The 121,896-nt window shown below is 45.8% G+C and overlaps 3 long non-coding RNA genes across 5 annotated transcripts, besides 12 other annotated features; 2 read left to right on the top strand and 1 right to left on the bottom strand.

The window, feature by feature from the left end:
* Positions 1–8,274: 8,274 nt before the first annotated feature.
* Positions 8,275–9,831, bottom strand: TDRG1 (testis development related 1). Of its 3 annotated transcripts, none has more exons than NR_160960.1 (3): positions 9,596–9,831; positions 9,271–9,445; positions 8,275–8,886 (listed from the first exon to the last, which is right to left on the bottom strand). It is a non-coding gene; the product is annotated as a testis development related 1 (long non-coding RNA). The 3 variants fall into 3 exon arrangements; NR_160959.1 differs by having other exon boundaries at positions 9,271–9,421; NR_160958.1 differs by having other exon boundaries at positions 9,271–9,831.
* Positions 8,652–9,851: an enhancer, noted in NCBI's record as "BRD4-independent group 4 enhancer chr6:40346056-40347255 (GRCh37/hg19 assembly coordinates)". NCBI's record gives its function as "activates an origin of replication core promoter dependent on BRD2, P300/CBP, MED14 and CDK7 cofactors, and independent of BRD4, by STARR-seq in HCT116 cells {active_cell/tissue: HCT116}" and the evidence as "EXISTENCE:reporter gene assay evidence [ECO:0000049][PMID:35650434]".
* Positions 27,789–28,414: an enhancer, noted in NCBI's record as "OCT4-NANOG-H3K4me1 hESC enhancer chr6:40327493-40328118 (GRCh37/hg19 assembly coordinates)". NCBI's record gives its function as "activates a minimal SCP1, AML or CMV promoter by ChIP-STARR-seq in naive H9 embryonic stem cells {active_cell/tissue: H9 hESC(naive)}" and the evidence as "EXISTENCE:reporter gene assay evidence [ECO:0000049][PMID:30033119]".
* Positions 28,044–28,338: a silencer, noted in NCBI's record as "tiled region #9486; HepG2 Repressive non-DNase unmatched - State 22:ReprW, and K562 Repressive non-DNase unmatched - State 22:ReprW". NCBI's record gives its function as "represses a minimal TATA promoter and a strong SV40 promoter by Sharpr-MPRA in HepG2 and K562 cells {active_cell/tissue: HepG2 | K562}" and the evidence as "EXISTENCE:reporter gene assay evidence [ECO:0000049][PMID:27701403]".
* LINC00951 (long intergenic non-protein coding RNA 951) lies at positions 32,162–43,823 on the top strand. The gene is made up of 3 exons (NR_038887.1): positions 32,162–34,729; positions 42,016–42,157; positions 43,412–43,823. It is a non-coding gene; the product is annotated as a long intergenic non-protein coding RNA 951 (long non-coding RNA).
* Positions 41,917–42,630: an enhancer, noted in NCBI's record as "H3K27ac-H3K4me1 hESC enhancer chr6:40313277-40313990 (GRCh37/hg19 assembly coordinates)". NCBI's record gives its function as "activates a minimal SCP1, AML or CMV promoter by ChIP-STARR-seq in primed H9 embryonic stem cells {active_cell/tissue: H9 hESC(primed)}" and the evidence as "EXISTENCE:reporter gene assay evidence [ECO:0000049][PMID:30033119]".
* Positions 43,347–44,062: an enhancer, noted in NCBI's record as "H3K4me1 hESC enhancer chr6:40311845-40312560 (GRCh37/hg19 assembly coordinates)". NCBI's record gives its function as "activates a minimal SCP1, AML or CMV promoter by ChIP-STARR-seq in naive H9 embryonic stem cells {active_cell/tissue: H9 hESC(naive)}" and the evidence as "EXISTENCE:reporter gene assay evidence [ECO:0000049][PMID:30033119]".
* Positions 57,204–57,842: an enhancer, noted in NCBI's record as "H3K27ac-H3K4me1 hESC enhancer chr6:40298065-40298703 (GRCh37/hg19 assembly coordinates)". NCBI's record gives its function as "activates a minimal SCP1, AML or CMV promoter by ChIP-STARR-seq in naive and primed H9 embryonic stem cells {active_cell/tissue: H9 hESC(naive and primed)}" and the evidence as "EXISTENCE:reporter gene assay evidence [ECO:0000049][PMID:30033119]".
* Positions 57,843–58,481: an enhancer, noted in NCBI's record as "H3K27ac-H3K4me1 hESC enhancer chr6:40297426-40298064 (GRCh37/hg19 assembly coordinates)". NCBI's record gives its function as "activates a minimal SCP1, AML or CMV promoter by ChIP-STARR-seq in naive H9 embryonic stem cells {active_cell/tissue: H9 hESC(naive)}" and the evidence as "EXISTENCE:reporter gene assay evidence [ECO:0000049][PMID:30033119]".
* Positions 65,579–66,101: an enhancer, noted in NCBI's record as "H3K4me1 hESC enhancer chr6:40289806-40290328 (GRCh37/hg19 assembly coordinates)". NCBI's record gives its function as "activates a minimal SCP1, AML or CMV promoter by ChIP-STARR-seq in naive H9 embryonic stem cells {active_cell/tissue: H9 hESC(naive)}" and the evidence as "EXISTENCE:reporter gene assay evidence [ECO:0000049][PMID:30033119]".
* Positions 79,010–79,576: an enhancer, noted in NCBI's record as "H3K4me1 hESC enhancer chr6:40276331-40276897 (GRCh37/hg19 assembly coordinates)". NCBI's record gives its function as "activates a minimal SCP1, AML or CMV promoter by ChIP-STARR-seq in primed H9 embryonic stem cells {active_cell/tissue: H9 hESC(primed)}" and the evidence as "EXISTENCE:reporter gene assay evidence [ECO:0000049][PMID:30033119]".
* Positions 79,577–80,144: an enhancer, noted in NCBI's record as "H3K4me1 hESC enhancer chr6:40275763-40276330 (GRCh37/hg19 assembly coordinates)". NCBI's record gives its function as "activates a minimal SCP1, AML or CMV promoter by ChIP-STARR-seq in primed H9 embryonic stem cells {active_cell/tissue: H9 hESC(primed)}" and the evidence as "EXISTENCE:reporter gene assay evidence [ECO:0000049][PMID:30033119]".
* Positions 83,153–83,336: a silencer, noted in NCBI's record as "fragment chr6:40272571-40272754 (GRCh37/hg19 assembly coordinates)". NCBI's record gives its function as "represses an EF-1alpha promoter that drives an FKBP-Casp9 reporter gene in an ReSE screen in phorbol 12-myristate 13-acetate-treated (for megakaryocytic differentiation) K562 erythroleukemia cells {active_cell/tissue: K562(+PMA)}" and the evidence as "EXISTENCE:reporter gene assay evidence [ECO:0000049][PMID:32094911]".
* Positions 101,153–101,710: an enhancer, noted in NCBI's record as "H3K27ac hESC enhancer chr6:40254197-40254754 (GRCh37/hg19 assembly coordinates)". NCBI's record gives its function as "activates a minimal SCP1, AML or CMV promoter by ChIP-STARR-seq in primed H9 embryonic stem cells {active_cell/tissue: H9 hESC(primed)}" and the evidence as "EXISTENCE:reporter gene assay evidence [ECO:0000049][PMID:30033119]".
* Positions 111,837–116,603, top strand: LOC105375050 (uncharacterized). The gene is made up of 2 exons (NR_187842.1): positions 111,837–112,162; positions 116,208–116,603. It is a non-coding gene; the product is annotated as an uncharacterized LOC105375050 (long non-coding RNA).
* The last annotated feature ends 5,293 nt before the right edge of the window (positions 116,604–121,896 follow it).

Genomic DNA, 121,896 nt, shown 5'->3' with positions numbered 1-121,896 from the left:
ACATTTGTAGCCTAATCAGGAAACCCTTGACTAGCCTAAGATCTGCGAGAAACCTCAGAGTGTTAATTCCAGGCAAGAGCACCTTGGTGAAGCAGTTCCTTCTGACCGTACACCGGCCTTTCTGGCCCTCCTTGCCTTGAAACACGTTCCCTCCCCTGGCCAGGAAAATTCCTCAGGATTCAGACTGCACTGCCCAGCCCACCCTGTGGTCACCCCTTCTTCCCTCTTGGTGACCTCTAGGAGGTTGCTTGTTGAATGAGCCTTCCATCTCCAGTCTTGTCTGGGCTGCTCTGCCCCAGGAGCCTATAACTTCTTCCCCCTAAGATAAAAAGCCTGACAACAGCTTGCTTCAGAGACAAAACCCATCTTCTCGCCTCTTTCTATTTTAATACCCCTGTCCCTATCAGGTAAGATACCTACCCAGATCCTCTTTCCTGATATACAGAAGCCTCCAGCTCTTCAATCTTTTGCAGAGGTGAGATAGCTGATACAATATTTGCCTAGTTGATTATTAAGCTTTCTGGAAAAACAGTTTGACCCCTTTCCCCACATTCTCGATAATGACATATCCCTCAGGTTTCCCTCAAGAGAATTTTCTATTTTTTCACCATTACAGTGTTGAAATTCGAAAAGACCTCAGGAACACTTTTTTGTTAAGGGATATAATTGTCAGCCAGGCTAGGCAACAGTCACTGTCTCAGGATTCCCCCTTCCCAAATGCAAAGTAACTTTTCTTTAAAAGTCTGTGAGTATTGATTTTTCATAAGTACAGCCTGAGTACTTCTGTATCTTCTGTTCTCAGTGTGCCTGCAGTGAAGGTCTCAGGGCTTCAGCAAGCTGGGTGGGGCTTTCTCTGTTCTTACAACCAGTGGGATTTCTGCAAACTGCTGCCAGAAAAATAGACACACTTATTCAAAAGAAGAGACTATTGGCAGGCAGCACTCAAAACCTGCATACACCGTTTTAAAGATCCCACCTAGATTATCAAACCTAGCCTTTCCATGTGATGCAGTTGGCAGCAAGAAGAATTTGTTGTGACAAGGAGGCTTCTCACAGGTAAATACCTGAGGTTTCTACCTTTGCATAATAGAATCAGGCCCATCCAGGTTACTGCCCCAATATCTAAAAGGAACCCTGTCACTTTCACAGTTTAAAAATATCTATTTGTGCTTTCAGCCCTTAAACCAAAGGTTGTAGCTTCCATCATCTCAATTAAGGTTCTGTACCTCACAGTCAGTCAATGTTTACAAGGCTCGTGGTTTCCCTTCCCTGAAGCTTCTATCAGAGAGAAATTGGCATGTTTTCCCCAGACCAAAGAGAGAAGCTAGCTTTTACCTCTAAGGCTATCCTGTGACCCCTATCATAGCTATTTAGGAACTTCTGACAGGTTCAGTGATCTTTCTCCATGTTCTCATTTTGTATAATGTGTGACATCTTTCTTTTGCTCACCTATTCTGAGGAAGTAGGCCCAGATTACAGGCTCTTCCCTGGTTATTTTCCTATTATTGTTGGGATAATTGATCTTCTGGTCCCTTTAGCCATCAGCTGAATATGCTCCTGGAGCCAGAATTCTCCTCCACTATCTCATGCCGGAGTCTGTCTGGGATTGGAGCAAGGAAGATCTCATGGTCTAGTCCTTTCCAAGATGTCAACAGTCACATGCTCGGTTTCCTACTGATGAGAGAATGGAGCTGGAATTTCACCCATCTCCATGGGATCCCCAAACCCATCTGGTCCACAGCCAGTCAGCCCACTGACCAACCTCCCACAGCCCCAGCCCATCCGTCCAGGCTGTCCATCTGGTTAGTTGGTGATGAGCACACCCCCTCTTCTCCTGCACCTCCTCTGTAACATGTGTTCAGTGGTGCTCCCTGGCATACCCCACAGCAGCACTAACATTTATATACTTTGCAAGGATGAGTTTTCTTTCCCTTGAATCTCCTAGGCTACATCCAAGATATCCCATTTTCCAAACCATGGAGACCTGTGTTAGCTGACCTATCTGACATTGTTTCCACTTTGTTGTGAAGTAAAAACCTCAGTGCACTACACCTGTCCCCTCTGTCATGGACTTGGCATGTCCTGGCAACTAGCAGGTAACTTGCTCACCATTTGAGGAGTACTGCTGCCAAGAAGAAGGGATTTAAGCCCTCAGTTGCAGCTATTAATCCTGAAGGCTTTCATCTTGGGTTTCCTGTTATGCTCTTCCCACCCATTCCTGTGGGGATCTCTTGGAAGACATGGTCCTTCCTGTCTACCAAAGATGGGGTGATTGCCTTACCTACCCAGACTAATTATGGAAAAGTTCTTATACTTTCATTAGGAGAACATTAGGTTGGCATTTTTCAGGTGAATATTGAACTGCAAAAGTAAGTTGATAATCATACCTGACATTTATTGAGAGTTTCCTATGTGCCGTGTACTGGTCTAAGAGCTATATATAGATTATCTCAATTTATCATCAAAACAACACAATGAAATAAGTATTATTATTAATATCTCTATTGGGGAAGCTCAGGTAGAGAAGAGTTAAATAACTTGCCCAAGGTCACACAGCTATTGAGGCACAAAGTTGGGTAAACACTCAAGAGATGGATTTGCTCTGAAGTTTCTTACAGAGCTGCAGAGGATGTAAAAATGCAGAGCTGTCTGGGTTTCATGTCGAAGGCCTGAATCCTGGCATATGTGCCTTGACTTTCAGAAGACTGAGTCCAGCAGAAAAAGTGGGAGAGATGGTGAAATCTGTTTGTGCTCATTCAGCATGCTCTTGCTGACCTGCTGTGTGCCTAGCACTGTGCATGGTATTGAGAGAGATAAAAGTCAAAGTGAAAGACACTGTGCATGGCTTTGAGGGCCTTACACATTACCCTGAAGGACAGGGCCATAAGCTGATGCTTTAGATCTCTGGTTATCAAAGATTGGTCTGTTTTCACTAATTTCAAGATAACTTATAGATCTGGCAAAACTACTATCCAAGAAAAGATGGACAGATGGATTGGCCAAAGGCCATACAACATAAGATGGCACCTGTGCTTGGAAGAATTCACCAGATTTTAAGTTTCAAAATCTTGAGTCACTTTACAGAAGAGGAAATTAAGACCTGGTATGGAAAAGTGACTGGCTTTGGGTCTAACAGGGGCACATTAAGGACTGGGATCCTGTGCCTGGACAAGCAGGGGTTGAGGGAGGCATCTCTAGCTGTCCCAGGAGCTTGAGAGGAGGTGTGGTGGAGGGAACAAAGCAGGTCTGGAAGAAGGGTAGTTGCAGAGAACTGAGTAAACCAAGGCAGGTTCAGTTCCTCCTGAGAGAAAGAGGCTGTTTAGTTTGGGGGTTCTGGGTTGAGAGGCTGTTTCTTGGCCACAGTTTCTTTTTTGGTAAGATATCAATGGTAAGTATCGACTTCAGTAAGTATGCTTCTGTAGTACTATGTAGTTACACAGATCACATATTGGATCGGAAAAGGCAGCGTAATAACAGTCATTATTATTAATGATATGCATCATTTAAAGTAACATAAATTATAGCATATTAATGATAATATTACATATGTTAAGTTCATAGACTCTCAAAGCTGGCAAAAGCTATCAGAGGTCATCTACTCCAGCCTCCCTCAATGGCTATCAGGATCCCCTGTTCAATATCTATACAAGCTCTCCTTAATCTTATTAAAAGGAAAATCATGCATGATGAATTTCAGGATTTACCCAAGGCAGGAAGTAGCTCTCTGTGCTCTAATCAGACCATGGCTCCATATTCCCGGTGGGCCCTTGTGAATCCATCATTCTTGACTTCATGGGAAATCCAGAGCCCAGACATCAAGCAGCTCCCAAAGACTGCTATGGTCAAAATAGTGTTAAAAAACTAGGTACAGAGCCAGGGTTCCAGCTGGAAAAATCTCAAGAGGTTCGATATTCCCTGCCAAATCAGCACTGGTCTCTATGATTTTGAGAGAAGAAAGGAGGCAGGGAAGTGGCAGAGAGCACATGGTAACCTCTGTACTCCCTGATGCCCTGAATGTTCTGACATACACAACAGCCCCAATAGTAGATGGAAGCACCTGGAAAACTGTAGACTTCACTGCTGGGCTGAGGATGGCCATCCTGCCCCTCACTCATTGGTTCCCTAATCCTTCTCACCTTTCATCTTTGTTCCAGGATTTTCCCAACAGCCAAAATCTAACATCCAGTATTCTGGAATGACACAAATGCTGCCACCAAAAACCTCCCACTGTTCCCCTTCTAGGATGGGAAGACTGCCAGGTGCCAGAAAAATCACTCAGTGAGAGCCTGGCTCTGATCAGAGGGCTGAGAGTGGGCCAGAGGCTCTCCACTTGAGAAGGGAGGTGAGCTCTTCCCAAGGGGTGGTGGGATGGTAGCCCATTGACCAGCCCTCTCTGACACCCTTTAATACCTGGGCCCCCTCTAGTCCGAAGACCATCCATTTGCTTGAGGTAGGGAGATTAAAATTAGTTCCCAATTTGGTCTTCTGAATCAACACACTGGTCCCAATGTGAGTGAAAAAAAATGTTAGAGAAACGGTTTCATCCTAAGGTCAGAGAGGGTTGGTTGAAGTGTGCATGGCTGGACAGGTTCCTTGGGTAGGGCTGATGCTTCACAGTTTGTTTGGGGAGAGCTGGGGTGCGCCAGGACATATAACTGCAGATGGGGTGACTCACCTACATGAAGAGGTTGGATTCTGTTTTTAAGGTAAATAGAGAAGACTGTGGGTCACTCCAGAGGTCTGGGAGCAGGCAGGGAGGACCTCAACAGTGATTAAGTGCAGAAGCCCAATTCTTCCTTGGTCTCCCTGCTTTTAAGAGTCCTGGTGAGGTTCCTTCTTCTAAGGAATCATGCAAACTGCTCTGGATTAGCTCAGCTTTGATTTGTGAGGGAAGCAGAGGCATGGAATTTTCTTGGGGCTTTTTTCTTGAGGCTCAAGGTCTTCCATCCTTTCTTAGGTTACAGTAAATGAAAGTTTGTGCCAGAAGTGAGAAAACTAGAGAAAGGGTGCCACCTGTGCTTTCTACCCCAAACCAAAGATGAAGGGGCTCAGACAAGAGTGCCTGATTCCAGGGCTCAACAGTGAGGGTTCCTTCCCTGCCTGCATTCAGCTTTGTCTGCAGAATGGTGGAAAAGAAACAAAACTGGAGACATTTATATGTAGAGGTATACAAAGTCAGCAGCACTGTCAGAAAGATTCTATAGCATCTCAACATTCCAAACATTTCTTTAGCATGGATGACCATTTCTTCCATTCTTTATCAAAAGTCTAATTTCTTCACATTACAAAAGTTTCCAAACTGAGGATCAAAGTTGTTTATTTGGCTTAGTTTTTATAGTGCTTATGGGACAGAAGTAGGTCTCAAACTTTAAATCTTCTGACCCCAGAACTGGAGTTCCCTTCACACCACATCCCCGCACTCATGCATTACAGTGATGGCTGGCTCCCACAGCAGGAAAAAGGGCAAAACATGAGGCTGAGAAGGCAGCCCAGAGCTAGGAAAGACAATGTCCATGCAAGTGGGAGGAGAGTCAGGCCTGGGAGAGGTAGACAAAGGGCACAGGACCCTGGAGAGTTGAGACGGGGCTGAAGATAGCAGCTCTGCCAGAATTCTCCATGGACAGGAGGCTCTCTCAGCTCTCCAGTGCCAGTCTAGCTGGGGCAGGGGTCAGAGATTATTGTCCATTGTGACCTGAGCAGGAAAGATGGAGTAAGAGGGATCTAGGCAAGGATAAGTAGGAAAGAGTGAGGCGCAGCAGAATCAGAAGAGTCTGGTTGGGAGGACACAGCTGTCCAGGTCCAGGCTATGGGCCCAGTCCACCCACTGTCCACATCTAAAGGTGGGGGAAGGAGCAGTGTGCTGGATAGGGCTCTACCTGGAGTGACCCTCTACTTAGTGAAACCAGGAGGCAAGTAGGGACCAACTAGGAGTCATGGTCATTTTCAAGATTTGTATTTGTCCTGTCTGCCTTGAGGTTCCAGTTCCTTCCTGTATGAAGGCAAAGAATCCCATCCGCCATGTAAGAATAGAGGCACATTGGGAAATCTTGAGGCCTGGCGAAGGAAGAAAGGACTGGCTTCTCCATAAATACTGGAGGTCTCATGGCACAGCCCCACTCATCAGATCCACTTGTCTCTTCCAGGGAATGGCTTGGAGACTAAATGGGTGGAAAATTGCTGAGGGTAATGAGCCACAGCCCTTCTAGATTGTTCCAGAGTGTTAATTGGATTGTTAATCAGTCATATCAAGTCTCCCTGGGAGGAAGGCTTTTGCACAGAAGGGTGGGACTCTTTCAGAAAATACCATGGTATCTGGATTGGCCTTGAACCAGCTAGCAAAGGGAGAAATCATGAGCACAGGACTCAGGATTCTTTCCCCTTTTGGTTGTGAGGCAGCATGAACAGGAAAGCTCTCAGCAGAATACAAAGGACTGTTCAAAGAGGGAAGAGGAAACTCATGTTATTTACCAAACACTGTGGTAAGCATCCCATATTTCTTATGTGTTATTCCTCATGAGCCTCACCCATCCTTCTGACACAGGGGTTGGATCATTCATTTTACAGTTGAGAAAACTGAGACACACAGAAGTTAAGCAGCCTGCTGCACGTCACACAACTAGTTAGGGGAAGAGCTGGAAAGTTACTCCTAAGTTACCTAAGGAACAGCAAGGGACATTAGAATTTCAGTGAACTTTCTGGAAGGAATCATAACATGTGAGCAATGAGGTTAAAAAAGTGAGCCTAAGATTAAAAAGCAGAAGCCATGAAGAAATGCACTGGGCAAATAATATTGACTTCTCTGTGCCTGTCCCAGTGCCTCATATGGTAAGAAATAAAAGGTTGCTCTTAAGGTCCTTAAAATTTGTCCTGTCAAACTAAGCATTAAATAATTCCCAGATCACTGCTGCCTTTTTGTTTCCAAAATGTAGGGGCTGGATGGAGAGGAGGAATAAGGTGGCAGGCCCTAACTACAGCTGCACAGATTAGGTGGCTCTCTCCCCAAGGAAGGCAAGGGCACCCCATGTCCATTCCTTCAAGAGCTGAGTCTTTTTCCTAGCTTCAATATCCTCAAATGTAAAATGGTTCTGGTATCTACCTCAAAAGAGTATTGTGTTTGTAAATTAAATAGCTCTATATAGTTATACAAATAACAAATAACCTGTAGGACTTGATAAGTCACCAACTCATGATGATTAATGTAATGGATCACTGATAAAACTGTTATAAATTACAAGACATTAATGGCCATTACATGGATATTAGGTCTGGAGTCTCAGAGCTGGAAAATACCAGAAATCTCCAAATAAGCCTTCCTCAGCTCATCAACATCCCTGCCAGGTGGTGTTATTCTGATTACAAATTATTCCTTAGTTTTAATTCATAAATCCTCTAAGGAAAAGAAAACATGATATTCTCATGCCTTGTGCTTCAAGGAGCTTAGTACTTGACTGTGGCTCCAGGTTTGTACATATTCCACGTTCCTGCTCCTTAAAAGACCCCAGAGCCATAACAGAAAACTGCCAGTATCTGCTGTGGTCACCACTGAAGTAGAAACATAGCCAGCCAGGGTCCTTGCTGGGAAATATTCGGGAAATCTTAGGTGTACGTTGTTCTCTTGCCAAATCAAGTCGGGTCTCCATGACACAGAGTGGAAGGAAGAAGGGGAAAGGCCACAGGGACACTGGCCAACTGTGAGGCCCCATTAAATAAATGTTGCATTCTGCTCTGAATTTCACTACCAGTTGTGCAGTTCAGGACTGTGGCCTACCACCTCCCAGATGCACAGCATAGGCCAATGATGGGGCACTCTCTTCACATTCTAAGCAGGACACCAGGACACCACCACCCTGCCACTAGTAATTTGTTCCCTAATAAGTCTCCGTTTACCTTCATTCAAGGACTCGAAGACCAAAGTTATAAAAATAGTAACCAATAAAATTCCACGACCTCAATACTAATCACTCTTTACTCCCATCCACATCCTCCCATTTGACCTGACATTGAGGTGGATATATTTGTTCCTTTAGTTCTTGCCCTAATATAAGGTAAATGCTCAGAGTAAACTGCCAGATATCTACTGAACCAACCGGTATCAGGTCCCTGCCTAAGATAACAAGGGCATCCTTCAAAGGGGGAAGTGGGAGGGCCAAGGATATCCCTTATAACAGCCCTCCCCATGGTCCATCTCCCTCTAGCACAAACACCAATTGAGCTGGTTTGGGGGAAAGAATAAAATATCAAGGTCTTCTGAATCAGCACACCAATCAGCCCAAGCAAAAAAGAATGACATAGAGCCTTTATTAAACTGGTTCTGAGGTATGTGGGACTAGCCTGGCTGGCTGACCAGGCTTCTTGAGCCCCACAGGCCTCTTTCACAGAAAGGGAGTTTGGATCAACAAGACCATGTACAAAAGGGGGATAATATACCTACGTGAGGAGCCAAGTTTCCATGTTGATGGTAAATGGAAAAACTTTTGAGTCAGAGCTGAGCTCTGGGACAAAAAGGGAAAAGAAGAGGGATGAAGGGAAGGGGCCCAATTCCTCTTGACTGATTCTAAAGCTCATAGGGGGATTCCAACTCACAGCTAGCCCTCTGTACTAAGGAACCAGACGAATCTTGACCTCCCAGGGAACCTAGACCTGGGAAGGCTGAACTTGCTATTTGAGGGTCAAGTCTACTCCCTGAAGGTGGAGTGCTGGATATTTTGATGGGGACAAGGAGGGACAATAGATCAACCTCAGCAAAGGCTGGTAAGCCTGGGCAAGGTTCCACAGGGATGGATCTTCCTAAGGGGTGGGGGGGCTTCCCAGTTCCTAGAAAATGGCGGTGCGCGCAGACTGCCTCCCTCCTCTTCATTGTAGCTTGATCCTGCGCAGTGACCGTTCCTATAAAAGAAAAAAAAAAATCAGAAGAAACTTGATACATAGGAAGACAAAACAGCAGAGAAATAAGACAAAGTTAAAATCACAAAATGTAATTGGCAGCACATCTGTTTTCCAAAGATATTTACATAATTACTCCCATTCTCACAAGAATTCTGGATTAGGGCATTATGATTGTGTCACTTTCCAGTTGAGCGGGCATGCCCACAAAGGGTAAAGTGTCTTTCCCATGATCACACAGCTTAGATGGAAGACTTGGGACTTGACAAGGGGAACTTCTGACCCCAGATCTGGGTTCCACCAGCCCCAACCCTTCATCAGTTACCATAGGGAGGGAAGGGAGAAATGGGAGCGAGGCGGCAGCGAGCCCAGGAGGAAAATACCCACACGGAAAGAGTCAGGCCTGGGAGGGGCCGGACCGGGGCACAAATGCTGGAGGTTTCAGAGATGGGCTGGCGCTGGCGAAGGCAGGTCTGCCAGTGACGTATTTGTCCTGTGGGTCCTGGGCTCTTTCGTGGCACGCAGGGCACTCTCCTTCCTGGGATGGGAGAATGGAATTCTTCTTCCGTGAGAGAGAAAATACGGAGGTGAAGAAGAGCAGAATGGGCGAGTACCAGACTGCAGCTGCAGCCAAGCCAGGGAAGAGGCTAAAGAGGGTCCTCGGCGGCTCCCGCAGGACATTCCCTCCCCAGCCGGTCGGGAAGCTCCACACCTAGGCGAGGACGGGCAGCAGCGGCCCTGGGAAGGCTTCCGTGGAAACTTCCAAAACCACCTTGCCAGGTAAGTGAAAGTGCGCTCCGTTCTCTAGCCACATCCTAGGCCAAGTAAGTTCTTCTTCATTCTTTCAGCAGTCCTGATCTTCTTGGGGAGCACCCCTAAATCAGCCTGTCAAGAAGGAAGGCAGGCTACGGGTATCTTCCAGGAACAGATGAAGGTTGCGAAATAACTGCCAACTGTCTTCTGCTCTGGCAGTTATCCCGTTAGCCACGCCCATCGCCCCACCCTTCTGGCAGGCCTCCTCCAATCAGAGGCCCTGCCCCACCCAGGGAGAAGCCCTGGGCCTTCCAGAAAGTTCCACAGCCTCTGATTGGTCCTAGACCAGCTTTCCTGGGTGGGAGTGGGGGCAGGGGACTCCTGGAGTCCATGCAGTATGCAGAGGGCGGGGGCTTGGAGGAAAGTCGTTGATGATGAGCACTGCCTGTTGGGGCTAAGGGAGGTGGGGCCTTCCAGAATTTAGGTGGGCCATGGCCTGGCTTCTGAGAGGACAGGCCCGACAGAGTTAGGGCTGTGCTGGTACTGTCTCCTGCTCTCTACTTAACAGGCCTTTGAACCCTGGGTGCCTGTGATCCTGGAGTCTTTTCATTTTACCCCAGTGGAAAGCACCACCCAGAAGGCACTTGTTTTGAGGTCTCACAAGAGTTAAGAGTACGACTGCAAATAGACCCCCCCAGTGCCATCCTATGACTTTTTCCCACCAACCAAAGGCCTGGCACTAGAGAGAAAATGCTTGAACAGACTCAGTCAGCTCCTAGGGACCCAAAGTCCTAACTGGAGGGTTTGCTACAACACCCTACTTTTCTTCCCCCGGCTAATCAGCAGTGCCTGGAAAACCCAGGCTCTGCTTCAAAGCCTCAGCATCAAGGGTCCGGCCAATGGGAGAAAGTTGCTGAGCAGATGAGAATGCTCTTGGCCAATGGAAGAGAATGCCTTAAAGGCCAATTGGGGGATGCCCATATATTTATATTTATTGGGCAAGTGTTTTGAAAGACCTTGTTCTGAAAAGTTCAAATGTACCATTATATTTGAGCCTCCCATATCCCTTTTTAAAAAATTGATATAAAATTAATGTAGCATAGAATTAACAGTATTTAGTGTACAATTTAGTGGCTTTCAGTTCAATCATAAAATTGTGCAATCATTATCACTAACCCTATTGCAGAATATTTTTATCACCCTCAAAAGAAGCTCCATACACACTGGTATGGTTTAGATCTGTGTCCTGCCCAAATCTCTTGTCAAATAATAATCTCCACTGTTGGAGGTGGGGCCTAGTGGGAGGTGATTGGATCATAGGGGTGACTTCTTATGGTTTAATACCATCCTCCTTGATGCTGTCATGGCAATAATGAATTCTCCTGATATCTGGTTGTTTAAAAGTGTGTGGCACCTCCCTCCTCCCTCTCTTTCTCCTGCTCTGGCCATAGGAAGTGCTTTCTCCCCCTTTGCCTTCTACCATGACTGGAAGTGTCCTGAGGCCTCCCCAGAAGCAGAAACTGCTATGTATGCTTTCTGTACAGCCTGTGGAACTGTGAGCCAATTAAACCTTTTTTTGTTTGTTTGTTTTTGAAACAAGGTCTCATTCTGTCACCCAGGCTGGAGTGCAGCAGAAACTTCTTTATAAATCACCCAGTCTCAAGTATTTCTTTATAGCAGTGATAGAACAGACTAACGCATTCATTAAGCAGCCACTCCCCGTTCTGCCCTCCCTTCATCCTCTGATTGGCTTTCTGTTTCAATGCATTTGCCCGTTCTGGGCATTTCATGTAAACGGAGTCATACAATAGGTAACCTTTTGTGTTTGGCTTCTTTCAATTAGCATAATATTTTCAAGGCTCATGAGTATCATAGCCTGTGCCAGTTCTTCATTATTGGTAAGGTTTATATTCCACTGCATGAATATACCATATATTGTGTATCCAATTGATGGACATTTGGATTGTTTCTACTTTTTGACTGTTAGGAATAATTCTGCTGTGGACATTGTGTACACCTGTTTTTGTTTGGACATGTTTCCAGTTCTGCTGGATATGTACCTAGGAGTAGAATTGCGGGGTCATGTGGTAATCCTATATTTAGATTTTTGAGGAACTGCCAAAATGCTTCCCACAGTGGCTGAACCATTTTGTGTTTCTACCAGCAATACATAAGGGTTCTGATCTCTCCACATCCTTGTCAACACTTGTTTTCTTTTTGTTGTGATTGTTAAATTCTAGCTATCCTAGTAGGTGTGAAGTGTTATCTCATTATGGTTTTGATTTGCATTTCCCTTATTACTAAAGATTCTGAATATCCTTTTATGTATTTATTGGTTATATTTTCTTGGTACATCTTTTAAGAGAAATATCTGTTCTAGTCCTTTGACAATTTAAAAAAAATGATTTCTGTATCTTTTTGGCTTGTTACTGAATTTTGGTTTGTTGTCAAATTTTAAGAGTTCTTTATATATTCACAGTCCTAGACCTGGCTTTGTCTATTTGTGATGCTGTAACAAAGTGTCATAGACTGGATGGCTTAGAAACAACAGAAATTTATTTCTCACAATTTTGGTGACTGGGAAGTTAAAAGATCAAGGTGCCAGCAGATTCAGTGTCTAGTGAAGGCCTACTTCCTGGTTCATACATGGCCATCTTGCAGTATGTCCTATATACTTTATTAAAGTATATACTTAGGTTATGTGGTGGAAGTAACAAGGAAGTTCTCTCAGGCCTCTTTTATAAGGGTGCTAATCCCATTCATAAGGGCTCTGCCTCGTGAATTTGGGGGAAGTATTTAGTTCATAGGAAGTTTCTCACAGGATATATGATTAGCAAATAATTTCCCTCAGTTTGTTGGTTATTTTTCCACTTGATAGTGTTCAATGCACTAAGGTTTCAATTTTGACGAAGCCCAATTTATTATTTTTCCTTTTGTTGCTTGTGTTTTTGGTATCCTATCTAAGGATCTATTGCCAAATCCAAGATTATGAAGATTTGTTTTCTTAAATAAGAGTTATAGTTTTAGCACTTAACGTTTGGTCTTTTATGAGTTTTAATTAATTTTTGTACATGTTGTGAGTGGAGGTCCAAATTGATTCTTTTATATGTGCTTTTCCAGCTGTCTCCCAGCACAATTTGTTGAAAATAGAATTCTTTCTCTACTGAATGGTCTTGAGACCTTTGGAGAAAATCAATTAACCATAAGTATATGAGTTTATTTCTGGACCCTAAATTTGATTCCATTGAGCTATGTTTCTATGCTTGTATGTATTCATAAGTCAGTTGGTAGTTCGTGTCTTCCTAGGAATTTGTCTATTTCATTTAGGTTATCTAATTTGTTGGTATATAATTGCTCATATGATTTCTTTATAACCCCATTTATTTCTGTAAAGTCAATGTAATGTCCTCTCTTTCATTACTGATTTTAGTAATTTGAGTCCTCTTTTTTCTCTTGGTAAGTCTAAAGTTTTGATTTTGTTAATTTTGTTTATTTTTTTTAAATAACCAATTTTTGTGCTTGTTCATTTTCTCTATTGTTTTTCTTTTCTCTATGTCATTTATGTACACTTTACGCTTTATTATTTCCTTTATTATGTTTGCTTTGAATTTAGCTTTTTCTTTTTTCTAGTTTATTATATACTTAGGTTATTGATTTGAGATATTTTTTTTTTTTAATGTGGATGTTTCCAATGAAAAATTTTCATCTAAATACTGCTTTTGTTGTATCCATACATTTTGGTATGCTTTTGTTTTGTTTTGATTTATATCGGAGAATTTTCAAGTGTCTCATGATTTATTATTTGAGCCATTGGATTGGTTAAGAATTTGTTTGATTTCTACACATTTGTGACTTTCCAAATTTCCTCTCATTATTGATTTCTAATTTTATTCCGTTGTGATTGAAGAAGATACTTTATATAATTTTATTTTTTATGCTTACTGAGACTTCTTTTGTTGCCAAACTTATGGTCTGTACTGGACAATGTTCCATGTGGATTTCAGAAGAACATATACTGTTCAATTGAGTGTTTTATAGATGTCTATTAGGTCCAGTTATTTTATAGTGTTGTTCAAGCCTTCTATTTCCTTGATCATCTCCTGTCTAGTTATTGCAGCCATTATTAAAAGTGATATACTGAGGTATCCAAGTATTATTGTTGAATTGTCTGTTTCTCCCTCCAACTTAACAGCTGTTATTTCATATATTTGGGGCTCTGTTGTTAGGTACATATAATGTATAGTTGTTATATCTTCTTTCTTGTACTTTTTAGGGGAACATTATATATTTTTGAATTAAGTTAGTTTCATTCCTCACTGTTTAGAGATACAATGTTTCTAGCCATATATTGTCCTCTGATTACTGTTTTAAACATATCTTATAGATAGGATATCTAGTGGTTTAATTGTCTTTTTTTCAGAATCCTTTAATTCTTGTTTGTATCTTAATTATCACTCAATTGTTTAACAATAGATTGTTTTAAAGTTCCAATTGGAAAGGCATCTTTTAAAATATTTTTTGATGCAAAAATCTTCTCTTAACAGTTTTAATGAGATATAATTGGCATATAATAAACTTCATATATTCAAGATGTACAATTTGATGAATTCCGACATTTATAAAAACCAATGAAATCATCATCATGATCAAGATAATGAACATACCAAAAAAAAATTTGTGTCCCATTGTAATCTAGCTCTCAACCTTGTTCCCCACAAGCAACCACTCACCTGCTTTGTCACTGTGGGTTAGTTTGCACTGCATAGAATTTAATATAAATGGAATCATACAGTATGTACTCAATTTTTTATGAATTATTTCACTCAGCATAATAGTTTTGAGATTTAAACAAGAATTTTAGTGTTAATTTCTTTTTATTGTTGAATAGAATTCTATCATATGGATATACAATAATTTGTTTATCTAGTCACCTGATGATGACATTTCTGTTGTTTCCAATGTTTAGCTAATACAAATAAAGCTGCTAGGAAACTTGGAGGACATTTGTATGAACATATGCTTTTATTCCCTTGGATAAATATTTAGGAGTTGAATGACTCTATCATATGATAAGTGTATGTTTAACTTTTTAGAAACTACCAGCCAGGTGCAGTGGTGCACTACTGTAATCTCAGCTACTCAAGGTGCTGAAGAGGGTCCCCTTGAGCCCAAGAGTTTGAGGCCAGCTTGAGTAACATAGCAAGACCCCATCTCAAAAAAAAAAAAAGAAAAAAGGAAAGAAACTACCAAATTGTTTTCCAAAGTGATTGTACACTTTAATTCTCAAGAGCAATATGTGAGAGTTTTTAGTTCCTCCAAATCCTTATCAATATTTGACAAAGTTAGTTTTCTAAATTTAAGTCATTCTGAAATGTGTGTAGTGGTATCTCATTGTGGTTTTAGTTTGCATTTTTCTAATGACTATGAATGTTGAGTGTTTTTTCATGTGCTTATTGCTACCTGTACAATTTCTCTGGTAAACTATACATTCAAATCTTTTGCCCATTTTCTTATTGGTTTGTATTGCTATTTACTTATTGAGTTTTGAAAGTTTTTATATGTGTTACATACAAGTCCTTTGTTAGATATATGTATTTTGCAAATATTTTCTCCTAGCCTTTAGCTTGTATTCTCATTCTCTTAAGAGACAAAGAAGATTATTATATAATGATAAAAGAGTCAATCCACAAGGAATATTATAACAATTATAAATATATATGCACCCAACATTAGAGCTCCTAAATATATAAAGTAAACATTAACAGAACTAAAGGGAGAAATATATAGCAATGCAATAATAGTAGGAGGCTCCAACACCCCACTTTCAATAGTGGACACAACATCCAGAGAGAAGATTAGTAAGGAAACAGAGAACTTGAATAACACTATAAACCAAATGGAGCTAACAGACATATACTGAATATTTCACCCAATAGCAGCATAGGGATCTTTCATCAAGATAGATCACATAGTAGGTTGCAAAACAAGTCTTAACTATTTTAATAGGGTTAAAATTATATCAGATATCTTTTCTGACCACAATGGCATGAAGCTAGAAACCAATAGCAGAAAGAAAACTGAAAAATGCACAAATGTATATAAATTAAATACATTCTTGAACAATCATTGAGTCAAGGAAAAAAATTGAAAAGAACATTATAAAATACCTTGAGAAAAACAAAAATGAAAAAAACATATAAAACTTAGAGACGCAGCAAAAGCCGTACTTAGAAGGAATTTCATAGGAAGAAACATCTACATTAAAAAAGAAAACAGATCTCAAATAAACAACCTAACTTTATTCCTCAAGGAATCAGAGAAAGAACAACAAACTAAGCCCAAAGTTAGCAGAAGGAAGGAAACAACAATGATTAGAGCAGAAATAAATGAAACAGAAAATATAAAAGCAATAGAAAAACGTCAACAAAACTAAGATCTGTATTTTTGGAACGATAAGCAAAATGTTTACAAATGGACAATAGCTTAGAATAAGAAAAACAGATAAAAACTAAAATAACGTCATAAATGAAAGAAGGGTCATTAGAACTAGTGCCACAGAAATTTAAAAAGATCATAAGAGACTTCTGGGAACAATTATATACCAACACACTGGATAGCCCAGAAGAAATGGATACATTCCTAGAAACATACAACCTACCATGATTAAATCATAAAGAAACTGAAAGCCTGCACAGACCTGTAAGTAGTACAGCGATTGAATTAGTCATCAAAAACCTCCTAACAAAGAAAAGCTCAAGACCAGATGACTTAACTGGTGAATTCTACCAAACATTTAAAGAAAAACTAACACTAAACCTTCTCAAACTCTTTCAAGAAGTTGAAGAGTGGGGAATACTTCCAAACTCATTTTAAGATGCCAGCATTATCCTGATACTAAAACCAGACAAAGAGACCACAAGAAAAGAAAACTACAGGCCAGTATCCAGTATCCCTGAGGGATATATATGCAAAAATCCTCAATATACTATCAGCAAACTGAATCCAATAGCATATTATAAAAATCATACATTATGACCAAGTGGTATTTATCCTGAAATGAAAGGTGATTCAACATACAAAAATTAATGTGATATACCACATTAAGAGAATAAAAGATTAAAATTACATGATTGTCACAATAGATGTGGGAAAAGTGTTTGGCAAAGTTCAACACTCTGTCATGATAAAAATTCTCAACAAACTAGAAATAGAAGGAAACTACGTCACCATAATAGAGGTCATATATGAAAACTTCACAGCTAACACCATACTCAATGGTGAAAAACTAAAAACTTTTCCTGTAAGATTAGCACCAAGGCAAAGATGCCCACTCTTGCCACTTCTATTCAACATAGTATTGGATGTGCTACCCAAAGCAATTAGGCAAGAAAAAGAAAGAAAAGGTATCCAATTTGGAAAGCAAGACATAAAATTATCCCTCTTGCAGATGGCTTAATCTTATATATAGAAAACTCTAAAGACTCCATTAAAAAAACTATGAGAACTGGCCAGCCACAGTGGCTCACACCTGTAATCCCAGCACTTTGGGAGGCTGAACTAATAAATAGATTCAGTAAAGTTGTAGAATACAAAAATAACAACAAAAATCAATTGTGTTTCTATATACCAAAAACAAACTATCTGAAGAGGAAATTAGGAAAACAATCCCATGCACAATAACACCACAAAGAATAAAAATACCTAGGAATAAACATAACCAAGGAGGTAAAAGACTTGTATAATAAAAATGGCTGATTTCAAAATATTTTACATTACAAAGTTATGATAATCAAAACAATATAATGCCAGCATAAAAACAGACATATAGACCAATGAAACAAAATAGCGAGCCCAGAAATAAGTCCGCTCATAAATGCTCAACTGATCATCCACAAAGGAGTGCCAAAACTACACAATGGGTGAAAGAATCTCTTCAAGAAATGATTATGGAAAACTGGATATTCACATGCAAAGAAATAAAACTGGACCCTTATCTTACACCACCCACAAAAACCAAAATTGATTAAAGATTTAATTGTAAGACTGAAGTTGTAAAACACCTACAAAAAGCATAGAAGAAAAGCTTCATGACTTAGTCTTGGCAATGATTTTATGGATATGACAGAAAAGCACAGGCAATAAAAACAAAAATAAATAAGTGAGACTACATTAGACTAAGAAGCTTCTGCACAGGAAGTCATTGATAAAGTGAAAAGACAAACTACAAAACAGAAGAAAATATTTGCAAGCTTTATATCTGATAAGGGGTTAATCTCCAAAATATGTAAGGAACTCCTACAACTCAATAGGCAAAAAACAAACTATTAACCTGATAGTTAGGTTACTAAACATCAACGTTCAACATCAATAAACATCAAGGAAATGTAAGTCAAAACCACAATGAGCTAACATCTCACACTTCTCAGGATGGCTATTATCAGAAAAACCAAAGTGTTGAAGAGGATGTGGAAAAACTGGAATCCTTGTACATTGTTGGTGAGAATGCAAAATGTTGCAGCTGCTATAGAAAACAGTATAGAAGAAGATCCTCAAAAAAATAAATAGTAGGATTATCATATGATCTAGCTATTCCATTTCTGGGTATTTATCCAAGAGAATTAAAATCAGGATATCAAAGAGGTATTAGCATTCCTCTACTCATTACAGCATTATTCACAAAAGCCAACATGTGGAAGCAACCTAAATGTCCATAGACGGATAGATGAATAAAGAAAACATGGTATATACATATGATGGAATAATATTCAGCCTTAAAAAGGAAGGAAATTATGTAATGTGTGACAACATAGATGAATCTTGAGGACATTATGCTAAGTGAAATAAACCAGTGATATGATTTGGCTGTGTCCCCACCCAAATCTCATCTTGAATTGTAATCCCCATAATCCCCACATGTCTAGGGACAGACCTGGTCGGAAGTGATTGGATCCTGGGGGCAGTTTCCCCCATGCTATTCTCGTGAGAGTGAGTGAGTTTTCATGAGATCTGATGGCTATAAGGCAGTTTTCCCTGCTCTTGCTCACACTTCTCTCTCCTGTCACCATGTGAAGAAGATCCTTGCTTCCCCTTCACCTTCTGCCATGATTTTAAGTTTCTTGAGGCCTCCCCAGCCATGTGGAACTGTGAGTCAATTAAACCTCCTCCTTTTATAAATTATCTAGTCTCAGGTATTTTTTTTATAGTACTGTGAAAATGGACTAATGCAGCCAGTCACAGAAAGACTGCATGATTCCACTTATATGAGCTCTCTGGTGGTTGCCAGAGAATAGGAGGAGGAGGAAATGGAGAGTTACTAATCACCAGGAATAAAGTTTCAGTCAAGCAAGATAAATAAGCTGTAGAGATCTGCTTTATCACATTGTTCCTATAATCAGCAACAACGTGTTGTACACTTAAAAATTTGTTCAGAGGATAGATCGCATGTTAAGTGTTCTTTCAACAATAAAATAAAATAGTTTGATCAAGGTTGCAAAATGTATGTTTGTACAGATTTACAGGTTTTAAAAATGGTATTCAAATACATGATAATTAATATACAGGAAAAAGAGTGTATTTTGAAGAAAAGAAGTTTTTAATTTTGATGAATCCCAATTTACCAATTTGTTCTTTTATATGGGTCATGATTTTGGTATCATCCCTAAGAAATCTTTGCCTGATCTCCACAGTTGTAAATGTTTTTTCTTAAGAAGTTTTATGCTTTCAGATTCTACATTTAGATCATTTAGATCTGCTCTCTCTCTGTCTCTCTCTATATATATATAAATAAATATAAACACACACACACATATATATAGCAGATCAAAATTATATACGTATATATACTTTTTTTTTTTCTGTCACCCAGGCTGGAGTGCAGCGGTACGATCTTTGCTTACTGCAACCTCTGCCTCCCGGGTTCAAGTGATTCTCTTGCCTCAGCCTCCTGAGTAGCTGGGACTACAGGTGTGCACCACCTTGCCCAGCTAATTTTTGTATTTTTTAGTAGAGATGGGGTTTCACCATGTTGGCCAGGCTGGTCTCAAACTTCTGGCCTCAATTGACCTGCCCACCTCAGCCTCCCAAAAAGCTGGGATTACAGGTGTGAGCCACTCTGCCCAGCCTAGATCTGCAATATATTTTGAGTTAATTTTTGTATATGGTACAAGGTATGGATGGAATTTTTTTTGCACATTCTGTTGGAAAAGGTAGATATCCACATGCAAAAGAAGGAAGTTGTAGCTTTATGACCATGAATGGATGTATTTCTGGGCTCTATTTTGTTTCACTGGGCTATATGTCAGTTTTTATGTTAGTATCATATTTTGTAATTTGTTACAGAACCATTTGTTGAAAGCTGTATCTCTTCTCCACTAAATTATCATTGAACCTTTGTCAAAAGCCAGTTGTCCATATCTGTGAGGGCCTATTTCTAGACTTCTTATTTATTTCATTGATTTATTTGCCCATTTTTATGCTAATTTCACACTGTCTTGATTACTCTAGATGGTTAGGCTTTGTGTCTCCACCCAAATCTCATCTTGAATTGTAATCCCTGTAATTCCCATAATCCCCATGTGTCAAGGGAGGGACCAGGTGGAGGTAATTGAATCACGGAGGCAGTTCCCCCATGCTGTTCTCATGATAGTGAGTTATCATGAGATCTAATGATTTTATGAGGGCCCCTTCCCCCTTCACTGGGCATTTCTCCTTCCTGCCATGCTGTGAAGAAGGTGCCTTGCTTCCCCTTCTGCCATGATTGCAAGTTTCCTGAGGTCTTCCCAGCCATGTGGAACTGTGAGTCAATTAAACCTCTTTCCTTTATAAATTACCCAGTCTTGGGTATTTCTTTATAGCAATGTGAGAACAGACTAACACACTAACTTTATATTAAGTCTTGAAATCAAGTAACATTAATCCTCCAAATTTGTTCTGCTTTTTCAAAGTTATTTTGGCTGTTCTAGGTCCTTTGATTTCCATATTGATTTTAAGATCAGCTTGCCATTAAAAAAAAAAAAAAGCCTGCTGAAATTTTGATTGGGGTTGCATTAAATCTAATTGTAAATTTGGGAATTTACAGCTTAATAATATTGAGTCTTAATTATAAATATGGTCTATTTATGTCTATTTTAAGTTATCTCATCAATAATTTATATATTTCAATTTTCAGATCTTGCACATCTTTTGTCAGATTTATTCATAAATAGTTCATATTTCTGATGCAATTAGAAATGGCATTTTAAAAATTTCAATTTCCTATCATTTTTTACTAATACACAGAAATACAATTGATTTTTGAATATGACCTTGTATTACACAACATTGCTAAAATCATGTATTACTTCTAGTAATTCTTATTGTGGATTCCATAGGAATCCACTCTATTCCATTGGATTTTCTATATAGACAATCATGTCTTCTGTGAATAAAGACAGTTTTACTTCTTCCTTTCAAACCTGGATGCTTTATATTTTATTTCCTAGCCTTATGGCTCTAGCTACAACTTGCAGTAAATATTGAATAGAAATAGTAACAGCAGACCTCCTTATTTGTTCCTCTTCTTGGGGGAAAGCATTCAGTCTTTCATCATTAAGTATGATATTATTTGTAGGCTTTTAAAAGACACTATGAGATTGAGGAAGTTTCCTTCCATTCCTAGTTTCCTGAAAGTTTTTTTTTTTATCAGAAATTGATATTCAATTTTTAAAATGCTTTCTCTGTGTCTGCAAAGATGATCACATGCTTTTTGTTTCCTAATATGGTAAACTTTATTGATCAAGTTTTAAAAATGTTGAACCAACCTTGAATTCCTGGGATAAATCTCACTTGTCTTGACATATTATTCTTTTAATATTTTGTTGTATTGATTTGCTAAAATTTTGTTAAGAATATTTATATCTGTATTTATGAGGGATATTGGTCTTTAGTTTTCTTTGCTTATAATATCTTTGTCTGGTTTCGATATCAAGGTGACAGTTGTCTTATCAAATGACTTTGCAAGTACTCCCTTCTCTTAACATCTGGAAGAGTTGGTGTTGCATTGGTATTAAGGCTTTCTTAAATGTTTGATAGAATTCATCAGTGAAGTTGCCTGGGTCTGAAGTTTTCCTGTTTTGAAGGTTTATGATTACAAGTTAAATTTCTTTTGTAGACATAGGACTGTTCAGGTTATCTATTTCTTCTTACATAAAGTTTGGGAGTTTATGTCTTTCAATGAATTTACTCATTTGATCTAAGTTGTTAAATTTATTATAAAATTGTTCAAAAATATGTTTTTATTATCCTTTTAATGTCCATAGAATCAATAGTGATATCACCTCTCTTAGCTTTGGTATTGGAATTTGTGTTTTCTCTAATTTTTTTCTGATAGTGCTTTATTTATGTGAGACTATTATTCTTTTCTAATTAGGTGTCTAGTGCTATAAATTTCCCTCTGAGTAATACCTTAGCAGCATCCCACAAAGTTTGATAATTTTTTGTTCTCATTTTTATCCAGTTCAAAATACTTTATAATTTTCTTTTAAATTTCTCTTTTGACTCCTGGCTTATTTAGAAATATGTTATTTGGTTCACAAATATATGGGAATTTCAATAATCTTTTTGTTACTGATTTCTACATTAATTCCATTGTGTTATAAACTAATGTAAAATAACAATGTAAATAACATACTTTCCATGATATGAATTATCTTAAATGTATTAAAATTTGTTTTGGCTCAGAATATCTTGGTTTCACTTGAGAAGAATGCATATTCTGTTGTTTTTTGGATGCAGTGTTCTATACACGTCAATTAGTTCAACTTGTTTGATTGTGCTGTTCAAATCCTCTGTATTTTTACTGATTTTCTATTTGTTGTATCAGTTATTGAGGGAAGGGTATTAAGACTTTCAGCTATAATTGTGGATTCATCTATCCAGTCTTTGTTTAATGTATTTTGAAACTCTGTTGTTAGGCACGTGGACATTTAGGAGTTTATGTCCTTACAACTGATTAGTTATCATTTATCATTTGAAACTTACTAAATTACTTTCTTTATCCTTGGTAATATTCTTTGTTCTGAGATCGACTTTGTTTGATGTTAACAAACCACTCCAGTTTTTAAAGAATTAGTTTTAGCGTTGTATACCTTTTCCTATTCCTTTGTTTTATTTGTGTCTTTATATTTAAAGTGAGTTTTATGTCAGCAGCAATAGTGATGCTTGCTTTTTTTCTCAACTTTAATAATTTCTGCCTTTTAATTGGGGTGTTTAGATTCATGCAGTGTGGCCACATGCATTTACATGCAATGTGACTATTGATATGATTAGGTTTAAGTACATTGGCTTACAACCTGTTTTCTATTTGTCCCATATGTTCTTTATTTTCGATTTCCTCTTTTTTTTTGCTTTCTTTTGAATTCATTGAGCATTTTTTTTTTTTGTTAACTCCATGTTCTTTTCTTTGTTGGCTTATGATCTATAATACTTTGTTTTGCTATTTCAGTGGTTGCTTTAGGGTTTGCAGCATACTTCAACTTATGACAATATACCTTCAAGTAAATTTATACTACTTTATACCTAGTATAAGAGCCTTTTAATAGTGTATTCCATTTATCTCCCTCTGGCCTTTAAACTGTTTCTGTCATATATTTTACTTTAACATATATCATAAATTATACACTACAGTTATTTTTATTCTAAATGCAATTATCTTTTAAAGAGACTTAAATAAGAAAATCCTATACAGATGGTCTCTGAGTTAATGATGGTTCAACTCATGATTTTTGGATTTTATGGTTGTACAAAAACTATATGCATTCAGTAGAAAGCTCCACTCTCCTATGTGGCTGAGCAGCAGTAGCAAGCCACAGCTCCCAGTCAGCCACACAGTCAGGCAGATAAACAACCAATACTCCTACAGTGTATTGTGTTGCCAGATGATTTTGCCCAACTGTAGGCTAATGTTAAGTGTTTGGAGCATGTTTAAGGTAGGGTAAACTAAGCTATGATGTTCAGTAGTTTAGGTGTATGAAATGCATTTTTGACTTAAGATATTTTCAACTTACAATAGGTTTATGGAGATGCACTCCATCGTACATCAAGGAACATCTCTATATTTATCCACCTGGATACCATTTCCTGTGCTTTCATTTCTTTGGGTAGATTTGTATTTCAGTCTGCTATTATTTTCCCCTCTGCCTGAAAGACCTTCTTTAACATATCTTGTAGTGTGACTCTGCTGGCATGAATGCTTTCAGCTTTTGCATGTCTAAAGAATTCTTTATTTGCCTTCATTTTTGAATTCTACATTGACAGTTTACTTCTTTTAGTACCTTAAAGATGTTACTACACTGTCTCCTTGCTCTCATTGTTTCTGACTAGAAGCTGCTATCATCCTTATCTTTGTTGCTCTTTATGTAAGTTGTCTTTTTCTCTGTTGCTTTTAAGGTTTTCTGTTTATCACTAGTTTTGAGTAATTTTATGATTTGGCTTAGCACAGTTTTCACTGTGTTTCTTGTGTTTGGGGCTTTTGAGCTTCTTGGGTCTGTGCATTAATAGTTTTTATCAAATTCAGATTATTTTAGGCTACTACTTTTCTTCAAATTTTTTTTCTGTCTCTTTCTTGTCTTTTCTTTGGAGACTCCAATTACAGGTATGATAGGCAGCATGAAATTGTCCTATAACTTACTGATGCTGCTTTTATTTTGATTTTTATTGTTTCAGACATTAGAGACATTCTCTGTGTTTTATTTTAGATTGATTCTGTTGCTATCTTTAAGTTCAGTCATCTTTCTTTTTTCTAATGTCTAATCTGCCATTAATCCCATTCAATGTATTTTTCATGTAAAACATAGTAGTTTTCAGCTGTAGATGTTCAATTTAGAACTTTTAGACATCTTGTATGTCTCTATACCAACTTTTTTGAACATATGGATTACAATCATAACTGTTTCAACGTCCTTGCCTGCTAATTATAACACGTGTCCTGTTCTGGTTGGTTTTAATTGATTGATTTTTCTCCTCATTATGGGTTGTATTTTCCTGCCTCTTTCCATCCTTGGCAATTTTTTATTGGATGCCAGACATTATGAATTTTAATTTATTGGGTGTTGGTTATTTATATATTCCCTATAAATACTCTTGAGTTTTGTTTTGGAGTGCTGTTAAGTTACTTGGAAACAGTTAATCCTTTCATGTCTTGCTTTTAAGATTAGTTAGGTGGAATGATAGCAGCATTTAGTCTAGAGCATTCTGAGGTAAGATCTTCATGAGTACTTGACACAATTCTGCGTGAATTATGAGATTTTCCAGCTCAGCTATTCGGAATAGACACGATTCTTGGCCCTGTAAACGTACCTGGCAATGTTTCCTCTAATCCTTTCAGGTAAGTCTTTGTGTGGCTTTGAGTAGTTCCTTGCATGTATCTACTGATCTGCATTCCACTGAATACTTGAGGGAGACCCTCTGCCGCTCTCTTCTCTCCAGTACTCTGCCCTGTGAACTATGGCCATCCTGATCTTCTCAGACTTCCAGTTCCTCAAGTCAGTGTGTCTACCTGGGCTCCCCTTTTCTGCACTGAGGCCTGGAAATCCACTCAAGGGGCTTAGCTGGTGAAATTGTAGAACTATCTCATTTGTCTTCCAGTTCTTCAGGATCACTGTCTTTCATGGTTTGATGTCCAGTATCTTAAAAATCATTGTTTTAAATGTTTCCTTCAGATGTTTTTGTTGTTTGAGGCTGGAGAGTGAAGTTAGTCTCTTTTCCTTTATCTTTGGAAGGGCATTTTAAATTTTTGCCTTTTGTTTCTACTTTTACTGCATTGTGATTAGATAATTCTGTTTATAATATTCCTACTATGGAACTTACTTATATTTCCTTTGTGATCTAATATAGGAGGAATTTCAATAAATTTTTCACTTCTGCTTGAGAAGGGAAAATATTCTTTATTAAAGGGTACAGCGTTTGATACATATTTATGAAATCTAATTTATCATTGACATTGGTTAAGTCTTCTCTATCCATATTTATTTTTTGTTCACATGACTTCTCTTGTCCTGAAAGTAATGTGTAAAACTATCTTATCATTATTGTTTCTGTCTATTTATCCTAGCATTGCTGTAATTTTTATTTTACATACAGATGGGTTTTGTATAATCTCTTACATAGATATTATTTAATAAATAATATATTTTATTGTAGGTCGTTGGTTTTTGCATTATAATGCTATTAATTTTCTTGTTTAATAGCATTTTGTTCTAAATTCTGCATTGGGTGATATTAGAGTAGCTACTCCTGCTTTAGAGTTATTCCCATTGAGCTAGCATGACTTTTCCCATCTTCTTCTTTACATTCTCTTTTTCATTAAAATTAAAGCCTTTGGATCACTTTGTTTTCAATGTTTCTCCTATATGCGGAATATGCCACAGTCTATTGCTTTGTAAGTTATTTTGAAAATCCATTTCTTTTAGTAGGCAACTTAAGCTCATTCTCATATACTGATATGACTATTATATTAGGTGTAAAGTTCCTGTGTCAATTTATCCTATAATTTTTCTATGTATTGTTATGTTTAGTGTGTTTCTTTCTTTATATGATATGTCTTCCTTGATCTTTTTAAAAGATTTCCCTTGAGATTTAAAAAAAATGTACGATTTTGCTCAGTAGTTACCTTTGCGTTGGTGTCTTTTAAAATATCTTTATTCATCTTTTTTCTTACTTAACCTTTTACTATGTGGATTGTTCATTCTACATGGTATAATTTGACATCTGCCTGTTTTCTATGCAACAATGATCTTATTCTACTTTCCTCTTTCTGTCTTTATTCTCAGCTCAAATTTTAAGTTGTATTCTTTCTACCTTGTTAGAACATACAATACTTATAAATTATTTTCCATCCTTGTCCCTGATTCTTATTTAAATCTTAGATCTGCAGTAAATATACCACATGCTCACCATCATTATTTTGCCAATGTTTCCGTTTAGCAGATTATCCAAGAAGGGTTCATGTGTACAAAGTTCTCTCATTCCTTGAATAAATCATTTGTTTTTCTATAGTCTTAATAATTGAATGATGGTTTTGCTGCAATAAAGCCCGTGGCTCACAGTTCATTTTCTTTTCTTTGATTACTTGAAAATAATGTTCCACTCTTGCCTTGCTTTGCAGGTTTTTCTTGAATATTGTGAGGCTTATATAATTTTCATACCTTTCTAGATATTATGGTTGTTGTGTGTGGAGGCCATAAGTATTGTTTTTTTTTCTCTCTTTAATAGTCTAATAGTTGTATAGGCTATGTCTCAGAATTAATTATTCTCAGTCAATTTTTCCAGGCACATTGGCCCTTCCATAAATTTAGGTTTCCTCTTATTTCTATAAAGAGTGCTTGTATTTCATTTAAAAAAATATTAGCTCTATTCCATGGTGCCTTTCACCTGTTAGAGACATCAATTTCTTAAACATGTATGAAGGAAGGGGATGTAGTAGAACAGTGGAGAAATGGCTTTTAAATAGGAATGTGGCTAGTTCATTTACCATAATGGTCATAATGGGGGAGACATGGAGGTGGATGTCTAAGGAAGGGCTCTTCTAATTGCTGTGGTTTCCTTAATGGTAGGGAAACATGTGCTAAGCTAACTCTCCAATCTCCCACCTGAGAAACAGGATGGAGATGAGTGCATTTGCCAATTTTAGATTCATGGCCTCAATGTGAATCACATATCAAAATTCATGAATGATGTCCTAGAAGGAGCTCAGAGAGCAATCAGTTCCTGATTCTTCTACTTAGTAGAAAACCCAGAGTTACTTCCTCCTGAAAACAGCATTAATGGGGAACATCAACTATGGAAGGTTCAGTTTCAAGGATAACCTTGGAGGAATCTGGAGGACTGTCCTGTGGGAGGTGGTCAAGGTCTGCTTTGTATTGCTTTAGGAGCGGTGAGAGAAAGACATAGGGACATGGATTTTGAGTGAGCATAGGAAAGAATGTCAGAGGACCGCAAAAGGCTGTTGTGTGAGGTAATGAAGTCTTTCTCCCAGGGAGTCTTATTTCTTCATTAAGTGGCTGGACATCATGATGTCAGGGGTGTTGGGTAGGAGATTCCTGGGTCAGCAGGAATTACCAGATGGTCTCCGTGCCAATGCCAAGTTGACCATTCACCTTCTCTCACTATCCAAGCTTACTCTGTCAAGAAATCTTGTCCATTCTACCTTCGACATATATTCAGAACCCAAGCCTTTCTAACTTCCTCCACCTCAATCACCCTGGATCAATAAACAATTTTCTCTCTCCTGAATTACTTTAATAGCCTTTTAGATGACTTTTCTGCTTCCTTCTGGCCCCACTCCCCTATCCCAATCTATTTTCAATAGCAGTCAGATGGATCCTGTTGAATTATAAATTAGATAATACCACCCTGCATCAAGCTCCACATTGATGCCCCATCTCACTCAGAGTAAAAGCCAAAGTCCTAATCACAGCCTACACGGTCCATGTGACCTGCTGCCTCTCCTGCCCATCTCCAATTTCATCCTCAACTGCATTCCTTGCCACCTGCAGTCCTGCTCACAGGCTCCTGGCTTTCCCTCACACCTGCCAGGAACACGCCCTCATCTCTTAGAGAGTGATGGCAATTTCCATTCCAGGAATGCCTCAGGTATTTGGAGAGGTCACTTTTTTTTTTTTACCTTCTCTTCAGATGTCATTACCTATTCAAAGAGGTCCTGCCTGTCCACCTTTATCAAAAAGCATTCCTATCCTTTTACCTTCCTGAATTTTTCACAATGGTACTTATTACCCACATATTATATATGATATTACTTGTTTATATTGTTACTGCCTTGCCTGACAGTAGTTTTGTCTGTTTTTTCATTGCTGTATACCCAGTGTCTAGAAGGGGCCTAGCACAGAATCAGTGCTCAAGAAATATTTGTTACATGAATGAATAAGTGAATAGGTGTGATTGTGTTTTTACAGGGATACGGGACAATGTGACAATAAGCCAGGGCTTGACTCCTTCCTTCTGGAGGGAGGAGAAGGACTTGATAGGGCTTTACCATTTTACTGTGTTCTGTTCCAGGTAAGATGAAGTAAACACATGGCAGCCTCTCTCTCCCACTGACGATACAACCTTGATAGAGGGCATGGTGGAGCTAATTGAATGATCCGAACAGTAAATACCAGCAAGTAGATGGGTGAAAACAGCCAGGATTCCAAGTACCACAAAACTGGTGTTGAGTTGTGCACACTTTTTCCTCTGGAATCTCTTGAGCAGAACTCAGCATGACCTGAAACCCAGGAGTGAGCCGCACAGTGCCGACAATGAGATGCAGAAGAAAACCTCTGGTTCTGGCTGAAGCAGTGGACAAGGAGACTCTTGAAACTCAGAGCCTGGGGGCACCCCTGATAGTGTTCTTTACTTTCTCTCCCTTCTCACATTCCAGCCACCAGAGAATGCAAGAGAGGAGTAGCAGTGGCAGTAAATGTGGCATCAACAACAACAACAAAAAGCAGGGACTAGGACTCTGAGGAAGGGAAGCCTATATTCTGGCCTCAGGGTGCTCTTTCTTCCTGCCTAGGGGTCATATACCACCTGTGGGCACCTCAGGACTCCTGACAACCTCACTTTTACCTGTTGCCTTTTTAGCCCAGGATCAGTAGGTATGGGGGTGCACATGCTCTTGAGGACACAGCAGCTGTCACATCAGGGAACCCGACTCCAGAACCCTCTGTAAATATCCCATGGCTTGGCCCTGCCCATCACCCCACCCAGGCCTCCTCAAATGAGGAGCTAAAGCTGGCCCATGGGGCCAAAGTGCAGAGGGTAGGGATAATGAGCCACTGGCCTTCTAGAACCTGGCATGGTCCCTGAGTCAGCCATGACACAGGCAGGGGAGGAGGGTGGGGCTGGGATAAAGCTGGATCTCAAGGGAGTTAGATTTGTTCAGCCTAGGGGAGGGGAGCAGAGGAGATGCTCTAAGATGTGGCTTTACCAAATGTTTCAAGGACACGGATGGACCAAGCAATGGCACCTGTGATGAAAGATTGAAGCCCAGGAGGTGGGGCTCCTGCTAATCTCACTTGACTATTGTAAGGCTCCACAAAAAGCAAGGTTCTTAGCAATGTAGATGGGGCTTTATGGGTAGGAAAGGGAGAAACTGGTATTTCTTTACGCAACTTCTGCTAAGCACCTCATATGTGCTATGATAACTAATCCTCACTAAGCCCATGACACAAAGATTCATGTTTTAGATGAACAAGCTAAGATATAAAAAAGTTAAACAAGAGACATCCAAGGTCACAGTCCTAGTAAGGGACAGGGCTGAGTAAGCCTTCAGTAAATATATTCTCCTACCCCAGTATAAAACCCAGAAAAGTCTTTAATGTCCCAAGTCACGGATCCTAACACATGGGCCATGAACTTTAGAACACAGAGCCCAGCAGCAATGTGAGGGAGACGTAGAAATCAAAACAACTCACATTTAGTAACTTGCTGAATGCTAGACAGTCTTCCCCATGTTGTGAGAAATGAAAGAACATAGCCCCATGACTTTGAGGTCTTTACAAGCCTCCCTGAAGAACTAGCTTCTCGAGCTGACAGACAGGCATGTTTTCACAAATTTACCAGGTACCTGTGACTCTGAGGAACACACCGCCTGGGCAAGGATGGATTGGCCAGAAAATCACTCAGTCCAAGGTAGTTCTTACAGCCAGAAGAATTCACGGGTGCTCTTAGTGGTTCTCAGACCTGCTTGTCTCATTTATTGAAGCTCAACTAATGCCTTGAAGGGGAAGAAATTAGCTTTCCATCCAGTTAGGAATGACTGTTGTGGCCTGGCGCAGTGGCTCACGCCTGTAATCCCAGCACTTTGGGAGGATGAGGCGGGAGGATCACGAGGTCAGGAGTTCAAGACCAGCCTGGCCAATATGGTGAAACCCCATCTCACTAAAAATACAAAAATTAGCTGGGCGTGGTGGCACGCGCCTGTCATCCCAGCTACTCAGGAGTCTGAGGGAGAAGAATCGCCTGAACCCGGAGGCGGAGGTTGCAGTTAGCAGAGATTGCGCCACTGCACTCCAGCCTGGGCAACAAAGCGAGACACCTTCAAAAAAAAAAAAAAGAATGACTGTTTTTTCTGAGGACCAAGGAGGCCTGAGGGAGCAAACTCCTTTGGAGTTTCGGGGATGTGGTTGTGTGAGCTTGTGGGGGAGGGCAAACAGTGTGGGCTATAGGGTGGTGGCCTGGGAAGAACAAGAAGGTCCTTCAGCAGCCTAGATAGGGGGAAGCTGCTTGTCTCTTCGTGAGTGAGGAAGGTGGGGTTTTATTCTATGACCTTAATTTGTAAAATTCCTTAATTTGTAAAATGGCATTGGAGAAATATCTAGCTCAGGGGATGGTATACTGATAAACTGTGAAGTGCTAAAGTAATTAAATGCATAACACAGACTTGGAGAAGTGGAAGTGCTAACGGCCTCCATTATATTAATTATATGCATCACTGAGCACATTGTAATCAATGGCAGCATATTAATGATAACATTGGGCATATTGGGTTCTAGAATCACTGAACTGGCACAGCAAGTATTTCAGAGGCCATCCAGCCTGGTCTTCCTTATCTGAGGTTAGAATTCTCTGTGAGATATTTGTGCTAAGGAGTACCAATATTTTCCTCAGTAATACTGGGCATGTTGAATATCAGAGTTCATCCAGGGCCTGGGAGAGTGGGAAATCCTGCCTGTCCCCCATGAGTCTTCCCCAGGTTGACCAGATCCACTCTTGCCCTCCTAGATCCCTGAGAACCGACAGATTTGGCATCCAGAGTGGGCTGTGGTCATCATTTGAAAGGAAAAACCAGCTATGAGTCAGGGCTTAGACTGGAGAAAATTTCTAAGGAGGTGGGGCCAGCTGCTTACTTCCCCCAGGCCCAGCAGGAAATTGAGCCTCACTGTCCCAAATGTGAACTGAAAGGCATCCAAGAGCCCTTGATATAACTTCAGACATAAACGACATAAGCACAGGGTCCCAATTCCCTGGGAGTCACCTCCCCACCCACATGAAGATGGCACTGCTGCCACAGTCATCTGTGACCCAAGAGTCATCCTTTCCACTATTCTTGGTACAATTACCAATAAACCACAGCAGGGAAACCATACCCCATAGCTCTCCCCAGCCTTGCCCAGTGTGCCAGTGGTGAAGAAGCCATTCCTTAGTGTTCTAGAACCCCCTCTGCAAAACATAATTATGCATAAGAAGATGGTCCCCACTCCCAGCAAATCACAGCTCTGCTCTAGGGAGCCTGCAGGGTAACAGGAGGCCATCGCTCCTCTAGGGGAGATGGGAGTCCCTCCCTTTTATTCTCATCCCGCTTCTCTCTCAGGTACAGTCCACCTGGTTGTAGTGGAAAGTAACAATAAACTCTTGTCTTAATCCACTTCACCCCCAAGTACAACTTCAAGCAGTAAGAAATACAATATAAAACCTTCATTCAAGAACCCTGTTCTCCCCACCCTGATGCAAGGGTGGCTCTGTTGGAACAAGAGTGGCTGCCCAGGCCCTTTGAACCATGGGAGAAGATGTTCTGGGGTCAACTTCAAGACAGGGCTGGCAGTACTGGGACACTTGGCTGAGAAACAGGGGGCCTGCCCAGGTAAAGAGCTTCCCCCCATGGACGTAAATGGAGGGTCACAGCTGAGCTTCAGGAAGGGAAGGAAAGGAAAAGAAGGAGCAAGGAGTATGGGGGCACACTTTCTCCTCATACTGGGATTCCAGCTCACATCCCAGTCCTTCCCAGTGAGCAGTCATGAGAACCTCACCCTGAGAAAGGAGGCAGCGATGGGGCTTTTCTCTAGGTGCCCTAGCTCTCCCTCTCCACTGAAGTTGGAGACTAGACACTGGTGGTGGAGGGGCAGAAACTTAGGCCCCAGGTCCTATGAGCAGATCCCTCTACAGGTACCTGGGGCTCAGATGGTATAAGACAGGAAGGAGGGAGCCTGGGTAGGGTCAGGTGGTGGCTCCCCACAATTAGAAAACATGGCTTTTCTGCATGCATTTCTTTGGATGGGTGAGGTGGTCTCCTGCCCTGTATTCTTGCTTGACCAATAATCACAGGCTTTGATTCTTGTGAAAGAACAAGAAAGTCAGGAGACATCTGGAACAAAGGCAGCAGCAGGAAGAGCAACACAGATGCAATATAGTGTCAGGTATAGCCCGGCTTACTGTCCCCAACTAGGCAGCAAGATCAATCAGCCTCCCTCACAGAAACCAGCAGAATGGGGCATTGTGATTTTGATGATTTTTTTATTGTATTGAGAACACTTCACTTGAGATCTCCTCCCTTAACAAGTTTTTAAGTGTACAATAAGCTATTGTTAACTACAACAATGTACAACAACATTGTACAGCAGATTTCTAGAATGTATTCACCTTGCATGACTGAAACTGTGTACCTATTGAATAACAACTCTCCATCTCCCCCTCCTCCCAGTCCCTGGCAACCACCATTCCACTCTCTGCTTCTGGGAGTTTGACTATTTTAGATACTCCATATAAGTGAAATCCAGCAATCCTACTCCTGGGTATTCATCCAAAAGAATTAAAATCAGGTTCTCAGACATGCACTTCCATGTTGATTGCATTATCCACAACAGCCAAGATGTGGAGGCAACCTTGGTGTTCATTAACGAAGGAGCGGTTAAAGAAAAGTGGAATATACATGTAACGGAGTAGAATTCAGCCTTAGCAAAGAAGGAAATCCTGCCATATGCAACAACATGGGAAGTGGTGAGGGCTTTCACTAGAGGTAGGGGTGGAGAAGGAAGCTTCTTAGGGTAGTTTAAGGAGGTAGGAAGCAACATCACAGTTTGGCCACATCTCCTTCCTGTAGGAAATACAAAATCCAAAGAGACACAAAGAGAAGAGAGAAAGAAAATATAGCAAACATTCTAATGCCATCTTTGCTACTGGACTTGTACACGTTTTACTGCCATTTCTCATTTCACCCTCAGAATAACCTCTGAAGAGGTCATTGTAGTTCCCATTTTACAGACAAGGTCTCTGGGCTGGTAGAAGGCCTGGGTAGGATGGTTATTCATGAGCTGAGAAGGAGAATCTCAGACCACCACAGTGGGTGCTCTCAGGACCATTCCAAGGCTTTCTGGCTAAGAGTCCAGGGGAACATCACCTGGGGCTAGGGAAGAGCTTTTGGAACCAAGAGCTCCAAAGGCTGGGATTGCCCAAGAGGACAAGGGGGAGGGGCATGTTGGGCACCTTGCAGTGTGGTGATTCCAGAGGCATGCACCCTGGCTTGCCAAATGTCTCAGAGGGCTTGGGCTCCACAGGCCCTCTGCTATGGAGAGCTTTTCTCAGCCCTTTCCACCTACTACATGATTCTAGGAATCTTCTTCTGTGGAAGGAGGAGCTTTGGGAATCTGCTGGGCTGCAGAGGTAGTCCCCATCCAGCTCTATGCCACTAGTGACAGCTCCAGAGTTTTGCTCTCACCAACACCCACATGCTTCTGCTCTATAAAGATATCATATTTACATATTGACCTTCTTGCCCCTCCTACTGTATGAACCACACTCACAAATGCACACACGAAGGCTTTGAGCAGCATTGAAATTGATCAAGCCTGAGTATCATAGAACAAGTGTCCTATCTGCTAGAGTTTGGCTGTACCTTGACCTCAGATATCTGCCATTCAGAATGGAATGCCCAGCTCTGGGCAGGCACTGGATCAGAACAACCATAAGCTTAGGCATCTGCTTCTCCCTCTTTCTCCACCTCCATGTCAAGGGCACCCCCTCACTACAAACTGGGCCTGGGGTGGTGGTATAAGGCATGGGGCAGGGAACTGGGAAGCTCCCTCCACCCCATCTGATTTCAGACCTGCCTCCTCAGTGCCCCATGTGTGACCCAGCTATATTTAGCAAGCTCAATTCAGTAACTAGAGCAACTGGTCTAGCGCCCTCCCCTTCCAAGGACTCTGAAGGGGCCAGTTTCTCACACCTTTTAATCATCTTCCATTTCTCCAGGCAACCAACACAAAAGGCCTGGACCAGGTGGTGGAGATGCTGGGGCTCCTACACAGAGGCTCTATTTTCTGTTTGCAGTCTTCCAGGCCAGGTAATTATGGATCTGTCCTCAGAGGAATTCTGTTTCTTAGCATCGGCTGCTAGAAAGCCCATTTATGTCAGTCTGGCCTCACCACTTCTATCGGTGTTACACTGCAGAGGACTGTATCACTGACTTGACATCTGCCTGTGGTCTAATGTGAATGCATTCCCATGCACACGCCAGCGTGCAGTGTGTGTGCATGTGAGTGTGTGTGCATGTTGGTTTGTGAATAGAGCACTCCTTGATCAGTCTTTATTGCATGCCCACTTTGTGCCAAGCCAAGGTGTTATAGATGAAAGTGCACAGTAGTGAAGGAGGGGGAAGAATCGCTGCACACATTGCAGTTTTCGTTGTGGTGGAATCAGTAAACCAACAGATAAGATCATTTGAGGTAGTGAGGAATGCTGATGGAATTACAGCAGATAGATGCCTAGTAAATGAAGGGTAGGTGAGGGTGGGGGTGACCACAGTCGCTACTTTAGATGGGATTGTCAGGCAAGGCCCCACTGAGGAGACAGGATGAGCTGGAGGTGGAGCCTTCCGGGCAGAGGAAACAGCAAAGTCAGAAGCCTTGTGGAGAATGGGCTTGGTGTGTTTGTAGCTGGAGAGAAGAGGGTGGGGGTGGTGGGGGAAGATTGGTAGGATCTGAGGTCAGAAATAGAGATGTCTGCAGGGCTCAGGGAGTCAGAACTCAATTCCCTCCTGTGTCACTTACTAGCTGTGTGACCTTGAGGGAGTTACCGAACCTCTCTGGGCCTCTGAGGGGTAATGATAGTACTTCCTTTAGAGAGCATTATGGCGATGATGGAATGTGTTCACATATGTAAAGGGCTTAGCACAATAGCTGGCATATACATCTGCTGTGGTTTTCTTTAAATAAGTATTTGCTATTTTGATCAGCCTTCTTGTTATTACAAGAAAGGAGCTTACATTTGAAGAAGAGTCCGTTTGTCTGCTGGAACAAGTTCTGGAAATTATCAGAGACCTGAATTTTACTCCCTGGTGTGTCTTCAAGTCCCTAGGTGTCCGTTCCTTTAAGGCGTTACCAAGACAATCCTTTGAGACCCTAGTTTAGTGTCCAGCACAGGAGTTGTCTCCTAAGGGTTGGGGGTGTTAATTAGTGGATGGTGTCCTTAACCAAAAAGAGTGAGTTCCAAACTCATCCAGAAGAGCAGTCTAGGAAGCTAAAGTTCAAATGACTCATCTGTTCACTTCCAGCAGGGAAAGAAGGGGAGTGAAGCAGGGAGAGGGAGGGAGGCATGGGGCTGGAAGAGACAGGACAGTGGGACTGTGCTGCCCAGAGCCTTTTCTCTTGGCTTTGGCCTTGTACAACTATATGGGGATGCCTGGTGAGGATGAAGGCTGGACGGCACAGGGTCTAGTAGGTGCTGGTTTGGGGCAGGCTCCTGCCTCATTTTTTTCATCAGTCATCAATGAAGAAGTCAGCTGAGATAATTGATAAGATCTTTCCTAGTTAACCCCACTCAAAACATCCATTGGAGGCTGAGCTGGTTAGTGAGTTAGGGGATAAAAGGAAAGAATTTGGAGATGAGGACCTTTTGAGGACAATACACCTTGAATTTTTGGATCGTGGTAGCCTTGAGGATAAAGTGTTCAGTTTCCCCTTTGCAAGCTGGAGGTGCGGAAGGAGATGGTATTTGTGGCCATCCAAGCTAGATTGCCATCAGACCCTTGAGTGTGTAGTCAGCAGACTTGGCGAGGATTTCCATCTGACATCCCTGCCCCTCTCCCCAACTACATGGAGAGAGGCACTGACAAGTTCTGCATATTTGCAAGCACACATCCATACCCTACAAGGCATGGGCTTCTGAAAATTTGCAGATAAATCACATTTTTGTAAATCAAATTCCATTTTCAATGCACTTTGGTTTCTTATTACTGAAAGAAGCCCTGTTGCAAATCCTTTTGCGAAGCAAATATCTCTTCCCCCATAAATATCTCCTTCATGTTTAGGCTCTTTTTTTTTTTTTAATTTTTTTGAGATGGAGTCTCGCTCTATCATCCAGGCTGGAGTGCAGTGGCGCGATCTCAGCTCACTACAACCTCCGCCTCCCGGGTTCAAGCGATTCTCCTGCCTTAGCCTCCCGAGTAGCTGGGACTATAGGTGCAAACCACCACCCCCAGCTAATTTTTGTATTTTTAGTAGAGACAGGGTTTCACCATGTTGGCTAAGACGGTCTCGATCTCTTGACCTCATGATTCACCCACCTCGGCCTCTCAAAGTGCTGGGATTACAGGAGTGAGCCACCGCGCCCAACCTATTTAGGCTCTTAAAGTATGGAAGCCCCTGTCTGTTCAACTGGGTGTGAGTATGTGTGTGTGAGAGAGAAAGGGCTTGTGTGTCAGTGTGTACATGTGTGTAAGTGTGAGAGTGTGTGTGTGAGAATGTGTGAGTGTGAGTGTATGGTCATTGTGAGAGTGTATGTGAATGTGTGTGAGAGAGAATGAGAGTGTGTCAGTATGCATGTATGTGTGGGAGTGTGTATCCATGGGTGTGTGTGTGTGTGTCAGTGTGTATGTGTGTGTGTCAGCATGTGTCAGTGCATATGCATATGTGTGTCAGTGTGTGTTTGTGTGCCTGTGTGTGTCAGTGTGTGCATCTGAGTGTGAGAGGGTGTGTGAGAAAGAATGTGTCAGTTGTGTGGTGTGTGTCAGTGTGTATGTATCAGTGTATGTGTATGTGTGAGGCTATGTGAATGTGAGCATGTGTCAGTGCATATTTGTGTATCAGCGTGTATGTGTGTCACTATGTGAGTGTGTATGTGTGTGTCAGTGCACGTGTGTCAATGTGCATGTGTTTGTGTTAGTGTGTCAGTGTATGTAAGTGAATGTGTGTATCTGTGTGTGTCAGTGAATATTTGTGTGTCAGTGTAGGAGTTTGTCAGTGTGTGTGTCAGTGTGTATATATGTATGTCACTTTACATGTGTGTCAGTGTATGTGTGGGTGTGCATCAATGTGTGTGGGCGTGTGTGTGTGTCTGGGTATGTGAGAGTGTGTCAGTGCATATGTATCAGTGTGCATGTGTATGCAAGAGCAATTGTCAGTGTGTCATGTGTATGAGTGTGTATGTGTGTGTCAGTGCATATGTGTGTAAGTGTGTCAGTGTGCATGTGTGAGTGTGCCAGTGTGTATGCAAGAGTGTGTCTGTGTGTATGTGTGAGAGTGAGTGTGTCAGTGTGTGTGTGTTGAATGTGTCTGTGCATGTGTGTGTGTCAGTGTGGGTACGAGAGTGGGTGTGTGTCAGTGTGTACATGTGAATGTGAGAGTGTGTGCATTTGCATTCACTCTGGCACATGAAAGGGTTTATGAATGCACGATGCTTTTCTCCTCTCCCGGCCTTGCTGTGATATGCTGCTGGAGTGAGACACTGTCCAAGCACAGGGCTGACCCGGTGTGGTTCAGCCCTCCATCTGGGCACGCCACCCTTTGTTCCTGGCCTCTGACTGCTGCTCCTTGTGGGAGTTGTCCCGGGGGCCACGTTAGAAGCAGGCACAGAGGAAACAGATTCGTTTCAGGAAAATGGAAATTGTGCCTGCCACTTGGATTGAGCCAGGGAAGGGGAGGCAGATGTGAGAATGTAGAAGGGGGTGACTGGGGATTCTCCCGGAATTCATTCATGAGATTGCATTCTACAATCAATTATTCATCAGAGAAGATCCAGGGAACCACTGTTGTTTGCTTTCTGCCTGTCTGAAAGATGAGGACTGCACCCTTAACAGCTGTCGATTTAACTGCTGGGAAGAGCGGCTTGACTTCCCCTGGAAAGGCACTGCCACCTGTCTCACCACCCACCCACTCACACCACTGAGCTCTGCGTGGGGAAGGGTCCCCTTCCATCTCCAGCCTTCTGCAGGCTGGTGCAGGAGCCAGCCAAGGAGCCTCTGGAAAGATTCCTTCATCACTTATTAATGGTCCCCGGTCTTGTCCCTGAAATAATTAGTCTTGGGATATTTTCCTGTCACGCAGTTAATTGCCATCTGTACTGCTTAACATGCCAGGGCACTGGGTAGCAATCTGGGGGCCTGTGGAGGGCTGTGGGGATGGGGCCTGAGTCATGGTGTTGGCTGCCACAGCCGGGGTGGGAGGGGGAGAGAGGGAGCTTTCAGCGGGGTGTGGGAGGTGCCGGGGCTCTGGGCAGCTTCATCCCTCAGTTCACAGTCAAAGTCTTAAGAACCAGCTTCTTCCCTGGGAGGAGGAGAGGGAGGGAGCTGAGGTCCTGGAAGAAAGCAAGGTTCTCACCACAACAGACCCCGACAGGATGCCTGGGAACCAGATTGTCTCAGGAACATCGGGATTCAGGATCTGAAGCCCTGTGTACTAGCCCTCTGTCTGGTTCCCTAGAAGCAGGGTTTGAGAGGAGATTCCAGCGTGTGGTTTGTTGAGTGAGTGCTTGCAGGAGAAGCTGGGAGGGATTGTGGGGCATGATGGAGCAGCAGAAGGGTCCAGGCAAAGATGCCAATTCATGGGAGGCCTAGCAGGGCCCAAACCCACAGGGGCTTTGGGGCGTGTACGGCACATGGAGTTTGTTATACCTGAAGACAAGAGGGTGGCTTTTCTGTCCCTACAGCAGTCAGACCTTAGCTAAAGGCTATTCCCAGGGGAGGGGCTATGGTAGAGGGCTTAACCTCCAAAGCGTCTCCCAGGGAAGTGGCTCCTGCTGGCTAAGGCAATGTGGAGGAGAAGGGTACAGTTATGAGCTATTAGCAGCCAACACTGTAGCAGCTTGGAGTGAGTCCCCAGCTGGTAAAGGACATCTGGGTGGGACACCAACAGCCTCTGATCCCCCCTTCCTAGCTGCTCTGAGGCTCTGTTTCCTTCCACGTCAAAGGGGGTTCAATGGCCTTCCCTTGCTCTATTGCAATGCAGAAGAGTAAAAAACTGAGAGGGTGTGGCAAGGATCTTGTAGTATCTTGTAACTGTAGTGTGCTGTGTAAATGCCAGCTAGTATCACTACACTTATTCCCATGCTGTTTAGTGGAAGAAATACCCAGATTTCACTTTACATGGAGCACAAACCACAGATGCTTGGCTGGATTTTTTAAGGCTTCTCTCCCCCATACCCCTCTCCCCTGGCCTGGGCTCCTTCCATTAGACAAATGTCCCTTTGACATGGCATTATTCTCTGGGATAACTTAGAAAGGACGTGGAGGGGATTAATTTTCAGTTGTGGGTCATGAGAGCTAGAGTGAGTCTCTTTCTTAGGTGCTCTTAGACTAGAGCAGGGGAGATGGGTAAGGGGACGGCCTGAGGGCCAAGCACAGGGGCCTCAGCAGGAGGGCCTCTTCCCATCCTCATCCATTTTGTAACCGCCCTCAACCCCCAGAGGGGACAATGAGTACAGAAGAAGGGCCCCTCCCCAACCCTGCTGAGCCCCTTTCTTATCCCCTGCCCCTTCCCCCAGCACACAGGAAAAAGGGGAGCTCCCACCAAAGGCAGCCCCTGTGGGCTGAGCAACGTTGATCCTGGCCACTCCCGAGAGGAGAGGAGAGGAAGTTGCTGGGGAGTCAGTGGAGGAGGCTGGAGGAGAGCTCTCCGCAGTGACAGGCCTGTGGGGAGGAGGGGAGGAGGGGAGGAGGGGGTTAGTGTCAGCAAGCCTCTGACTAGCTGAGGCTGAGAGTGCCAGGTCAGAACCACTGACCTGCTGGGCTGACCTGCTGTTTGTCAGGCCTTCAACAGAGGGAACACAGTGACACTAGGGTGGTGCTTTCTTCCTCAAGGAAAGGACTGTGGTGTTTGAGCCAGATCCTTGGCCTCCCCCACCCTCCCCCGTGTTGAGCCCTGTGTCCCTGGGCTTTGCTGTGCCTGGGTGTCCGAGGAAGACATTTTCCTGCCTGCCCTTTTCTGGTGGGGAAAGGTTTCCGGTCCACCCCTAGGACACAGCATACAGGCCTGGTCCTCTCTCAAACTGAGAAAATCCAGAAAATGACTGGGCTTGGGAAAAAATGCATTTTGGTTGTTAGTGGCCAGAATGTGGGATTATTTCTGGGGAAACAACTAGGTTTTACTTTACAGGGTGCAAGTGTGTGTGTGTGTGTGTGTGTGTGTGTGCGCGCCCATACACACAGCTGTCTATTGAGGACCAGGTCACACTGCACCCTCATCCCAGGAATCAGACCCCTGCCTAGAGCAGAGGGCCCTGGACACTCAGCAAGGACACATCTGATCCAGGACATCTTTGACCTCACCGCTGTTGGCCCAGCATAAGGCAGGAAGGAGAAGTGGGCTTGGCAGAGCCTCTGCCTTCAGGGTCTGGAGTCTAAGTTTACTCAAGGGAATCATGTGGGGGATCAGGTCTAAGGTGGTTTGGGTAAGGCAGACAGTGCAAAGCTCACCAAAATGGTCAAGGAAGGCTGCATGGAGGAGGTGAGGCTTGAAAGAAATGCAACATTTGAATTGGGAGGGAAGAAGAGAGAGTGTGTGTAAGGAGAATGTTTGCGTCAGCTCAAGTGTGGAGGCAGGAAGAAGAGAGGGCAGCCTGGCTGGGAGAAAATCTTTCCAGAATAAATGATGATGATGATGATGATGATGATGGTAATCATTATCATTATCAGAGCTAATACTAATTGACCATCTACTGTGCGCCAGGCACCATTCTCAGAGCTTTACAGATTAGCTTATTTAATCCTTACAATTCCACAGGTAGATACTATTATCATTTCCAATTTTACATGGTTTTTGTGTTGCTAAGAAGGAATACCTGAGACTGAGTAATTTATTAAAAAAAAAAAAGTTTAATCTGCTCACGGTTCTGCAGGCTACACAGGAAGCACGACCCAGTATCTGCTCCTGGTGAGGCCTCAGGGAGCTTTTACTCTTGGTGGAAGATGAAGCAGGAACAGGTGCGACACATGGTGAGGGAGGGGGCGAGAGAGAGAAGGGGGAGGTCCCACACACTTTTAAACAACCAGATCTCGCATGCACTCAGAGCGAGAACTCACTCATTACCACAAGAAGGGCACCAGGCCATTCATGAGAGATCCGTCCCCATGATCCAAACACCTCCCACCAGGCCCCACCGCCAACACTGGGGATCACATTTTGACATGAGATATGGAGGGGGCAAACATCCAAACCATAATTAATGGGCACAAGGTCACATAGCCAGTGAGTGGCCAAACCAGGATTTGAACCTGAACAGCCTGGCCCTGGAGCTTCTGCTGCTATCTGATAGACCTTTCTAGATAAGCTAGCAAACACTGAGCCCTTATTATGTGTCAGGCACCGTTCTGAGCCTTTTATTCATGCAGTCTTCATTATTAATTCCATTTTACAGATAAGAAAACTGAGACACAGAAAAGTCACACAAGATTATCGAGGTCAACACAGAGAACAGTGGAACCTGCACCTGACCCCAGGCAGGCGGAACCTTCATGACCACACCACACCACCACAGGGAACAGGCAGGGAAAACAATGGTAAGTGGAAGCCATGGACATTGTACTCAGGCCTGTGGACATGCCCCCAGGCATTGGGAACTCTGGTGGGTTTTGATCGCCAGCAGGGAGCAGGGACATGGGGAGGAGGCACACAGCCGGGCGGGTGCCAACAGCCACGGAGGAGCCATCTGAGGCTGGCGTTGGGATGCGGGGAGGGCTTGCCTCCTCTGTGGCTCCTGTGGCCTAGTTTCCTGGCGGCTGCCAGTTAGTGGGACCTGGCAAGCAGGTTATAAATATCCTGGACTGACAGCAAGGCCTTCACACTGACACTGTTGTGGATTAAGCTGAATGTGCAGCTCAAGGTCATCGGCATGGCTATAGCTTTGCTTTGGGAGAGGTCTAGTTGAGGCAGTGCTAAGGAGGGGACAGCAGAGAGGCTGGGGTCTGAGCCCCTAGGTCCAGCTCAGCACAGACAGTGGCTTTTCCTCTCGTGTGGCCTGAGTGCTTCACTTCTGCCCTTACCACGTCTCTCGCCCCAGCCTCCTCTGTCCTCCCCAAGCCTGCCCTCTGCGGGTTTTCCCAGCCCACTCAAGCCAGAAGTCAGTGGTTGGGGATGCGCTGGGCAGGCGGGCAGCTCCTGGCCTTTCCTGCCTTCTGCTTCAGTCACCCGTCCTCCCTCAGCACCTATCTCTGCCCACGTTTCCAGAGGAGAGTTGGACAGTGACTCTGGGTTGACTCAGCAAAGCTGCAGCTCCCTGAGGACTGTGTGTGTGTGTGTGTGTGTGTGTGTGTGTGTGTGTGTGTGTGTGTCCATGTCCACTCTGCTTATAAAGAAAGACACTTAGAAATCTCAGAACCTCACAGCTGGACAAGACCCCTAGGTGAATGTGCTCTGGGAATGTGGCTCAGAGACATTCTGTGTTTACAGCTAGAGCACAGGCATCTGAGTCCCAAACCAGCCTCCAGTGGAGCCAGCCTTTGGATTGGTTCCATCCCAGAAAAGCCCCAGGAAGGCCTGGGAACTATATGCTGGGGTTAGGAGGACCTCAGCTGAAGGAGCTGGGTGTGGGCTGGGGAATGGAGGGGGCTGGTCCTCCATCGGGCGAAGGGACAGAGGCTGTGTGGGGCGATGCAGCAGAGGCAGGAGTCAGCGCCAGCCATAGACTTGGGTGGGGCTACAGCAGGCCAGGACTGCGGGCCAGCTGGGGTCTGAGTGGGTTCTGGGCTGTGCTGGGTATTGTCTACCAGCACTTAGCATTGTTTCATACCCTTTATGTTCCCTCTGTATTACAGGGTCTAGCAGGACAAAAGTGACATTTCCCAGAGTTTCTTGCTGTTTGGATCTGGCTGCAGTTTCAGTTTTGCCAAGAAGAGGCATTTCCATGAGCTCTGGACAGTGGCAGAGAGGCAGAGGTGCTCCACTGCAGTGTGCTGGATGGTCCACGGGCTCCTGCCAATGTGAGGATTTGCAGCAACTGGTATATCCATGGTCTTGTCACCAGCTTCCTGAATTCGGGGCAGCTGGAGCCACACTAGTGGTCCTTCCTTGCAGGGGCAGCAGCTGTCTCCTGGTCTCAGAATCACAGCTGTGGGGATGCAACCTTAAGCCAAAAGCCTAGCGGTGGGTGGTCCTAAACTTCTTTTGTCTAGGCCCTCTGATCCCTCTGTAAGTCGCTATTTCCCTTATTAAATCTCTTTCTGCTGGATACTTTGGGTGTTTCTACTTTCTACACAGAATGCTGATTGACATATAGGACACGGCTGGGACAGGTGGATGCTGGGCTGAACAAAGGAGGGGCCTGGGCCTGATTCAGAGGCCAAGGAAGACTCTGACACTGGTGTCTGTGATGAGGATGTGATGTGGCTGAGGAAAAACTGCAAGCTTCAGGGTCAGAGGCTCTCGGGGTAGGCAGGGACAGACCATCAGCTGGGCTTCAGTGACCCGCTGTGGACGCTGGAGGGGAGCATTGCAGAAATCCCAGCAGGTCCTTTCAAAGGTGACCTAGATCTGCCCTCATGCAGAAACCAAGGGCTGCTCCCCTGCAGATAGTTGAAGGAGATGGGTAAACAAATCCAGGCCACAGCTCACCTAGAGCCTGGGGTCCAGCTGGGTCAGCCTGTGGGGCCAATTCTAGTACATGCAGGGGAGGACAGATGAGCAGCCCCTTTAAAGGAGGCCAGCTGGAAAAGTGCAGAGTGTCAAGAATTTCCTGGGGAAAGTGCCCAGGCTGCCTTGGCCCTGTGGGGTGCATCTCCACTATCTCCCAGCCCCCAGAGCAGTTCACCCTGAAAAGAGGAGATGCTGCAGCAACCCAGAGGGGCTCTGAGGTGAGGGCCCTGATCTTGGTCCTGGCATGCCTGCCCAGCTGAGCCCTGCACCCAAGAGAAAGGAGAGGCTGAGGCTGCTGCAAAGGTGCCAAGTTCCTGCCGGACCTACATCTGAGCACCACACATTCCCCCTACAGAAAGATTAAAATAAAAGAGACTGTCTGCTGCTCAATGACTGGGGGTAATGGAATTAGGCGTGAACTGTGCTGTACCTGGCTCTTAGCTCCTGACTGCATCCAATTGGCAGAGGCATCATTTGCTGAGTATTGCTGCCTGCCCAGTGACAAACAGGCACTACCCCATTTAATCTTAAGAGGAATTATCATCATCCCACTGGTCTAAATGAGGAAACTGAAACTCAGAGAGGTTGAGGAAGTTGCCAGCCATCACAGAGCTAGTTAGTGGAGGAGCTGGGATTTGAACTCAGTCTGCCTAGTTTGGAGCCACAGGTCCAACCACTGAGTGTACTGCCAAAAGGAGCAGGGTGCCTTCTGGGCCCCCTTCTTGAGAGTCTGGGAGCCCAAGTCAGCACCACCTCTGACCTTCCTTCAGCCCCCCACCCAACCTCTCCTCCCCAGCTTCCTCCCCAGTCACCCTTCTGACCTGCGCCTGGCAGATGAAGAGTTAACGTAGAAACAGAGGGCTTTGCTCTCCTCTTCTGGCCTGGCTTGATGGGTGCTGGGTGTTTTTTAATCCTTCTTTCCTTTATTTCAGTTTAAGCTGGTAATTGTCATGCTGCTCCCGTATCATCCACTGACATTTAAGTCCCAGCTCTTTCTAAATAAGGAGCGGATTGGCCTCAGCTTGCGCCATGGGGAGGGGTAGTGTCAGGCCTTCCTGGCAGTGTGAGGGGCACCATCCCTGGCTCTTGGACTTCCTTGAATCAATGAGGAAAGGAAAGTCTCCCAGCTGTGGCATTTCTCACAGGTTTTAGAGACTCAGAGCCGCCCTGGAATTATCTGAAAGGGAAGTGTGGCTACCCTGGTTCTGATTAACCCTCAGCTCAGAGTTTCACCCTTCCAGCCCACTTTTGTCTTGGAGGTGGCAAACTGGGGACCCATAACCAAATGTTTTGTTTTGCCAACGTACTGTTTAACAATTCCGAATACACTGTTCTCGAATTCTTTCCAGTCCTCATCACTCCCTATGGTTCTAGCTTGCTAACTTGCGAATAATGCCATCTCCAAACTTCTTTCTTATACGTGCAAGTGGTCCTAGGAAAGGTAGACCCTACGAATCACACCTCGTGGGAACTAATTTATTTACAGCCACCCTCACAGGACTCTAGCTGACTGAGGCTCTCGGGGGTTGGGGGTGGGCGATGGTGATTTTGGACTACAGCAGGGCAGCAGGAAGGGGAGGTGGGACCTAGGCAAGGAGAGGTGGGAGATTCTTGGCCAAGGTCACCAGTTTTCCAGGCTGGCTTCCATGGGACAGCTGCCAGCCACCACTTTTTAAGCATCCACCATAAGCCCAGAATTGTACTGGATGATTCGGACACATCATCTAAACCCATTCTCCGAGGTGGGGCTATTATCCTGAATAAGAAAAACAAACTCTTTCTTTCTCAACACCAACTGCACCAATACTTCTGGCCACCAAATATGTAGGGAGTGTTTTTCACCACACCAAGTAATTCTCTAATTTTCAGTGAACAATGATTTGGTGTCCTGCAATTTAACTCCATTCTGACGCTAACTTCCTAGAGTTAGTGCAGACTTCACAGCTTAAAAGGCTCAGTCCCACAAGACTGCCCCCACTCCAGACTCCAATCACAAGTCCAGGCTGCCATCTGTGCTTCTGACCAAATGGCTATAAATCAGAGGTTCCTGAGACCCTCTCCTCATGTTCAGTGATTTGCTAGAACAGCTCACAGAACTCAGGAAAGCAGCTTACTTATTTCACCACCAGTTTATTATAAAAGGACACAACTCAGGAACAGCCAGAAGGAAGAGATGCACAGGGCAAGGTATGTGGGTGGGGTGGGGCACACATGCTCCCAGCACCTCGATGTGTTCACAACCTGGAAGCTCTCCAAACCTCATCTTTTTGGGTGTTTTGCTCCATTATGTGGGCATGATTGATCACCTCATTGGCCATTGGTGATTAAATCAATCTCCAGCCCTTCTCCCCTTCTGGGGAGTGAGGCTGAACATTTCAACCCTCTGATCATGTGGTTGGTTCCCCTGGCAACCAGTCCCCCAATCTCCAGGCTATCCAGGAGCCCCCAGACACCAGTCATTTCATTATCATACAAAAAGACATATCACTTCTGAAGATCCCATGGGTTTTAGGAGCTGCATGCCAAGAAACTAGGGATAAGACCTGTATATATATATATATTTCTACTATATCTCAATATCATATATCTTCACATCACAGATGGGAAAACTGGGCTCAGAGAGGTGCAGTCGCTTGCCCAAGTCCTCACAGTGGACGAGAGGCCACAGGGGTCTTGCAGATACCCAGAGTCACTATGCAGCATTGCGGTGGTGTGTTATCTTTGCATGGTATCGTCTCTTTCACTAATTTATCAAACATAGATTTATGGAATGTTGGCTCCTTGCCAGGATGCAGGCTGGATAGAGACCCTGCCCCTGACCCATTCCCTGGCTGGCAAGGGAAGCAAGACAAGCAAGCAGGAAACTTTCTGCCCAAAAAGGGGGATGCTGGAGTATCCGCCCCACCACCACCACCAGCACCAAAAACCACCACTACCATTTCCTGAGGGCTCGCCATGCACCAGGCTGTCAGGAGGCTTTGCAGGTATTAACCCTCTTGACAGCCCGACCAAGTAGGCACTGTCACAGTTCTGCATTGTAGACAGGCACTAAATGAGTCTCAGAGAGGTTAAATAATATGTCCAGTGCTAGACAGTTTCTACCTAATAGGGAGGAATGAAGTGCTACAGGAACATGAGAGACGGAGCGGCTGCCTAGGGAATCCCATTCACTGCTTACAGCAAGCCCACAGATGACAAGCATTACGTGGGACCAGGAGCAGGTAAGTGACTTGCCCAAGGCCCTTCAGCTAGTAGATAGTGGAGGTGGTTTCAACCCAGGTTCTCTATTTCTGAGACTTTGTTCATCCCTTTACCTGTGCTGCCCTGGAAAGACTCACCAGCTGTTGGAGAGCAGGTGAAGTGAAAGGCTTTAAAAAGGAGGCTCCTTAGAAATTCTCAGCTCTGCTCTCATAACTTGGTTTATGAAGCACTGGGCCTGCTGACTCCAGTGGGTTGAAGAGGGCTTTGCTGGCAGCCTCTGTCCCGGCTTGAGATGTGTGGCCCGTCTCTGACTGACACCGCCTAAGCCTCTCAATCTCTAAGAGTGATTCCATCTCATGGATGAGAGCCTCCGACATCTGTACCTGTCAGGCGACAAATCCAGACACACACTCCCTGTCTGGTTAGATATGCATCAGGCCCGATTAGGCCCGTGAACCTGCCTGCTGTGTGTGGATCCCTTTAGCCAAAAGCCACAAAGATAATTGAATTCGGGTGCAATTCTCACCAGGAGGTTGCCTGGGCATGTGTGGGGAAGGGTCTAGAGTAGGGGGCTGTGGGTGGTGGTGCGGGGGAGGTGGGCCCCACCTCTGTGATGCTGGGGTGGAACAAATGACTGACAGCCCAGCCCAGGACAAGGCAAGGGGGTCGCCTTACCCTCAAACCCCCATTCCCCAACAGGTGCTTGAAATTTCAGCACGAGTATTTTTCACTTCTAGGAAGTGTTTTTGTCTTTATGGCCTTGGCAGGATGGGAACACAGGCAGCGGGTGAACAGAAATACCCTCGGTGAGCAGGTGGGTCGGAACATCTGCACAGCCAGGCTGCCCTGCCTCACGCCTTCAGATCCAATTTCATTTCCTCACTTTGCATCCCTTTTTAATCAGCAGACACACCTGGAAAGGGCGTTCCTGCTGTCCCCCCAGCTCCGTTAGCCCTCCTCCAGCAGTTCTGCACAGTTCCCTGGCAAAAGGTGGGCTGAAGGTGGGAAAATGCCAAGGGTATATCTCACCTGCTTACCAACGGGGCTCTGCTGTGCCTGGATTCAGCCACCTCATCCTCAATGCCTGCCTTCACCCTGCCTGGATACAGAAGCCCCCAGCTCCCCACAAGGGAGACAACATGCCCTCCATGGCAGCTGCCAGTGATATAGACACCTCCACATCCACCACCATTAATGCAGTCCTACAGGCAGGTGCCCCTCACTGCCTAGAGAACACCAGCAAGCTTTCTGGCCACTCTGAGTCCTGCCTCTTGGAGTGAGAAACCAGAGACTCATCTTTCCCAGTGTCTCTTGTAGCTGTGACGAGGGCATGGACATGGAGTCTGCCAATGGGACCCACCAGTAGAGGCTTCAGCCTGAGACAGGCAAGCAGTGGCCAATGCCATGCAGTATCTATTTCCTGGTAAAGGCAGGGGCAGAGGCATCTGGCTTTGGAGGCAGCAGAGATGGAGGCACCAGGATCCAGGACCCTGTATCAGCAGTGAGAGCTCTGAGAATTGTGCCAGACCATGGCAGCCCTGAGGTCTGTAGGAGAAGAGGCTGGGGTTGGTTTGGGCGTTATTCCTGACTGGGCAGCTGCTCCCAAAGTCTGAGTCTGTCTCCCACAAAGATTTAATATCTTCATTTTCTGCTTAAGCTAGCCAGAGTAGATTTGCAAACACCCTGACTGGTATAGCACTCCCTGAAGTAAGCATGGGGTCTTTGTCAATAGCTAAGGGGTGTTTGTGAGTTAGTGTGGTTGTATATGTGTGCACACACAGAGGTAAATGAGAGAAGACTCCTGCCCTCAGGGAGCTTACAAGCTTCTAAAAGGTAACGGTAATAAAGATGATGAAAATAATAATAACAATAACAATCATGAAACTGTATCTCAATTAGAAGGAAGAGTGGGCAGAGCAGGAGGTGGTAGATGGACATGACTTATCATCAACAAGAAAGAACTCAGCAGAACCCTGCCCCAGGCCACCTGCAGGGTTCCAGTAGGGAAATGAAAAGGAGGAGAAGTGAGCATGGCAGAGATGCAGCCACGAGAGGGACAGAAGACAGTCAGGTCTGCCGCCTGCTCTTCCCGTCCTGAGTCAGGTCTGGACCCTGCAGTGGACACAGCCACTCCTGCTGCCTGCAGAGCAACCCTCCCAGGTTCTCCTGCACCTGGCCAGCCTCCTGAGCAGGGAACAGAGCAGATGGCCAGCAGACTGCCCCAACACAGGAATCTAGGACTCAGGGCCCAGGACACTCAGGAAACTCGGTTGCCATTCTCCGCGATGCTCAGACAGCCACTGTCAGTCAGTCTCCCCAAGGGCCTCCCACCTAAGCACCATGCCTGTCCTCATGTGCTCTGCCAGCTCTGAAACACTCTGCCTCTCTCTACCCTTGCCACCCCCACCTCCACCGTTCCCCTCTTCTGTCTCTCTCTTCCTTCACCTCCCTCTCTCCCACGTCCCCTGCATTTATCCCATGTCAGCATCCTGGACCCTTCTTCCCCTAGTTTCTTCCCTCTCTGCCGGTGTCTTTCCCCTTCTCAGCCACTTCTCTGCCACCTACTGTCCTCTCCATTTCCACACCAAAACCTCATCTCCAGCCCTCCCCAGCAATGCCTTTCCCAGAGCTCCTGCCTGGTCACACCTCTCGCCTCCCTCTCTTGTCCTCCAGCTCCATGGACTCTAGAACTGCCAGCAGCTTGTCTCTGGCACCCAGTTCCCCTTGCAGTCACCATCCACAGTCCTCTGAGGATATATCCAATCTCTTCCATGTCCTCAAGCACAGCACAGGATGGACACTAAGAGGGAAGGAAGAGATGGGGACAGTGGAGACTGGGATAATCAATTTCGGGCCTCCAAGAGCCAGAACACAGGGCTCTTCTCCTCTAAGACAGGGTGCAGGGGACTCCAGCAGAGCCAGGAGAGTGCTAAGATGGCCCATGGGAAAAGCCTCTGGCTTTGTGTGCAGGGGTTGTGGTGGGGGGATGGGGGTGTCTGCCTCTCTTTTCATTTCTCTGTTCTCTGCCTCCATCTCTGCGTTTCTCTAATTCCACTTCTTGGTCTCTTTGTGTCTCCAGCTCTGTGATGGTAAGGTGGGAGTTGGAATAACTTCTCAGCATTAACCATGGCTTCTGTGTGGGGGACGTTACCTTAATTGAGTCTCAGCTTGTTCACAGCCACTCGGCTGCCATAAATAATGGATGTCCAAATGGACTGTAAACTGGAAAGGCTGAGCCATGTCACACAATGCAATGGCCCCTGGCTTCAGCCTTCTGCAGGGCGCCTAGCCTCTCTCTTAATAATGCATGGTCCACACCCACCACAGCCAGACACCCAGCGATTCCCAATGAGAAGCTTGTTATGCTGTGCTGCAGGAAGGAATCAGGAACTTGCCCACTCTCTGATCCTCTCAGGGGAGGGCAGCAAGAGCCACACAGAGGTGTCAAGGCCTCAAGTCTTGTGAGAAAATGAACCTACCTACGATGTCACTGCACATGAAAATGACCTGCATCCTCCCTCCTGTGGGTACCGGCAGATGGTCTTTTGGTTTCTGGCTTTAATCCTGGGGTACAAATCCTGTAGCCGTCTGCTCACCAGATCCCTGAAGACTGCACCGTTCTCTGTGTATAGAGCAAGCTGCTGGTTAGAGGATCTGAAGCTACTTAATGCACTTGCGCTGTTTGCAGAACCTCCCTCTGTTTGTAGAGCCTGCCAATGCAGAAGGAGGGCTGTTGGCAGACTCTGAAGCTGTTGGCTACTTCTGCCCCCAAGACTGACTCACAGTCAATGCCCTTGCTCATACATGTAGGGCTTCCCTTGGTCCCATATCTTAGCTCCCACTTGGTGCCCCCATCCTTCTGGTTGCTCTGCCTGCCCCAGGGTCTTCAGCTCTGACTCACTGACCTCCCATGCCAGAGGTATTCCCCACCCACTATCCCCCAAGTCACATCTGTGTTCACAAATGCCTTCTCATCATGGATCCTGAAAATTAGCCTAGGACCTAGAGGTGTCTAGGGTGGGGGTGTAAGGATGCTCCTGGAAGGACCCCGTGCTGCTCAACAATGCCTACTGGTTGATGTCCTCAGTGCCAGGGGTTTGCTTTTAAAGCTCCAAACTCAAGACATTAATAAGATTCAGTGTCCATTTTATTCTAACACATTCTTGTTGGTTTTGTTCTGAATGCCTGTGGGGTGGATGATTGGAAGCAAGCTGTGGTTGTTTAGTGGTTTTTAACTTTAATAGCTTTGGTAATGTAGCTAAAGTCTGTTCAACTTCTGTTGCTACTGTTACCCAAATGCTTCAGGCAAATCATGACCAGGTCATCTGATTATTTCTCTAACAGGCCAGGCTTAAAGCTTGCAGATAGTTGGAATATTGTAGGGCCTTTGTTGTGGGGGGTGGGGGGTTGGCAGGGGATGGCCCCTCTGTGGCTAGGGCCAAGACTGATTACAAAGCTGTGCCTCCCCATAGGATGCCCTTCCTTAGTTTCTTTTTAGAAAACTCATTTTGTCATAGACAGGCTTGAAATGGCCAATGACGCTATTAATTACAACTGGCAGATAACAAGGCATTTTCACAAACATTGTATGGGATGTTTGTGAAACAGGCAAGAAAAAACAACTTCAGAAATGTTCAGTGACTTCTCCACAGGGAAGACTTCAAGTCTACTGACTCCAAATTCAATGTTCCCTGTGTAGTTCTATACTAGGAGTTCTTAACCAATCTTCTAAAGAAAACTTCAGCTTCTGCAGAAGTTTCTGTTAACTATTAGAATTTATTTGCAAAATACCGCATTGCAGATGTGTGTACACTTCCTCCCGGGGAGAGGGTCTACTGCTTTCCCAAGATGCTCAAAAGGGGCGCAGCGGAGTCAGAGACCACCGTGCACGTGCGGGGGAGTCAGAGACCACTGTGCACATGCAGAGGAGTCAGAGACCACCGTGAGCATGAGGGGAGTCAGAGACCACCGTGCGTGTGCAGGGGAGTCAGAGACCACTGCGCATGGTATGCCTTGTCCCCCACACCCAGATCCATGAAACCAGTGCCCTCTGATGCTCATTCACTTCATTCAACGAATGTCTATTGAGTGTCATGAAGTGCCAGGCACTGTCTCAGGCCCTGGGGAAACAGATGAGCAGCATAGACATGGTTCTTGCCCTCATGTAGTTTTCAATCTAGTTGAGGAAGAGATAGGCGAGATTTCACTTAAAGTAAATGGAAAGGGAAGTGTTGGGTTGTGAGAAGTGCTATGAGGGAAATAAATGGGGGAGCCACTGAAATTTCTGCAGCTGGGTCTGGTATGGGAGTGGCGAGTAAGGATGCACCACTATTTTGTCATCCTGAAATATTGGTGAGTCTGGAATGCTCTTTAATTTGGGGCTCACTCACTCAGTTATTTAAGAGAGACCTTTCCACTCCTGGCATCTACAGCCTGAAAACTCTGCTCTTCTTGTCCCTTTGAGGAAGGGTAATGTCCATTTTCAATCCTTACAATTTCTTTCACAGTGTCATGTTGTGAGCATAAAGACATTTTTGCTGAAGCAAGCCAGAACCCCTCCTCCTGCCCATCTGCCACCTCTGCCCCTCAGCCCAGTACCCCATCCCCCTACTCACCAGCTCCATGCTTTAGAAAGCTCCAGCAGGCTGGCCCATTTCCCCTTCACAGCTGAGCATGTAACCAAAATTGGCTGTTGTAATGGCAAACTAAATGATGCCCTAATACCCAGATCAATCTTCCTGTGAAATAACTCATTATTCAGGCTCCAATTGCAGGGAATGGAATTAAAACCAGAACAGTTCAACAAGGAACTGCAGCGGCAGATAGTGTTTGGGAGGTGCCAGGTGGGATACAGGAGAAAGGCATGGAGAAGGAGGGGGCTAGGCTTTGGGGAGGGGCCATCAGTTGAAGACAACTCCCCTTTCCTTGAGAGGAGAGGAGGCCAGAATGGGGCTACACATCTGCAGGAAAACAGGCAGAGCCAGCAACAAGCTACAGGGTTCCAATCGGAATCACTTTGTTCTTGTCAAAACACAAGGCTCTGAGCAGACAGCAAGCCGCAATGACAAGAGCCCTGGCCAACACTCCCCAGGAAGAGGCTTTGTTCTCAGAGAATGCCCTCGGTCCTCTAAAGATATTTCCACAGAGAACAATAAAAATGGCCTTTATGCACACAGGAGTGAGAGGAGGGAGAAAGGCCGCTGACTCCCCAGGGGTGGTGGAAGGGTCACAGGCAAGACTAACAGTGCCAAAGACCTCCTCTGGGGACCCCAGGCATGTGGAGGGTGGGGCAGGGGTAGAGCAGGTCAAAAGGAGCTGCAGAAAAACAAGTAGTGTTGTCTGAGTAGCTCTCCTCTTCCAATAGCATTCATTCATTCATTCATTCATTTATCTAACAAGCATTCAGTGGTCTCCTACTATGTTTCTGCCACTGCCTCTGTGAATGCCGTAATGTAAAGAGCATTGGGCCAAGAGTGGGAAAGCCCAGGTTCTAATCCTAGCTCTGGGACAAGTTGGCCACATGACCGTGAAGCAGCCTTCTTGGTACTTTGGACCTTGGCATCTTCATCTGAAAAGTGAGCAGACTGGAATAGAACAGGTAGTGAAGCTCCCATCCAGCCCTGATGCTTCAGTGTCCTCAAAGCTGAGCCATGGGAGGCCTCCCAGGAGGACTGAGCCTGGAGGCAAATTTGGAGCAGAATAGGAGCGTGCTCTGGAGATGGGGCAGCCAGGGAAAGGGGCGCACATGTCAGTGTGAAGCCCCGAAGAGAGTGGGGAAAATGGTTGAAAGAAAGAGTAAGAGGGAGTATAATAATTAGAGAGAGAGGTGGTGGAGGGAAAGACAGACAGAGAGAGTGTCAGACAAAGAGAGGGAAGAAGGGAGAGAGGGAGATGGGAGAGAGAATGGAAGATGCTCCTCAGAAGAGGAAAGAATTCAGCTCTGTCTGGCTCTATTCAGCACGTTCTTATTGGGTATCTACTATGTGCTAGGTACCAGTCTTAAGTATTGAGGAACAAAGACTAATATGCTCCCTGCTATCAAGGAACTTATGACCATATTATAACATGAAAAACAAGCAAAACTTTAAAATGTCAACCATCTACTGCAAGGGGATCTCGATCTAGAAGATAGTAATTCTGGAAAATAGTAATAGCTAACACCCCATGCCCTTATTATTTCAATCTTCGCAGCAACCCTATAAGGTGGGTATAATTATCACCTCTTTTATCGGTGAGGAAACTGAGGCATGGGGGGGCAAGGCCACAGAGTCCATCAGTGATGGGGTTAGGATTCAATCCGGAGCAGCCTGGTTTCAAAGCCTGAGCTTAACCATTGCTCTCTCCCTACAGGGTGGGAAGCAGGGTATGGAAAAATGGAAGCCACCCTCCTGCAGCCTGAGATGGGGTAGAGGAAGCTCACCTCTTACTAGGTAGCTTTGCCCCACAAAGAGCTGATTCCTTCCCTTGCATCTGCTTTGTATGATAATAAGAAGTCTGTTGCTTTATAAATACATGCACCTCACAAGAGAAGGAGAAAGGAACAGAGCTCTGTGGGGACAAGCTCCAATTCTCACAGAGAGCGCCAGACCATGGCAAGATTGGAAGATGTGGCACGTCTTCCCTCATGTTGTCCCAAGCTCTCTCTAAGTGGTAATGGAGTGGTGGTTGGAGTAAAAAAATTCTGGTATCGAATCCTGAATTTGCCACTTATTAGCTCTGGGGCTATGGGCTAATGACTAATTATTTCCAAAACGCAGTCTTCCCATCTGTACTGCAAGCAGGTTGAATTAAGTCCACTCATTCTTCACTCTGTGTCCTAGACTGCACTTCCCTCCTCTGCAGCTCTTCTGTCCTTCATTTCTATTAGGTGCTACATTCTTAAATCTTGTATCAGAAACTGGTTCAGGCAGTGAGCTTGGCAAACAAGCAGCTTCCATCATGGAGATCAAGAAAGCAGTAAATGGCTGTGTCTTCATCAGTTAGGAACTAATTTGGCTACCTATATCTGAAAGACACACAACAAAAGTAGCTAAAACAAGATAGAAGCTTATTTCTATTGTAAAAGAAATTCAGAGATGAGCCAACCACTCAGAAAGATGAATCCTTGGTGTCAGGGACCTGGCTTCTTCTGTCTTGTGCCTCTCCTAGACCCAGTATGTGGCTTCCACCTCATGGTTCAAAATGGCTGCTAGAGTTCCAGTCTTTAAATCTACATTTCAGCTAATAAGTAACAGAAAATAAATTAAGAAAGTTGTGCCTTCTCTTGTTTAGGAAGGCTTCACAGAAGTCTCACACAACACTTCCACTTAGCTGTCAGTGGCTAGAACCTAGTCATATGAACACACCTAGCTACAAGAGAGGCTGGGTAATGTAGTTTTATATGTAAACTGGGTTTCAAGCCTGGTGCTCAGTTGAGGGTTTTGTTGATACAAAATAGAGGAGGAATGGGTATTTTGTAGACACTTAGCAGTCTGAGATCCAGGACAATGGAAATGATCACCCAGGAGGTTTATCGTCAGGAGGTGGTGCAGCATTCAGGGATTGGAGTCCAAGGTTCTAGACTTATCTAGACTGCAAGAAGTTGAAGATGTGGTCAATGCCACAAGGCAGGAGCTCCAAGAAGGAAGTACGACAGCTGTGCTACCCCCACCCCACTCCAGGCCCTTCCAACTTCTTGTGTCCTGGGCAGTAGCAGCCCTATCTAGGAGCCAGGCAGCTCATCACACCAGGCACGTGGCTGGGAGAAAGGCAGGTGGTGAGCAAATTGAAATTGTCAGGTGCTTAGACCAAGGACAGAAAAGCCTGGACTCCTCCTTCTCAGGAGGTGAAGCTCACTCTCAGCCCGGGGGTGGGTCCACATAGATGGCAGGGCTGGGCCACTCTTGGGGAGCAGGAGGGGGAGGGTCTCTGAACTGGCTAATAGGAAGCCCCCTCTGCAATAGCAATGGTATTCTAAACAGGAGAATAAAGCTTTGGAAGCAAAACAAAGCTATTCCACTGAATAAATGTTCTCTGCATTAAAGCAGCCAGAATAGCGATGAATTAAACATCAGGTCTGAATGAAAGGAAAATGCCGTGATTTATAATTGCTTCAGGCAGGAGGCAGCCTGGGAGAGAGGCTGAAGCTTCATCAGGGACCCAGTTTCCCCTGCAGAGCTGCAGAAGCACTGAGAGGAGATGCTGGCTGCCTTCAGGGTGGAGAGGACTGCTATAGAGTCTTCCAGAAAAGAGGGCATCCTAGAGAGATGAAAGGAACATGCTCCAGAAGTCAGGAGGCCTGGCTACTAGCCTCCATTCTGCATGACCTTGATTAAGTCACCGGGTGTCTCTAGGCTCCTTTCCTGTTCTTCCGGTGGGGATAGTAACACCTGCCTCATCTCACTTGGTTCTTGGAGAATAAAGAGACATAATAGATGATAAAGGGTTTTGCAGATATAATAAGCTGCTATTACTTCTTGGCCTTGGCATCACCACAAAAGCAGTGGCGAGGTTCCTGTTGAGCTCTGGCAGCTTCTCCAAGGTGACCAGTCTTTAGGAAGGGGGAAGACGGTGGGGGAGAAAAGCAAGATGTGTTGGCAAGCTCTACTTAGAAATGCCACCTTGGAGATACCTGTCAAAACTGCTCCATGCCAGATGGGTGCATCTACTTGCAGGGCAGTGTGCTGTGGTGGTTAAGATCCTGGAGGACCTGAGTTTAAGCCCCAGATCACCCTCTGGTTAGCATGTGACCTCAGGCAAATTAAGCAAATTTTCTGCACCTCAGTTTCTTCATCTGTAAAAGCAGGATAATCATAATACCTCAACTCATAGCATCCTTGTAAGGATTAAATGAGTTCATATAAGTAAGACACTTGCAATGTTGCTTGGCACATAGAAACTTACATGTAACTGCTAGCTCTTATTAAGTTTCTAATACCAAATTCATCAACTAAACTTCTGGAAAGAAGCCATGGGCTGGCTTTATAGGAACCAGAATACTGCCTAACCCCAGCTACTCATACTTTACTATGCATAGGACTCCCCCAGGGATCTTGTTAAAATGCTGATTCTGATTCAGTGGGTCTGGCCTGTGGGCTGAGATTTTGCATTTCTAACCAGCTCCCCAGGGATGCCAGGGCTGCTACTCCTGAGACCACACATTGAGGATCAAGAGGTGAAGGGATGCTACTGGCTGAATTTCGTGGCACTTGCCTTCACCAGCCCGGATATTTGGCTATTTCAGGAGGCTGGTGGGTCAGCGGCCCTGTGCTGCTTCATTCCGCCCCCACCTCCCACCCCCAGGGAGCTGCTACCCAGAGCTTCCTTCCTGGGGAAAAGGAATGATCTGCATACAAGAGGGATGAGCCTGGATTTACCACCCAACAGGCTCTGACAATCTGTCTTGCTAGGATATTCCTGATCTATTAGAAATGACACAGAAATCCATTCCTAAAAATTCCTAGCAGCTGAGGACAGTGAGAAGGCTGCTGGGAGAAAAAGCAGTGAGTGGGTGGGTGTAGCTCCCCACTGGCTGCCCCAGATCTTGACAGGCTGGGCTGGTAAGTCTGTCCCTCCTGAGCTGTGTGGTTGGGGAAGCTTACCTTCCCTGAGGAAGCCTGGCTTCCTCAGCAATAAGTGGGAATCACAAGAAGCCCCACTTTATAGATCAGTATGCATGCATGTGAACAGTTCAAGACTGACTGTTAAGTTGAAGAAAGCAAATTGCAGCAAAGCATAATTTCATTTTTTAAAAATGTACAATCATATTTGCAAACCCATGGGAAAGTCTAGAAAAATACATATCAAACTGTTAAGAGTAGTTACCTTGGGGAGAGAGAGGTGGGATTATAAGATACTTTTACTTTCAATATTGTGAATATTGTGAATTTCTATATTGTTTGATTTTTAAAATAATGAGTATTTATTACTTTTGTAATTGGAAAGCCTCCATTAAAAAAAAATCTGCTTCAAATGGCTAGTGTCAGCCTTCTGGACCACATGGGGAGAGAGGGATTTCCATACGGTCCCTTCTAAGCAGCACAGGCCACAGGGGCTGGGGGCAGAAGCCCTGGCTGAGGGGCTTAGCTCTGCCACGCAGTCCTGCGCAGGTTCCTCCATCTTCCTGAGCCCCTGGTTTCTCATCAGCAAAATGGGAATAATAACAACCTGAATCAGGAGGTCACCATCCAGGGAACACCATGAGGACTGAGTGATAGCACCTTCGCCCAAGCCCGGACACTCCGCTCCTCCCCAGAGAAAAGGAGGAGGGCAGGGCTGCAGGAGGGCCTGGGAACTCTGCTAGGCTTCTTAGGGTAGCACTGAAAGCTCCCACAGTTGGGCATTCCTCAGACCAGGAAAGGAGAGGAACAGAACCTGGTGCCTGGAATATGACAAAGTCAACTTACCCTATGTTCCACTCTAAATCTTTCATGCCTCCCAACCTCTGCTCATGCTGATCCCACTCCCGGGCTTGCTGTTCCTGCCTCCTGATTTGCCCTTGTCTCCCTCACCTGCTGCTTCCTACTCACCTTTCAGGAATCCTCTAGGAATCTTCCCTGAGCCCCTGGTGAAGTTGGGGGCAGGGAGCCCCTCTTGGCTGTTACATCAGCAGGCTGCATTTCTCTACCCTCCTGGGCTCACCTACTGCACAGTAATTACCTGTCTCCTCTTTGAGACTAAGAAGTGGGCAGGTAGGGGTCTTATTCACCTTTGAATCCCCAGCAGCTGGCAGAGTGCCAGGCACTTATTTTTACCTACCTTTTCCCTTGTAAACCTTTTGACATAAACCTCTTAGATTATCCTGGGATTTCCTAGTTGGCTCCTTTCTGCCAAGTGCGATCTGGCAGGACTATAAGGAAGGCAGAGGTAGGAGTGGGCTGGAGAGCTGGGGTGGCAGTGAGGGCATGGTGCCCTCTTGCGGCCAGGTGCAGGGGTGGCTGCAGCATCCTTACGGAAGAAAGGGAGGAGAGGACAGGTGGGCCGGTGAGCTAGATAAGATAGAGGAGGGTCTCTAGGAACAAGTAGAGGAGTGGGGAGATCACTGCATTGGCAGTTTCCCCAGCACAGCTAGGAGTGGTCCTTCTTCCATAGATCCCAGTGAGGGGCTGTGGCTTAGCTTAAAAGCATGAGAAAAGTTGGAGGAAGCCCAGAGACTGCTCCCTTGTGGAGAGGAGGACGCCACTTGGAGGTGCGTCAGGGAAATGCTTAGGCAGGAGGATGGACGCAGAGGTCCTAGAGGTGTGTGACCTGGGAGAGGGACATTGGTGCAAGGCTCCTGCTCACACATTGATGGAAGCCTGAGAATCGAGAGGCCCTCCAGCGAGGGAAACCAGACCGGCTTTCTCCGGCAGGGAACGCATACTTGGAAGCCTCTTGATCCTCCTCTCTGCTCCAGCCCTTACCGTGAGTAGGTCTTCAGCACACTGGATACCATTTTGTGCTTTGAGATGTTGGTGAGGGACCTGGAGGGGGCTCAGGCATCCTCTGGGGTATACACATCTGTTTCCAGGTGACATCTCTAGGACATCACACCCCGTTCACAGTACCTCCTCTATCTGCCCCCAGAACCCCACTCTTCCTGTGGTTTCAGAGATTAACTGGCGGAAGGGGCAGGTGAGAATGTAGGAAGTGGGGAAATCTAGGGAAGGTGGGTGGATGAAGCCAGCCAGCTAGGAAAGTGCTGACCCCAAAGGAGCCCCCCATGAGAGGCCCCCCTCAGCAGCCCTGCCTCCCACACCAGCCCTCTACCCTTAGCTCTCTCTAAAACAACAGAAAATCTTGCCTGGCTCCTCTCACCACCCAGCCCAAGAGAGGGAAAGCTTTCTTTTCTCTTTTCCTTCCTGCCCCTTCCCCATTTCTGGCCCCATCACCCCTTTCCAGGCCTCTATCCTTCTGTGTTCATCCTGACCTCTTCCCTGGCCTCGTGGCTCTCACTTTGAGAGTCAAACATGAGCTGGTTGGAGGAACACTGGGTCAGACATCCAGGGACCTGGGTATGCTGCTGATTTCACCACTGATGTTCTAATTTCTGAAAGCTCCCCAGAGCTCAGTGTCTTCACTTGCAAAGGGTTGGGAGGTTGGATTGGATAATCTGCCACAATCCTTTTAGTTCTGACATCCTGGGATGCATTAGGCTCCGTCAATCCTTGGCGACCCCTTTCCTAAAGCTGATCCCAGGGTCATAGTTAGAATGCATCAACTGCCTTAACTGATGTGAGACATTTCCTAGGGATATAGCCATATGGGAGATAACCTAGAGGAAATGTGAAAAGTATCCAATTCCTGAAACATCACTGTTTCCTCATGCCATGTGAGGAATCCCCACCCACAGAAGTCATCTGCTCCAGCCCCTGCATCAGGCCCAGAAACCAGAGCAGACAGACCCTGCTCACACTCTTTCCTTGCTTGTCATATGACCCAGGGACAGTATCAGATAGTTCCTGCCTTTACAGCCCTCTAGGACTTCACATTTCCAGTCATCCTCATGCCTGGCCCCTTGTGGGACAAGGGAGGGGTCTACCAGGGCCTCCTGAGCAGGGGGGCAGCCAAGGGAAGTACTTAGTTCACCAGAAGCCTTCATCAAGTTTCACTTCCTGGAGTCTAACTTAAACCTTTCTTGCTGCTGTATAAATCAATGTCCCCCAGTTCTGGCTTCCCCACCCTCCTCAAACTAAAGAGCTGCTCATTTGCATACAGCTGCCTCTCCCAGACCCATTTAACTCCCACCTCTCCTGGACTTTTCCTACAGGTTCTATTTTTTTCAACCTTTCATCATTTCTCCTATTGGCTCTGGCTGTGCTCCAGAGCTTCCAAATCCTTCTTAAATGTGACAGCTAAAATTAGATGCCGGGAGAAGGCCAAGTGCAGTGGGATGATCACACCCTGCCTGGCATGTGCCGATTCCTCCTTCCTGGGTCCTGTCCCAGCATGGAAGAGGCTGGTCCTTCCCTAAGGATGTTATTAGACTCCCAGTCCCCTATGATCCTGGGTCCCGTTGGGTTTCTCCTCACCTCCCCCTGGATTGATGAGGCTTGTGTTGAATTTCTACAAGCCTTGCCTTGTATTTCACCCATCCTGAATGGATCATTTTTCTAATCTGTCAAGGTTTCCCTGAATTCTATTTCCGCCCTCTTGGACTGGGTGTTTTCCTTCTGGTGCTCCAGGATAAACCATGATCTCATTCTAAGATGTTCTTAGCTGGTCCTGGGTTATTCATTAGTTCACTCACTTGTTCATTTAGTCAACAACTATTTACTCAGTTTTTCTTTTGTGCCAGCTACTGTGCCAGGCTTGGGGATGCCTCCATGGAGATTGCAGCCTTAAACTGGACAAGGGCCACTCAGGGGCCTGTGGAAGAATATAAGAGGGGTCTCACTCTGTTTCTGGGAGAAATCATTATAGCATATAGCAACTGTGTTTTGGTAATACCAGGCTATGATGTGTTTTTATTGTTGTTGTTGTTGTTTGTGTGTTTTTAAAATTAACCTCTGAATCTTGGTATCTTAATACAATAAAAATTTACTTTTTGCACATGTAAAGTCCAGTGTAGGATGTCTGATTCTCCAAGGCAGCTGTCCTCTCCTTGAGGATCCCTTCTGTCCACTGATGTCATGTCAACATGAGTGGGCTTCAGCTTACTGTAGCAGGAAAAGGAGAACTTGGAGAACTCACACCTGGTTTTAAGTGCCTTGGACCAGAGGGGATCCACTGCCCACAGCCCATTGGCCAGAACGGGTCACATGGATGGGTTAACTTCACCTCAAGGGAGGCTGGGAGATATAACCTTGCCACGTGCTCAGACAGAGGAAATGGGGAGGTGAACACAGAGCATTGTCTCTGCCATAGCAACTCAAGTGGCTGGATCCCAGAGAGAAAAGGTCGGGAGTGGCCATTACCTCCAAGATATAGGTTTAAGAACATGGTAGGAGGGGTTCCCAGAAGGTGAAGAAGATGAAAAGAAATGTGGGAACAGGGTGAAAGAGGTGGAGAGGAAGCAGAGGCGCTGTTACCCACAACCCCTCCCTCGCTTCACACTGACTGATTCCAGCAGCCAGGGACCACACCTTTTTCCTCAGCCACCTGTCTGCAAAGCAGCTCTTGGTCCTACAGAGGAGGGCTGGGACAGAAAGCCAGAGAGATCCTACCCAGGATGGGCAGTCAGGGTAAAATCCTTGGCTGCATCCCTAGCCAGGTCCCAAACCAGGTCCCCAACCAGGTCCCTAACCAGGCTGCGGGATCCTGAAGAAGTTGCTTCACAATCTCAGTACACAGTGGTCTGGAAATTCCCTGGTATTGGTCTCCTGCCTGTTTGTCCTCAAGGCCCTTCCTCGAAACATACAACCACCCACCCTCCTCTGCAACTCCAGACTCTATGCCTGTTGGGTTCTGTTTCCCTTGGGGGAGTTTAGGGTTTGGGGGAGAAGCTGCAGGTGTCTTTCCTGCTCTCCTTTCTGGGGAGGCTCCTCTGGCAGTGGCCTCAGCTCCTGACCTGTAGGCTGGCATGGTTCCAGCTCTCATGGGTGGCCCTGGCTCCCAGGCACTGTCAACACCACTCCCCTGCCACCAGCCCTCGAGCTGGCAGGAGCTTCTTGAGGTTGCTGATTTTGAAGTTTCTTCACTGTCCCACTTGGCTCTTGGCCCCTCCAACACCTATAACCAGGTCACTGCATTACCTTCCTTCTGTCATGTCCTGCCATTAACTTGATTTCTGTTTTCCTGTTTAGACCCTGACTGCTGTACCATCTACATGGCAAGACCCTGGTGGGGGAGAGGGAAGGAACAAGAGGAGAGAGAGTGGATGCTAACTGAGGCAGAGAATATGAAAAACAGAAATCAGATACCATCGGTGGTCTCCTTCCTACCCAGCCTTTGTGATCTCCACCACCTGCACTCACCTTCCAAAGGGCTGTGTCCTCCACATCGGCCCTTGGCCATGGAGGGCAATAAACATGCATCAGGGCAAGATCTAGCTGCTGCCCTCCTGGGTGGGTCCCAAGGCAAATGGTAAGATAGGCAGAGTTGAGCCCTCCAAGTGAGAACAGAATTTTTCTAGAACTTCCCGCAGGCAAGGCCTGTGTTGCCTCATCCATTCATAACCCCTGTGCTGGGGAAGCTTTGGGGGAGATGTTTTGGAACAGGTAGGGCTTCGCTGCATCACAAAAATCACCCCCAGGAAGGCGACCAGCTTCTCAGCCAACTCGGTGGACTAAAGCTGCACATCCATCCAAGCCCAGCTTATGGCGGCCCCAGCAGCACAGGCAGCAGACAGCCTGAGTTCTCTGTATGCAGAAGAGCAGCTCTGAGGTGGGGCAATAAATAAAATCAGAAACCGTAAATAAACCTGCTGGCCTCACACAGGGTGAACAAGCAGCCCCCTGGGGAGCTGGGCTCTGCTTCCAAGGAGGTGATTAAATTCCAAACCACCCCAGCAACTTCCATTGGAAAGTCAGGGCCGGGACTCTGGGCTGGGGGAGAGGGATACAATCATAAAATATTAGAAAACTGAGATCTTAGAGTGAGGATCAAAACTTTAAAATTGTAAGGGATCTTCTCAGTGGCTCTCAACCCTGACTGTGCATTACAATCACCAGAGGTGATTTGTTTAAACATAGCAATGCCAGACACCACCCCTCCCAGTCCCTGCAGAAATTCACTCCTTAGGCTGGATGGGGGCTGAGCACCTCAGATGATTACAAAATATTCCCCAGGCCAGACGCTCTAAGCTCTGCCGCTAGGGAACTCAGGGGTTCCCAGAGCAAGGTCAAGGGTTTCCTCCACTAAAATTGAATCATGCAGCTCTTTTTTTCAGTGCACAAAAGAAATCAAGTTAATGAATAGAATGTTCTGTATTTAAAGTCCTCCCCCTATAAATTTTTCTCTCCTTTTGGCACCTGCTGCTGCATGCTTGCCAGTATATTGGTGAAAAAACAATAGGAACAGAAAATCTCAGAGGCCACTGATCATGTCTGCTTTGATGGCTTTTTTTTAATTAAAGGTAACATTTCTAGGCAATATAAGCTTTGGATAACTAAATCAGATAGCAGTCCCCTCGAATCCTCTTTAGAGCAAAGTGGGTTAGGTGTAAATAAATAGGATTCCATCTTTTGCTGAACCTCAACTTCTAGGTGGTACAGCTCCACCAGGGGTCAAGATCACAACTCCCAGAACTAGCCTGTTGAGGGGTGAATGTCAACTCTACTGCAAATGAGACACCTGGCCTTGGGTAAGCTAACTAGCGTCTCTGGGCCTCAGCTTCCTCATATAAGGAACAGGGATAAGACATAGTCCTCACCTCATGTGGCTGTTGTAAGTACTAAATAAGTCTGTATATTTAAAGCTCTTTCAGCAGCACCTGGCAGTAATGCTATTTAGCTGAACACATTTGAGACTCCGTGGGAGTGTGGGACAGCAGAGTTAGTACCTTCAGAGAGGATGCTTTAGTCAATAAATTCGGTTTTCTTCCATTACTTTTTAATCACCCATTAACACATGGATCATTCTCATTTTTAAAATCCAAACGATATAGCAGATTAGAGTATTAAAAAGTAACAATTCTTCAGTAGTGACATCCCACCCTGATCCTGCTTCTTCCTGGGGGTGGGTAACCACTGTTCCCCTAGTGGTATATACCTCTTGCTGAAGCTTTTCCTGGTATGTTTACAGTCCTGGGAACACACAGGAGACTAAGACATATCCTGTTTTCTAGGGACTTACATTCTGGAAGGACAGACAGACAAGAAAACAAAGCACAAGAGAGAGTGGGGACTGGTAGGAAGAGGCATCTAATAAGAGGAAGCACATGCAATTTCTGACTTTACCTGTGAGGAAGGTGGCAGAGGGATTCTGGTGCCAAGTCAGGAGCTAGACCAGTGGTTCTCAAAGTGTGGTCCTCGGACCAGCAGCAGCTGCACCTGGAAGCTTTGCTAGAAATGAAATTCTCAGGCCCACCTGGAACTCTAAGTCAGAAGCTCTAGAATGGTGGGGAGGGGGTGGGGGAGCAGCTTGAGTTTTGTCAAGCCCTCCAGTGGATTCTGATAGACCCTGAAGCTTGAGAACCACAGTCCTAGAAGAACTATTGCCCTCTAAAATCATTTCCTCAGACTCCCTGTCCTCCTGCCTGTAAATCGAGATGGAGGGACCCGGCCGGAGCGGCTGTGGAGCTGCCCAGGGGAGACGTGCTGAAGGCTGTGAGCGCGGTGCAGAGCCAGCTGAGTGGAGCACTGAAAGGCACAGGGCAGCCCAATGGGTGAGGGGGAGGGGAGGAGTCATTGTACCCATTTTCCCTCCGGGCCTGACCTTATCCTGGGAGACTTGTCTCAGCCTCTTCCCTTTGCTTAAGGAAACTGCCGCTGCAGACTGCTTAACTGATACCTCTGGGGGACTTTGCAAAGTGCACACACCATCCATTATGAATGAGCCCATTTCTTGTGCAGATCAGGTGGGAGTCGGGACAGATTAGCCCTGGTAATGGAGTTAAAGTCAAGCTATTTGTTTGCAAGATTATTCGGAAGTCAGAGTCCCTTCCTGTAGCTCTGTCTGTTGGGAACGGAGCGGGGGATGTTTCCTTGGTTAAAAACATGTGTTGTGTGCGTGCCTGCCTGGGTTCATTCATGCGAGTACATGTGTATTTTTGCATAGACATTTTTAGGAGAGAAAGAGGAATACAAATGTCTTGTTCCAGAGCCTGAGACCCTGACTTGGTACAGTCATGGCTGGGACCCTTCAGCCTCCCCGCTTCCATCCCTGCCCAACCCAGGACCCAGTTCTGGCCCTGCCCCCAGCCTGATGGGCAGTGAGTAGGAAGTTCTGCTACTTTCTCAATATGAACTAACAGTTTCTTCTTTCAAAGGTCACCTATTCCTGGATTCCCAAATGTTACAATCACAAAACGACCATCATCTCCCATTAAGACAACTTGGATCCTTCAAAGTCACCCACCGGCGGCGGCGGGCGTGGGGATGGGGGTTGAATCGCTAGAAAGGTAGTGCAGTGAGAGCTGGAGTGCTTACCTTTGTCCCCACAGTCACCTTCCCTTGAGGGTCTCCCAGTAATTACCATGGGACAGTTAGCTAAGACCTTGCAGGAAACTCAGGGATATAATAGGAAGAAAAGAAATACAGAGAATCTCATGCAACTGGCCCATTTGGTTCACAAGGCTCTCCTCCTCTGGGGTGGTCTGGCCCCTTTCCATCCCCACTCCCTGCCTGCCTCGTGGTGTGGGCACCACTTTGATTCCTACTGCAGAGAACTCCTGCATGGGCAAGAGCCCTTTTGTGACTGAGACCCAGGAGGACAAGACCTGGAGATAGACTGATGTTACTTCTGGCTGTCTAGGAACTGCCTTCAGCATTCCAGGTCTCTAACCAAGGACTCTACTCTTCTAGGTATGACTGAAAAGGATGTAAGGACATTCTCTTTAGGAGAAACCTTACTCCTTCCCCTTGAGGATGGAGGGTGTGGTCCCAACAGGCACTAACGCCTCCAATCATATCCCAGTAAACCTAAATCGACTCCCAAGATTTATCTGTATCTCTGTTTACTTATAAACAGAGAATCAAGGGCCATTACCCTGGAGCTATGCCCACACCCCTGTTTGGTCCCAGATAGTGAACACTGACCTTTACCAGGCTTCTAACACTTTCCTCTACTTTGAACCTATGCCCAGAGATGTATCTGGTCCTGCCCTCCTCCCTCCCTCTCTTCCCTTCTCCCCTGCTGGTGGCTGGGTCTTTTTCCCTGTCCTGGGCCCACAGTCTCCCTTCCCAACTGAGGTGAAATATCCTATACCTCAGCTGTGATAGGAGAAGCTGCACTGCAGGTTTCCAGAAAGACTTGTGAGAATCTATAGCAAAAATGGGCCTCAGCTCATACAGCATAGAGCCCAGGAGTGGGCTTCAGATGCCAGCAGCAAGGCAGGCCCCAAGGAGGATGGTCCGAGGGCCCAGACTCATGCTGCTTCTTCCTGGGAGATCCAAGGTTTCAGGTAAGAACATGCTGTTCCCCACTGGGGAAGGTATCCCTGCCTTTGTTTAAAATCCTCTATGGCTCCCATGCCTACTGTGGATAAAGTCCAGACAGCTCAGTCCAGTCACATGTCCTTTAGGACCTTGCCCCTCCCTGGACACCGGGTCTGTCCATTTCCAAGTCCTCCCCCATGACCCTTGGCTGGTCCCACACTACCCTCTGCCTGGTGACCTATGGCCTATCTGGCAAGATGCAGCTCAAGTGTGACCTCCTCGGGGACCCCCTCTCTGAGTGCCCCACCCAGAGGGCTTCCTTACTTTCTCCTCTGTGTTCTCCCAGCCCTACATTTTCCCTATTTCTCCCACAGGACTTCTCACACCTTCGGTAATGATTTGTCTAAGAGCCAAACTCCCACGGCGGGCTGTGGTCCCCCAGGGTGGGTGGGGGGATTCCTGCACATCTTTGTCTCCCCAGTGCCCACACAGTGGAGGTCACATGGGAGATGCCAACTGGACAAGGAACTGCATGAGGCTCAGCTTGAGCCCTAGCTAGGAAAGCTCACAGAGCTCAGAGGACTGTGGATTCCCCAGGGATGCAGCACTCTACAATGACAGCCATCTTCTCCTCCGAGCAGGACCCACTTTCATCACCAGAATGCCTTTTTCCTCCCAAAATGCTAAAACAGAAACTGTGGGGGAAGGAGGCACGTGGAAGCTCACTAGATGACTTTCTTCATTGTCTGTAAGCCAGGTGTCCCTGGAGGGTCAGGGCCCACTCTCTACTCTTCCCACCTGCCAGATGGCTCCTTTGGAATTGGCAAGTCTAATTTTATAGCCAGAAGGAGGCTGCAAGGATGGAAAACTCCTGCCTTGGGGACTTTAATCCCCTTGTATCTTGCAGGATCAGGCTCCTTCCCCATAGAGCAGGGCAGATCCGTGGCCATCTTCAGGCATGGGCAGAAGAGGCTGTTGCCTACAGTGTGATTGAAGGATGGAGGCTGTTTCAAAGAGTGCCAACACCCTCCATTTCCCTTGAATCCATCTCTCCCCACTGACTATAATGCTGTTCCAAGGCCTGTCATTAGCACTTCACTCTTTGGTACCTGGATATGAATAGACTGTAGAATTCAGACGTCCCTGAGAGAGATAACAACTTAAGTAATTATCAATAAATTCTTCATGGAAAGTTACATTAACAGATGATGAGAACTGTCTTGGCTTAAGCTGCCATAAGAAAATACCATAGACTGAGTGGTTTGAACACCAGGGATTTATTTTACCACTGTTCTGGAGGTTGGAAATCTGAGATCAGGATGTCAACATGGTCAGAGTTTAGCAAGGGGTCTCTTCCTGGCTTGCAGTTGAAGTCTTCTTCCTATGTGCTCACAAAGTAGAGAGAGAGAGAGAGAGTTCTGGTGTCTTTTCCTCTTCTCATAAGGGCACTAATCCCATCATGAGGACCCCACCCTCATGACATCATCTAAATCTAATTTCCCTAAGGTCCTATCTCCAAATACCATCACAATGGGGGTTATGGCTTCTGCATATGAATTTTGGAAGGGGAGCACAATTCAGTCCAACTCAAGGACAATGCCCTGCAAGAACAAAGGGATTTACCTAAGGCTCCTGACCACAATAACAGGGCAGGTTCCTTATTTGTGCATAGTGCATCATATCCTGAAAACAGGGCCATGTGTATGGTTGTTCAGGTTGTGTGCTGCACAACCCTAGTGGTTACCAGTCACATAAGAGATGTTGTAGATTTGAAAGTTTAATATGGCCATTTTATGGCAGGTGGCTCTAATGTGTCTTATTCTAGAGAAATCAGGACATTAGGATAACTAGTCAATGGATGGCAATGAAATGTCCTGAGGAAGGGTTTCTTTTTTCTCATCTACACAAAGGCAATGTATAAGCTAGATGGGCTCTTCTGTAAAGTCTCCTTTTGAAATTCTATCTCAAGATAACTCTGTGATTAGGTATTCTGGGTCCATTTTACTGGTGAGAAGATAGATATGGGCAGGATCAAGGTAATTCGGTAGATAAGGAAGGAACTAGCGACCTGCGAAGCAAGTGCAAAACAGAGCCCTTTCCTACTGTGTTTTGGCCACTGTAGACGTGGGTCCTGTGTCTGGTTCCATCACCTTCCATGAAGATGTTCCTACTGATGGTGCTGTGCCAGGCATCCACTCCCCAGCTCAGTGCCCCTGGGAGCTTTGTTTCCTTCTGGCCACACAAGAGCCACCTGGCTCGGGAGGAAGGTGTGCTGAAAGCGGCCATCCCCAGCCCCAACTTATCCTGATGGTGGAGCTCAGAAAAGGAGGAAGTCCCTTTGGAACCTGGGGATTTCCCTTGTTGGAATCTGGGAGGTGGAGTAAGGGGAGAGGAGAGCCCCCAGAGTGGTCTCTCAGTTAAGGTCTAGCTAAAGCACCCGTGCAGAGATACGCGGAGAAATGAATGGGAGCCTCTACCTCAAACCTCAGGTAGGGGAATCCTCGGGTTCTCTTTGGAAAACAGAAATTAATTAATAAAGAATAGCATAGACTTGAAGGGCTTAGAACTTTTGTCTATCAAACTTGTGAATGAATTTTTTTAATTGAGGTATGATATACATAAAGTATACGGAACATAAATGTACAACTTGATGAATTCTTATCTGTGTAGAGACCTGCAAAATCACCACCCCTATCAAGATATCTAGTTTTTGAGCCTCCCAGGCTTCCTGATGCTCCTTTCCAGTCTCTACCCACCCCAGAGATAACCACTAGTCTGGTCCCCGTCACCAACATTAGCTTTCCCTCTTCTTGAACTTCATATAAGTGAGTGTACATAGTATGTTCTTTTTTGTGCCTGGCTTCTTTTACTCAACAAAATATCTGTGAGATTCATCCATGCTGTTGCAGGTAAAAATAGTCCATTCTTTTTTTTTTTTTTTTTTTTTTGAGATGGAATTTCGCTTTTGTCTCCCAGGCTGGAGTGCAATGGCATGACCTTGGCTCACTGCAACCTCTGTCTCCCAGGTTCAAGCAATTCTCCTGCCTCAGCCTCCCGAGTAGCTGGGATTACAGGCACACACCAGCACACTTGTTATTGTTTGAGACAGGGTCTCGCTCTGTGACCCAGGTTGGAGTGCAGTGGCATAGTCTCAGCTTACTGCAGCCTCAAGCTCCCAGAGTCAAGCAATTCTCTCATCTCAGCCTCCCGAGTAGCTGGAACTACATGCAAGCACCATCACACTCAGCTAATTTTTGTATTTTTAGTAGAGACAGGGTTTTGCCATGTTGGCCAGGCATGGTCTCGAACTCCTGACCTCAGGTGATCCACCCACCTCTGCCTCCCAAAATAGTGTGTTCTTTTTCCTTGCTGTGTGGTATTCCATGTATGAATATGCCACAAATTATTTATTCATTCTATCGTGGATAGATATTGACTTGTTTCCAGTCTGGGGCCATTAGGAATAAAGTTGGTGTGAACATTCTCATGCATGTTTTTCCATGGCCATAAGCCATCATTTCTTTAGAGTAAATACACAGCAGTGGAGTTGCTGACGCTCAGAAATGGTTTAACAGTGTGGTTAGATTATCTATAGAGCTGAGCTGATACGGAGTGGTCAGGAAGGCTTATTTCAAGTGCCCACTCCAACACTGTGTAACCTTGGGTAACTCACTTTCCCTTTCTGAGCCTTAGTATTCTTCACTAGTAAAATGGGTCTAAGAATCTATCTCTTGGCTGTGTGTGGTGGCTTGTGCCTGTAATAACAGCACTTTGGGAGGGCAAGTCAGGTGGATCACTTGAACCTAGGAGTTTGAGACCAGACTGGCAAACATGGCAAAACTCTGTCTGTACTAAAAATACAAAAGTTAGCTGGGTGTGATGGTGCTTGCATGTAGTTTCCAGCTACTTGGGAGGCTGAGGCGGGAGAATTGCTTGAGTCCAGGAGCTTGAGGCTGCAGTAAGCTGAGATTGTGCCACTGCACTCCAACCTGGGTCACAGAGCGAGACTCTGTGTCAAACAACAACAAAAAAGATTAATATCTCTCAGGTGATCAACAGGGGAGACAAGCCTTGTTGAGTGCCTTCGACAGTACCTGGCACACTTAAGAAAACGATAGTCCCTGTCTACTTTCCTTCTCCATTCATATTTCACTTGACCAAGCCCAGCCTCTCCTCAAGAAAAGGGTGGCTTAAAATCTATATCTGTGCTCATCACCCATAAGCTGGTGAGGCTCTGTAGGTGAGGAACCTCATGGTGAGGACCTTCAAAGCTGTCCCTGTGCTAGAACAATCAGCCCTCTGTGGTGGACGTGCATGGTTCATTCTGCCCAGAACAGTATTCCTCATCTTCCTAAATGCACGTGGTTCTGATGAGAGCTGCTAACCACTGGTGCCCCACCCCTGTTCCATACCCCAACTCCAGCCACAGTGATCAGCCCAGGATGGCTCACATGATGCAGGCCTGGCGAATTAGACCCTTTCCCTAGAATTTTCAAGCATGAGCTCAGAAGAGAGAGCCCTCTTCTGCCTGGCCAGAAAGTTTCCAGACGGATGTGTGTTCAGAACTGGTCATTGATCAGTTTCTCAACAACTCCGACCCGTCTACCTACAATGTGGAGAAAAATGGTGAGATGAGACTTCACACAGGGAAAAGCTGGGAAGTAGAGGAGAGAGAGGGAAAGAGGCAAAGCTTCTGACAGTTGTGTCTGTGGCTCCCGGTATTCTTTGCTGGCCTTCATCGTTATTTGGTTTCACGAGACAGTAAATCTCTCATTCTATTTAAGCTACCTTGAGTTAGATTTCTGTCAGCTGCTCCCATGACAGTTCTGACAAATATATCCTATACGGAGGGTTTAAACCAAAGCCCTCGCAGGTATTCTCCTCGCCTTTCTCAAGCTACAGGTGTAACAGCTCTCTGCTTATGAAGTAGAGGCCAGGGGTCACATATTAGGCACACAGCAGGTGTGCACCCAGCCCTGTTGTGGGCTCTGGGTGTATGGAAGGCAGGTGCATGGCCTGGGCACTGACCTTGAGCTTTGCTGCATCCGTGTACAATTTCTTATAACTGCTTTCTGATTTATGCTTCCTTCCTTGGCATGGTATTGATGAATGGAAGATTTGAAAGATTCTCTACAGCCATCTATTAACATGCCCTCAGGTAATTCAGGAAAGAAATGGTGTTCTGTTTTCAAGTGATTGAACTCCAGCCACATTTTATTTTCGGTAGCATGCCCAGATACCTAAGCAGCCACTCTGGCCTGAGCTTGGAAGTGGATGTGTTGGATGCAGGGAGATCAGCCCTGCTTGACTGCTGCCTTCCTAGGTGGTCCCTGAAAACTATAAAATTGTGTTACTAGCAGTTTTAATCCAGGGCAGGTGAGGAGCGCGAGAGGGAGTCAGACACATTGACTCTGACGCTAAGGCCCAAATAGGATTGAGGAAGGAGGGTTCTGTTCATTCCTGCTCTGGTCACCAAGGGACACCCTAATGGATGATTAGACCAGCTGCCTGGCATGGCTCCTGTGAGAGGGCTGCCCGGACACCAGCTGTTATGGATTACATCACTTGGCTCCAATTATTTGCTTCTCCTGGTACTCATGCCCTTTGCTGTGTAACTTTGCCACCATTATGTCACCTGGTGGGGTGATATACTCCATCTCTCGACTCTGGGTTTGCCATGTGACTGGCTTTGGCCAAGGAGATATTTGTGGGTAAAATACAACTGAGGCTTGAAAAGGTGCTTTCTTGAACCACTGACCTTGCCATGAGAATATGCCCAGTACAGCCTGTTGGTGGATGAGAGAACATGGAGCAGAGCCAAGTTTCTCAGTCCCGCTGGCCAAGGGTAGCTTGCAGCAGCCGATTGCTAGCCCACCTCCAGGCTCCAGGCATATGAGCAAACCTGGCTGGGATCAGAAGAACCATACAGCTAAGCCTCACCTAAATCACTGACCTACTGTGTAAATGTTCATGGTTTAAAGCCACTGAGTTTTGGGATGGTTTCTTAGATAGCATTATTGTGACAATAGATAGCAAATACAACAGCTCTAATGTAGAGATTGTCAAACCACACATTTGCAAACTAACCAGGTAGAAAAGAATGCTGAACTACTGAGAAAGCTGAGTTCATTATTTCCAGGAAACAGATTTTTGGAGAATTGCTTCTTAAGGCCTACAATAACTTAAGGTAGATGTTAAGCCATTTTCAGGTTGAGGAACATACTTACTTTAAGAAAAAAGATAAAATAAACTTGTAATTTGCTTATGGAGATAGCACTGAGAGTTACTAAATGGTTTAGAAAGAACTTTAGTTGTTAGTCATATGGAATATTTTTCTTGCCAACAGGTACAAACCCAGGCACAATTTTTCTTTTTTTATGAAAATTTTTTTGTTTCCTTTCATTTATTTACCTCCCTCTTTGAACACAGGTGCCCACTCTTTTAAGGCTGCTTGGGGTACCTCGCATAAAAAAGAAGGTAGTTAAGAAAACTAACTTAGGTTAAAATGTGGCAAACTTTTACACATTGGAACACTGGAACCAGAGTAGAATATAGAGCAAATGCTTCTTACAAAATCGTTTTGTTTTTTTCTTTTTTCTTTTCGATAAGGTCTAATTCTGTTGCCCAGGCTGGAATGCAATGGCACAATCATAGCTCTCTGCAGCCTAGAACTCCTGAGCTCAAGTGATCCTCCCACCCCAGCCTCCCAAGTAGCTAGGGCTACAGGCACATGCCATCATGCTTAGCTAGCTACTTTTTAAAATTTTTTGTAGAGATGGGGTCCTAAAATACTTGCAATAGTAAAGGAAAGGAAAAGTGGGCTTCAGGGGAACTGGAAAAAAATCTATGCTGGCCATGGTGGCATGTCCTTAAAGATTCATATTTAATCTAATAAACCCATGTGAAATTTGCCAGTGATTCTGCCTTGATGATGTCACCAGGAGCCTTGCAGAAGCAAACACAAATCTTTTCTGAGGAATATACTCTAAAGGCAGATCTCAAAGAATTTTCACAGATAAAATGCTGACAGGGCACAAGCTCACAGTTTAAAATCCCCAAACCCACAGGGAAACAAGCCACCATGAGTAAGAGTAACAAAAAATGTTTAAAAAATAGGAAGCATTGTAATAGTTTGTTACCCAGCATATTAGGGTTATTTAGAGAAACAAAACCAAAAGGATATATATAGATATACAAGAGGAGATTTATTATGAGAATTGACTGATGTGATTGTGGAGGCCAAGGAGCCCTACAAAGACGTCTGCAAGCTGGAGAACCAGGAAGGAGGTAATGTAATTTACTACAAGGCTGAAGAACTCAGGATGGGGTGGGATGGGGAGGACGGGTGTTAGTCCTTGAGTCTAAAGAAGCAGAACCAGGAGCTCCAATGTCCATGAGCAGAAGATGGATGTCTCAGCTCATGAAGCAGGGGTAGCCTGGGGGGAGTTTGCCTTTCCTCCACCTTTTTGTTCTATTTTGGGCCTTCAATGGATTAAATGATGCCCCTGCAAAATGGTGAGGGCAGATCTTCTTTACTCCGTCTATAGATTCAAGGGCTAATCTATTCTGGAAACACCCTCACAGACACAGAAAGAAAGAATGTTTACCCGCTATCTGGGCAGCCCTTAACCCAGTCAAGTTGATGCATAAATTTAACCATCACACCGAAAGTAGTATGAAAGTAGTATGTTTTATATGTTTTAAAATTAAAAGGGGACTCAAAGTGTGTCAGATCTATGAAAAACAATAAAAATGGACTGGATAATTTGCAAAAGAACTAACTATAAGTTTTATAACAAAAAATAATTGATGTAATACACTCAATGAAAAGGAGAAATAATAGCTTTCTTGGTGAAGCAAAAATATGTGAGCTGGAAGATAGCTTGGAATTGGCCCCACTGCCTAGGAAACTGGTCCCTGGAATTCAGAGTCAGTCTGGAGGCTGAGTGTTGCTGGGAGGATGGCTGGCAGCTGGGCCCAGGCCAGCAGCGCCTTGTGACATGCAGGGAGATGGGCAGATGGAAAAGCACCAGCCATTCTTCTTTCTGTATCAGCGAGGGGCAGGTATTGTGGGGACAGAGAAGTTGGGAGAGGTCTGGCCTGGCAGATAGAGCCCAGCAATAAAATAAGGGTATGTCAGAGAAGATGACCCAGAATCACACCAGCAGACACAGCTGGTGTTCTGCTTATCTACTGCTATGTGAGAAGCCACCCCAAATCATAGGGGCTTAAAACAACAATAATCATTTATTTTGTTCAGGAATCTGCAGTTTGGGCAGGAGTTGGTGGGGACAGCTTGCCTCTGCTTTACATAGCATTAGCTGAGTGACTCAACTTGGGGCTGGAAGATCACGTTCAAAGTGACTCACTTGACTGCCAAGTCATTGCTGGCTGTCAGCTTGGAACTTGATGGGCCCTCAGTTTATCTCCACATGGGTCTCTCCAAAGGCTAACTGGGCTTCCTCACAACATAGCGGCCAAGTTCCCAAAGAGAAAGGCAGGAGTGCATGACACTTGTATTAGCGTCAGAAGCTACATTTTGTCACTCTGGCTACATTTTCTGGGAAAGGCAGTCACAAAGATCTGTCCAGATTCAGAGAGGGAGTGTGAACGTTCTAAAGATCTTGCTGTACCATCTTTGGAAAACACAATTTGCTAAAGGTGATGCCAATCCAGGATCAAGTGATGGTTGGAGACCTAGATAAGTAGTCAATCAAGCTGTCATCCCTGAGCTGGGAATCAGTGGCAGAATTACAGTCCCTACTCAGGGGAGCTGACGAAGAGCAAGGCCAAGGCTGAAAGTCGGGTTTTTAGCAGATGGTATAACACAGTGGTCAAGACCAGAGACTCAGGGCCAGAGAGCCTGTGTTTGAATCCTGGCTTCACCAATTAATAGTTTATAATCTTGGGCAAGAAACTTAAAACTCTCTTTGCCTCAGTTACCCCATCTATTAAATGCGATAACAACCATACCTATCCTATAGAGTTATTGTAAGAATTTGGCAAGTTACTATAGGTAAAGAGCTCAGAACAATGCCTGGCTTGTGGCAAGGGCTGTGGGAGGGTAAACTAATATTGTTAATAGGCTCCTAATCCTTTCCTATGAAATAACCTAATAAGGGACCAAGTTGCCAAATGGTGTATCAGAGCTCAGAAGCGAGACAACCTTCCAGTCGTGGGAACTGGTACACACAGTCTAACCCCTCCAAAGCCTGCCTACCTCCCATCATCATGGATCCTGGCACCAACATTAGGGCAGGCGGAGCCCCTCCCTGGGGTGGGAGGGGGTCTGAAGAGAGAAAGGAGGTAGGGCCTGACCAGGAATCCTTGTTGAAATGAGGGCGGTGTCCTTGGAGCAGAGTGATTTGCCACACAGCTCTGGCCTGGAGGTCCTGCCAGGCTTAGAGGCAATACCAAGTCCAAACACTATAAAATTATCTGCGATGTTGTTTGAGCAGTAAAAGTGGTGAAGAGACCTGAGGCTACTTAGATACAGAACAACTGTTTTCTCCTTAATGAGCCACCATACACAGCGTTTAATTAAAACTGCAGGAGCATCCTGAGAACTTGGACCGAGGAGCGTGGAAGTTATGGTGGCAGTCATCGTGTGTCAGGGCTGGGGTGACTCCCTGAGACTGGACACAGTCACATCCTCCTCCCTGAACTCCTTTCATGTAGATCCCATGTCTACTACCATGTCTCCTGGTTCCCGGTGAACTGTCTTAATCCTTTTCCCTCTCGCCATCATTCAAGAGCACCCGGTGAATAGTCACACTCCACTAGCTTCAAATATTTACGGGCAACATAGAAAAATTACTTTAGTTTCCTGAGCCTCAGCTTCCCCATCTGGAAAGTGAGGATAAGGATTCCTTCTTCATGGAGCTGTTGCGGAGATCAAATAAGATACACGCAGGAGTGGCCTGACTTTCACCCACTTACACCCCTGGCATTCCTGACCAGAAGGATTGAAACCAATCTTGATGCACTGATCTTGATTCCTGACCAGAAGGATTGAAATCGATCTTGATCCGCTGATCTTGACTCCTGACCAGGAGGATTGAAACAAATCTTGATCCACTGATCTTGACTCCTGACCAGGAGGATTGAAACCAATCTGGATCCACTGATCTTGATTCCTGACCAGAAGGATTGAAACCAATCTTGATGCACTGATCTTGATTCCTGACCAGAAGGATTGAAATCGATCTTGATCCGCTGATCTTGACTCCTGACCAGGAGAATTGAAACAAATCTTGATCCACTGATCTTGATTCCTGACCAGGAGGATTGAAACCGATCTTGATCCACTGATCTTAATTCCTGACCAGGAGGATTGAAACCGATTTTGCATTTGTTATCCAAGCCATGTCCTGTGAGATGCTCCTTGGATAAGTGGTTCCAAATTCAGATAGGTTTGGGAAATGTTGTGCCCTGCATATACCCCTCCCCACTGGGGGCTGCCATGCACATGGTCATTTTAAAGAGTCTAAGAAGTCCTGATAGAAAAAATTCTGCTTTGCTGAACCCAGTGTTTTCTGAAATTTCTCACCATGGAAACTTTATTTTATGTGTATTTTTCTTTATTTGTTTCACCCATTAGCATCATTGGGACCATCTCTGGAAAACACAGGGGTGGCATAAATCACATGTGCAAAGTTGTGCCATCTCTCTGAACTCATTTCTCATCTAAAAATGAGGATAATCAATGCCCACCTTGCAGGGTGCCATGAAGATCAGAGGTAGTGAACACAAAACACCCAGCCCAGGGCCTGGCAATCAGTGGGAGGGCAACATGCATGGACACTGGGATGAGGCAGGGAGGACGCAGATGCAAGGAATGACACCATGGGATGCAGATGCTAAAGGCGAGGACCAAGGGCAGGGTCTTGACCACCAAGGGCAAGACCACCACAGGCCGGTGGGGGCCAAACCAGCAGATTTGAGACCTGGAGTCTGATATAGTTTGGATGTGTGTCCCCTCCAAATCTCATGTTGAAAAGTGATGGGACCTAGTGGGAGGTGTTTGGGTCATAGGGGAGGATCCATTATGAATGGCTTGGTGTCATCCTTGCAGTAATGAATGAGTTCCCACTTTATTAGTTCACTCCAAGAGCTGGTTGTCAAAAGGAGGCTGGCACCTCCTCCCCTCTGTCTTGCTCCCTCTCTCTCCATGTGACACACCTGCTCCTCCTTTGCCTTCTGCCATGAGTAAAAGCTTCCTGAGACCTCACCAGAAGCTGAGCAGATGCCTGTGCCATTCTTGTACAGCCTGCAGAACCATGAGCTAAATAAATCTCCTTTATTTATAAATTACCAAGCTTCAGGTGTTCCTTTAGTAATGCAAAACAGACTAACACAGGGTCCTTACATCTCCCAGACGAGCATGGGGATTGTTCCCAGTATTACAGGCAAACTCAGTCTGCGGGAGAGGGATCTGTGGCCTTGCCAGGAGCTGGGAGGACTGCTGGGCACAGGGAGAGATTGAGGAGTCATTTACCAACCCCTTCACTTCACAAATATTTATTGAACACTTGCTAACTGTGAGGTAATCCTAGCTACACAGGATACATCAGTGAAAAAAAACACAGCTCCTGCTTTCCTGGAGCTTACACGAACAACAAATAAGCAAACTAATAATATTTTAGATGATAAGTGCTACAAAAAATAAGGCAGGGTTAAGGAGAGTGGTGGTGCTATTTTACACAGGGTGGTCAGGGAAAAGCCCTTTTGAGGAGGTGATGTGAGCAGAAAGTGGCAAGAGGTAAGTGATTACACTCATGACCCATCATCATTATCATCACATCATCACCATTATCATCACATCATCACCATCACCATCATCATCAAACCTCCTCCATCATCCCTTGGAGTAAGTGCCTCTCAGGACAGGCTTTCCCAGGGTGTAGTTCCAACAATGACCACGAGGTGGAGGAGTGACTCTAACCCCGTCCAGGGGCTGGGCGTTGGTTGACTATCTCAAGCCCCCAGCCCTAGATCCTGTCAAGGTTGAGAGTCGTCTCAGGCCATCTGCAGCCATAGGAATCCCATGTAGTTGGGTTGCCAGCTTGACTGTGTGCGGGGGCTTTGGCTCTTTGCCACCAGTGAGGTGCGAGGAAGGGGAGGGAGAGCCACAAGGAACATCTGGAGAAGCCGAGCCAGGGAAGGGCACACAGCCCCCTGCACAGGGTCCAGGGGTCCTGGGGCTGCGGTGGGCGTGGCCACCAAGAGAGCGGCTCCAGGCCAGGCTTGTTCTGTCGGTGACTGAAGGGTCTTTAAGGCATTCTTCTGCCTTCAGCTACGGGAAGCAGGTGAGGAAGCAGAATTGGAGAAGGAGTGAGGGGGTTGAATAGCCAGGCTGGAGTGAGGAACAGCCTATCTTCGTGTGTTTTACGCCTTGCTGGCACTCCTATAAATTTGTCTTAATGTTGGGAGAGGGCAGCTGTGAGCCTGCTGCCTGCCCCCTCTGGAGAGAAGGGGACCCTCTCGGGCTGCCGCCCCTGTTATCCCCTGGAAGCTGGCTACAGGACCAGCGTCCAGGAGATAACAGCCCAGACCCCCTGTTTGGGGTCTTTTCTGAAAAGGGCCAAGCCTGGCTTGCTCTGCTTCGCAGCCTCATCTTGAAGATTGATTATCTTCCCTGGCTCCTTCCAGCAAGGCGGAATGGTGGGGTTTCTAATTTCGCTGGCGTTTTGCTCCTTGATATCATGTGAACAGATGCTGTAAGGTTTTCTCTGAAGACTCTTAGGTAGGGAGGGAGGGAGAGCCTCCTGGTGAGGTTCTTTGACTCTGTCCGGGAGGAGGAAATCCATTTCTCATTGCTCTGTGATTTCACACTAATCTGCGAATGCATGCACTGATGACTTAGGGTGTGGTTCTACCCCTGCCCCGACTTTCCTCTTCTGCAAATGGGGTGAATAATGCTTACCTTGTGGAGTCATCTGCATGACTCAGTAGCTTAGCACTTGTAACACAGCACCTGGGACCAAATCAGGGCTCTATAAATCGTAACTACTTTCATGTGTAGGAAGTGCAGGTCCTTCTTCATACGTCTATAATATTGTGTATTCCACAGAACAATCCCATTTGGTGCCTTTCTTTTTTCTTATTTTATTAATTTTTTTCACGTAAAATATCTGAAAACAATCTTCATCACAACAGAGCCAAGCACTGTATCAATACTGGAAGGAAAATAGGAATGTCTCACCCCCTCATAAACACACAGACACACACACACACACACACCCTAGAGTTAACTACTGGTATAAGTTTGGTATTTATCTTTCCAGACTTTTGTTTCACCAATACAGTTCTTGGGGCTGTAAAGCTTAGTTCCATGTCAGTGAGCATTAGGTGGAGATAACCCTCTGAAGAAGCTTATTGGGGAGTGTGTAGACACAACTCTTTCTCTTGGCACCACTTAGTTCCATATCAACCTCAATGTGTGAATTGCAAATGAGCTTTACTTTAAAAGGCCCTCAAAGTGGCTTGGCAACACTTTATAAAACATTGGTATTAATTCCTAGAAGGTCAAAGAGGCGTACGTGTGTGATTCTCTAACTCACTTTTCTACTGAATGACTGTGGCCTCCATTCCCAGTTCGGATTAGGGGATGTGGCTGCAGAGCCACTGAACATGATTTGCTTCCTGCCAAACAGAGAGGATGTGCTGGCTGCATGCAGGTGGAGTCAACCCCGAGTGCTGGGTTTTGAGCTCTGTGTGAGCAGGGAAGAAAGTGCCCTGTAAACTCTAGGGACTAGAGTCCTGGCCACAGAATCACAGAAGTGGGCCCTCCATCCCCTCTCCACTTGCCACCTTCACTTTCCTCAAGCCTCCCAGGGGCTGGAAGCACAGCACATGCTGAGCATGCCCTGTTGAGCGTCTGTAGGGCGTTCTTCACCAGGCTGCATGACTCATGTACACTCTCTCACACGTCTCTCATGTGCATCTCATGCCAGCTTGAGGAGGTGGGTACCATGATTAATATTCGCCTTTCATGGATGGAGAAACCGAGCTTGGAGAAGCAATGTGTTTACCCAGGAACTTACAGCTAAAATGCAGCAGTACTGGGACAGGAGCCTGCTTGGTTGAAATCCCAGTTTCAACAGTGGGACTTGTTCTTGTCCTCTGTTTTCTTTTACTTCTTCAGTTGATCCTTTTATTTTTTCATCCATAAGTAATATGTCAGTATATACTGATTATATGTAAAATAAAAATGCCACTCCTCTTCAACTCCCATTGGTCCAACCCTCTCTGCTTAAGTGACCACCATTATTTGTTGAGTGTATCCTTCCAGATCTTTTCTGTACACATAGAAATACACACAGAGTTGCTATTTTAAAAATATAAAAGGAATCACACTATACAAATACTTCTGCGACTTTTTTCTTAACAATGTGTTTCTTTCCAGATTCATATATCTGGACCTATTTCCTTTTTTAAATGGCTGCACAGTGTTCCATAGTATGCCCATACCATGATTTCACTAGAACCTTATTGATGTTTGATTTACTCAATGTAAACTAAAATAATAGTACCTGCCACATAGGATTATTGTTAAACAAGATGATGCATGGAAATTGCTTAGAATTAAGCCTGACATATAGTAAGTGCACATGCACACACATACATGCACACACATCATATACCTATTGGCTTTCATAATCTTTATCAACATCATCATCAATATTATTGATAGATGTTAATATTGTTCCCAGTTTTTTCCATTCTAAACAATGCTAGTGTGAAGATTTTTCTGCTGATATTTTGTATGTATGTGTGTTTGTCTATGAAATAGATTCCTGGAATGCTGGGGGACAGGAGGTTGAAGGGTGGGAGGAGAGAAGAGAGAGGTCAAGGTGTTCTTTTCCTGCTCCAGCCCCATGCCTCTGGTATTGGCATTGTTCTAAAACTACAGCTCCCATGGGGTGGCCCCTCTTTCAACTTCTACCTCTTTAGCCCCTTCTGCCTCTTTAGCCATAGGAGAGGTAACAGCTTCCTGCTGCTGCCAGCCTTGGGCACTTCATCATCCCTTGCCTATTCCTTTAACTCTGTGCATTTCTTTACAAGCTGATGCTTTATTTAATTGCCATCATTTGAACCATCAGGGTGTAAATTCTGTGTTCTGCCTGGGTCTTGGCTGAAACATTAGCCTTTTTATTTTTCTATAAATTGCCTGTTCATATTCTTCACTTATTTTCTATAGACTTGCCTTTATAATTATTTATAAAAACCCTACATTACAAATGTCAATATTTTGTTAAATATAGTATAAATGTTTTATCTGAGTCTTTATCTGCATGCAGCTTTATCTGCGTGCAGCTTCTCTTCTCTCAGCTTGACTTCAGCGTCTTTTCACTGTCCTTTGCTGGAGCCTCCACCTTGGCCCTTCCTCCAATGCTGGGTGCAGTTCCGAGACCCTCTATTCTTCCCTACCTGTACCTTCCTTTGATTCAATGATTTTAACAACCCCCTACCTGCTGCTGCTCCCCAAATTTATATCTCTAGCCCTGGCTTCTTCAGTGGTCTCCAGATTCCAATATAGAACCATCCACTTGCCATCATTGCTTGGATGTCCAATGACATCTCAGACTTAGCATGTCCCAAAGCAGAAATCTTGATTTCCCCACCCTAGACCTGTACTTCTCCTTGTCCTCCCAGTCTCTATATGGCATTGCCTTCCACCCATTGCTCAAGTCCCCCAAACTAGGAGTCATTCCACTTTTTCCTTGTCCTTCACATTTCACATCCAAATGAAAAATAAATCATGTTGGCTCCAATTCAAAAGATAACTCAAATCTGTTCTCATATCTACATCTCCACAGCCTCTGCCCCACTCCACACTGCCACCATTGCTTGTGTGACCGATTGTAGCAGCTTCCTAACTAGCTTCCTGCCTCTTCTCTTATGCATCCAGGATGAGGTTTGGTTTTACCATGAATTGTATCAGTCATTCTCCTGCTAAAATGCCCCAGTGACTACCCATCAAACTTAAAATGGTGCCTGTTTTATCAGAGTTCATGAGCCTCACTCCATGTCCAACCCCCTGTCCTTGGAGTCAGCCATTGGCCTTCACTCCATTCCCCGGCCATGCTGACCCATGACCCTGCTGCAGAGTATGGCACCTGCTGTCTCCTTCGTGCCTGAGATGTCGTGCCCTGGGTCATGCCATGGCTGCATCCTTCTTGTCACTCCGTCTTAGGCCAAAGCCTCCCTCATCAGTACAGTATTCCTGTTCACCTGATCTAGACGACATGTCTCTCATGCTTGCTACCATATCACACTCTTAGTTTCTTCAAAGTAATGATCACTACCAGAAATTACATTGTTCATTGTTGTGTGGGGAGGCTGAGGGCCTGGATTCTGGAGCCCAAGCACCTGGGTACAAATCTCAGCTTCGCTATTTGTGGCTATGGGACCTCCAGTGACCTATCTGGTCTGTCTGTGTCCTACTTTCCACATTTGTGAGATGGGGATGATGTCAATCAGGGGTCGGCACACAATGGCCCATGAGCCAAATCCAGCCCGATGCCTGTTTTGTTCTACCCTCAAGTTAAGAAAGGTTTTTACATTTTTAATTGGTTGGAAAATCAAAAGAAAAATACTTTGTGACACATGAAAATTAAATTTCATGGTGCCCATAAAGTTTTACTGGGGCACAGCCATGCCCGTTCATTTACGTTTTGTCTACAGCTGCTTTCACACTGCAATGGCGGAGGTGAGCAGTGGTGACAGAGATTATATGGCCCACAAAGCCTAAAATATGCACTATCTGGTTCTTTACAGAAAATGTTTGCTGACCTCTGATAGAAAAACCTGTCATCTACAGCTGATATAAGTGGATAAATCTATGTAGAGTTCTTAGAACAGTGCCTGATATATATGCATGTAGAGATATATAGATGGATAGAGATATATGTGCATATCAGCAACATGCACTGTTGTTACTTAATATCTGCCTCCCCTTTACCGCCCACCCGCTAGCACATTCTAGGATGATGGAAAGGCTCTCTATCTGTACGGTCCAGTGCACTAGCCACTTGTGCCTATCAAGCCCTCGAAATGTGATTAACGTGACCGAGGAACTGCATTTGTAATTATAGTTATTATAATTAATTTTAATTGAATTTAAAATGCCACATGTGGCTAGTGGCTATCATATTGGACAGGGCCCTGAGAACATCCATGCTTGGCATATGGTAAGAGCTCAATTAATGGCAGCTACACTCATTTCCTCCCTCTTCCCCTTCTCCCAGCCTCTGTTCTCCCTCTCCTCTCTCCTCTCATGGCCCTGGGCTTTTTCTTTCCTCTTTGCATCACTTTCTGTTTCGGGATCACCCCTCCTTTCCCTGCTTCTGTCCCCATCCCTACCCCACCCCCACCTAGCAGGCCCCTTACTCAGTGCCTTTTGACATCCACACCTCATCCTCAGCCGACTTAGCTGTCACTGTAAATCAGCCCCAATCATTCGCCATCTGGTCCCAGCCCTTAGCACAGAGCAGAGGGAGCCAGGTGGATTATGGCTGGAGGTGGGTGGGGTAACCAGGCCCCTGGGGTGGCAGCCAGAGATGCTCCATAATTTCCAAGGCTGGCATGGCACTCATGCTGCGCCTGATGCCAGTAGTTTGTGCCAGGCCTGAATGGACTGCCAGTCACAGAGAAGCCTGGGCCTGGAGGGTGGAGAGTGGCCCCAGGCCTGGCTGCAGGTGCTGCAAGTGGGCGGCAGATGGATGGTGTGGAGGCGGCAAGGAGAGGGCTGCTGGGTAGCGTCTCCCTCCCGGGAGCATGATGTTAGGGACTTAGGGCCTCATTACCATCACTGCGGCTGTGCAGCCTTCATCAGCTACAGGAGAGGCATTAGGGCAGCCTTCTTGAAGAGTGAAGTTCCCATCTAGCCACAGCCTGTGCTAGGCCACTTTGCAGCCACCAGCCCTCCCCTCACACAGAGCTCATTGGCAACAGGGTACCAATGCTGCCAAAATCCTTGGGGACAGGCCTGAGGCCATAGCAGGAAGGTGCCAGGTTAGACATGAGCGAGGGGAGACAAGGGTATAGAGCTCAGACAGGACATCTGAATAAATTGTGATAAATGAATGAATGAATGAGTACTAAGCCATCCCAATTTTTTTTTTTTTTTGAGAAAGCAATTATAACAACTAAGGAAACTCGCATTTCAGACTTAGCTTGGCCTCTCACAACTAGCTGTGAGTTGCTGGATGAGTGACAGTCCTTTATCTGGAAAATGAAGGGATTGGTTGTATTGGGGGTTCTTAACTGGAGACAGGAGGTGTTTAGAAATGTATGGGGGCACTTTTGTTTGTCATAGTGACTAGGAGGTATGATGGGCATTGAGTGGGTGGGACCAGGGATGCCAACATACTGCAAAGGGCTATTGTCCCACACAAGGAAATTCATTCCAACCAATGCTGATAGCACCCCATTGGGATGGTCCCTTCTAATTCCTCCAGCTGGGACAGTCCTTGTGTCTGTGGTAATCACTGTTGGAGCTCCACTCGCATGCCCCTGGTCTCACCATTGTAGCCACTCTCAGGTTAACTCTCCTTGGGCACTGCCTGCATGTCTGTGCCTGGGGCCTTTTTCTGGCAATTGAATCCTGTTCTGCCTGCCATGTGGCATCCAGAACACTGGGGGATTACAGCCCCTGGGCGCAGCCCTCAACCAACAGCTGATGGAGTTGGTGTATAAGTGCCCCAGCTCCCTGTTGCTTCAGGGTCCACTCTGAGGCATGTCCCACATGGTCTTCCAAAGGCCTGCAGTGGGACTGAGCCACAGTTGCTCACAGTGGAACCTAGGATAGGACTCCAGTGCGGAAGATTCCTGCCCTTCCTTGCCTTGCTTCCCACCTCCCCCATCTTCACTCAAATCCTTGACTCAGAGTCAGTTTTTCAGGGAGTTCAGACTAAGATGGTGACCATGAATGACAGCTGGGCCATCTGGTAAGACTGGGAAGATGTGCCTCTTCCTGCCTGGGGAAATTGGAGAGGCACTGAATGACAGGTAGGCACTGTGAACCTAACCAAATTGGGATGGGTGGAGGCTAGGTCAGGACATGCAGACAGCAGGAACTCCTGGCTGCTGACTTCCCAGTGTCCCACACAGACACAGGGCAGCTGCGGGAGCCTTGGATTCCATTTCTCTCCTTGGCACCCTTCTGCAGGCCCATCACCCAGTGAAATTGCCCACTGGCCAGGAGAGGGAAACAAACACATCAAAATACATCATTCTCATTATGCATGGCACTCAGCACTGATGAAATCAGATAATGCCTGCTTCACCTGCAAGAGAGACTTCTTTCAAAGGAGAGATTAGTGGAGGGAATAAAATGGGAAAGCTCCTGATTGTTTTCCATCCCTCTTCATCCATCTGGTCTCAGCGGAGAAGCCCAACATTCACCCTAAACGGTCCCAAAGACCAGGGCCACTCAGGCCAGCCATGAGTTAGGAACAACAAAGAATGTGTAGTGTGAGCAGGGGCAGAAGTCAGCTCCTCTACAAAGGAAAAAGAAAATGAGGCTATGTCTGTGTGGCAGACTGCTGGCTGCCCACTGCCCATCCCTCACCCCACTGTCCTCATTCTGCCCTCTTCCTTAGATATGCTGCTTTATGACTATTCTGGCCAATACATTGTAGTGGAAGTTCACTGGAGTGTTCCTGGAGACAGCTTTGGCTGACCTGATAAAGGTGCTCCCCTGCCCCCACCTCCACCATGCTTCCACCTTCTTTCTGCTGGAAGTGTATATATGATGGCTGGAACTGCAGCAGCCATGCTGCACTCACAAGGGAAAGACTAACAATCTCAGATTTTGGTATTGACATCCTTGAACCTCTGCCAGCAGCTGCCTATTTCTATATTTCTTCTTATAGGAGAAAAATAAGCCTCTCTTTTGTGGGCAGTGGAGTTGGGTATTCTGATGGTTGCTGCTGAGCACAGTCCTTGCTGGCTGTGCTTTCTTGTTCTGTTACGACTGCATTGTGAATCTGACACTCATGTGCCCTACCTCACAGCCTCTCAGCCGAACCTTTCATTGTGGCCATTGCTGCAGAATCAGCCACATGCGGTGTCCTCTCACAGCACCCTGCCTCAGCAGCACCACTTCTCTCTACACCTCGGCAGTGACTGCCCCCAGGAAGCTGCACAGCCAGCTATACAGACATAGGCACAACGCCAGAGGTGCGAGGATGTCAGCACCCCAATGGCAGGGGGCAACCATTGCCCAATGGTGGCCAGAAACCGAAGGATAAATGGTCCCCTCTTTCCCCTCTGGAGTGGACCCTTCTGAAGCCCTCAGCAAGCCCATCATGTGATGGAACCTGCACTGCTCACAGCAGAACCCAGCTTGGTAGGGCACGCTTGTGCTGGCTTACTCTCCTTCCTACTTCATTCTTCCAGCCCCTATTTCTGTCCCCTCCCAAAATATACTATCTGCATCTAAAATGGTGTTTCAGACTTTTCAGACTTTTGGTGGGGAACCCAGACTAGGACAGCTTAGGTTTCTGGGTGACCTTGGACAGCCTGCTCACTGTCTCTGGGCTTCAGTCTTCCCTCCTGCACAGTAGGTAGACATTGGACCACATGCTATCTGCGGTCCTTCCCTTGTCATCCCTGTGCCCTATACTTGCCTCTCTATGTCAGTGTGTCAGCTCCACTGCAGGATCCCCTGGGGCAGGGTCCACACCTGCCTCAGCCTGTCTGGGAGACCCAGTCCCAGATCACACATACAGTCAGTGGAGGAGGGAAGAGAACAGTCAGAAGAAAGCGTTAATTACTAAGTGAAGCAAGCAAGCAAACCTCAGGCTGGAAGCTAAATCATGTGAAGGGAGAGAGGATGGAGGTTGCCAGGCAGGCGCTGAGCCCATTAAATGGGAATGGTCCGGAGTGGAGTGCCAGCCAGGGCAGGGATCAAGCACACAGCAGGGTGTTAATTAGCTGCTGTGGCTTTGGTCACAGGTCACTGAGAGCAGAAAATGCTCAGTCCTGCCAGGGCATTGCAGAGGGAGCGAGGGTGAGGGCAGGGAGAGCTGAAGACGGTTGAGGCCTGGCATAGGCTGGAGGCACAGGGCAGGCCACTGTGGCTGGTACTGAGCTCTCCGATCCTCTGAAAGCCACCCCTGTCTCCCAAGCCCTGCCCAGAGAAAAGTCAACAAGCCTTCCCTGAGCCCACCTGTGCCAGGCTATGCAACAGAGGGGACGCAGCCCCTGACCTCATGGAGGGTACTATCTAATGTGGAAAGAGCTTCTAGGTAGGAAAAGCAGGAGGCCTGGTGAGCACTCATAAGGGATGGAGCTACAAGAAAGGTTTCCAGGAAGAAGTGTCTTCTTTGTTGAAACCTGGGAGAAGTGGTCCAGTAAAACCATATGGGGATGCTGGAGAGAGGGAAGGGCATGCCAGGACAGGAAAGCTTATGCAAAGGCCAGGAGGCAAGAGAGAGTATGGCAGGTTTGGGAGCTGCAAGTCATCCTGGAAAACTCTCCCTCAGCCAATTGCAGAAGCCACTGCTCCCTGGGGCATCTACCTCTGGAGGGCTCCCCCTATGGCCATGGCTCCCACCTTGCCTGAGGCCTCCAGGGTACCAGATTTGAGCAGCACAGGGAGTGGCCCAAGTAGGTGCTTAGATCCTGGGCCTCCAGTTTAGGATTCCATTCAAGATGAGACCAAAAGGGAGGCTCTCAGGTTAACTTTCTTTTTTTTTTTTTTTTTTTTTTTTTGAGATGGAGTCTCACTCTGTCACCCAGGCTGGAGTGCAGTGGTGCGATCTTGGCTCACTGCAAGCACTGCTTCCCAGGTTCACGCCATTCTCCTGCCTCAGCCTCCCGAGTAGCTGGGACTACAGGCACCTGCCACCATGCCCGGCTAATTTTTTTTTTTTTTTGTATTTTTAGTAGAGACAGGGTTTCACTGTATTAGTCAGGGTGGTCTCAATCTCCTGACCTCGTGATCTGCCCGCCTCAGCCTCCCAAAGTGCTGGGATTACAGGTGTGAGCCACCGCACCCAGCCTTTAGGTTACCTTTCCACAGGTCAAGTGGCAATGAAGGTATGTCATTCATTCATTCAACAAACACTAAACACCTACTGTATGACAGCCTCCTTGCTGGGTGCAAGAGACACAAAGATAAATAAGCCTTGTCAGGTCCTTGCCCTCCCTGAGTCCCCAGCAATAAGAAGATAGACATATATACAGATAATTACAGAAAACCCAAGATAAATAACAGTCACTGACGAAACACAGAAGGTTATTACTACTTCATATTAATCAATTTCAGAAGTAGGCAGCCTGCGGCTGGTATGGCAGCTCAATACTCATCTGAGACCCATGTGCCTATCTTGTTTCTCCACCTTCCTCAGCACATAGCTTCTACTGTGTGATCCAAGATGGATGCTGGAGCACCAGCCATCTCATCCACATTCCAGCCAGCAAAATGAGAAATGAAGGAAATGAGAAAGAAAAGGACATTCTTCTCTTTAAAGACACTTCCTAAGTGTCCTTAACACTTTTCTAACTTTAGCTTATGTCCTATTGGCTAGAATTTAGTCAGAGGACCACACCCACCTGCAAGATAGAATGGGATTATAGACTTTATTTCAGGAGTTCATGAGCCCAGTTAAAAATTGAGGGATACTTTCACCAAGGAAGATGGAAGAAAGAGAGATTGAGGACATCTAGCAGTCTCTGCCACAAATCAGAACACTTCATGGCCAAGGATGGCAGAATCCTGAGCTAGGAATTTCCATTACTGCATTTGTTTTGGGCCAAGGGGGCTCTGTTAGATGGCCTCCATCACAGAATCTCAGATTCTTGTTAGGGACTAGAAGACTGGGTCCTTAAAGGGATGACATCTCAAAGCTGACTCCCTTGACCGATCTTTCTCCCTTTTTCCTTCTCAACTGATACTTCTCAAAAAAACTTTTGCATTCCCAATTCCACTTTAGCTTCTACTTCCCAGAGAGTACAACCAGCTGGGGGTTGGGGTGGGAGGCAGCCGACGCTGTAGGTCCTTCATTGTTGTATTAGTCTGTTCTCAGACTGCTAATAAAGACATACCTGAGACTGGGTAATTTATAAAGGAAAGAGGTTTAATGACTCACAGTTCCACATGACTGGGGAGGCCTTATAATCATGGCAGAATGCAAAGATACGTCTTACATGGCAGCAAGCAAGAGAACATGTACAGGGGAACTGCCCTTTATAAACTCATCAGATCTCATGAGACCTATTCACTATCACAAGGACAGCACAGGAAGAACCCGCCCCCATGATTCAATTACTTCCCACCGGGTTCCTCCCATGACACGTGAGAATTATAGGAGCTATAATTCAAGATGAGATTTGGGTGGGGACACAGAGCCACACCATGTTGTTCTATCCCTGGCCCCTCCCAAATCTCAAGTTCTCACATTTCAAAAGCAATTATGCCTTCCCAGCAGTCCCCCAAAGTCTTAACTCATTTCAGGATTAACTCAAAAGTCCACAGTCCAAAGTCTCATCTGAGACAAGGCAAGTTCCTTCTGAATATGAGCCTGTAAAATCAAAAGCAAGTTAGTTACTTCCTAGATACAATGGGGATGCAGACATTGAGTAAATACACCCATTCCCAATGGGAGCAATTGGCCAAAATGAAGGGGCTACAGACCCCATGCAAGTCCCAAATCCAGTGGAGCAGTCAAATCTTAAAGTTCCAAAATGATCTCCTTTGACTCCATGTCTCACATCCAGGTCACGCTGATGCTCCCACGGCTTTGGGCAGCTCCACCTCTGTGGATTTGCAGGGTACAGCCCCCCCACCCCCAGCCCACCCCGGCTGCTTTCATGGGCTGGTGTTGAGTGTCTGCGGCTTTTCCAGGTGCACGATGTAAGCTGTCGGTGGATCTAACATTCTAGGGTCTGGAGGACAGTGACCCTCTTCTCACAGCTCCACTAGGCAGTGCCCCAGTGGGGACTCAGTGTGGGGGCTTCCACCCCACATTTCCCTTCTACACTGCCTTGGTGGAAGCTCTCCATGAGGGTTCTGCCCTGGCTGCCAACTTTTGCCTGGACATCCACGCATTTCCACATATCCTCTGAAATCTAAGTGGAGGTTCCCAAACCTTAATTCTTGACTTCTGTGCATCCTCAGGCTCAACATCAGATGTAAGCTGTCAAGGCTTGGGACTTGCATCCTTTGAAGCCACAGCCTGAGCTTTACCTGGGCCCCTTTTAGCCACAGCTGGAGTGGCTGGGATGCAGGGTACCAAGTCCCTAGGCTGCACACAGCAGGGGGGCCCAGGACTCAGCCCAGGAAACCACTTTTCCCTCCTAGGCCTCTGAGCCTGGGGCCCGTGATGGAAGGGACTGCCGTGAAGGTCTCTGACATGGCCTGGAGACATTTTCCCCATTGTCTTGCTGATTAATATTGGCTCCTCATTACTTATTAAAATTTCTGCAGCTGGCCTGAATTTATCCCCAGAAAATGGGTTTCTCTTTTCCATGGCATTGTCAGGCTGCAGATTTTCCAAATTTTTATGCTGTTCTTCCTCTTGAACAGTTTGCCACTTCGAAATTTCTTCTGCCAGATACCCTAAATCATCTTTTTTAAGTTCAAAGTTCCACAGATCTCTAGGGTGGGGCAAAATGCCACCAGTTTCTTTGTGTGGCAAGAGTGACCTTTACTCCAGTTCCTAATGAGTTCCTCATCTCCACCTGAGACCACCTCAGCCTGGACTTTATTGTTCATATCACTGTTAGCATTTTGGTCAAAGCCATTCAACAAACCTCTAGGAAGTTGCAAACTTTCCCACATCTTCCTATCTTCTTCTGAGCCCTTCAAACTGTTCCAGCCTCTGCCTGTTACCCAGTTCCAAAGTTGCTTCCACATTTTGGGTATCTTTACAGCAGCACTGCTCTCTACTGGTACCAATTTACTGTATTAGTCTGTTCTCACACTGCTGATAAAGACATACCTGAGACTGGGTAATTTATAAAGGAAAGAGGTTTAATGACTCAAAGTTCCACATGGCTGGGGAGGCCTCACAGTCATGGCAGGAGGCCAAGGAGTAGCAAAGGCATGTCTTATATGGCAGCAGGCCAGAGAGTGGGTGCAGGAGCTCCACCCTTTATAAAGCCATCAGATCTCATAAGACTTTTTCACTATCATGAGAACAGAATGGGAAAAACCCACCCCCATGATTTAATTACCTCCCACCAGGTCCCTCCCACAACACGTGGGGATTATGAGAGTCACAATTCAATATAGGATTTGGGTGGGGACACAGCCAAACCATATCAATTGTATAATCTCCTCATCTCTGCCCCTCCCTTCAGTCCCTGCTTCAACCAGCCTTGTGCAGATGCAACCCAACAGAACTCACCTCTGCCTGTGCCCTGCCTCTCTCACTTCCTGCCCAGGGTTTCTCTGATACCAATTCATTCCCATTGGTACCTGTTTCATGCTCAGGCACCTGTAACCAGGAAGTGCAGGTCACCCGTGGCCAATAGGAGGTGACAGCCAAGGGGTAACTTTTTCTCCCTTTCATCCCCTTGGGCACATGGTGCTGAGACATATTACACAAAGCTCCAGAGAGGTCCCAGAGAGATCACACACCAGTTGCCTGCAGGAATGGCCAATCTGATAATGCAAGCTTGGATGGGCTTTCCTGCCTTCCCTGTTTAGTTTTCCTTCTACTCCCCTCCTGTTCCCTGAGATCACTTCCCAGCTAAATGCCACCAGGAGGTAGCCTCTGTTTCAGACTCTACTTATAGGGCAACTCCAGACCAGGATGTGTAGGAGGCTTTTCTCTCTTTCTGTTTTATTTCCCCTCACAGATAAGAAACTATCCTAGGAGCACTTGACTGAGCTCAGAAAACCCAGCTTCAGGTCTGATTCTGCTGCTTCTCAGCTATGAGCCCTTGGGCTCAGCCTCTCTGTGCTCCATTTGTCTCCTCTGTAAGTTGGGAGTAGGTATGCTTACTTGGGCCCTTCTGGGGCCCGTTACTGGGGAACCCTGAGGATGGGGCTGTTTCTCCCCTCAGACTGGGGCTCCTAGAGGATGGAGCTGTGTCTCCCTCAGACTGGGCCCTCTCTTACGTGTGCACCTTCAGGGACACCACCCTCATGGTGTCCCATATGAATGATGCCCCTTGGAGTCAAGCAACATGTGACCCTGGGTACACCACAGAGGGTTAAATGAGTAGCTAGGTGCCTCTACCATGCAGCTTGGTATACAGTAGAAGCTCAATGGAGTTTAATTCACTTCCTTCTGCCATCAGTTTGGGGACCTCCTGAGACTAAGGGATCTGTCTTTCTCATCAGACTGAAAGCTTGTTGAGAGCAAGGGCTGTGTCACCTCTATCAGATGGAGAGTGTTCTGAGAGCAGGAGCAGTGTCCTTCTGCCATCAAGCTGGGAGCTCCACCATCACCCTGTGAACTGCTCAGAGCAGGAATCACCTCTGCCTCTTACAGGAGGCTTGCTGAGACCAGAAGCTTTCTTTCCTGTATCAAACTGGGGCTTCCCGAGGACGGGACTGTCTGCTCTCAGACTGGGGCTCCCTAAGGACAGGGCTGTGTCTCCCTCAGACTGGGACCACCCAAGGCCGGGGCTGTGTCTCCCCTCAGACTGGGGCTCCCTGAGTAAGGGGTATGATTCCCCTCAGACTGGGGATCCCTGAGGATGGGACTGCGTCTCCCTTCAGACTGGGGCTCCCTGAGTACAGGTGTTGTGAACTTCTCTATTCCTGTCTCCAGCAGGTGTCCCATTCTGGCTCCCGACCCGCCTGGCCATGCTGCAGTCCCTTTCTGCCCTGGATGATCACACCGCCGTCTTCCTGTTCAGCACGCCTCTCTCCTGGCATCTGCCTCCCACTGCTGTGGCTGAATCAGGGCCTGCTCCTCCCTGCTTGCTTTGCTCTCCCCACCAATGCCTGTGTGTATTAGGATGAACATGTTGTATTATGCTAACTGCTGGCTTACCCTTTGGTGATTAAAAGGAACATCACACTGCAGGCAGAGTAATCCTAATTACAAGGTAGAAACCACTGCTTTTTTACTAAGAGACAAACGGGGACGTTTTATATCTTTTCCAAGTGCAACGGAGGATGTGCAAAGCTGTCACAGGCTTCTAGGGAGCTGGGGTGGGTGGGGCTTCCCTGAGGACTGTGTCAGGAGACCTCTGGTCTCTCCATCCCCCGTAGGCTGACAGAGTAGCCTGGGGAGGAGAATGACCTTTGCAGGAGGGAAATGAAATCCCTCTGCAGGTCAGGTTCATTAACAAATATCACTGATCCACAACTACAACCCTTCTCCCTGGGAAAGCACAGAGGCTTCAGCAGGAACAGCATCAGGCTGGGGACAGGAACATGGGGGAGCTCACAGAGCCCCAGCCACTGCAGCCACCCTGCCCACCCCTCCCAAGGGCTCACTCCTGCAGGTCAGACTGTCCCCCACAATCCAAGGACCCCACCTATCATCAGAGATGCAAGAGCCTTCTGGGACCCAGAGTTCATGCCCTGGGGTTTTCCATGACTCAGTGCTACTATCTGTGTTCATTTGCTCTTTCCCTCTCTCACTTCCTTCCTCCCCTCCCTCCTTTCATCAATTATCATGCACCAACTTTGTGACAGTGCTTAGCTCTGGGGAAATCACAGTGAAGAAGGATAGACAGGATCCGAACCTCATGGGACTTTTATTCTAATAGAGGAGACAGCTATTAAATGATTACACAGAATATCAGTCAGTGTGATTATGGTGGGTGTTACAAGGAAAAAGGACAGGATGCTTTACCTCATCTGAGGTTAAACTCTTATGCCAACAAGCTAGAAGTTACTATGTACCTGGAGTTGTTTCCATTCATCCATTCATTCACTACTTCCTCAGCACCTGCAATTTGCCAAGTACTGTCACCTGCATGGCGAGGCAGCCAACAGAATCCTTGCCTCAAGGGGCTCACATTCTAGACCAGAAGACAGACAACGGACACATTTAAACAGTAAGTGGTTAGGCTCACACTCAGCCAGGCATTGTGCTGTTTCATATGCTTTACAGACATTATTCCTTATAACAATTGTGGGAAACATTATTATATTCAACCTACAGGTGAGGAAACCGTAACCTCCAGGAGAGCAAAAACAGTTTTTGGAATCTCTGTGTTGCCCAGAGTGGTTAGAATAAAGAAAATATTAAATTCTGGTAGTTGAGAAAGAAGAGTGACCCTTCCTGGGGGCAGCCAGTCACCACTACCGTGCTGGTTCCATGTCCACCTTCTCTGGCGGCACTGCTCCCTAAGGCAAGGCCTGACACACCATTGCTGAGCAGATGAAGGAGGAAAGCACCGCGGGACCGCACAGCTTCCTAAGCCCACATGCATTTCCAGGCTCGACAGAGGCACATTTCTTTCCTTGATAGCGACAGTTTCCCGAGGCCTTCAGGGGAAATCATTTTCTATGTAATGATTTCATTTTACATATGTCTATTGACTTTTCTTCATGTTCCATTGGCAATTTTCAATACCTAACCTGCAGAACAGCCCAGTTACACCAATTCCAAGAAAACAAGGACATACATATTCAGACATATTCATCGCCATCACCTCCCTGCTCCCCAAGCAGGGGTGCCGCTGTAGCCTGTCAGGGCTCAACCTCTGAGGCAAGCATCTCTTTACAGGTGAGGTATTTGGGCCCTTCCTTCTCCTGCCTCCACACCCTGCCTTGTGGCAGTTCCTTGTTCTCAAGTCCCCCAGTCAGGCAGGATGGACATAAGACTTAACTCACCGATGTCTGTTGTACTGCTCAAAGCCAGGGGTGGGTAAGGGGCCAGGCAAGTGAAGCCATCCAGTCAGGTGAGGTCTTTGTCTCATCTTTGAACTTAAATCATGCACATTCAGGCCTGACAACATGTGTTCTGTGTTGGGATTGAGGATATGCATGAAATGAGTCTACAGGGGCTGATCTGCATGCCCAGGGACAAGGGGTAGAGGGGACATCACCACTTGTTCCAGGTATTTCAGATCTTTCATTGCTTACCACTCTGGGTCTAGTTGTTTTGATTTCTAAGCCAGAAGTGAGGATCTCTGTTCTCTTCTGTCATTTAGGAGGTTGGGGTTTCCATACTGAACACTGCCAGAGCCTCACCCATATCTCCTCAGTTGCACACCAGCCAACTTCAAATGCCTCCTTGCACCTGAGTGGTTTTTTTGTTTATTTTTATTATCTATATATTTTTTGAGGGCTTTCCTTGTCCTCTAAATCCTTCATTGCCTGTTCATGGCAGGCTGGAATTGCTGAGGAACTATCAGCCCAAGAGCAGCTCTCAACCCGTGATTGATGGGGCTTGGTGTAGAAATACCCCAGCTCTCTCACCCCTAAGAGGCATATAAAACCAAGGTGCATGCTCTGCCCTGGCTCCTAGTCCTGGCAAGCAGGATTAAGCTCTAGTTGTCAATCTGTTTTCTAATGCACCCTGTATTGGCTTCATTCTTTTCTCTATCCCACTTCCCCTCTCCCTTTCCCGTGTTTCCCGAGATCCCCCAAATAAGCTACTGGTGCTCAAGTCCTTAACTCAGACCTCTTAAGATTGAAGACAGGGGCATCATTGTTAAATGTGTAGATTCAAATTCTATTTGTGCCTCTTAGACCTTGGACTGCTTACTTAAGCTCTCTTTGTTTCAGTGTCTTCACTTGTAAAATGGGTATAAAGACAGGCATTACCCCATAGAGTCATTATGAAGACTAATGAGTGACTACATGGAAAGCCTTACAATAGCACCTGGCACGTGGTGAATGCTCAAATGTTATTAACCATGAGCCCTGCTACAGTTTCAGGGGCATTTTCAGCCTCCACCCTATGTGTGCTATTAACTGTTCCTGGACAGGCTGTGGCAAGTATTTACTGAATTGAATTCTTGTCCTGGCTCTGACCCAGGGATTCCTGACCCTGGCTCTTCATCCATCCTGGCAGCATGTTTTATCACTGAATGTGCATCCCTAGACCCTGGTGCCCGGTTTCCAGCCTAGGCTGGCACCTGCCCCATAATGAGCTGCTTTTTGTTGTTGTTTAAATCAATGATTGTTGCTAGGCAGGGTCTCCTGAGACAATTTTCAGGAGACTCTGCGCTCTAAAGAAACCTGTCCAAGCCAGGGGTGACATCTTCATATCACACACAGCCTACTCTCTGGCTTCTTTTCGTTTCACCCTGGGCATAGGTACCAATAAGAGGCCCAGGGCAGCCTCCCTTAAGACTGCAATTTCTAATTAGCCTTTGCTCTGTGAAAAGAGTAAACTTCTACAAGAATGTTAGTCTCTAACAAAAACAATTAATCTTGCTGGGGTTGGTGATGGGGCCAGTGGAGCCTCTCAGTCCTCCTTGATGAAGGCAGCACAATAGAAAAAAAGGACTGGAAGGAAGTGGACCAGGAATCCAATCCCAGTCTGTTACTAACTCCGTCAGTGACTTCGGAAAAGGTCCATCCTCTCTCTGGGCCTTGATGTCCTCATTGATGAAATTAGGACCTTTTTTTTGAGACAGGGTCTCGTTCTGTCACCCAGGCTGGTATACAGTCATGTGATCACAGCTCACTGCATCCTGAACTTCCTGGACTCAAGCAATCCTCGTACCTCAGCCTCCCAAGTAGCTGGGACCACAGGTGCACACCACCATGCTGGGCTAATTGTTTATTTTAATTTTTGGTAGAGACAGAGGTCTCTCTATGTTGCTCAGGCTGGTCTCAAGCTCCTGGGCTAAAGTGATTAGTCTACTTGAGCTCTCATAACAAATTTGCCAGAGACTGGGTGGCTTAAATGGTAGACATTAATTTTCTAACAGTTCTGTTCCTTGGATTTCCTGTCTCGGCCTCCCAAAGTGTTGGGATGACAGGCACAAGCCACCACACCCAGCCAACGTGAGAGTTTCAACAGCCATTCCCTTCTCTGATTCCAGGGAGAACTCATCAAAGATTGCAGCACGGGGAACAGATATTTACTACCTGCTATGTGCTAGAGCATTTTCTCCAATGAACTAATTCTGCACTATGACCCTGTTATATGATGATTAACTCCTGTTTTATAGATGGAGACATCAAATTTTGGAGAAATCACATAACTTGCGTAATGTCACAGAGTTGGCAATGATGGAGCTGGGGAGTCAGCCTTTCCATTGTAATAGGCTTTCTCCCCTGTTACCACTGGCCAGGTGGGAAGAGAATCTTTATTCTCTCCTGGAAACTCCCTCAAGGGGTCCCTAAGAATGAACATGGGTAGCAGGAAGAAGTGTGCATGTTTGTGTAAGTGTGCACACATAAGTGTGTTTGTACATGTGCATGCACGTTTGTGTGTGCATTTGTGATTGTGTGTGCATGCATGACCGTGTTTGTATACATGCACATGAACATGTGTGAGTGTGCCTATTTACATGTGTGTTTATGTGTATGTACCTGTTTGTGTCTGCTTATGTGGGTCAAGATGTGTGTGTGTGTGTGTATGCACATGTGTGGTATCTGATCAATGTTTAGTTCTCTGAGACTAACTTGACAGCAGGCATCCCATGTCTGACTCTCCTCTTGTTTTTCCTTTCTTTCTTCCCCTACTCCTTCCTTCCAGTTTATGGGCAGGACCACCTGAATTGGTTTTCTTTTGCAAGGAAAACAAAGCCTGCTTTTACCTGCTGGAAGATCCATAACAATTAACCAGATCTGCCAGGGGAAAGAAAAACCTGGGACCCGCTGAGATGGCTTTAGCAAAGGCAGGATGTTCTCCAGAGGTGGGCACTGGTTAAAAATTCAGAAGGAGCATTGGCATGTGATATGAGGCGCAGTCTTTTGCTAAAGAGATTTAATGGCCCACAATTCAATTTGAACTGAAAGAATCCCCCCAATGACTCCTTATAAAGTCTTCCTGAGCCCTGAATCGATATCTATGGGGCTGGTGAGGAGCAACTATCGATTAGCTGTCTCTGCCAATGAGCATTACAAGCCAAGGAGGTTGGAGGGGCGCCTTGTGCACCATTACACGAGCAGCACCTAATAAAATTGGTACCTATTGACTGGCTGCAGTGCCATGTAGGCCAGGAAAAAGGGTGGCCAATGCAGGGCCTGATCACTAATCAAATTCCCTGGGAACCCATTAGAACAAATGAATTGAGTCCTCTCTCCTACCTGTGGACATATAATAGGGGACCCCGAAGCCATATTTCCAATAATTTCAAGCCAGAAGATCCTGAGGGTAAAGCCAGAGTTTCATTGTGTTCTAACCAGTTTAGATCACAAAAGAAAACAGAGAAATTACTGCATTACCAACCACAATTTGCTTATGGCACTTATTTGACCTCAGCTGTCCAAGAATATGACAAGGATTCTAGTATAAGAAAAAATGGCTTCTGGGCATTTACAAAGTCCTCATGATAATGTCTATGCATTAAAATCCTAAAAAAGTCTATTTAAGGAAGAACAATTCAGACTGTCACTCAGAACCTATTAACTCTTGCTTTATATACAATACTAGTGAACTTGATTTTTCTGGTCTGACATAACACTTTAGTACTAGTAAATAATGGGTAAGATTGAAGTAGGTAAGGGATGGCTCTGCTAATGGTAGCAACCCTGTCAGCAGCAAGAGGTAATAACTGGCAGAGCTAAGGCAAAGAAACTGTAAAACGAGGGTGAGAGGGCACTGAAATTTGGAACTTTTTCAGGCAAGGGCAAACAGTTTTAGGCTCTTGGGTCTCTGTATTAGTCTACTTGGGTGCCATAACAAAGTGCCAGAGACTGGTTGGCTTAAACAATAGACATTTATTTTCTTACAGTTCTGGTTCTTGGAAGTCCAGAAGCTAGCAGAGTTGATGTATTAGTCAGGGTTCCTTAGAGGGACATAACTAATAGGATAGATGTATATATAAAGGGGAATTTATTAAGGAGTAATAGGTCCCACAATAGGCCATCTGCAAACTGAGGAGCAAGGAAGCCAGTCCAAGTCCCAAAGCTGAAGAACTTGGAGTCTGATGTTCGAGGGCAGGAAGCATCCAGCACAGGAGAAAGATGTAGCCTGGGAGGCTAAGCCAGTCTGGTCTTTTCATATTCTTCTGCCTGCATTTATTCTGGCAATGCTGGTAGCTGATTAGATTGTGCCCAGACAGATTAAGGGTGGGTCTGCCTTTCCAGTCCACTGAGTCATATGTTAATCTCCTTTGGCAACACCCTCACAGACGCATCAGGAACAATACTTTTCATCCTTTAATCCAATCAAGTTGACACTCAGTGTTAATCATCACAGTTGGTTTCTGGCAAGGGACCTCTTCCTAGCTTGCAGACATTGACCTCTCACCCTATCGGCCTCTCTTCTGTGCATACACATTACACGTGCACACACACACCTGAGCTCTGGTATCTTCCTCTCTTATAAGGGCATCAGTCCTATCAGATTAGGGTCCCATCCTTATGATCTCACTTAACTATCTCCTTAAAGGCCCAAATACAGTCACATTGGGGGTTAGGGCTGCAACATACGATTTTAAGGGGACACAACTCAGGTCCATAACAGCCCCCAAGGTGTGCAGTGCCCAGCATGATACAACAATTCCTGCTTATGAAGTGTTATCAAGAGCAGTTTTAAAATCATGTGTAGTTCTGGTTAAGATGGTAGAGAAATAGGAGATGCATTTTATAAAGATTTCCCTTCAAAAAGAAGAGATGATTTGCCAAAACCCTGGTTTTTAAGGGAGAAATCTCCAATTACTTAAAAAGAGTGTCGCTCTTATGGAACAGTTCTAACTATCTCCATCAGGATCCTGACAGCTGTTAAGAGATGTCACCCTCCAATGAGGATCATCTGAGGAGAGTTTAATAAAGGGGTTATTTACAAAGGTGGAGGTGGATTGGGAAACCACAAGAGGGGGCTGCTGTAGTCCAGGCTGATGGGGGTGGGTTGGAACACCCCTCAGCCTGAAGCCCGGGTCCCTAAGACTCTGAGACAGAGTAGAGGGTTACTAGAAAAGAACTGGAATCTTAGATCTAGGAAGACAGCCGACCTGCAGACCACAGGGAGCCCTCAGAAAGATGGGAAAGTAACTCACTTCACTCCTTCCCACCAATCTCTTTCAGGGGTTCCCTATGTGCTAAATCAACCAGAAGTCAGACATCGAGGGAGTCCTTGGATTGAGGGCATGGTTCCAGCCTGCTGGGGCAGACGACAGGTTGGAGAAGGGTGGTAATACACAGGGGACACTGAACAGAAGTTGTCCCGTTGCCTTAGCTTTTACAAGGTGCAGCTGGCTGTGTGACAGGTGACCTTGTCTAGCCACTGTGAGCTGAGTGAAGGTACTGGGAGTAGTCAGCTCCTCTCCTCAACCCCCTCCTCCCAGCTCTTGCCCTGTTTGATTCTCTTACGTTCCCCACAGCAGAGGACAGCTCACCTGAAGTGTTTCCCCAGCTCCAACCCTCTGTGTCCCGCCATCAAACACACAGACGCACGCCCACATCTTCAAAAAGAAGAGAAGCCCGCTTCACACCAAAAGGTGTTTCAGAATAGAGCCTCATCATTGATTCAAGCCCCGCCCAACCTAAGAGACTCCTGAGCTGCTGCTGCCACCGGTGCTGAAAAGAACAGAAGCGGCTTCCCCACACCTGCACGGGCTGATTTGCACCAAACCGCTCTAATTAGCACATTCCATGCTCTGATTAGGCTTCCAGGGGAAGCATGCCAAATGCCATTAATTATGGATGTGATCTTAAATTATTCACTTGAAATGTTTTTTTCCTTGATATGCCCCTTTCATTTCCCACTAACTTTTTGTCACATCCAAGAATAGATCCAATTAAGCCTCAAGAAGCGGAAGTTGGTTATGTTAAAGAAAAGATAAACTGAAAATGAATCACTTTTTTTTTCGTCCCAGTCATGGTGTTGGTGGAAAATCTGGAAGCGACCAGAAAAGAAAAAGGGATATGGTGTTCATCCCTACCTCTTCTTTCTGTGGATCTTGGTGCGTTTTGGCTCGTCAATGCCACCTTGATCATTTCTGATGGGACCCTGGATGGTGATTTATTGGGCTGGCTCCCCAGAAGCAGATCCTGAGCTGAGAATTCATGTGCAAATGACTTATTCAGAAAGCTGGAAAGGGGTGGAGGAACCAGGACAGCAAAGGAGAGAAAGCCAGGTGAGGCATGAGTTTAGACACTATCCCAACCTCAATCTGATCCTGCCAGGAATTCAGGGGTTCAGTTTACACCTCAGCATTTGCCAGGCAAAGGAGTTGGGCTTTCAGACTCTGGCACTAGACAGTCACTGTTTGCAGACTGCTGGAAGAGGTGTAAATTCCCAGGCATCTTCCTACTGACTGCAAGTGTGGAACAAGGAGTTCCAGGAACCCACAGGCAGGTCGTTAATGAGATTTCCAGGTGTGGGTCATTAGAAACAGAGTAGAAGCTGGAGGCTAAGTACACAGAACTACTAGAGAGATCCAAAGGGATCTGAGTCAAGGAACCATAGTCTCCATTAAAGGGGGCTTAGCGGGGTCACAGGCGGCAGAATAAAAAGTAGAGATCAATTTCTTTTCAAGCCCCCAAAGATCAGCACGCCTGTCCTATGGTCTGCCACTCAGATGCTCTAAGCATCCCTGGGGACCCAGCACTGTGTCCTGTGCTGTGGTGGAGACAGAGACAAATCCTGCTGTACTTTCACTCTAGTGCCAGAAACTAGCCTACATCAATGGGAATAAAAATTTGAGGATGTTGAGTTAAATACAGAGCTGTGAGGCTGAGATGTAATTGCTAGAAGAGTTCATAGATGTGAAGAGTTTCCTGGGAGACTCAGAACTTGAGCTGGATGCAAGAAGATGGGAAGGATAATGAAGAATTTCTTACTTACATGTAGTATTTCATACCGTACAGAAAATACTCTCCCATCTATTTTCTCATTTGTGCTTTGAAACAAGACCCTCAGGTGATATGATATCCCCATTCTTATAAATGAGAAAAATTGAGACTCAGAAAGGTTATGGCACAGACTTGTCCAAGTTGCCCAAGTACTTTATGATGAAGCCGTGCCTTGAGTTCACATCTTTTGATTCTAAGGCCTGTGTCCTTTCCACTATGCCATGTTATCTCCCCAGTGCATAGAACCTAGCAGAGCAGAAAGGAGAAGGAAGGGCGCTCTTGGTGGGGAAAACATCAGCAAAGTCTTGGAGGCTGAAATGCACATGTGAAGACTTTGAGGAAACTGACATGGTGTGATGAATATTTCTCTTGCGGCAGAGTTGGAGGTAAGTTGATTCCACCCCCTTGACCTGCCCCTACCCTGTCACAAAGGAATAAAATAGTTCCCCCGTAGAAGGAATCCAGGCCTTGAAGCAAACTCCAAGTGGTAGTGGCTGCCCATTCAGGCCTTTGTAGAGTAGGCAGAGTAGAGCAAGCCCAGGGAGGAGGCCTAGAGGGCCTATGGCCAAGCCCTGTAGGGGAAACAAGCAGGAGGCTGAGGTCAGAGGTGTATACGGAACAGGAGGACACTGCTGGTCAGAGACCAGGCCAGTGAAGCCTGCTACATGTGTTCCAAATAAGCCAGAGCCCAAGAGCAGGAATTTGCAGCCAGAGGTCCAGGGACAGTGCCGCTCCCAAGGCAGGGGCTATTTCCTGTCCCCTTGCAGCTTCAGAGTGGCATTGGGTAGAGGTGAGCTGTCAGTTCGGTTCAACAGACATTTATGAAGCATCTACTGCATACCAGACACTGGCCTAGCCATGAGGATTCAGAGAGGAGAGAATGAGTGCAGGTCCTCCCTTCAGGGTAGTGCACCCCATTTCCCAAGACAAGACACATACTTTGAGACTGTGGCATTTTAAAATCTGTCTGCATAATAGTTAATATTCTTCCCTTCATAAATTCCTTGAATGAGCCTAATTCCCTTGAATGTGGGCTGGACCTAGAGATTTTTTTGTAGTCCAGAGAAAGTGTGGTGGGTGTGACCATGTGTGACTTCCCAAGCTGGGTCATAAGGACATTACTGCTTCCATCTTCTTGTCTCTTGAATTGATCACGGTGGGGGAAGTCAGATAGTATGTTGTGAGGACACCCATGCCACCTTGGAAGAAGGTGACATGAGGGAGAACTGTGGCATCCCACCAATAGCCAGCATCAAGTGGCCAGCCATGTGAGGGAGCCACCTTGGAAAGGGCTCCTCCAGCCCAGATCAAACCTCAGGTGATCCACCCCTGCCCCACATCTCAACTGCAACCTCAGGACAGACCCCAAGCTAGAACCATCCAGCTAAGCTGCATCCAAAAGCCTGATCCAAAAACCAAGAGAGAAAATATTGATTGTTGTTTTCAGCCACTGAGTTTTAGAGTGATTCATTACACAGCAATAAATAACAAATACAATGGTGGTACGGAATACCAGCACCCCAGCGAAAATGGCCCTTCTTGGTTCCACCTAAGGCACATATTAGCACAATGTCACAATAAAAATAACAGAAAACTTGGCTCTAAAAGCTTTTGAAAATAATGGGCAGCTTTGCTAAAGGTTTTCTGGAGGTGAAAGGAATGAAGTGGGAATTACATTTCACAGCAGAGAGCAAAACTTCTTTAACATCCTTTTTACCCTCCTCTTCCTTCCAGAAAATGCTCTCCAGATGTGTCTGTTGTTTCCAGAACTTCCAGCCCAGCTGGTCTCTGTGGTCTCCCTAATGCTTCTACTGCTGCAGCTGTCCCAATGTCCTTTCCCAACCTGTCACCCAAGACCAGTACCACAGAGGTAACTCCCTAAGCAGCACAAACCCCTTGGAAGGTGGGGACGGCTGTGATCCTTTCCTAAGTTGGTCCTTGTCACAGCAATGAGAGCAGCAGTGGACAAACGGACAAGGTTAGTGAATGTTTCAGAGGAGAGTGTGTTTGGCCACTGAGGGCCACAGGAGTTTCCCAGAGGGACTAGCATGAAAGCTGAAATGTGAAATACTCCAGGAGGAGGGGAGAGTGTTCTACAGGTTGTACAAAGTCACTACCATGTAAGGGAGGGTGGCTTGAGGGAAAATGGTGCACAGTGGCTCCTGTACCTGAAGAGGAAACTCCAGCATTCGGGGGGCTCTGGCCAATCTGCCTGGCTTTGGAATTCTCAGAGCAACTTGAGCTCACCCTGACCCTGAATTGTACTTCCACAAAGAGCACAAACAGCTCTTTGAGGTTTCAGCTTGGTTGCTAATTAGTGGTGAAGTCTTTGCCAGCAAGCTCACCTCTCCGGGCTTCAGTTTATTCCCTTGTAATATAGGAGGGTATATAGGGGCATGGCTTTCAAACTGTAATTAACTTAAAAACTCCTGAAGAACTAGGCAAATGCTAATTCCTGGATCAACCCACCAGAAATTTGGGCCCTAAGAGCCAAGGCAAGGCCTGGAAATCTGAATTTTAATAAAGAAACCAGGTGCTTCTGCTGCAGGTGGCCCTCACATTTTACTAGCTCCTTAACTGTCTTGATGCTAGAATCGCCTGGGAAGTTATAAAGAGCATAGCTTCTGGAGCCTTCCCTGGAGACTCTGGTCAGTGAGCCAGCCTAGGGCTGTGGTTCTCAAAGTGTAGCCCCAGGAGCAGCAGCAGCAGCACTGGGGATTTGTGGGGCTATGCCCACACTAGACCTGCTGAATCTGAACCCCAGGGTTAACAAGCCCTCCAGGCAATTCTGATGCACGCTAAAGTAAGAGAACCTCTGGCTCAGAGTTTGTGTTGTTTAACAATTATGCAGGTGATTCTCAGCATCTTGAGGGGTTGGGAAACCTTGCAAGTATCAAGCATGCTCCCAGCTGCCGGTGCCTGAGGTTCTAGGAAGGCCTGGATTGTCCTCAACTTGCCTCTGAGCCTCCCCAGGAAAAGGTGTCTGGGAAACAGCCAGGATATCCTTTTTATAAGCAAGCAACATTCAGAAGAGCCGGGGACCAGGTGACTAAAATTTCTCATCCCAGCCTCACAACTTACAAACCCATTCACTCCTCCACGTCTAACCTCCCAGCATTCCCCTGAGAAGTGGAGGCCATGGAAAAACTTCCCAAACCCAGGATTTACAGAGAATGGGGCCAGGTCAACAGGGTCTACTTCTTTTCATTAATTCATTCCTTCCAGCTGACATCTCATTTTCTTGAAGGTGACCTGCGGAGGTTGGCTCCCTCCCCCACCAGCTCACCCCCTCCTTTCTCTCTCTGCCAGGCAAGATCACCCCTCTAAGAATAATAAGGAGATGAGAGCAGGCCGCTGGGCCTAGCTGTTATTGGAAGATGAACTGCTCCCTCTGCTCCTCCTTGTAATACGTAATTCCGGGGCAGACCCACCATCTCAAGGCTGCCACAGGGAAGAGAGGTTCCTGGCCTCCTGCTCCTGTGTTCCCCAAAGCTGTGGCTCACACAAATCCTCTCTCCGTGTCCTTTCCTCATAGGATGTCTAAAATTTCATCATCAATGCAGCTTTCCTTCCATCCTCTCACCTACACACACATACTTTATTGATTTATTAATGCATTCAACCTTTATTTACTGAGCACATTCTTGCTCTTGGTATTGTGCTAGGAATTGAGGATGCTTGCAGTTGCATGTCATCTGAAAAAATATTTTAAAGCTTAGCAGACAAAGCTTGACCCTAGAAGCTTCATCAGAGCTTCCAATAGTTGGTAAGGAGATCTTATAGGTAGAAGAGATGGGCCATAGGCTCTAGAGCCTGCACTGTTAAAGAAAACCTTTTAGATTGTTTTCAAACCAAACTTGAGTCTACCTGCCCAGCCTAGCAAGCTAAACACTGACATTGGGATCTTCAGAGAGAGAAAGTGAGGCACTTACTGCAGAGTGCCAAGCAAGGAGAATCAGACACACCTCATGCTTAAGACCCAAACTTCTCAATGGCTCACACGTAAGAGTTTGTTTGTTTTTCTTTTTGTTTTTTTGAGATGGAGTCTCACTCTGTTGCCAGGCTGGAGTGCAGTGGCACGATCTCAGCTCACTGCAGCCTCCACCTCACGGGTTCGAGTGATTCTCCTGCCTCAGCCTCCTGAGTATCTGGGACTACAGGCATGTGCCACCACGCCCAGCTAATTTTGCGTATTTTTAGTAGAGACGAGGTTTCACCATGTTGGCCAGGATGGTCTCGATCTCTTGACCTCGTTTTTCACCCGCCTTGGCCTCCCAAAGTGTTGGGATTACAGGTGTGAGCCACTGCACCCGGCCACCTGTAAGAGTTTTTAAAGGTGGGGCGGCAGAGGTTATAGGCAAAGTAATACATCAATACATGAAGATTATACTTTGGCTTTGGCTTGTCCCAAAATGGTGGGACATCTTACAGCAAAGGGCTTACAGGTTATAGGTGGATTCAGACATTCTTTAATTTGCAACTGGTTAAGGAAGCAAGGTTTTGCCTAAAACCTTGGGGTCATCAGAAAGGAATGTTATGGTTTGGCCTGTGAGCGTGACTGTCTCTAGGCTACTCAGGAAGAAATTTGTAAAAAGATTGGCAGTCGAAATTCAGTCCTCACTTCCCCCTTATCTGAAATCTACAAGACAGTGGTCAGTATGTTCCAACTGGTGGGGGTCCAGGTTTCTGAAGAACAACTCAGGGACACAGGTCAAGAAGTTATCTTTAGTTTCTATAGGGAACCAAATATCTTGTGGCTCTAACTTACTTGGGTGACAATTGTTTTAAGCTACCATTGCCTTCTTGCTTTTCAAGTTGTTCATTTACTTCTCAAGTCTAGCTAGGTGCCTGGGATTTTCCTTGAAGGAACTCAAGATTTTATTTCCATGCTTGGTGGGGTGGGCAGCAGGCCTCTAAGAGGGAACCCTGCTCTGTCTCAAAATGAGAGATGTCCTCGGGGAGCTTACGCTGGTATAGAGACATCAGGAAGGTCTGGGCCTTGAGGGATAGATGACATTATGCTAGGAAGAGATGAGGTCAGAGAGGATGTTTCCAGGTGGAGGAAGAACAAGTGCAAGGGTGGCAGAGAAGCGGGTGTGTTCGGGGAAGAGTGAGTGGCCCAGTATGGCTGTCTTCTTTCACATCCTCTCCAACCCTGGAGAAGCCAGCATTTGGGGGCTTCAAGATGACAGCTTTCCAAAAATAATTTATCTTCAGCTTTGGTGTGTGTCTGATAGTTTTTTGCTCAATGATTCACATTTTACTCAGGGTGATAGTAAAGTGAATTATTTCCCTGAGCACAGAGACTGGTGAAATTGAGTGTGTGTCTATGGAGCGGGGGAGGTGGTGGGTGGTAGGGAGGAGGCCTGGCTGAGTGAATCTGGCCTGGGATTAAGCATTTTCCCCAGATCTACCTTGAGCAAGACCAGGTGATAGAGCCTGGTGGGAGGTGGGGCTGGGTGGGGGATGGCTGTGTAGGGATGTTCCATCATTCTCTCTAGGACAGTTCAGAATCTGCAGTCCAGGCCACTCTTGTGGATTTCATGAGACAGTGAACATCTCTGGATTGCCTGTTACGTTATCCAACATCCTTTGTAAGAGCATCTCTGCAATAACTCCCTCTTGGAATGACAAATTGCTCTTTTTGAACTCTGAACAGAGACTACCCACCTTGCAGTAGAAATTTCATCTCTCCAGATAAGCTTGTTTGCCTCCTTTTATCTGCTACCACAAACTATATAACCTAACCATTGGCATCTTTGGAATTGCATCCTATACGTTTAATGTAGGTCTGTGTAATGGGCTACAGAAAACAGAATGGGCCCAGTGGAAATTTCCATTGAGGTTGTGAGTGATCATTCTTCCTGGAAAAATACTATTGGACAAGATGGTAAAAATAATTTTGTTTTCCTAGAATCTTAAACAGAAAAGTATTGTCAGAAAAAGCCCAGGGACTTCAATTTTTCCAGAAGGTTTGGAAGATCTTGAGGGTATTGACTCTTCTAGAAAGAAACATAAGATCTCCAGGACTGAGGATCCACGTTTGAGAGATGAATGAAGTCAGATCAATGTCCAGTTGAGAACCACAGGGGAAATGATGTGAATAGGCACCATTGCATCCAAGGTGGACCAGTGGTGAAAATGTGAGGTGCATGTGTCTGGAGACTGAGGACAGAGGGGCTACCCACCTGAGGAATGGGGGGCAACCCTTTTCACATACAGGTATTGGGCATTGCTGGTTCTGGCTCTAAGAGACCAACCAACCTCCCCCAAATCAGAACTCTTAACTACAATATATTTTCATTATTGCCTGGACTACCAAGACATTCAGGAGTAAAACTAGTGTTCAGCTAGTGACTAGACATTCCGTGTTCCCTATGTGTCTATTTCTTTGTAGTTCTTTTTTGGTCTTTTTTTTTTTTTTTTTTTTTTTTTTTTTTGAGATTGTGCTAAAAAACAGAGGCAATATATAATAGTAAAATAGAATAGTTTTTCAAAATCAACTTCTATCCTCAAATAGTGACTTTTCTTGAAGCTCTGGAGAAGAAAGGCACTCCCCATAGAATTAGTAAGAGGGACTTTGTCCCCATGCGCAGTGTGTGTGTGGCTCTCCTCACCTTCAGGTGCCCTCATACTTGTCCTTACAGGGGCCTCTAATATGCATATATCCCAAACACTTCTAGCTCCTCCACATTTCTCAGGCTCTATCCCACCCAAGTCCATCAATCTGTCTATCTGTCCATTCATCCATCCATCCACCTCTTCCTCCCTCCACCCACCGACTCTACTGCACTCTCTTAACAAACATTCAGTGCTTTTCTTCTGAGCCAGGAATAGGGTTATAAAGATAACTGGGAATTGGTGCCTGCCTTCCAACAGCCTTTGCATGTAGTAATGGAGAAGATTTACCAATAGGTACCTTCAAGAGGTGTTAGAACAGCTAAAGGAGTAGTCAGTACAAGGTTCAGAGGAGGAGGTGAGAGCATGGGCTTTGGGCCCAGGCTACCTGAGTTTCAAATTCTGACTCTACCACTAACAGCTGTGTGACCTTGGGTAAACTACTTAACATCTCTGTGTCTAAGTCTTCTCATTGGTAACATGGTGCCCTGTTGTGCCTACCTCAGAAGGTGGTTATTCTGCTTATCTATTGCTGCATAAAGCCAGCCATTTTATTATATTTCACGCTGTCCTGGGTCAGTCGCTCAGGCTAGGTCTGCCACTCAGTGCATCTGCTCCACATTCTGTCAGCTGTTGTCACTCGATGGTGTTCAGCTGGCCTGGAGGGTCCCAAAAGGCTTCACTCACACATCTGGCATCTCAACTGGGGTGACTGAAAGGCTGGGTCCAGCTGGGATGGTCAACTAGAGTGCTCACAGGGCTTTTATTTATTTATTTATTTATTTTGAGATGGCGTCTTGTTCTGTCGCCCAGGCTGGAGTGCGGTGGTGCGATCTCGGCTTACTACAATCTCCACCTCCCAGGTTAAAGCAATTCTCCTGCCTCAACCTCCTGAGTAGCTGGAATTACAGGTGCCTGCCACCACACCTGGATAATTTTTGTATTTTTAGTAGACACGGGGTTTCGCCATGTTGGCCAGGGTGGTCTTGAACTCCTGACCTTGCAATTTGCCTGCCTCGGCCTCCCAAAGTGCTGGAATTACAGGCGTGAGCCACCCTGCCTGGCCGACAGGCTTTTTATGTAGTATCCCAGGGCTCCCAAAGAGAGCATGCCAGGAGATGGGAGTGGCAACATCTTTTAAGGCGTGGGCCAAAGCATCATTCCTGCCACATTCTACTGGTCAAAGCAGACCCAGAGCTTGCTTGGATTCAAGGCGAGATGACTGAGACCCCCACCTCTCCATGGCAGGAGTATAAAGAATTTGTGGCCATTCTTGAAGCCACCACAGGTAAAGATTAAATGAGTTAATACATAAAAAGTAGAGCAGTGACTGGGAGGGCAGGATTCCAAGTAAATGGTGGTGTTTGCACATATGACTTGTGGGCAATTTTATGAGAGTCATGGTCTTTGCTAATCAAGGTAGACGCTCAGACTAATCAATATATGTAAAACACATAACTGACTAGTAATTAACGAGACACTTATACTCTCCAGGGACATCCCAGAACAACCTGGTGGGAGGCAGAGGGCAAGATGTCATTCGGAGGCCTCTTCCCTGCCTTAGGACATGCAGAGTCCACTTGGAGTGGCTACTTCTTTGGTGCCCTGGGCTCACAGATCCCTGAATGCACAGATGAGCAGAGACGGCTTTCAGCTGCCTGTCTGAGATCCCCCTCCCAGAGCCCATTGCCTAATTGGAAAGGGCCATTTCAACATCTTTGCAGAAAATGGAGTTTTTCTTTCCATGATGTTGTGATTTGACTGGGAGTTAGCAAAGCATCAGTAGAATCCTAAATGACTACTTAAAAAAATCAAGCCTTCATCTCAGCCTGGTGCGGGGCTCCCGCTCTCCCTTTGTGGCTAGGAAGATAAAACGCTTTCATGCGTGTCCTCCCGCCTGTGAACACAGGCTGGTTAAATATTTCTGGTAATGGCTTGTCTGTGCCAAGGATTTTATCTTTTCCCAGGAACAGTTCCTGCCTTAAAAGGGCTTCCACAGGGCAGAGCCATAACGCATATGCAGAACGCAGGCTAAGGAAGTCTTCGGGGAGGAAAGAGTATCTCAGAGGGGCAGGTGCAGCCACAGCGTGGGCCCGCGTGCCTGGTGCTAAGCTGGGCCCATTACGCGTACATCACATGATTTAATTCTCACTAAATTGCAAGCTGGGATGGGGCGGGGGGACGTGAGGGTTATTTTTTTAATCTCTTTTTGTAGTTGGAAAATCCTGGAGCCCAGAAAGGTGAAGCAAACTGCCTGAGGTCAAGCTCATAATGTGAAGTGGAGCTGCAATGTCTACTCAAGAGTGTCTGACATCTGCACTTTTTACTCTGCCAGGGTAAGCATGGGGGTCTTTCCACCCCTGTCATTGCATTTTACGCTGTTACTAACTTTTGTAAGGCCCCAAGCCTCAGGGCGTCCCCACTCTGGGGTGGACCCATGACTGGCGGCACAGCTTGGTTGTATGTCTTACTTAGGAAGACCCCAAGGCATGGCATGTACTAAGTCTGAATATGGGTGCGAAACCAGGACAGAGATCACAAAATACATTGCAGGGTAAAGAAAGGGAGTAGGGAATATTTAGATAGCCTTAGGAGGAGGGAGTGGAGGCTGGGCGCAGTGGCTCATGCCTGTAATCCCAGCACTTTGGGAGGCGGAGGCAGGCGGATCACAAGGTCAGGAGATCGAGGCCTTCCTGTCTAACACAGTGAAACCCTGTCTCTACTAAAAATACAAAAAAATTAGCCTGGTGTGGTGGCACGCACCTGTAGTCCTAGCTACTCGGCAGGCTGAGGGAGGAGAATCAGTTGAACCTGGGAGGCAGAGAGCTGAGATCATGCCACTGCACTCCAGCCTGGGAAACAGAGCGAGACTCGGTCAACAATAACAACAACAAAAAAGGAGGGAGTGGATAAACAATGGTGCTGCCTGAGAAGCCAAGAGCTGCAGGTTCACATCCCAGCCATGTCATTAAATCACTGTGGCATGACCTTGGAAAAGTCTCCTCTACACCTGGAGCCTCAATTTCCCCTTTTTTTTTTTTTTTTTTTTTTTTTTTTTTGAGACAGAGTTTTGCTCTCACCCAGGCTGGAATGCAGTGGTATGATCTTGGCTCTCTGCAACCTCCGCCTCCCGGGTTTAAGCGATTCTCCTGCCTCAGCTTTCTGAGTAGCTGGAATTACAGGCACTCGCCACCATGCCTAGCTAAGTTTTGTATTTTTAGTAGAGACAGGGTTTCACCATGTTGGCCAGGCTGGTCTTGAACTCCTGACCTCAGGTGATCCACCCACCTTGGCCTCCCAAGGTGCTGGGATTACAGGTGTGAGCCACTGTGCCTGGCAATTTCCTCATTTTTAAGTTGAGGGAATATGCTCTAGCCCTTCTGTGATCCCTTTTAGCCCTGAATCCGGGAGTCTATCAGGGCTGCTGCATTCAGCTGCATGGGTTGTACACTACACAACTCCAGGTAGGTGCTGCTCACGGACTGCCACTGCAGTGGCCCTAGATTCTATAAAGATGGATATAGATGAAAGAGATGGGAAGCAAGGACCTGAGAGGGCAGCAAAGAGGGGAGAGGGGGCTCCAAGCAGAGAGAAAAATGGCCTATAACCACTTTTCTCCATTCAAGAAGTAGATAAGTCTTTATACTACACTAAGGAGTGGTCAGGTAGGCGTATCTGGACCAGTGGAGGTAGATCTGTGGGGTTCGTCGCTAATCATACTCACTACTCACATCTGATCAAGCCCAGTTTAATTAGCCCTGATTTTAGAGGGTTAGGCTTGGTCCACTAGGGGGAAAAGTGAAGCCAAAACACAGCTGAGATAATGATCATGGATGTACCTTCAGAGGGCCATAAAAACAGCAAAGAAACTAACCATGGTGAGATACCTGCAGAAGCAGCTCTTCTCATGAGAACCCTGAGGCCTCCAGCTCTGCCCCACCCCCAACCCCCACCCCCCAGTTCATCTATCAATGTACTGGTCTCTCCCTATGGTTTGTTCCTCTCTCTCTTATCACTGCCTGCGTATGTGTTGAATATATTTGCATAGTTGTCCTTGTGTGAAAGCCTCACAATGAACCATGAATTTAAAAGTATTTAATTGGCCACTGAGTCATGGTGAAACCTCTCAGCCCTGGTCAGGATTAGTATAACTAAGCTGACTTGAATCTGGCATGATATCATGGGAGTAGGTGTGTTATAAAAGTGATTCCAGCCCTCTCTTCCTCATTTTCCCTATTTCTTTGACATTGTGCCACGGGATGATGCAGCAAGAAGGTCCTCACCAGGTGCTCCCTGGCTCTTGGATTTCCCAGCTCCAAAACTATGAGCCAAATGAATCCGTTTATTATAAATTACCTAGTTCAAGTACTCTATTATAGGAGCAGAAAACAGACTAGGAGCATTGGTACTGAGAATTGGGGCTGTTTCTACAACAAATGTCTGTAAATGTGAAAGCAGCTTTGGAACTGGATAATGAGCAGAAGCTGGAAGAATTTGGAGAAGCAGGTTAGAAAAAGGCTAGATTGCTGTGAATGGACCATAATGAGCAATTCTGGTGTGGTTGCAGAAGAAGAAAAGACCTCAGGAAAGCCAGAATCTTCTTAGAGATTACTTAAGTGGCTGTGATCAGCATGTTGGTAGAAATATGGGCAGTAAAGGCCATTCTGATGAGGTTTCAGATGGAAAAGAGGAATATCTTATTGGAAATTGGTGTAAAGGCCCTCCTTGTTATGAGGTGGCAAATAACCTGGCCAAATTGTATCCATGCCCAAGGACTTTATCAAAGGCAGAATTTCAGAGTGATGAACTAGGATAACTGGAGGAAGAAATTTCCAAGTAAAATATTGAAGGACCTGCATGGCTACTTCTAAACGCACATGGTAAGATGCAAGAGAAGCAAAATGATTTAAAGACAGAATTTTAAGGAAAAGGGAAGCAGAGCAGAAAGGGTTGGAAAATCCAAAGTCTGGCCATGTAAAGAGTGAAAAGGTGGCCGGGCTTGGTGGCTCATGCCTATAATCCCAGCACTTTGGGAGGCTGAGACAGGCAGATCATGAGGTCAGGAGTTCAAGACCAGCCTGACCAACATGGCGAAACCCCGTCTCTACTAAAAATACAAAAATTAGCTGGGCATGGTGGCACTTGCCTGTAATTCCAGCTACTCGGGAGGCTGAGGCAGGAGAATCGCTTGAATCCGGGAGGCAGAGGTTGCAGTGAGCCAAGATTGTGCCACTGAACTCCAGCCTGTGTGCAGAATGAGACTCATCACAAAACAAAACAAAACGAGTAAAAAGGCATATTTAGGAGAACAAACCAAGGGTATGGCCAAGTGACCATTTGCTAAAGCAATTAAGATGGATAGAAGGAAGCCAAGTGCTGTTTATCAACGCAATGAGAGAAAGACCCCAAAGGCATTTCAGAGATCTTTGAAGCTTTCACCCTCATCACAGGCCCAGAGCAGGACCATAAGAGCAAAGTTTTCAGAGAGGCATCTGTAGAACTTCAGCATTTGCTGTCCTGCACTGTTTTGGGGCTCTGTTCCCCAAATTACAGCATAGTGCCCCTTGTCCACCTTAGCCATGGCTTAAGCCTACCCAGGTTCACCTCGACCTGCCAACTCTGGAAGGCATAAGCCATAAATCTTGGCATTGTCCACATGGTGCTGACACTACAGGCATGCAGAATGCGAGAGCTGCAGGCACGGCACCCTCCACCTGGATTTCAAAGGATGTCATGAACAGCCTGGAGGCCCAGGCAGAGACCTGTTGCAGGGATAGAGCTACTTTGGAAAGCCTAAACTTGGTCAATGCCTAGTGAAGCCATGGGAGTGGGGTAACGTCCAAGACCCTAGGACTGTGGGGCCTTTCTTCTTGACTATTTCTCCCTTTTAGAATGGGAATGTCTGTCCTATGTCTCTTTCACCACTGTATTTTAGAAGTAGATAACTTGTTTAATTTCAAAGACTGACAGGTAGAGAAAAATTTGCCTCAGGATGAATCATGCTTTGATCTCATCTATACCTGACTTAGAGGAGATTTTGGACTTTTGACTTTTGGGTTGATAGTAGTACAAGTTAAGACTTTTTAGGGCTACTGGGATGGAATGAATGTATTTTACATGTGAAAAAGACATGAGTTTGGGGGGCCACGGGTAGAATGCTAAGGTTTGAGTGTTTCCCCCAGAAAGGCAAGTGTCGGAAACTTAATTCTCAATATATCAGAGTTGGGAGGTAGACCTTTAAGAGGTGATTAGGTCATGGAGGCTCTGCCCTTGTAATGGATTGATTTTATTATTGTGGGAGTGGATTTGTTAGAAGAGCAAGTTCAGCCCTCTCTTGCTAACTTCTCACTCTCTTTTCCTCTCTTCCATATGATGATGCAGTAAGAAGACCCTCACCAGATGTGGCCCCTCACTCCTGGACTTCCAAGCCTCCAGAATCATGAACTAAATACATTTCTATTTGTTATAAATTACTCAGCCTCAGGTATTGCTAGAGCAGTAGAAAACAGACTGAGAAAGGCTGTGTCTCCCTCCTCAGACTGAAGGATCTTTGTGATCAGATGCTGTGTCTATATCCTTTGTTCATTTGTTTGATATTTGCTGAGGACCTTTTAAGTGCCAGGCACTATTCTAGATTCAGAATACTATGTTGAAAAGACAGACAAAACCACTGGTCTCATGGAACTTACAAGTTAGTTGCGACAAATGACAATAAACAACAAACAATTTTAGGTTACAATAAGTACTAAGAAGCAAATAAAAGCAGCATAATCGTCATGGTAGGAGTGGGGTGTTAACTGAAATGTGTGACTGAGGCAAGAGTCTCAATCAATCAAGGTTTATTAAGCCAGAGCTTGAGAATATGTCTTGGAAAAACGCAAGTCATAGATGCATCTGTGGCTGTTTTTTCCAGAAATGTTTTTTTTTTTTTTTTCAGGAGGCTTAGTATTTATATACTTTCTGAAAGGGAGGTTTGGTAAGTGAAAGAATGATTGATCTAATCTTGTCTTTGTTCTGTATCTGCAAAGATAAGCAGTATCACTGTGAAATCTAACAGACTTTAGTTTTAGGAGCTACACTTAGATTGCAGCCCTAAAGTTGTAATTGACATGTCCTTGTCTTGTGGGAGGATATGCATCTTGAAAGTTTTCAAAAGCATCTGGAGATGCTAGAGGCCTTTTGCCTTTCTGTGGGGATCTGGCTAATGGATAACGCTTTGACACAAGGTTGTGGAGTGACAGCTATTCATCTGGGGAAAAGATGGCAGTGTTGGGTCACTCAGTCTCCGAGGCTTAACTTTTTCTTTGGCATAATGAGTTTGGGGGTCCTGAGATTTTTTTAATTTTCTCTTACTGGGTGTACGTGTCTATTTCAACTGGAATGGTTTGGGCAGCCTCTCTGAGCAGGGGCTTCTTATGTATTTATTTATTTATTTTTGAGACAGAGTTTTGCTCTGTTGCCCAGGTTGGAGTGTAGCGGTGCAATCTCAGCTCACTGCAACCTCTGCCTCCCGGGTTCAAGTGATTCTCCTGCCTCAGCCTCTGAGTAGCTGGGACTACAGGCACACACCACCATACCTGGTTAATGTTTTGTATTTTTAGTAGAGATGGGGTTTTACCATGTTGACCAGGCTAGTCTCAAACTCCTGGCCTCAAGTGATCTGCCCACCTCAGCCTCCCAAAGTGCTGGGATTATAGGCATGAGCCACCGCGCCCAGCCAGAGGCTTCTGAGATGAGACTTGAATGATGAAAATGAGCCAGCTATGGGAGGAAGGTCTGGGTGAAAAGCAATTCTTTCAGGCAGAACTGACTGCAAGTGTGAAGACCATGAGATAGGAGAGAGGAAAAGAAAGAAGGTCAGTGTGTCTGGACTTAGTGCGTGAAGGGGGTGGCACAAAGATGAATGAGAAATGTTGGTTCAGGCAGTATGGAGATCAGGCAGGGCCTTGCAGGTCACCAGGAATAGAAGCTTGCAGAGAATGGGCTGTGACTCCTATCCTAGGGGGTCTCCCTGAACCCCTGAACTTTCTATGGTTTCTCTATAATATTCTGATGGGTATCTGAACATCTGAATGTAAGGACATTGTCCCCTGTCTCATATTCCTCTGCCCAGGACACAGAGCTCTGCTGACCCCAAGCAATAATGGAAGAAGTATCCTGCCCATGCCCTTTCTGCAGCTGCCTCTGGGTGCAGACCCTCTCCGTACCCTTTCCCAGCTTTGTTATTGCAGACTTGGTCCCCAGAGCTCAGCCACTCACTTCCTGCTCTTTAGCACAATCTTAGTGAAGCCAAAGAGCAAAAGACCTCCTTAATCCCAACTCTGGATTTACAACAGGTGCCTGCAAAGCATGCAGCCTGGCAGACCCAGAAGATGCAGCCCATCTTCAGCCTGTCTTCCAGACCTGGCAGTCATCACTGGAAGCCCCAGTGTCTCTTCTCTGCCCCTACAGCTCAGACAACCTACAACAAACGTCAGTGAAGACCTGTCCTTGTCACGTCCCCCGCAAATGGGCTGTTAAAAGGCCAGGTTGGGAAGTCACAAGGATCCATTGTTGAAATCTGGCAAGTTATTTAAGTTCTCAGTTCCTCAGTTTCCCCATCTGTAAAACAGAGATAATAGTATATAGTTTTCAGGGTTGAAATCAGATCATAACTACTTGGCTCCATATGTTAAAAGGGGTAAAAATGATTATGCTTACTATGTGCTGGACACTGTGCTTAGTAATATTTAATTATCATAGCCATCATAGCTCAATGAGGAAGGTGCATTAGAATCCTCATTTCTCAAATGAAGACCCTGAGGTGCAGAGAGGCCACACAACTCTTCAAGTATGCCACCTACCAGGTAGTGGTTCTCAGCCAGGTTTGGTACTGTCTCCCTAGGGGACATGTTAAAACATGGGTGTGTGCTTTTGGGTTGTCATGCTGGCTGGAAACACTGGGGTTGGAAGAGGGGGCAGGAAGGATTCCTAGTAAGTGTGCCCCCTTGGCAATGTATGGCTCTTATCATGTGTTGAATAGTCCTACTCAGGAAAAATTAATCAGCCTCTGTTTTGAGAAACACTAATTACAGCACAATCCCACATTAACAGAAAAGGAACTGAGTCCCAAATAAAGTGATGAGTCCAGATTCACTTGGTGCATCAGGCCAGAAGTAGGACAAGAGCCAAGCCCCTATCTTAACCACCAATCTTTACCACGTGGGGGCCCAAGCCAGATTGTGGACCACCTGTAGGGGCAGGCCAGTTGGCAGCAGTGGGTTGGTGCTTCCTCTCAAAAATCCATTGGGAATGGCCCTGTGATTTCCCCTTCCCAGCCTGAGGAAAACTTGCCCCCCTCCACCCTCTATCCCCTGGCTAGAAAGATGTTCTTAGTTATCTTTGATTGGTTTCTCAGATTTCCATTGCCCAAGGCCAATTTCCACAAAGGGAAGGTGTCAATAATTACATTTCTGCTCTCCATACCCTGTAATTAATAATTGCGATTAATCTGGCACACTTAGTCAAATATTGCAGGTCCTAATTGGCTGCCGTGCCTTTCTTCTTCTGATTGAGACAATCCTATTCTTGGCAGTTCTGCAGCCAGCTGCGGTGAACTCAGCAGGACCTGTCAAATGCTTCTGCTTGGCAATTTGCATGACATTTTGGGCGGCAAAGCAGAGTAGAGGGGTGAGGTAGCTGGGCCTTATGCGTTGGGGCAGAGGGGCTGAGATTAGGAAGCCCCTGGGTCCTGGTCAAGGTGTTGGAATAGATCTGTTTCACCCTTAACTTGCCCTGATCAGACAGAGCACCTCGGGGTTTATTTCAGTTCCAGATGCAAGGTAGCCCTGCCCTCTCCTTTCACACTGGATGTGAGAGGGTTTAAGGGGAGGTAGTCTGGTTCCCTCCTCCTCTTGTCTTCTTGTCCCAGGGGGCAGGAAGTTTACTTCCTATCGGGTGGTAAAAACAAAACAAAACAAAACACACCATTGTAACCCTGGCCTCTGTCAATTCATCTCTCAGGCCAGAGGTATGTACTGCAGCATCCAGTCCCTAGGAGGTCTGGGTTGGGGAATATCAGATTGTAAGGGAGGGAAAACAATCTTTCCTCTATGCATTTAGGTTTGCTAACTGGAACTCTGCAAATTAAACTGATGAAAGATTAACAAGAGGAAAACAGAAATTTATTTTAGGCCATACTTGCATTGCTATAAAGAAATGCCTGAGACTGGGTAATCTATAAAGAGATTTAATTGGCTTATGGTTCTGCAGGCTGTACAGGAAGCATAGTGGCATCTGCTTCTGTGGAGACCTCAAGAAGTTTCCAATCGCAGCAGAAGGCCAAGGGCTAGCAGGCATGTCACAAGGTGAAAGCAAGAGCAAGAGAGAGCGAGGGAGGAGGTGCCACACAGTTTTAAACGACCAGATCTCTTGAGAACTCTGAGATCTCACTTATCACCAAAGGGATGGCCCAAGCCATTCATGACAGGTCTGCCCCCATGATTCAAACAACTACTACCAGGATGCACCTCCAAGACTGGGGATTACATTTCAACATGAGATTTGGGTGGGGACAAATATCCAAAGTGTATCATTTATTAATGCATGCATTGTGCATACACCTGGGAGAAACTCGGTGGTGAGTACCTCAGAGGGGTGTTTAGAACTTGGACTTGCATTGCATCTTAGCAAAGAACAATAGTTTTGCAGAGAAGTGACAAGACAAAGGAAAATTCCTTCCAGCTTCTAGGGGAGACAAATTGATGGAAGGCAAATATATGGGGAAAGAAACAGTAGATAAGAGCTAGTTAGTAAGGTTTGTCTGTGTATATGCTTTCTTCTATATTATCTTCTTCCTGGTATAAGAAGCTTTTGTGTATATGCATATGTGTGCCTGTGTTGGGGGGCTATGGGGTTGGGGCACTTTTACAAGGGAATTTATGTTCTGTTTTTATGTAGTAGAAGGAGTCCAGAGAGCTTGTCCTGTGTCTGCCTTTTCATTATTGCATTCAGCTCAAAATAATCCTCATATACCTGAGTGGCATGTTTTGGCACGGCGTACTCTGAATTCCTTTAAAATAAATCCCCTGTCTTCAAGTTTCTTCCTGAGATTTCCTTGCCATTCCTAATTACAGGTCTGAAATTCTACCATTGTAGGTTCATTTCTTTGGGACCTAGCAGTGGTGGGGGTAGTGGGTCCCCCTTTTCTGAGGTTCCTAATTGTATCAGTTAGGATCCTTTTTATTGTAAATAACAGGACACTTAGCTTGGTAGCATAACAATTTATTGGCCTAATGATTGAAAAGTTTGTAGAGACTCTGGCTTCAGGCATGGTTTGATCCAGGGGTTCCCATTGTCAGAAGGGCTCTGGCTCCATTTCTCTTTGAGTTCCTTGGCTCTGCTCTACTTCTAGGCCAGTTTTCTCTTCTGGCCACCACACTCTTCCCCACCACCATAGTGCCTACAAAACTATCTGGACACACACAGCTTCTCTTCTGGGATGTTCCTGCAGAAGAAAAGGAAGTATCTCTGGTGAAGCCCCTAGCAAACATCTCACAACTCATTGACCTAGATTGAATTTTGTGTTCCTCTCACTTAACTCCCCCAATAAATCTCTGTGGTTCAAGAGGGGTATGCTGACTCCCTCAATCCCCTCAGAGTCCAGCTTAAAGTCATCACACCCAAACCACATGGGAGACAAAGGAGGAGGAGCAGTGACCCAAAGGAATGTCTGGTGCTGTTGGTCAGGAGGGCAGGGAAAAATGCGTCAGGAAACCACCAGTGAATATCCACATGTCCACTGAAAATCGGTTACCCCAGGGCAGAATCATCACATTTATTACATAGCATGGGAGTTGGCAAAATATGGCCCTTGGACCAAAGCACATGATTTTATAGGTAGTTTTATCTGAGCACAGCTAGGCTCATTTTTTTTGCATATTGTCAATGGCTGCTTTCATACTACAACAGCAGAGTTGAGTAGTCATGACAGATAACTTATGGCCTATAAATGTAAAGTATTTGCTTGCTAGCCCTTTAGAGAAAGAGTTGGCTGGCCCCTGATGGAATGTCAGAGCTAGAAAGGGAAATC

Source organism: Homo sapiens, chromosome 6 (genome assembly GCF_000001405.40).
Source record: "Homo sapiens chromosome 6, GRCh38.p14 Primary Assembly".
Lineage (NCBI taxonomy): Eukaryota > Metazoa > Chordata > Mammalia > Primates > Hominidae > Homo > Homo sapiens.
This window is presented reverse-complemented; position numbering and strand designations above follow the sequence as displayed.